This window comes from Erythranthe guttata, chromosome 7, assembly GCF_056151865.1.
Source record: "Erythranthe guttata isolate IM_541 chromosome 7, IM_541, whole genome shotgun sequence".
Classification (NCBI taxonomy): domain Eukaryota; kingdom Viridiplantae; phylum Streptophyta; class Magnoliopsida; order Lamiales; family Phrymaceae; genus Erythranthe; species Erythranthe guttata.
This window is the reverse complement of record NC_142539.1, coordinates 8889687-9009208: the sequence shown is the minus strand read 5'-3', so window position 1 is coordinate 9009208 and position 119522 is coordinate 8889687. Positions and strand designations below refer to the sequence as shown.

Here is a 119522-nt window from a genome sequence, read left to right as displayed (position 1 = left end):
TCGGCCTCAGTGCTGGACCGGGAGACAGTGTGTTGTTTTTTTGCACACCATGAGATGAGATTTTGTCCAAGGAATGTGCAATAGCCAGTAGTAGATCGCCTTGTGGAGAGACAACCTGCCCAGTCTGCATCAGAGAAAGCACAAAGATCAAGTGAAGTATGGGAAGTAAAATGTAATCCAATATCAATTGTGCCTTTAACGTAACATAAGATGCGCCGAACCATTTTTAAATGAACGACGGTGGGAGAATGCATGAATTGAGACACATAATTAACACTATATGAGAGATCTGGTCTAGTGAGAGTGAGATATTGTAAAGCACCGACTAGTCCTCTATAGTGGCTTGGATCTTCTAATACAGATTCATTTGATGATAACTTGGTTCTGCCTTCAAGGGGTGTACTCATTGGCTTGCAGTCCACCATGGTAGCACGCTCGAGAATGGTGAGGGCATAGTGTGCTTGGGAAAGGTGAAGACCATCTTTCGTTTCAGAGATTTCGATTCCGAGAAAGTGATGAATAGATCCCAAGTCCTTCATAGCAAATTCACTGCTCAAAAGTTCAACGAATGATGTAACAAGAGCTGTAGAAGAACCAGTTAAAAGCATGTCATCTACATAAAGAAGAAGGATTAGTGTCCCGAGATTAGAATGGTAGACAAACAAAGAGGGGTCAGCTAAACTACAAAAAAATCCATATTGTAATAAAAAGGTACTAAAACGATCGAACCAAGCCCGAGGTGCCTGTTTGAGACCATAGAGAGATTTTTGAAGCTTGCACACATAGTTTGGATGGTGAGGGTCTGCCAAGCCTGGGGGCTGTGCCATGTAGAGGTGTTCGGAAAGTAACCCATGTAGAAAGGCATTTTTGACATCAAGTTGGCGTATAGGCCACTTCCGAACAAGCGCAACAGTAAGAACAACTCGAATGGTGCCAGGTTTGATGACCGGAGAAAATGTTTCAGTGTAGTCCAACCCGTCAATTTGGTGATAACCCTTCGCAACGACTCGAGCTTTGAGTCTATCCAAGGAACCATCGGGCTTAAGTTTTGGTTTGAAGACCCATTTCGATCCAATAACATGCATGTCCGGAGTCCGAGGAACAAGTTTCCATGTGTCATTTTGACGAAGTGCCTCAAGTTCTTCGTCCATTGCTAGTTTCCACCCTGGGTGACTAAGAGCAGAACGTATATTACGAGGTTCTCGGGGGATATTAACGGAGAGAACGGAAGACAAAAGGGCATATTTTGGATTGGGTTTTAGGATTCCACTTTGTGATCGGGTGATAATGGTTCGTATGGGTGGGAGTGCTGGTTCAGGTGCTTGGTTCTGCTCGGGTTCGTGTTCAGGTGGTGGCGGCAATATGACCTCATCAAGTGGAGGATGAAGTGGAGTTTCTAGCACTGCTGGAGGGTTGCCGAGTGAATGTGGCAGTGGTACTGTTGGGAGAGAGCTGGAGCACGGCGGCGAGTCTGTTGGTGCAACTGTTTCGACAGTTGGCACAGTTGTTGCCACAGTTGGTACAACTGTTGCGACAGTTGGTGCAACGGATCCTACAGCAACTGTTCCAACAGTGTGGGTTCCTGCACTAGATGAAGCAGAAGAAATCTCAGAGTCAGATAGCCAGGAATCAAAAATACTAACAGTATGCGGTGGAGGTGGTGCAGATTTTGAGGTATCTTTGTAAGGAAAAAATAATTCATCGAACACAACATGACGAGAAATAAGAAATTTGCGACTAGGAGGATGAAAACATTTGTAGCCTTTGTATTTATCGCTGTAACCAACAAAAATGCAAGGGATTGTTTTCGCATCAAATTTACTTTTTCGCGTATCCCAAGTGTAAGGAAAACATTTAGAACCAAAAACACGAAGGGAGGTGTAGTCGGGGTGAGTATTATGCAATTGAAAGTATGGTGTTTCATTGTTAAGGGAAGACGTAGGTAGGCGATTAATTAGATAAGCAGCCGTAGCAAAGGCCTCGACCCATAAAAAAAGAGGGGTACCACTATGAAACAACATGGTCATCCCAAGTTCTCTTATAATTCTATGACGACGTTCAACCATACCTGTTTGTTCTGGAGTATATGGACATGATACCTGATGGATTATTCCAGTGGAGAGAAAGTGGGTAGATAACCTTGTGTTGATAAATTCGCCTCCACCGTCGGAGTGAAAAACCTTGATTTTTTTATTAAACTGACGATAGACATATTGTTCAAAAACAAGAAATGCATCAACAAAATCAGATTTAAATTGCAAGGGAATAAGCCAAGTATATTTGGAATAATCATCGACTAAGCAAGCATAATATTTAAATGGGGAAATTGGCTAGACACCCCTAATTTTGGACTTATATAGGTAGGGGTCCTATGAACAAGATGAATATAGGCATAAGTCCTTTTACCTTATTAATTAAATAAAATTAAAAGTAAATAGACATAAATACCCACATACTACACATTTTTTAAAAATAGTAAATTATAGAAAATGACAACAAATCCCACATATCACTCTATTTATCCATTTCTCTCTCCTCTATTTCTCTCTCCTCTCTCACACGTCTCTCTCTCTCATCTCTCATGTCACACGTTTCTATACCTCTCTCATCTACCTCACACATTCTTTCTCTCACTTTCTTTGATTTTACTTATATTTTTTTTTCCACTCTCCCTACTCATTTTAGACAAATTTATTTTGAATATTTAAGAATGTTGTTTAATTTCTATTTTCATTCAGTATCACTACTAATCATTTGATAAGTAGATAGCAAATAGCAAATTGCATCCTAAATAATGCTAACATAAAAATAGCAAACATAAATTTATGATTTCTTTAGTATGAAAATAATAATATGCAAAATGCAATAGCAACACATACATTTTTTTCATTTGCAATTTGAATTTGGAATTTGCAAGGTGGATGTGAAACATCAAACACTTTTATAAATAAATTAGTAGTACAAGGCACAATTCAATGTACGTAATATGTTCTAATCAAACTTGACGTGCTCATCATTCAAAAACTAATGAATAAAATTAATTCAGAGCTCAGGTCACTAATTTTACTGTCCATGAAAATTTGCACTACTAGTTGTTGCAAGTAAAACTGGCGTGCTCTAAACATGAAAAATAACCCGCAATCCACCGAATTAGGATTGTATTATGGTGAATGGGTAGCATAATCAAAACTTGCATTCACTCAAATGTCAACTTTTGTTCATCACCCGCGCTCTCGTGGATCTTCACCGTGTCTATGACACTAACAAAAAAAAAACCAAAAACTTGATCAATATTTCGTGCCACTAAACGAAATAAAAAATAAAAAAAAATTATGAGGTTCAGATACAAAACAACATTATCATAGTTGCAAATATAAACAATCAATCAAATGCAGGCACATTATCAAACAACAATAAAATGCAGCCATATTTGACACAAGAAAAATGTTGCAACATATAGCATGCAAACAACCATTAAAATTGACAAAATAAGTTATTTACAAATTAGTAGCAAGAACACCAAAATGCAAACAAACATTTTTACCATTACAAAGAGTTTCCAGATGCAAATTGGGATTGAAACCAAAACACCAATTTGCAGGCATCAAATACAAACAGGAAATATTGAAGAAAAGGTAGAAAATGGCAAACAACAAATGTCAAATAAACAGTTGCAAAACTAGAAACTTAGAATAAGAAACTGCAGACAACAAATACCTATGATAAGAAACTGCAAACAACAAACAATTTGGTTTGCAAATAGCAAAGTCAGAACACATAATGAGGTTCTTCAAATGTATTGTTTTAGAATAAACATAACCAAAGTCGTAACATACACAAACCCCTCAATTTACCTGATTTCGGGGATTGGAAATCATCACCATCCTTTGCTGTTAAGGGGGGAAAAAAAACGGGTTCTCAAATTATTATTGAAATATTTGAAATAAATAGCAAACAAAATACAAAAGCAAAAAATCAACAAAATACAAAATTTGAGATGAAAGAAAAAAAATCAAAAGCGAAAACCGAACATGCAAAAATTTTTTTACACAAAGGATCATTGATTACCAAGACTTAATCGTGTTTTGGCCATCGTATGAACTCCAAACAAGAAACCCTAAACACCAGCCGTTGATTCCGTGCAACAAACAATTTGTAAACTGCAAACAGAACGAAGTCAAATTGGGCAACAACAAATCGAACGAAGACAAACGGAATAGAGGCAAAATGATCAGACCTGGTAATTTGTAAACAGCAAACGAAACAAATGCAAATAGTGAGCAACAAATTTGTAAACAGCAAACGAAACAAATGCAAATATTGAACAGCAAATCGAACAAAGACAAAATGCAAACTTCCTAGTAAAACTGCAAACAATCAAACACCCAAAACCTATGGAAGGATTCAAAATTCGTGGTGAGATTTTCGTTTTGAAGCAACAGCGAAGAAATCGATTGCAAAATCTGGAATTTTCGAAACAACAAACCCTGTAAACAGCAAACGAAACAAATGCAAATAGGGAACAACAAATTTGTAAACAACAAACGAAACAAATGCAAAAATTGAACAGCAAATCGAAAACGAAGACAAAATGCAAACGACTTGTTAAAACTGCAAACGACCAAACACCCAAAACCTTTGGAAGGATTCAAAATTCGTGGTGAGATTTTCGATTTGAAGAAACAGGGGACAAATCAAAATGCAAACGACCTGTTAAAACTGCAAACGACCAAACACCCAAAACCTTTGGAAGGATTCAAAATTCGTGGTGAGATTTTCAATTTGAAGAAACAGGGGACAAATCAAATTCCAGATTTTTGCAATTGGAATTTCGAAACAACAAACCCTGTAAAACAGCAAACGAAACAAATGCAAATAGTGAGCAACAAATTTGTAAACAACAAACGAAACAAATGCAAAAATTGAACAACAAATCGAAAACGAAGACAAAATGCAAACGACCTGGTAAAACTGCACACGACAAAACACCCAAAACCTTTAGAAGGATTCAAACTTCGTGGTGAGATTTTCGATTTGAAGAAACAGTGGAGAAATCGAATTCCAGATTTTGCAATTGGAAATTTCGGATTTGCAGTATAATAGGGAGAGAAATGGGGGATTTGATTTTGAAGATATATTTTACCGTATATTACTAGGGATATTGATAGGGGTACTTTTGACAAATTATAAATACAAAAATTTGCTGAAAATTAGAGTTTATTAGATGGATTTTCACACATATAATCTCTTATAGGAGGACCTATAGCAAATTGCCCCTATTTAAATTTGCCAATGGATAAAGTAGGAGCAGGTCCCCATAAATCGCAATGAATTTTTTCAAAACTAGACGAACTTGAATGCTGAGAACTAGAAAAAGGAAATTTACTTAGTTTTCCTAATTGACAACTATCACAGATATGCTTAGGTTTAGTGCTGCCAATTACATCAATGAAACCTTTATTTTTCAAATATTGTAAACTCGAAAATTGAGGATGTCCTAATCGTTGATGCCAAATTTCCGTTGAACCGGATTTGAAACGATGAGAGAAATGAAGTTCTGGAGAGCTACGAATGACATAAAGATCACCCTTGCGCGTCCCTGTGATCATCGCTTGCCCTGATTGTCGGTCCTTAACACAAAAATCTTTGTTAGTAAACTCAAAATTAATCGGATATTGCGACGTTAACTGACTGACAGAAAGTAAATTTTTTTGTAAGTGAGGAACTAACAGAACATTTTTAAGTGGTAAAATTGTACGCTCTTGCTTAATGCTTGAGTCTTCAACACCAATAATTGGTAGGGAAGACCCATCACCGATGAGAACCGAGTCAGCACCAGAGTATTGTCGAATATTAGAGATCATACCTGATTTACCTGTCATGTGATTCGATGCGCCTGTATCCGAAGTCCATTCAGTGTCCGTGACGGTGTTGTCGAGGGTGAGTGCTACAAGTGCATGGGGTATATCTGCATGTTGAGTTGGTTTTTGTGGCACCCACCAACATATTTTAGCAATATGTCCGACCCCGTCACAATATTGACATTTGTCATCTCGATATCGATCTCTCTCAGCAGGCGTCATACGGCGTTGTCCAGGTGGCGGAGGCCGCTTTTGTTGAGTATTCGAGGTATGGCCGGAGTAGTTGCGATCCCGATCTCTGGGTTGTTGTGCTTGAAATCCTCTTCCATTTGAACTAAACTTTGGTTTCTGATTTTGAAATCCTGAGGACGATTGATGAGACATGCGCTGTTGTTGGCTATAGAATGCCATTTGGGAAGCGAACGGCGTAGTATTTATTTGGTTGGAAAACCAACTACGTCGCTGATCGAAACTTTGAAGTTGTGAGACTAGCTCAGAGTATGTTGGCCTCGGTGGTTTGAGCATGGTAGTTGTGAAAGTCTCGTATTGAGAACCGAGGCTGGTGAGAAGACAAAACACTTTTTCCTTGTCTGGAATGGCCTTGCCGATTGCAGCGAGGCTATCACATAGGCCTTTGAAGGTTCGAATGTGCTCTCCAATTGTTTTGTCGTCGTCCTTACGGAGGTACGTGATTTGTTGTCGCAATGTGAATTCACGTTCCTGTGAATCTTCGGCATAGGCATTCTTTAATGCTTCCCAAACCGAATTTTATGTATCAAGGCCAATAACGAGATCAAGTGCTTCTTCAGAGAGCGTACCGATGATCCATCCTCGGAGAAGACGATCGGCCTTTCGCCATGTGACGTAGGCGTCGGATAGTTTTGGTGCAGTAGTTGCTGAACTAGCAGTGGTGGGAGGTTCCGGTGTAGTGTATTGGGGTGGAGCTGGATCGTCGTTGGTAAGATGACCAAGTAGGTCTTGGCTTTCTGCAAGGGACAGGGCTTGTTCGCGCCATAGCGGATAGTTGGTGGGGCTGAGTTTAAGAGTAATGAAATTTCCAACATTGAGGGATAAAGAATTCATGATAGCAGAAGATGGACTGCTACTGTGAATTGCCGAATTCTTTTCCTTTTTTTTTTTTTTTTTTATGTGTGTGTATGTGTGTGTGCTCACTCTGGCTCTGATACCAAGATAAAAAAGAGGAGAGAAACTATTTTATTGAATTAAACGTGAGCACAAGATTGTGTTTCTTTTTTGTATTATTGAGAATGAGACGATACATCTCTATTTAAAGGAGAAGAGTTTGTATCGTAAATTACATAAGATTACTCCAAATCCTAGATAAACTCTATCTTATTGAACTACCATGTTGGGGTTGAACTCGTTGCTACAGGACTCCAAATCACTTGGGATTTCTCGGTCAAGATTTACATGATTTGTAGGACTCTTCATCCTTATCTCTCCAGATATTGTGAGACACCTTATCACTCCAAGAGTCCTCCAAATCACGAACTGTTGGCACAGTTGTTGCCACAGTTGGGGTTCTGCCAATATTTCGGACTTTGATATTTTGAAATTTTTTTCTGTTAATTTGTGTTGGTTTTTTTATAGATGAACAAGTTTGGTCATGTCATACATTGCGAAAATCTGGGTTCGAAATCGAATAAACCGGGCAATATCGATCCATCTCACACTTACAAATAACAGGTGAGTAATTATTTAGACATTGATGTTATTTTGTTGGAAACAATAATTTAGGTTAATTATTAATAATTTAGGTTAATTATTTTAAATGGTATTGAAAAAATGGGCATAGGAATTACAAAATCTATTTATATCTATCTACATAATATATAAAAGTTGAATTCCACACCTAATTGATTGACATTTGTCAATTTCAATTGATGACATGTATCCAATTTCATTATATGTGGCAAATTGATTGGTGAAAATAAATCATCAAAAAACATGTCACCATTTTCCAAAATTAAAAAGATATTTAATTATTCTATTATATATTTATATCATACCATTTATAAAATGCTCTAAATATATCAACTTACTTGGAAACTCTAAATAGTTTTATTTTTTAATTTAATTTTCATAGTAATTAATTTAATTTAAATTTATTTAAATTCAATTTTAAATCTTCACTTATTATAATCGTACGATTGATGGTGTTACGAAAATTTTGTATTTTCATTCATAAACTTGGATTTATATAAAAAAAATATTGCAGAATAAATCATTTGATATTATACATTTTACATGAACATGACTAGAGAATATGTTTATCTTTTTTACTAATTTAATATTATATTCATAATTACCAAAATTTCCCTGATGTTTGTTTTCGTCTTACATCGACCCCCTTACGGTATGAATTTTCACGGAATTTTTTTTATTATGTGGAATAATCCCCGACAAGTGCAGATTCTACCCTGCACACGACATTTGTTATGGTACTTTTTTAAAACAAAATTACCCTGAGGGTGACTTTACACGAAATATTTATTCTTTTAAATAACATCTTCACAACTTTTTAGTATTACTATTACCTCCCCTAAGGGTAATTTTTGTATTTAAAACGTGAGATAAAAGAAATGTCATGTCTGCAAGGGTAGAGTCCACAATTTTTGGGATATTACATGGAATAAAAAAGATTCCGTAAAAAATCACACCATAAGGGGGTCGTGTAAGACATAAACAAACATTTGGGGGATTTTGGTAATTACCGATAAGTGGGGGTGATTTCTGTAATTTAGTCTAAGTTCATGAAGATTTTCGTAATTTATCCTATTAGCAGCGAGTATCGTTATTTTTACGTCTTAAAGTTTGCTTATACCTTTATATTATTTTAAATAATTTTAATGTCAGTTTGATAATATAATTAAATATTAATTTCTAATATATTTAATATGTGTTTCCTAATGTTTCAGGTACCACACATAAGGAATTTGATATAAAAGTTGCGAGATTGAATATAATTTTTTTTGATACAAAATTAATAGATAATTGCAAAAACATTGATGTAAAGTCATAATTAGGACCAAGTTCATGAGGATTTTCGTAATTTATCCTATTAGCAGCGATTATCGTTATTTTCACGTCTTAACGTTTGCTTATACCTTTATATATTATTTTTAAAAAAAAATTAATGTCAGTTTGATAATATAATTAAATATTAATTTCTAATATATTTAATATGTGTTTCTTAATGTTTCAGGTACCACACATAAGGAATTTGATATAAAAGTTCCGAGATTGAATAGAATTTTTTATGATACAAAATAATAGATAATTGCAAAAACATGGATGCAAAGTCATAATTAGGATTGTGATTAGTATTAGTATTAGAATTAGGATTATAATTAATATCCTTTGAATTAGTATTAGTATTAATACTAGGATTAGGATTCGGATTAATATAGTATTATAATTAATATTAGGATTATGATTATGATTAATGTTAGTATTAAAATTATGATTATTGATTCGTACTACATTTATTAGTATTATGATTATGATGAGCATTAGGATTAGGATTATGGTTAGAGTTATAATTAGAATTAACATTAGCATATCATTAGTATTATTAGTAATAAAATTATTAGGATTATAATTAATGTTAGAAATAGGTTTAGGATTATAATTATGATTAGTGTTATGAATAGAATTAGGAATAGGATAAGGATTTAGATAATATTAGTATTACACTTATAATCAGCATAAGCATATCCAGATTAACATTAACATTAACATTAGTATTAGCATTAGAATATGTACATTGGCACTAACATTAACAATATTAACATATTAGTATTAGTAATAGAATTAATATTAGTAATAGTATTAGTATTAATATTAGGATTAGTAATAGTATTAGTAATAGTACTATTAGTATTAATATTAGTGTTAATATTCGTTTTATTATTAGTATTAATATTAGTATTAATATTAATATTAATATTAGTCTAAATATCAGTATCAATATCAATATCAGTATCGATATCATTATCGGTATCGGTATTAGTATCGGCATCAGTATCGGTATCGGCATCGGTATAGTTATCGGTATCGGTATCAGTATCAGTATCAATATCAGTATCAGTATCAGTATCAGTATCAATTTCAGTTTCAGTTTCAGTATTCGTATACGTATCAGTATCAACATTTGTACCAATATCAGTATCAGTATGAGTATCGGTATCTGTATCAATTAAATATCAGTATCAATATCGATATTAGTATCACTATCAGTATCAATATCAGTATCAATATCAATATTAGTATCAGTATTAGTATGAGTATCGGTATGATTGTGAGTATCAATATGAGTAGGGCTGGCAATCGGGCCGTGTGAGCCGAGCCTGGGTCGGCTCAAGCTCATATACCATCGGGCCTCATTATTATAGGCTCAAGCTCAAATACCATCGGGCCTCATGCCTATAGGCTCAAACTCGGCTCACGCATTTTTTCGGGCTTCGGGTTTATATTGGGCTTATATCGAGCAATAAACAAATTACATATTTTACAACTTTGCAGTCGACATATTAAAGAAAAACAAAAAAAAAAACTTCGCAGTCTAAGCGAAAAATCTAGACTATTCATTGAAAATCAAAATAAGCTTAAAAAAATAAATAAATAAATAAAAAATCATAGTCTGTTCATTAAAACAAATAAATCTTAATATTGCAAATATTTAATCCTTAATTAATTATACTAAAAAATGCATCCGAGGCCAAAATGAAAAAAAAAATCATAAAATAAAATAACTAGAAGCAATTCTAAATGTCCTTAACTCTTTTCGAAAATCTTGAGACCTAAAATAAAAAAAAATAAAGGACAACAAACATATATATATATATATATATATATATATATATATATATATATATATATATATATATATATATATATATATATATATATATATATATATATATATATATATAGTCGGGCTTTATTCGGGTCGAGCCATGGTAAGCTTAGACTCGGCTCATAGTTTAATCGGGTTTAATAAAACGGCTCAAACTCGGTCCGGCTCACAATTAATGGGGCTCGGCTCAAATAAAATCGGGCCGAGCTATCGGGCTTCGGGTAGGCCCGGCTCAATTGGCGGTCCTAAATATGAGTATGAGTATCAATATTAGTGTATTACTATGAGTATCAATATGTGTATCGGTATTAGTATGAGTATCAATATCAATATTGGTATTAATATTAATACTAATATTGCTATGAGTATCAATATTAATGTCAATATCAGTATCAGTATCAATATTAGTATTAATATAATATTACTATGAGTATTAGTATGAGTATAAGTATTAGTATCGGTATCAGAATTATTATTGTTATTAGTATCAGTATTAGTCTTAGTATTAGTATTACTATTAGTATTAATATTAGTATCAATATCACTATTAGTATCACTATAAGTATCAGTATTATTATTAGGATTAGTATCAATAGTAGTCTTATTCTTAGTATTAGTATTAGTATTAGTGTTAGTATTAGTATTAGTATTAGTATCAATATAACTATCATTATCAATGTAAGTATCAATATTACTATCATTATTAGTATTATTCGTAGTATTTGTATTAGTATAAATATGAATATTAATATTTGCATTAGTATTATTATTAGTATTAGTATTAGTATTGGTATGAGTATGAGTATGAGTATTAGTATGAGAATTAGTATTAGTACTAGTATCAGTATTATTATTAGTATCAGTATCAGTATTAGTATGAATATTAGTATTAGTATCAGTATTAATATTAGTATTAGTGTCAATATTAGTATTAGTACCAATATTAGTATTAATATCAGTATTAGTAATATTAGTATTTGTATTAGTATTAGTATTAGTATTAGTATTAGTATTAGTATTAGTATTAGTATTAGTATCAATATAACTATAATTGTCAATGTAATTATCAATATTATTATTAATATTAGTATTAATATTAGTTTTATTATTAGTATTAGTATTAGTATTAGTATTAGTACGGGTATAAGTATTAGTATGAGTATTAGTAATGGTACGAGTATGAGTATTAGTATTAGTATCAGCTATTATTACTATGAGTATTAATATTAATATTTTTATTAGTATCAGAATTAGTATGGGTATTAGTATTAGTATTAGTATTAGTATTAGTATTAGTATTAGTATTAGTACCAGTATTAGTACCAATATTAATATTACTATCACTATTAGTATTAACATTAGTATTAGTATTCGTATGAGTATTAGTCGAATTAGTATCAGTATTGGTATTAGCATTGGTATCGGTATTGTTATCAACATTGGTATCAGAATGTGGCGTATACATCATATCTCTTTTGCAATATTTATAAGTTTTATTGTTGTTTGAGTAGTGTGCATCACCAATTGAACGCCATTAGTGATAAATTTGCAGGTTATTTGAATATCTATTGTGTTACTTCTCTGCTACCATGTTTGTTGTTACCTTAGTTATTTTGTAGAAGATTCACATGGTGTAGTAGATTGCAATCCAAGAAATAGAGTTATACCATATGTTTTCAAAGATTTCACTTAATCTTGATATCGTGTTTTGCACGCTTTCATGTTTTCTTATTTGTAATATATAACTTAATTTCATACGTGACAACTCTAAATTAAGAGATAAAGTTTATGTTTTTTATTTCCTTCCATTTTGTTTTACTTGAATTGGTATTGTTATAAAGAAATAGTCATTTGCACAAGTTTATTTTTCTCATTTTTAAAATCACCTCCGTGCAACGCACGGATGAAATACTAGTTTATACAAATTGGTAAATGAAATTTAAAAATTAATTATACATGTATAATATAGCAAATGGAAGAGGTACCATCCTACCATAAACCATCAGAAAGTCACCATAAATTAATTTATAAATCTACTATATATATATGTTATAGCGAATGGAAGAATTACCATGTATTATTATTAATATATGAATTTGGAAATTTGATTTATATCCATATGATAGCAAATGAACAAATTATCTTAAATCAAAGGGTTAATAGCATTTTGCCACCTGTACTTTGCCCGTTTTTGCGCTTTGCCACCTTAACTAAAAAAGTTGCACTGGCACACCTAAACTCGTTTTTTTGACGCACATAACCACCTAGGGGGAATATTCCGGCGAATCTTGAAAGATTCTGGCACACGCGCGATGCACATGACTAAATACATGGGTCTTTTCGTCTTGTAATCTGAAGATGTCATGTGGGGTAAAACTGAAAATTTTAAGGACTCAATTGAATTTCTTTTGAAACTTGCCCAAATTCTAAATTAATCGAAATAGAGTTGTGTGTCTGCTTCTTCCATGGGAGTGGGTCTTCTTCTTCTATAGGAGTTTCTCCCCATTAATATTTTTCAAAGAAACCCTTTCCAATGCTTCGAATGCTCCACTATGCAGGCAATTCTCTCTCTCTCTTTCTAATTCTATGCTTTTGTGGTTTACTGTAAATGTTGAAATTAATTGTATTGTAGATTTGTGTCTTTGTGAGAAAATTCAACAATGAAAACAAAGGTGGGATGCAGTGCATATGAAGCAGTAGAAGAAGAGTAGCAACAGGTGGAGTCGCGTGGTGTGCAACCACGAGGAATTTGTGAGGAAGATTTTTGTCCAATCATCCATAGCCAAAGATGTACGTACACAAATTCGTCCAGACTTTTGAACATGTCTCACTAATTCTCTAATCAAAATCACTTCCATCTCCCCGATGAACACAATCGTACCTCCACCAGTTCTCCAATCCAAGACCTAACAAACGAAAACTAAGAGAAACGATTGGACTTAATATGTTGATGACGATTAGGAGGAACATCGAGGAAAGTTCCAAATTAGGACCAAGATCGCCTCACAAGGTTTTTGATTAAATTGATGGGAGAAGATAACCCCTTATTTTTTTTAAAGCTTGGATTTTTTTCAAAAGTTGTTAGTTCAAAGAACAAATTAATGGGGGAAAAAGTTCCAGCGAAGAAGAAGAATGAGAGTTTAATATCTTTCAATTTCACCCCTTGGAACTTTCAATCTTTCAATTTCATCCTTTGGAACATTCAATTTTAACCCCACATGATATCTTCAGATTAAAAGACTAAATAATCCTCACTTTAAGCATGTGCATCGCACGTGCGCCGGAAAAATGAGAAGATTCGCCAGAATATTCCCCTTAGGTGGTTATGTGCGTCAAAAAAACGAGTTTGGGTGTGCCCGTGCAACTTTTTTTAGTTAAGGTGGTAAAGCGCAAAAACAGGCAAAGTACAGGTGGCAAAATGCTATTAACCCTAAATCAAATATGAACTTCGAAATGTATATATAAACTTATATGTTCGTAAGTCGTACCTTATTGGTGTCGAGTTCAAACTTCGCCCCCTCAAGAATTTCTTTTTGCACTCAAAATACAAAAATGAGACTGTTAATAATTATAAGGGTAAATTACACCCACACTTCTGAGGTATGCTAAAATTACTTTAAGGTCTGTGGTATTGATAATTACACACACACCCCTAAAACATAGTTAGAAACTCTAATGAGATAACGCATTGGATTTGTTATTCTGATAAAGTTATAATGGACTTTTAGTTCCAGAAAGTGGTGAAGACAACAAAGGCTGTAAATACTCAGGCTTCACATGTAATGAAATATCAAAACTCCAATAGGAGTTATCATGAATGAGTTTGTACCCACCGCCTTTGATGTTCCCGATCTATTCTATGTTACACCTAGTAAAATATATGAGATAGATCATTATTATTCATACACAAACACCCACATTGGTGTGTGTAAATCAACGGAAAAATATTACCCGGTGTAATTTTCACTGGGTGCAGCATAAAATAACCGATGTTCTCCCTGTTGTGAAGATAAAATAAGTAAAGCTACTAAATATATTTGAGTTGATTGCACAGAACCCCATGTGTAATTTCGAGTGACCAAAAAAGCCCTCGTATTATAAAGTAGCAAGAATCCCCATATATTATTTTTTACCAAGCACACTGCCACTTAGTTTGTTTTTTGCGGTTGACTTAGATAAAATAACAAAATTATCCTTACCGTAAAATAAAACAAATTAAAAAAAAAAAGTGAAAATAAAATCCCAAAAAAGAAACAAAAGAAGAAGAAAAAGGAGAGAGAGATAGAGGGGTTCTGTTGCTTCATCTTTCCATTTTTAGTTTGGTTTTCATGGCAACTCTATTTTTGATCGTTTGTTTTGAAGTTGTTCATATACGAATCAGTGTTTACAGAGTTCAGGACCAATGAAAGAAGTAACTTATGGTTGTTATGTCTCCTGAAGAAAAGAATAAAAAAAATTGGGTTAATTTGGAGAAGATGGCTTTTTTCTCAAAGTGCTAAGGACTGAATTGAAAATTTGGAAAAACTTCATTTTGTGTCTTAATTTTTTTTTTGGTGAATCTATAATTTCTGAAATTTGTAACGTAAAGGATATTTTGATGTTTCCATGGTCAAAAATAAACACCCAGACGCAAAATCTTCGCGTGTAGTGCACGATAAGCTGTCAAGGTTCTTACTGCCTTTGACTAATTTTCATAGGGGTTTTTTTGCTAATTTTTTTGAACACGTTTTTTCTTCCTTTCAAGATTACAAAGGGTGGTTTTTGCGAAAAGCCCAAATATATTTAATCAAACATTTCCAACATTTTCAGCAAGCAAAAAAAAAAAAAAAAAAAAAATATATATATATATCTTCATCGAAACTCAAAGAAATTACATTACAAGTTTTAATGTTTTATAATCAAACTTGAAACTTTTACAATACTAGGAAGGTGGACGTGCGTTGCACGTCTTGTGTCAATTTAAGTGGGTTCTTTTTATTTCTTCCTTTTTTGTGGCATATTATTCGATCAAAGTAATAAGACAAATTAAAATATCGAAGTTATTTGGAGTATATTGATATTATTCATTAATCAAACTTTGTCTAATATTATAATATATTTAGATTCATAATTTCTACTTATATTTGTATTCAAGATTCCATTTAATATTTTTTTATTTTCTTTCATCTTGATATTTTTTTTACATCGATCATCATTGGAAAATGTTATCGACCCATTTCTTCTTATATATATTATTTTTTCTTGCAACTTCTTCTTGGAACACTATCATATTTTCTTGGATAGATAGATTATTATTGTCATTATTTTTATGTTTGAAAATAAAATTCATCGACTGTTACAAGCTAAGTTATTTATAGTTTAACTTTGTTTAATATTATAATATAACATGTTTAGATTCATATAATTTCTGTTTATATTTGTATTCATGATTCCATTAATTATTTTTTATTTTGTTTATCTTAATTTTTCTTTTCAAATCTTGAAGCGAACTCCAAAAATTACATCACAATGATTTTGCAACAATACCTGAAAACCCCTTTAAAATTGTGGAGTGGTGAAATGATGAAGAAAATCCCAATCTAGTAGTGAAACTTGAAACTGTAAGTTATGAATATATCTCCTTATTTTAATATTAATCTTACAATATAATTTGGGGACTGAGCTGATTTTTTTTAAAACATATGAAACAATGTTGGTTGTTTAACTGCTCCATCAAGATGATGTGGAGTTGGAATAGAAACATAGTCAAATACACTGATTTTCCTGATTTATAGGTCCAGAAGATTTCTCATTCACATAATAAGTAAGAAAAATTCTCAAAAGTTTGCAAGAACACGTATTTCATTGATCCATTTCCCAGAACCTTTTTTTTCCATTTCATTTTTTTTCTTGCTAAATTTCGAGTGAGTGAAATAACGTGATTAATTTTATACAAACTTTCTACAATTTTATATTTTTAATATAATGTAACACAAGAAAACATTTACTACCACCACATGTGATCATATTCATAACACAAAAATACAAAATTAAAATCTCAAGAAAATGAGTAAGTTTACAATATTTGTTGTGATGTATATGTTAACTGTAAACCCTAAACATGCCAGCCAAATAATTGAAAATTTGTTAAGATTTTAAAACTTTATTTCATTTTTTCTCTTTCCAAAATGACTTAATTATTCCACTTGGCACTCAAAATACAGCATTCGGCACTTTGCACAAAAAAATAAAAAAAAAATAATAATAATAGCACTGTGCACTCTCAAAAGGTAATTAATCATTCACATCGCACCCCAATTATTTTAGCGAAATTCTCTAAGTAAATTATTTGTTTGGTAAATCTTTAGTAAAAAAATATATATATAATTTGCAGAAATTTTCAAGCAACTTAGTGAGAAAATGATTGAATGGTGGGGAGAACTAAACAATTTAACTTGACACTATCCACCACAAAAATATATTCTATTACAAAGATCAATATATCATCGCTGACTACACCGACACAAAAATATTTATTTTTTGTGTACAAGTATTAATTTTTTACTTTTCCACCCTTCAACTATTTTTTCACAAAATTACATAAAAAATATCGTTTCATACAAAAAAATCATCAATTTTTTTTACCAATTCCAAAACTGTGGTACATATCCAATAAATTTGTAATTTGAATTATATTTATCACATAAAAGAAAATTTTATTTATAATACTACTAAAATATGAATTATCTTTATTAACCTTAAAACTTATGTTGGCGTGAACGTGATTTTTTTTTGTGTGGCATTGCAAAGTGTCAAAATGCTACATCTCGAGGGTGCAAACTGAAACTAAACCTTCCGAAATATCAGTTCCATTTGTGAAGTTACAATGTTTGTTCCTTATTTGTATTTGGCTTCTCAAGTAATGGGTGAACGTGTTGTGTGGGGACGGTGGGTTAAGGAAAATTGAAAATTACAATCTCCATGGTGTGGATGATGCCACGTTAGTTGGATTTCCCTAATTTAATTTCACGGCATAAAATAATAATGGTAAAAATGTAAATGCACATTATTTCAACGGTGTTAAATTCCTATTTGACTGTTAAAGTTATGGACTATTTTGTTACGTTTTATAGTTTAGGGGAGTATTCGAGACATACCCCATAGTCCAGAGGTGAAAACTCTACTTTCCCCTATATTATATTCAAATGATTACACACTAACATTCATGTGTGATATATTTCCCCATACAATTAAAATATAATATTAATGATTTATTGCCAATTAAGTAAGTTTCTCTCCTCTTGCAACGTGTAGATAGAAGTAAATGCAAGAACACTTTCACAACACACTCTCAAGAAAAAAAACATAAATAGTAGATTGAAAAATATATAGCTAAAAGTTAAAATAAACAAAGAAATCTATCATCGTCTCAATTAATGCTATTCGCGATTGTCATGCTCATCGTGGACTCATGGCAACAAGCGTATCGTTCCATTTACAAGTGTAGAGAAGCGGGCCGCAAGAAAATTAGTTGATCTTAAATGAAGAAAGTTTGAAAAGATTTTTTCTAAATGTAGGAATTGAGAATTTGAATTCCCCTGTAAATAATCATTAACATTTTCTTTTTGTTCACTTTCATGTAAACATGTAGTATTCCGTTTTTAAAACATAAGGCGGTGGTCCAGCGGTGTCGTCACCATGACGTGTAATGTCTTTAAGGAAGAAAATATTTGTTCATAAGTTAATGCCATTCGTTCGCGTGACCAAATATTTGGTTTACACATACTAATTACAAATATTTGATTGAATGTATTATCATGTAACTGACCACATGATAATCAATTTGGTAATTAATGATTCATGAATCATAAATGTAGAGAAGAGGAATAGGACAATGACAATATGCTGGTAATAAGAGTAACCGTATCCAACCAGGTAAATGGATGGTCGTTCTTTCTTTTTTTTTTTTTTTTTTTTTTTTGAACAATGGATGGCCTTACTTATCAATACTATTATTTATTTGTAAATGAAACTTCACATATCAATAATTACTATTACTGGTATAGCCATTAATTTAATAATGAAATGGTAAATAGATACTAATTATTAAATTCATAGATAATATATCAATTATTTATTATTAACCAATATTACTTAATTAACCTTCTAGTATTGCCTATCTGAAAGGGTATTTTTGTCCGTACAAAAAACGGAAGAAACTTCACATTTTATTCATACTTTTATAGATAGTATATAACTTACACATTAAAAAAAGAAATACAAGAAAAGGGAATCCCAACTCTGTTCTTCAACTAACTAGATAGTTCTTTTTTAATCTTATGCAATTCCTTAACAACATCTTTCATGGACATCCTATCGCTCGGCAATTCTTTCGAACACGACAATCCGATTCTCATAATAGAAGACATACATTTCTCCATCTTACTATTATTCTCATGCGGGCCTTTTTGCATGTAAGGATCCACAATTTCCATTATACCGTCAGGAAACGCCGCATTAACGAAATTGTGGAGATTGACATGATCATTAAACGAATCATCGGTTGGTCTTTTATTCGTGAACATCTCCAAGACAAGAATACCGTAGCTATACACATCCCCTTTAGTTGAGATCGAGTTACTCATGCCATATTCTGCACGTATTTAATTATTAGATATAGAGCTTGTAAAATATAGAGTTTATTGAAGACGAGAGACAAGTAATAATGAAGTCGTACCTGGTGGAACGTAACCGAAGGTACCCTTGATTCCGATTGTGCTACTGCTTTCTTGAGTTGGAAGTATGCTTGAAATGATTTTCGCTAGACCGAAGTCACCGACACAAGCCACCATATCTTGATCCAAAAGAACATTACTCGGCTTCAGATCGCCGTGAACAATTGTCGACTCGGTACCACAATGCAGATATTCAAGCGCTTGAGCAACATCGAAGGCAATGTTGAGCCTCTCAATCAAATCGAGATTTCTAAGTTGTGGATCGGATTCTTGTTCACCGTTGTAGTACAACCAGTTATCTAAACTCCCGTTTGATTTAAACTCGTAGACAATTGCTTTGAAGTCGTTTCCTTGGAAGTCTATGCTCTCACAAACACTCAATATTTTCACGAGATTTCTGTGTCTTATGTCTCTTAGCGCATAGCATTCTGCCATGAAGCTCTTAGAGGCCCCTCTCACCACAAGATTCAGCACTTTCACGGCGATCGTTTTCATCCCGTCGTCAAGAATGCCTTTGTAAACAGATCCGAAACTTCCGACACCGATTAGGCTAGTTTCCGCAAATCCTCCCGTTGCTTTGAGTAGATCGGAATATGAAAGCCTCAAGAAAGGACTTCCATTCAACGACGGTGGAGAAGATGCCTTTTTTTTCATTGCTCTTCTCTTGTAAAGAAAAACGACGAGGCAGAGTAGTGCTGCAACTCCGGCTATTGGGATCACAATTTTTACGAGAGTCGGTATGATTTTCTTCATCGTGGAAACCGATGATGAAGTGCAAGGACGAAGTTCCAACTCAAGAATTCCTCCACACAATTCATTGTTCCCTTGTAGGAAAATTTCACTCTTATTTTTAAACACTCCAGTTGTTGGCACTCCTCCTTGCAACCTATTGAAAGATAGATTCAACTGTTGGAGACGTAGCGTACTGAGAAAACTTGGGACTGTCCCGGACAAATTATTTCGTGAAAGATCCAAATTTGTTAAGCCCATCAAAGAACTTAGGCCTTGAGGTATGTGTCCTTCAAGTAAATTGCCCTCGAGGTGAAGTTGTTCCAAGCTAACGCACTTTCCTAGAGAGTCGGGAATAAGTCCAGACAATCTATTGTTTGAGAAATCTAATTTCGCTAGATTTTTCAATGATCCAACTTCCACTGGAATCGAACCCGTCAATGCATTGTAAGATAGATACAAAGAAATAGAAATGGTGGAAATAAGAATCTCTGGAGGTATCGGGCCATTGAAGTTGTTTTCGGAAATATCTAGTTGTAGCATGTTAGTGCAGTTACCAATACTCTTAGGGATCACCCCCGAAAAATTGTTTCCGCGCAAGTTTAATCTATTAATCAAACTCAAGTTTCCAAATAAGGATGGTAACTCACCCGTAAATCTATTTTCCGCCAAGTTTAGAGTATTCAGATTAAAAAGTTTCCCAATGCCCGGAGGAATCGAACCCTCAAGGTAACTATTTGAAAGATACAAGGAAGTGAGACCGACAAGGTTTTCGATACCCGATGGAATATTTCCACGCACTTGAGTACCCCCAATTCCCAAGTACTGAAGATAAACCGAGAGATTTCCGATGCTTTCGGGAATCGTACCATTAATTAATGGGCTGGAAAGATCAAGAACTCGTAGTTGCGTGCAGTTAGTGAGTGATGAAATGAAACTGATATCATCTTCAATTAAGGTGTCCGCGGCGTATAAGGTAATAAGCCGCGGAAGGCCTTCAAACATTGGCATGGGACCACTGAAATGGTTGAACGATAACACCATGGTTTCAAGTAAAGACGCATTCGAGAGAGAAATCGGAAGACTCCCACTAAATTGATTCATCCCCAAACTCAGAAACCTCAGATTAGGGAGAGTGAGGCCTATATTAGAGGGTATTGAACCATGAAGACTATTAAAATCAACTATAAAATACTCGATAGTAGATATATTGAAGAGACTCGGAGGAATGGTGCCCGTGAGATTGTTGTCACCTAAAGTAAGAAATCGTAGTCTCCGAAGTTGGGCTATGGATTCCGGAATTTCTCCATTCAAGCCACAAGACCTTAAATTAAGTTGTCTTAGAGATGTTAGGTTTCCAATAAATTGAGGGATTAGTCCTGAAATTTTGTTCTTGGCCAACCCTAGATCGCTTAGTTTCTCCAAAAAACGAAGCTCCGGAGGTATGGGCCCGGAGAGATTGTTGTCGATCAAGTTCATATAAATGAGATTTCTACATTGGGAAATATTTTTGGGTATTGTTCCTAGGAAAGAATTGTTGCTAAACTCTAGATACTCGAGTCGTCTTAAAAGACCGATTTCCTGAGGAATTCGGCCCTTGAAGCTATTGTTTTGGATATCGATTCGTCTAATGAGAGATTACCTACATGAGATGAGAGTGAACCAATCAAGCGTTGAGAATCCAACTTTATGCCAACAACTCGGTTCGGGTGCTTACGACCGCATGTGATTCCGTTCCATGTGCAGAAGTTTGTCGTTTGATTCCACGAGTTTAGAGCTCCGTTTGGATCGACATCAACGGCTTCTTTGAAGGCCAATAATGAAAGTAAATCTGTTTGGTTGCTTCTGGAACATGTTGCTGGACTGTATAGGGCAAGAGAAAAGAAGATCAAGAAAGAAAAAATATTGATGGATTTTGCCATTGTTTCTTGAATGGTGGTGATGCTTGTTTCTTGATTTTGGTTGTGTGTGTGTATATATATATTCATAGCAGTGCATGCACAATACATATGAAAATTCCAAGTCAACACCAAAGTCTACGCATTAACAAGTACTGTTTTGGAATTTTGTCAGTTTTTCAATGCTTGATTTATTTGGACACATATAATTCAACGAAGACGTTGACTTCAAGACTGAAGTCTCTTTATCACTTTTTTTTTATTTTTTTTATTATTATATATATTATTTTCCCTAAACATCTTGCATCTTGTTCTTGAGGAACTACCCTTAGATTTTTTTAGCGCACACTTTACCCCCCAATTTTTTAAAAGTGAATGCGCCCCTTCAAAATGTTATTCTTGTTGTACATTGCCTCATATAAAACTCTGATGGATGATTCATTGGAGTTGAGTATTTTTGTTGCACGTTGCCCCTTTAAATGTTATTTTTGTTGCATACTGCCCCTTAAAAAAACTATTTTTTTTGTGCATTGCCACTTTAAATTTTATTTTTGTTGCACATTGCCCCTTAAAAACACTATTTTTTTGCACATTACCCCTTTAAAATGTTAATTTTGTTGCACAATGCCCTCAAAAATTGGCTTATGGGGCAAAGTGCAACCAAAATAATATTTCGAAGGGGGAGTATCCCTTTTTTGAATTTTTAGGGGGAAAGTGCGAAGGCAGAAAATTTATAGGGGGTGAAGCGCATTTTTTCCCTTTCTTTAAATTTAAATTAACCTTTTTTTTCGGATAAATATGTAATACCAAATGGAAAATATTTTGAACTAAACTCAATTGACTTTTAAAGACTTTTGCCTACAATCAAATTCCATTCTGAATTAGTGAGACCCTCCTAGACTATTGTGAGAAGACAAAAGTACCCTCAACTAGTATAACCCTAATTATTTGCCCACTTACCACTTTCATCTTCTCTCTTTTCCACCCCTATACCTAAATCCCTCAAAATACTCCTAAAATTTCAAGTTTTATCCACTGCCGTTGCCGCGCCGCCACCGCCGCCGCTTCCTCCTTCGTCTCCACATAAAGAATTTATTTCTCTCGTGTTCGTTCTCTCTCGGTTTCTCTCTCTTTACACCACCATCGTCTCCACATAGATTTGCATACCACCACCACCGTCGTCGATCGCTTGTGCCGCCGCCGCATCCTTCGTTTCCACGTAAGGGTTCTTCTCTCTTTTTTGTTATCTTTCTTGATTTCTCATTTTTTTTTTCTGATCTGCCCACCACCACCACCGTCGCCGCCTCTCTCACTCTATCTTTCGTTCATCACCGCCGCCATCGCCGTTGTCGTCCACTCCCCCTCCTCTTTCGTTAATTTTCTACTACTTTATTTATGTATTTTTAATTTCTCTCTCTCTCTTTTTCTTCAGATCTGAAAATACAGTTTCAAATCTGTACAGTAGCAGCAACATGACTATAGTCATATTCGAATATGATTATAGTCATATTTATGTATTTAGTTAGACGAATTGAAGTGTTGTCGTTGACTCCTCCTCCCTCTCTTTCGTTAATTTTCTACCTTTATTTATGTATTTTTTTCTCTCTCTCTCTCTCTCTCTCTCTCTCTCTCTCTCTCTCTCTCTCTCTCTCTCTCTCTCTCTCTCTCTCTCTCTCTCTCTCTCTCTCACATCTGAAAATACAGTTTCAGATCTGTACGAAAGCAGCAACATGACTATAGTCATATTCGAATATGCCTGTAGTCATATTCGAATAGGACTATTGTTGAATATGATTGTAGTCATATTCGAATATGTTCTATCTTGTTTCAAGTTGACTAGTAATAACAAGATTCAAATTGTCATTTTTTGTGATTTTTTATGTGGATGTTGATTGGATTGTTTCCCCAAACAATAGGGAATCTTAGTTGTTTTATATACTTTGGTAAACATGACTGTACCGCATTATATAATCAAAATTTTGAAGTTAAAAATATAAAAAAAATGCAATATAAAGAAAGAATATGACTACAGTTGATCTAATCACATATAGTCATATTCAACTATAGTCATATTCGGCGTTGTAAACTGTCCAAAAAAAATTCAATTTTTTGTTTAAAAAAATAATTTTATTAAAAAAATATTAAAACATAAAAAATAATAAAAAATAAAAAATAAAAAAAATCATGCTTTCCTTTGATTTGGTAGCAATTTTTTAGGAATTTGGAAACATATTTTTAGGAATTAGATTATTGTTATGGAAAGATAGAAAAAATGAATAAATGGGAGAAATTATGTAAATTGACATAAGGGTAGAATTGGGATTACAATTTCTAGGGATTATCTCAAAAAAATATTTAATGGGCAAACATATTACCATTTCTTAACTATATGAGGGGTTTATTATTACTAATGACCCTTTCTTTTTTTTTTTAGTCTGACAAGATCAAGATCTTATAAAATTAAGGGTTAATGGCATTTTGCCCCCGAACTTTGACGTATTTTGCACATTGTCCCACAGACTAAAAAGGTTGCATGATGCCCCCAAGGTCTATTATTTAGACCCCTGATCATGAAATCGGTCATTTCCGGCCAAAACTTCACCTGAAATGCGAGTGTGCCAATCACACGGGACTTTTCAAGGGTAAAATCGGCAAACCACATTGTTTATTTTTTCCAACCAATCATATTTCCCCACGTCATCATTTTCTTCATACCCCCGTTTTCTGCATTACCACATCAATTTCACACCTTACCAGTCAACTCCATACCTCAGAAAGTTCAAGAAATGGTGGGAAACAAAGCTGTTCCAGCTTCTCCTCCATTACCCAACCACCACAATAAATCTAAATTACTTTTCTTTTTTTGCCTTCTGAAAACATAATACTTCAATAGAAATATGTCAAAAGAAAGTCCATCTATATGAATATGAGTAAATTGCAAAAAGTACCCTATGTAATCTCTAAACAGCAAAAAACCCCTATGATAAATAAAGTAGCAAACACCTCCTATGAAATTATTTATATAGCACACTTGGCCCATTATCCATTTGAGTGTTGACTTGATATAAAAAGATACAAATACCCCTGAGATTTTGCAATTACTAAATTCTTATATTTTCTAACTATTTTATTTATTTTATTTTTGTTATATCTTAACTATCCAAGTACTGTTGGATCTTTTATTATCAGATAATTTATGTAAATATTTTAAATTATCTCTACATCAAAAGAAAACTTAAATACCATTATTATATATTTCTCTATTATATATTTAAAAAAACTTATACTTAATTTTGATTACCAAATTTTAATAGTTTTTCAGCTTAATTGTTTACTAATTTTTTAGAAATATTTTAATTTCTAAACAATCAAATTAAAAATAAGATATATATATATATATACCTATAATATATATTCACATATAATTACATTTTGAGGGACAATTTCGTCATTTCACGTCCAAAACAGCAGCCAGCCGCACATTCAACGAGTGAGTCACACGAAATTCAACCGGGGTTTCTGCCTTTGACATAAATTTCACATGGAGTTTTTTGCTAGTTTATTTATCATAGAGAAATTTTTGCTATTTAGATACTGCACAGGAGTGTTTTTTGCAGTTTACTCGTATTGATATTATTACCAATGTTGTTAGAACCGGACCGAACCTGCCAGTCGGAACGGTTCGACTGTGATCCGGGAATAAAGTGGTCCGGTCTGACATCTAAAACCGGAAAAAATAAAAACCGGGGTCAAATAACCAAAATCCGATTCGACCTGGTAAAACCTGAGAACCGACGAGTTGGTTAGGGAACCCGCTTTTCAGCCAAAACGTCTCGAATCACCGCTGAGTTGGTTATTTGTGGCTAGATTTGAGCGAACCTTCAAAGATTTAGTAGTGAGTGGCCGGATCTAGTCATCAGCGGTTGAAGGATTGTCGGATATGATCATGGGTGATCGAACAGGGGTGGCCGATTGCCGGATTTGAAGAATAAAAAATAGAAAAATATAGAATATAAGCAATAAAATATGTAAAAACTGAGGTGAAGTAGATAAAAGTGAAAATAATAAGTGGGAGATTAAAAATATAAAGAAAATAATATTTTTAAAACATGAAAAGTAATAAAATAATGGCATATTAAAACAAATCTTTAAACTCGGTTGAACCGGTTCGACCCTATAAACGCAAGACCCAAATGATCGTCCGGTTCTATAGCCAATCCAGTTCTGAAAACATTGATTATTACACAACATATTCACTCCGGTAGTCCCGGTCCGATCCGCACCCCATAAAGGCCACCCGCATCCATTAATGGCAAATGGGAACAGCTCATTTCTCGTGCATTTTCTCTGCTCATAATCACAGCTAGAATTTTCTAATTTCTCTACATTATTTCGGGAGAATTACACTTTTGGTCCCTCATGTTTGGCCCGATTTCACTTTTGGTCCCTCTTGTTTCAAAGTGAACAAAGTTCACCTCCAAGTTTCAATTTTGAACACTTTTGGTCCCCGCCGTTACATGTCCGTTAGAAAGTAATGGAAAACACTATTTTGGGGCGAAAATTGAAATTTTAACTTTTTTGGGGCTGAAAAATAATTAAAATTTAAAATAGATTACTTATAATTAAATTTTTAATAATATTAAGTATAATGAAATATATTGTTCATTTCTTTTTTTATTATTAAAATAATCATAAGTAGTATAATGAAAACTAAAATTATGTATAACGCACAATAATTTATTTAGTTAATTTTTTTATTATTAAAAAAATAATTATAAGTGGTATAATTATAATAATATTAAGTATAATTATACATGACTTGTTTAGTTAATTTCCTTTCTATTATTAAAAAAATAATTATAAGTAGTACAATTATAATAATATTAAGTATAATTACAAATAATTTGTTTAATTAATTTGTTTTTTGTTATTAATTTTTTTTTATCATAGGTAGTATAATTAACAATAATATTAAGTATAATTAAAATAATTTGTTTAGATAATTTTTTTTGTTATTAAAAAATTAATTATAAGTAGTATAATTTTTTTGGGTGTAGCTCAACTGGTTCCGGAGGTGGTAAGTTGGTGCAAGGTCCTAGGATAGAATCCTGGCAGCCGCAGTGTGAGAATTTCAACTCCAATAAGGGTTGGTTCCTTGTGGGCACCAGGTCCGGGTTCGCTACCTTAACGGGCCGTTGAGTTACCATGATTTACATTCCTCAATCAATTCTTGTCGGGCCAAGGGATGGGGGCCCTGGGGGCGAGGGATTTCGCCTTTTTGGTGCAAGTATATTAAAAAAAGTAATTTGTTTCGTTGATTTTTTTTTATTATTATTAAAAATTATAAGTAGTCTATTCTAAATGTATAATTATTATCAGCACCAAAAGATTTGAAAATTTCACTTTTCACCCCAAAATATTGTTTTCCGTTACTTGCTAACGGATATGTAACGGCGGTGACCAAAAGTGTTTAAAATTGAAACTTGGAGGTGAACTTTGTTCACTTTGGAACAAGGGGGACCAAAAGTGAAATTGGGCCAAACATGAGGGACCAAAAGTATAATTATCTCACATTATTTCCAAAATATATCATTTCCATTTTTTTATTTTTTTTTGTTGAAGTCAAGTTGTCGGAGCTCTGATCAGCTGACTGCATCATTAGTTTTGACGTCAGCTAATTGGAGCTCCAACAATTCGCCATTGGAAAAAAAGAGTTAAAAGGAAGAAAAAAATGGTCAGATATCAGCTAATACTTATTCAGCTAATCAGAGCTCCGAAATAAAAAATTTAATTTAAACAAAAAAATAATTTTGCAAATTATCATGTTAATTTTGAAATTTTTACGTATGACTATATGAGTATTATTATAAGTGTATATTATTATAAGCCAAAAAAAATCGGAGACGCTGCCGTTGAAACCCCGTAGACACTACACCAAAAAGGCCCTTTTCTAACGGTTATCATCCGTTAGAAAAAATATTTTAGTATATTATTTTCATCAAGTCTTAGTAACAACAAAAAATCCCATAAACTTCGAACGTTTTTGCACTTTACTCCTAGAACGGAAAAACGTTGTACAAACATACGTGAACTTGCTAAATTGTTACACCAGTGAATAAAATGTTCATTTATAGCAAAATTTATGCCTGAACTGCACACGTGCAACTCACATGTGGAATAATAAGGGGTAATTTCATCAATTCACAATAATTTTAGGGAAAAAAAAAAGAAATAAAAGTGGCCACCCATCATCCTCTTCCTATCTCCCTCTTGCTGCCGAACAGGGGTGGGGAGATTTTTGACACCACCACCACCACCTCTGCTCCGCCGCCGCACCACCATCTGAAAAAAAACCTCGTAAGACATAAATAACTTTGACCTGCTTCGTAGATTAAATTTCACGCTCAATTTCACGAGATTCTTCAGATTACAATGGGGAAAACATTCATTTATATTACTAATCCCGACCACCGCGGACCCATCGCAGCTCCACCAAATTCACACCGCCCTCCGTTTAGCCAATCACCGTCTCTCTCTATTCCTCATCGGTGGACAACCTCCGCTGCCGCCGGATCCCACCGCCTTCCCAATCGCACGGCCTGAAAACTCGGTCTCGTCAGCCGTGGGCGGCGGCGGCGAGTTTTGTGAGAACGGGTGATCAGGGCGAGCCCATGCAGATGGGCGACGGAGAAGAGGATGAAAATAGCAAATATTTGGTATAATTACTTCATCAATTATGTCTCAGTACATCTTTTGCTGGCGAGTGGATGAAATTTTGTGAAATTTCCACAATTCGTGGTGTAACTTTTTTGGGTGGTCTAGGGTCCGAGAGGGGTTGTACTACTCGGTCCCAAATGATTGAAAATGAACCAATAAAAATGTGACACATATAATTTGTACGAACCCCGTGAAAAAAGTACGATACCTACCTTATAAGTGAATTACATAAAAACCCCTATAACTAAAACTTAAATAACAATTAATAATGATAAATAATTAGGGCAAATGGCAAAAAAAAGAAATGACAAGCGACTTAAATGCACATTGGTCCACAAAAATAACAATCTTTCAAATAAACCCATCCTCGTGTCTTCACTCTAAAATACCATCCATAATATATTTTTTATCAATTCCATACATTATACTCTAACTTCCTTAATATTACGCATTGACCCCACATTTAAACAAATATATCACATCAACAACCCCCATTTTAATAATTTTTTGAAAAAATATTTTTTTAGAAATTAATTTTTTTTCTGAATTTTTTTTTCCGGCCAGATTCCGGCGTTGACCGGGCGAGCGGTTCTCCGGTGTTGACTTTTTTTTTTTTGAATTTTTTTTTTTCTTAAATTTTTTTTCCGGCTCCGGCGTTGACTTTTTTTTTTTCTTAGAGAAAAATATTTAATTATATTAATGTCTTGGCTGCTAAATTACTGTCTCATACAGTAATATTATTGTTTCGGACAATAATATTACTGTTTCGGACGGTAATATTATGAATATTATTTTCCAGAACAATAATATTACTAATATTACTGTCCCAAACAATGATATTATTGCATGAGACAGCAATATTACGGTCGAAGACTGTAATATTACAGTCGAAGACAACAATAATGTAGGCAGTTAAATTAATATAGTGATAAAATTAATTAATATAGTAATATTATTGTCTCAGACAGTTAAATTACTGTTGGAGACAGTAATTTAATTAAAATATTCTTTTTAAGAAAAAACAAAATTTCAAAAAAAAAAGAGTCAATTAACAGTTAAATTACTGTATCCGACAGTTAAATTACTGCTGGAGACAGTAATTTAGCAGCCAAAGCAGTAATATTAATTAAAATATTTTTTTTAAGAAAAAAAAAGTCCATTAATTAATAGTTAAATTATTGTCGCCGACAGTTAAATAACTGTTGGAGACACTAATTTAGCAGCGAATATAGTAATATTAATTAATGTAATTTTTTTAAGAACAAAAATGTTAATTAACAGTTAAATTACTCTCTCCGAGAGTTAAATAACTGCTGGAGACAGTAATTTAGCAGCCAATACAGTAATATTAATTAAATTATTTTTTTATGAAAAAACAAAATAAAAAGAAAAAAAGTCAAAGCCGGGGACCCTGCGGCTGACCTACCGGAAAAAAAATTTCAGACAAATAAAAAGTTTTCAAAAAAAAGAAAGAGAGTCAACGCCGGAGACCGTGGGTCTCCGACAGTCTCCGGTGGTGGCAGGTCAAAATTGGGGTAAAAAATGAAATTATGGTCAAAATTGGTTAATTGGTGAAATTGGGCTAAATTGAGATTTAAATTATGAAATTGGAGTTGAATTGGTTTTTTTTTTTGTCAAATATAGACTTTTTAGTTATCGGTGCGACCACTAAATCAATTTTCTTCCTCCCCGGTGGTGGTACTCTTCTCTCTATCTTTCTTTTTCTATATTTTCTGTGAACACCACCCGAATTTTCTCCCTCCCCCGGTGGTATATCTTCTCTATCTTCTTCTTCTTCTTCTTCTTCTTCTTCTTCTTCTTCTTCTTCTTCTTCTTCTTCTTCTTCTTCTTCTTCTTCTTCTTCTTCTTCTTCTTCTTCTTCTTCTTCTTCTTCTTCTTCTTCTTCTTCTTCTTCTTCTTCTTCTTCTTCTTCTTCTTCTTCTTCTTCTTCTTCTTCTTCTTCTTCTTCTTCTTCTTCTTCTTCTTCTTCTTCTTCTTCTTCTTCTTCTTCTTCTTCTTCTTCTTCTTCTTCTTCTTCTTCTTCTTCTTCTTCTTCTTCTTCTTCTTCTTCTTCTTCTTCTTCTTCTTCTTCTTCTTCTTCTTCTTCTTCTTCTTCTTCTTCTTCTTCTTCTTCTTCTTCTTCTTCTTCTTCTTCTTCTTCTTTCTTCTTCTTCTTCTTCTTCTTCTTCTTCTTCTTCTTCTTCTTCTTCTTCTTCTTCTTCTTCTTCTTCTTCTTCTTCTTCTTCTTCTTCTTCTTCTTCTTCTTCTTCTTTCTTCTTCTTCTTCTTCTTCTTTCTTCTTCTTCTTCTTCTTCTTCTTCTTCTTCTTCTTCTTCTTCTTCTTCTTCTTCTTCTTCTCCTCCTCCTCCATGGCCTAAAACCTAGCCGTCGCCTCTCTTCTTCTCCATGGCCGGCAACCACCAAACCAATTCTCCCGGTGGTGGTACTCTTCTTCTTTTCACTTATATTTCTTCGACATCTTCTTCTTCTTATTCGATTTAATCTCTTTTCTCTCTCTTTAATCTCTATCCTTCTCTAATCATTCTTCTTCCCTCTCTCATATCATCTCCCTCTCTCGATTAAAAAATAAAATAAAATAAATTCTCCATGTTATTATTATTATTTTCTTCTTTCTATTAATTTGACGTATATTTTCACCAAGGATTTCATTACTGTTGGATTTCCCGGGTTTTTTTGTCCAGTCTTCACATTTGGAGTTTGTTCGTTCTGACTGCGGGAGCGTGTTAGCAAGGGATTGTCCAGTCTTCACGTTCGTCACGTTTCGACTGCGGGAGCGTGTTAGAGTATATTATATTATTACATATTATAGTATATTAGGATTCTATTATGATTCGGTTACCTAGATTTGTTAGGATTTAGTTACCTAGTCAAACTCTATTACCTTTCAATATTTCTCTATATATATTCGATGTAATCAACCCATAACACAATGGGGGTTTCTATTATATTCAGTGTTCTAAATAGCGGTCGTGGCGGTCGATATATCGGCCGCCATATCGGTATCGGTTATAAACCTTTACGATTTTGTTGAGGCGGTTTGGAATATCAGTTTTTTACGGCGAGGCGGTTTGCGGCGGTTTTTTGGCGGGTCAAACCGATATATCGGTCAACAAATCGGTTTTTTTTTTTTTTTTTTTTTTAAATTAAAAATAAAATATGTTTTGAATTTTTTTTTTCTTCCAATTCTTTCAACTTCCAAAACCAAACCAAGTACTACCCCACAATTTATGCTTTGTTGTGTTTATATTAATTGTTGATGCGAAAGACTTGCGTAGTATTTGTATTTCGTAAGAATCTTTTATTATATTATGATCTTATTATTTTTTAAATTTTGTTATTTATTGAGTAATTAGAATTATATAATAACTTATGAATGATAGGATAGAATTATGTTTAAATATTCTTTTATATATATTTTGAGTATTTACAAATAATATTTAGAAATATATTACACTAAATTTAAAAACCGATATATTTCCGATTTATCTCCAATAAATCACCGCCGCGGCGATTTATTGTGTGGCGGTCCCTAACCGCCACGTACCCGATTACCGCCTTTTAGAACCTTGATTATATTACATATTATTATTTCTCTCTTTCTCCTTTTCTATTCTTCCTATATGGTATCTTCTCTATTTTTTTTCCGTTCTTCTTCCTCTTTTCTTCTCCATGGTCTAAAACCTAGCCGCCGCCTCTTCTCTTCTCCATGGCCGGCGAACACCACCCAATTTTCTTCCCCCCTCTCTCATCTCTTCTCTCTATCTCGATAAAAAAAAAAAACAAAGGTTGCTTATTTTTCTATCACCCGTTATTACTTTTATTATTATTGTTTTTTTTTTTAAATTGGGCAGATATTTCCACAGAGGAATTCTCTAGCGTTGTGTTTCGCTGTTTCTGTCCAGTCTTCACTTTTGAAGTTTATTCGTTCCGACTGCGGGAGCGTGTTAGCAAGTGATTGTCCAGTCTTCACGTTCGTCACGTTTCGACTGCGGGGGCGTATTAGAGTATTATTATGTTATTTGATATTATAGAATCCTTGTAATATTAGGATTCTATTATGATTCGATTACCTAGATTAGTTAGGATTTAGTTACCTAATTAAACTCTATTACCTTGCAATATTTCTCTATATATATTCCATGTAATCAACCCATAACACAATGGGGGTTTCTATTATATTACGTATTATTTCTCTCCTTCTCCAATTCTATTCTTCCTATACTTAACAACATCTTTCATGGACATCCTATCGCTTGGCAATTCTTTCGAACACGACAACCCGATTCTCATAATAGAAGACATCCATTTCTCGATCTTACTATTATTCTCGTGTGGGCCTTTTTTAATGTAAGGATCCATTATTTCGATTGTACGATCAGGAAACGCCGCATTAACGAAATTGTGGAGATTGGCATGTTCGTTAAACGAATCATCGGTTGGTCTTTTATTCATGAACATCTCCAAGACAAGAATACCGTAGCTATACACATCCCCTTTAGTTGAGATCGAGTTACTCATGCCATACTCTGCGCGTAGATTCAAGGTATTTAATTATTCGATATAGAGCTTGTAAAAAAATAGAGTTTATTGAAGATGAGATTAATAATGAAGTCATATTTACCTGGTGGAACGTAACCGAAGGTACCCTTGATTCCGATTGTGTTACTGCTTTCTTGCGCGTTGGAAGTATGCTTGAAATGATTTTCGCTAGACCGAAATCACCGACACAAGCCACCATATCTTGATCCAAAAGAACGTTACTCGGCTTCAGATCGCCGTGAACAATTGTCGACTCGGTACCTCAATGGAGATATTCAAGTGCTTGAGCAACATCGAAGGAGATATTGAGCCTCTCAATCATGTTGAGGTTTCTATGTTGTGCGTCCGATTCTTGTTCTTGTTCATCGTTGTAGTAAAACCATTTATCCAAACTCCCGTTAGTCTTGAACTCGTAGACAATCGCTTTGAAGTCGTTTCCTTGGAAGTCTATGCTTTCACAAACACTCAATATTTTCACGAGATTTATGTGTCGTATGTCTCTTAGCGGATTGCATTCCGCCATGAAGCTCTTAGATGCCCCCTCGCACGACAAGATTTAGCACTTTCACGGCGATAGTTTTCATCCCTTCGTCAAGAACGCCTTTGTAAACTGATCCAAAACATCCAACACCTACTAGGCTAGTTTCGGCGAATCTGCCCGTTGCTTTAAGTAGATCGGAATAGGAAAGCCTCAAGAAAGGAATTCCATTTAAGATGGCGGAGCAGATGTATTCTTTTTCGGTGTTCTTCTCTTGTAAAGAAAAATGACGAGGCATAGTAGTGCTGAAACTCCAGCTATTGGGATCACGATTTTTACTAGAGTGGATAAAATTTTCTTCAACGTGGAAACCGATGATGAAGTGCAAGGACGAAGGTCCAACTCAAGAATTCCTCCACACAATTCATTGTTCCCTTGCAGGGAAATTGCGGTCTTATTTTTAAACACTCCGGTCGTCGGCACTTGTCCTTGGAACGATAAATTGTTGGAGTTGTAGCAAATTAAGGAATCTCGGGATCGTGCGAGACAAATTATTTCGTGAAAGATCCAAATTTGTTAATCCCATCAATGAACTTATGCCTTGAGGTATGTGTCCTTCAAGTAAATTGCCCTCGAGGTGAAGTTGTTCCAAGCTAACGCACTTTCCTAAATTGTCGGGAATAAGTCCCGACAATCTATTGTTGGAGAAATTCAAGTTTGCCACGGATGTTAAAGATCCAACTTCAACCGGAATCGGACCCGTGAGTGCATTGTAAGATAGATTCAATGAAATGGAAATGGTGGAAATAAGAATCTCTGGAGGTATGGCGCCGTTGAAGTTGTTTTCGGAAAGATCTAACTCTAGCATGTTTGTGCAGTTACCAAGACTCTCAGGAATAGCACTAGAAAAATTGTTTCTGGTTAAGTATAGTTTAGTAATCAAACTCAAGTTTCCAAATAAAGATGGTAACTCACCCGTAAATCTATTTTCCGCCAAGTTTAGAATATTCAGATTAATAAGCTTCCCAATGCCCGAAGGAATCGAACCCTCGAGGGAATTGCTTGCAAGATACAAAGAAGTGAGACCAACAAGGTTTCCGATACCCGACGGAATTTTTCCACGTACTTGAGTACCACCAATTCCTAAATAAGAAAGGCTAACAGAGATATTTCCGACGCTTTCGGGGATTGTACCACTAATTAATGGATTGTTCGTCAGATCAAGAACTAGTAGTTGGGTGCAGTTAGTGAGTGATGAAATGAAACCAATATCTCTTTGTTTTACATTTTCTTTTCTCTTGGTTAAGAATCCTTGGTGGAATTGTAGACTTACGGACTTGCTGTGGTAAACGAGTTAGGCCGGCTCGTGAACTCGACGAGCTGGTCGACAAAAGCTCGAACTCAAGTTTGGATTATTGAGCTCGAGCTCGAACCCAATTATAACTGTTCGACAGCTCGTGAGCTGACTCGAGAGCTTCTTATTTTTTTATACTATAAAATAAAATTATTATTATTATTATTATTATTATTATTATTATTATTATTATTATTATTATTATTATTATTATTATTATTATTATTATTATTATTATTATTATTATTATTATTATTATTATTATTATTATTATTATTATTATTATTATTATTATTATTATTATTATTATTATAATAATATTTTAATTACCCCATCTTTCAAAGGTATTTTGCAATCTTTTACTTTTCAAATTACATGAACCATTATAATGTGCAACTAAACTCTTACTATTTCACCATGTGTAGTAGACTGCTTTATATTTTCATGCCTTCCTCAAAAAAAAAAAAAAAAAAAAAAAAAAAAAAAAAAAGAAGAAGAAGATTCAAGTCCTCGCTGCAAAAATAAATAAAAAATGTTGATTAATTTTGGCCATTAGAACACAATGGTTTCAATAGTTTGTACGGAAATTAACTGTTCCGTGTACTAATTTATTGACTTTAAAGTATGCTCCCTCCATTTCTTTTATAACCGTTGTTTTTAGCTTTGCACAATAATTAATGAATTCATTAAAGGGGTAATGGCAAATAGGCCCGTGACAAGGGCACTTAATTAAAAGAGGGACATCCAACTTTTTTGTCTTTCAAATAAATCAACCCCATTCAAACTTATTTGCAAATAAGGAAAATCCTTTTATATATACCAAAATTACCCCAATTCATTGAAACCCAATTTAACTCCAATTTCATGATTTACACCCCAATTTAGCCCAATTTCATCAATTAACCAATTTTAACCCTAATTTCAATTTTGACCCCAATTTTAACCCTAATTCTTATCAATTCCACCCATTATGCTCTAACTTCCTTAATATTACACATTGACCCCGGATTTAAAAAAATATATCACATTAACCCCCAACACTTTTTTTTTTCAGAAAATATTTTTTTTTTCTGAAATGTTTTTTTTCCGGCCAGATTCCGGCGTTGACTTTTTTTTTTTTGTTTTTTCTTAATTTTTTTTTAATTAATATTACTGTCTTGGCTGCTAAATTACTGTCTCCGGCAGTTATTTAACTGCCGGAGACAGTAATTTAGCTGTTAAATGACTCTTTTTTTTTCTTCAAAAATATTTAACTGTTAATTGACTTTTTTATTCTTAAAAAAATATTTTTAATTAATATTACTGTATTTGTTTGCTAAATTACTGTCTCCAGCAGTTATTTAACTGTCGGAGACAGTAATTTAACTGTCGGAGACAGTAATTTAACTGTTAATTGGCTTTTTTCATTTTTTTTCTTAAAAAAAAATATTTTAATTAATAGTACTGCCTCAGATGCTAAATTACTGTCTTCAACAGTAATTTAACTGTCTTAGACAATAATATTAATAATATTACTATTCCAGAAAAATAATATTCATAATATTACTGTTCGGAAAAAATAATATTCATAATATTACTGTTCGGAAAAAATAATATTCATAATATTACTGTGCCAAACAGTAATATTACTGTCTGAGACAGTAATTTAGTAGCTAAAACAGTAATATTAATTAAAATATTTTTTTCTTCTAAGAAAAAAAAATTCAAAAAAAAAAAAAAAAAAAAAGTTAACGCCGGAGACCGGCGGTCAACGGTGGTTGACCGACCGGAAAAAAATTCAGGAAAACAAGAAGTTTTCGAAAAAAAAAAAAAAAGTCAACGCCGGAATCTGGCCGGAATTTGGACATTTCAGAAAAAAAAATTATTTCTAAAAAAAAAAGTTTTGGGGGTTAATGTAATATATTTGTTTAAATCCGGGGTGAATGTGTAATATTAAGGAAGTTAGATCATAATGGGTGGAATTGATAAGAATTATATTAATGAGGGTATTTTAGACTAAAGACATGGGGATGGGCTTAATTGAGAGACTGTTTTTTTTGTGGACCAAAATGCATTTAAGTCCCATGTGATGGGCCTTTTTGCCATTTGCCCTTCATTAAATGTGACTTGATTTTATGAAAATGTACGTTGTTGGACTAAAATGAGTCCACTAGTTAATAAGAGAGAGTTAGAGAAAGTTTGTAAGGGTAAAATTCAAAATGGAAAAATTGCAGTTTTCACCCACCAAGTTTGCATCAATTGCACATTTGCCATCTCATGTTCACAAAAAAACACATTTGGTCCCTCATGTTTCAATAGTTGAACACTTTTGGTCATGTCTGTCAATTTATCGTTGGTTGCTCAGGTAAGGCAGTGATGGACACACGCTTGATCCCGTTAGTGCTGACGGAAATTGACAGAAAGGACTAAAACTATTTAATTTTTAAACATGAGAGACTAAATGTATTTTTTTTAAACACGAGGGACTAAATGTATGTTTTTTAAACATGAGGGACCAAATGTGAAATCGGTGGAAACTTGAGGGATGTAAACTACATTTTTTCCCAATTAAAATTATATGATTAATGCAGTATTGGAGTAATACACATGTTCTTTTACGGGAAATTTACAGTTTTCATCCCTCAAGTTTGCAATAATTTCACATTTGGTCCCCATTTTCACAGAAAACACATTTGGTCCCTTATGTTTCAATAATTTGACATTTTTGGTCATTTCCGACAATTTACCCGTAGTCCGCCAGTTATGGTAGTGACGGACACATGTTTGATTCCGTTAGTTTTAACAGAAAATTGACGAAAATGACTAACAATCTTGAATTTTTGAAACATAAGGGACCAAATGTTTTTTTTAAACATGGAAGACCAACTATGGAATTGGTCCAAACTTGAGAGGTGAAAACTGTATTTTTCAGTTATGTTCTTTTCCAGTTAAAAGGAAAAGCCACCAATGAAAGTAAATATGTTTTGTTATTGCTTGAGAAGACCAACGAAGAAAAGACGATGGTTGACTTGCTTGATATTTTGGCACATTGTCTACGCGTTAATAAATAACAAGTGTTTTGGAATTTTGCCTTATTTTTTTCAACGCTTAGTTGATTGTGTGTGAGTCATATCTTAATGAGTAAAGACCTTTTATTTGACTTAGGCTTCAATGTTTCCCACTTCATTTTCCCATAAAATATTCTGGTCTTGTGACTCTTAGAAAAAAGAAATAAAAACAATTTAACTTAATTACTTTTCTCTATTTTTTGGGTAAATTATAATCACTCTTGAGGTGTTGCCAAATTACGAAAATTGAGAAGATTCTATATAATTTAGAAAATTTCACTAAAATTGAGAAGATTCCATATAATCTAGAAGATTCCATATAATCTAGAAGATTCCATGTAAGAAGATTTATAGTGGATCGGTGGTTGTAATTACTCAAACAAAAAGAGTTTTTTCGTAATTTAACCATACCTCAGGGCCGATTGTAATCACCCTTATTTATTTCCTTCTTAGTCCCCTTGTCAAAATTTTATAAAACTAATAAAGAGATAATATTTAAGAAAAGAAATCATTAGTAATCAAATAATTAATGTGGAATCAAATAAGTTAACACTTCAAAACAAAAATATTAAACTACAATTATTTACTTAAGTAAAATATGTATAGATGAATGAAACGAAAATAAACTTTTAAAGATTATTAAAACTATGAAACATTTTATTAGAAAAATAATTCTATGACATATTTGTTTTTTTTTTATTTCTTAAGCAATGAGGTTTATGTTAATTAATCTTAGATTTTTTTTTGTTATTCAAATCAGAACAATAAAGATCCATAAGCCTACAAAAAATTCTAGTGTAAATTCCACTTTCCCTCCTGTACTTTGGCTTGGGATCACTTTACCCCATTCTACTCTCGATTGCATCGATTTGCCTTTGTACTTTAAAATTCTCTCAATGTGGCCAACGCTGTTAGTTTTCAGACATTTGACCTTAACACCATCTGATCTAAGCTCCGAAATTACAAAAACACCACCTCTCCAAGTTTAAATAATTATTTAAACAAATAAAAAACAAAAAACAATAAATAAAATAATAAAAAAATCAAGACAACGAGAAAACATAGTCTACGACGCCGCCACAATTTATTATTTATTTTTTATTTTTTTAATAATTATTTAAACTGGGAGCGGTGGCTTTTTTGTAATTTTCAGACTTAGATCAAAAAGTTTTAAGGTGAAATGTCTGAAAACTAACGGCGAGGGTCATAATGAGACAATTTTTCAAGTACAGGGGGCAAATCGATGCAATTGAGAGTAGAAAATGGTAAATTGATATCCAGCCAAAGTACAATCGGGAAATGTGGAATTTACCCCAAATCCTATACAAAAGATTTGGGAAAATCATGTTTTTGGCCCTAAAATAAAATCCACTTTTCCGATATTATCCTTAAACTTTTCTACATACTACAGTTACAACAGCCAAGTTTCACATGACAATAACCATCTTGATAGAGATAAATAGTAATTAATGAAATTTAAGCTATTTCTTTGGCCTAATTATCAAATTAGAAGATTTAGCTTGTATTAAACCTTTCCCTTTCACTCGTAGTGTGGGGAAGAAGTGGGCTCTAGAAGTACTACTAATTGAGTTCAGTGGTATAGGTTCAAATCTTATCGGACGCAATTTATTTCCATCTATTGTTTATTTCGATAACAAGAAATATTTTTTTCATAATTTTGAATCCAAGAATGAAAAGAGATTTTTTGAGGACCTTTATACTTATATGCCGGGGGTGGGGGGGCAGACCCACATTATAACTTAGGGGGGCCCGCCCCGGCAGGAAAAAAAAAACTATCAACTTTTTAGTATTTTTTTTTTATATATTGTGTTACTTATTATCTATTAGTTTATGTACTTTAGCCCCTCAAAGTTGAAATTTATACATTTTTAGCGTATAAAAATATTTTCTTCATTCTCTTAATTTACACATATATTCTAGACCCTCCGACCATGTTTATATAGAATCATTATTTAATCAAGGTTGAAATACACTTTGAACCCTTGTACTATGGAATTGATCGTATTCACCCGCAATGATATCGAAAAGATCAAAGGCATTCATGGAAGATGAGTTCGCATTCACCCCCCTACGGAACACCTAAATAGGAAAGTTGTTTTCTAATTATTCATTGGATAGTATTTAATGTATTCATGACAAATTCGAGTGTATTATAAACCGTTATGTTCTTTCATCCTAGCTACAAAAAAAAATTATGTATCAAGTATGTTAGATATTGTCAGATTTTCATTACATGAGCACCTTTAACACATATTATCAATTTGTTTCAATAGATATTGATGATGCTAAAAATAGATCACCTTATATAGTTGAGATTGAAGGAGCTGGGAAAGCAAAGTGGGTTACTGCTCACGTGCTAGATAGCCCTGAGATACCTGCGAATAAAAAACACATGAACTAGGCCGGGGGTTGATCCGGCGGAAACCCCTCCGACGCTCAAGTCAGACGTGCGGATAATGGAAATAGTTGGGAGAATATGACCCCTAGTATTATTTGGATAATAGGGCGTACCTTTAGCAAATGAATTATATCGTTATTTATACCATAGATGAGATCGTTGAGCCCAAACCTTATTTGAAGGTGATTGGGCCTCGGTGATATTAGTCTTCAATATTGGGCTCGTGGCCCAGTAGGTAAATAAATTGTAAGTCCATTGGGTTGGCCCAATTAGGCATATCATTAAGCCCCCACTCTCGAGTCGATGTGGGGGCCATGTCGAAATGGGTGACAGATCGTGTCGAGAGTAAAAATTGTAGTAGTCGCTCGTTGGCGTAAGGCCTGATATCAGTTGGCTCCTCATGGGAGTTGTCTCGCTGCGGGTTGGTAGTACCGAGCGAGTTGTCTTCTCGTGGGAGTTGTCTCGCTGCTAGTTGTATGACCGAGCGAGTTGTCTCCTCGTGGGAGTAGTTCCGAGCGAGTTGGTTCCTCGCGGGAGTTGTCTCGCAAGCCCCCCACTCTCGAGACGATGTGGGAGCCAAGTCGAAAAGGGTACCCCGCGCGACGCGCGGGTGGGGTGGGTGGGGGGTGGGGGGCTGGGGTGGGGTGGGGTAGGGCTGATTCGCGCGTGAGGCGCGTTATTGGTCCTTTTTCGCCCGTTTTCGCGGAGCGTCAACTTGTTTCTTCTCCGGATCATAATTTGGCATCGAATAATGGAATTACCAATATTATAGATGTGTTGGTGCTAGTAGGAGACGTTTTAGATCTCAATTTGTAGATTTTAGGAGTGATAGTGAAGAATCAGAGGGATCCGAGAGTGATGTAAATCCGGATGGAGATGTGGGATGTGAACCCGCTTGAGGTTGAAAAGTAAGGGTGGAGTTCAACCATTGAGATGAGATGCCCAACCTTAGCGTGGGATAACCCCCAACTTAGGATGAGACGATCACGTACCCTTGGGATGAGATGCCTAACCTTGGGTGGGATAACCCCCAACTTAGGTTGAAGCGATCACGTACCCTTGGGATGAGATGCCTAACCTTGGGTTGGGATAACCCTCAACTTAGAATGAGGCGATCACGTACCCTTGGGGTGAGATGCCTAACCTTGGGGTGGGATAACCCCCAACTTATGATGTGGCGATCACGTACCCTTGGTGAACGAAATATTTTGGGGGCATTGTAAACCCCCAGGGAGTCGATAACCCTTGGCGAGCGAAAAGTTTATGGGGAACGGTAAACCCCTAGGGAGTCGATAACCCTTGGCGAACGAAATATTTTGGGGGCAAATGTAAGCCCCCAGGGAGTCGATAACCCTTGGCGAACGAAATATTTTCGGGGCAGAGGTAAGCCCCCAGGGAGTCTATAACCCATGCTAGCATTGAAGGGCCTCGTCGGTTGTCTGAACCGATCGAGGGGCGGGAAGAAGTGAATCCTGTTGAGGATCTGGTGGGACATCCGAGGAAGGTCTCGTGGTGGATCCCGAGCACGAGGAGGAGGATGTGGCAAGCCAGAGCCTTCACGAGGTGGGAGGTTGTTAGCAGTGTCACACTCCCCCTGGGCAAATGTCTCAAGGCCATCGTGCGCGCTACGTGATTATGTCTGCCTTCCCACAGACGGCGCCAAAATGATGATGCTAAAAATAGATCACCTTATATAGTTGAGATTGAAGGAGCTGGGAAAGCAAAGTGGGTCACTGCTCACGTGCTAGATAGCCCTGAGATACCTGCGAATAAAAAACACATGAACTAGGCCGCGGGTTGATCCGGCGGAAACCCCTCCGACGCTCAAGTCAGACGTGCGGATAATGGAAATAGTTGGGAGAATATGACCCCTAGTATTATTTGGATAATAGGGCGTACCTTTAGCAAATGAATTATATCGTTATTTATACCATAGATGAGATCGTTGAGCCCAAACCTTATTTGAAGGTGATTGGGCCTCGGTGATATTAGTCTTCAATATTGGGCTCGTGGCCCAGTAGGTAAATAAATTGTAAGTCCATTGGGTTGGCCCAATTAGGCATATCAGATATGTCTAGGTAAAACTAGGAGAGAGAAAATAATAAAAAAAAAACAATGTATCACTTGAATTTATTATATTTCGACATTTGGAGCGGTCTTTAAGTCCTCTCTGTAGCAATTGTAGAGTATGAATGTCGCAACCTCTTGCAGAGATCTGAACTTCTTGGAGAATTTTTCATGGACGTAGAACTGAAATATAAAATATTTTTTTTGAGTTTATTCAAAATGATATAATTAAGTAAGAAAATATTACGATATGAAATAACTAAAGCAATGTCCAATAAAATATAACCAAGTAATGAAAAATAACTAAGTACAATACCTTATCTCTTCTCTCTGAATTATTATGTTTTCTTTGTTCCACGGTCCATCTCCCTAATCGCTCCCGCAAAGATAGTTGACTTCGCGGTCGAACGTGAAGAGGATTCACAATGTGCACATTGGCGGAAATAGTAATGTTCTTTGTATCGGAAAGAACCTTCACTTGCACCTCCTTTTCATGCACAACCAACTGATATGCAGAACCGTTGGCACTCTCAGTCTGTAATATATTTTTTAGAAAAATATATTGTAAGGGTATAACTTTAATTATCATGTACTATACATATATGGAAACCACTTATTTATAACCATTAGTTTTCGGAAAGAAAATACCTTACTTGCACGTAAACAAATGATGGAAAATGTATATGGAAGTTGGATTGTGACTTTGGAAAAATATCTAAGAATTAGTTATCTATTTTAGAAAATTGAAAGTAGACTCAATATTTTTCTTTAACCAAGGGATATGTATAAAATTAAAGAACAAAATAGATCATTGCATTGTACTTCTATTTTGAAGGCTACACATATATACACACATCAACATGTATATATGTGTGTGTATGTTTCCGTGCGTGTATGTGTATGTGTATGTGTCTATATATAATATAACATATGTATTTATTAATCACGACAAGATTATTAAAATAAACAGCTTGTATTATTAGTCTTTCAATGGACGTACCTCGTGATGCATCTCCAATATATAGGTGTTGAGAACGCCATGGCATTGGAGGATCTTAAATGAAGCCCTCCAAGTCTTTTCAACATTAGATGTTGATAGAGTACGTTCGTTCCTTTCTATTGAATGCATTGGGTTGGGTAACTCAGCTCGCTCCTAACGTAATATTATTTAATGTTGAATAGAGAATTATTTCAAAACTATTACATAAAAGATTAGCTAGGAAAATAAATACTTATATACAATAATATTTTAAAAAAACCGTAATGTTGTTTTACGAACTATTAACACATACATAGCTTGAGAGTTGAATGAAGTTTTCCAAATAAATAAAAAACCATTGTAGTTTAAACCAAAGAAAAGAAAGGTAATTAATTACACATGTAGTAGAAAAAATATATGAATTTGACAAAATAGAAACATTAAATATAAAAATCTCCTATTCATATTTATTATTACTGGTAGTCACCGTTATTATTGTTATTATGCATTCAAATACATTGTGAAATTGAACATAGAGATGAAAAAATAAATGTGATTTTCATTGTTGCCTAAAAGAGATGGTGCCTCCTTATTTTCTAAATTATTCACACTTATTGATTTTATTTTATATGCTGCATTTAATTTTTCTTTAAGAAAAAAGAAAATTTAATTATAGTCTTGCATATATATTGTAAAGTCAAGTGGCGCTTAAATCAACGAAACGGAAGAATTTCCAAATTCTAACTTTAGCACAAATATATCATTTTATATCTATAATAACAAATATATAATAAGTTGTAGATTGTATTTTCATGTCTATTTTCACGTAAAGTATTTCATGCATTTCGCGCCATAAAATTTAGAATGATTTTGTAAATCGACGATCAACTCATCATGAAGGTTATTGAATGCTAATCACAATTATTTCCCATCAAAGCATTCTCATAAATATAGAATAATTTTCACACAAAATTACATTGATAGAAAAATAATAACTTTTGAAAAAAAAATGGAAAATAGATGCATCAGTTTTTTATATCATGACACTGTCCATTTTCGCACGACATCGACTATTTGACTCAACAAGTTACTACGACATTTCGCGCCATAAAATTTTTGAATAAAAATGCAATCTTTCAACATTTGAAGTATATATAGGCTAATCACACTTCTTTATTTTTCAAAGAATCATCCTCCTCAACTTGAACAATCGAAACAGTCAGATCCCCGAAAATTATATTTAACAATTAAATAAACAATTTTAGAAAACTCTAAAAGTAAAATAGAAAAACATAAGTTAGAGAAGAAAATGCAATGGAACTCAATAAGATCGGTTACCTCTGGCTCCACCACTGTCATTGGAAACAAATACGAAACGGGCTCAGGAGAGATCACCGCATCAAAATCATTTGAAGGCACACTGGATGAGATCTGCAACAAAGATTCAATCATATATATCTTTAATTTCAAGTCATTCAAAAAAAAATGATGGGAAAATAGAGGTCACAAAAAAGAAAGAAGGATTGATAGTTCATACATCTTCCATTTCAAAATTCTTGTGCTGATTCAGAACTGAAGTTGAACAATTTTTTTTTTTTTTTTGTTTATGAAAATTTGGAAAAGAAAGTTATTGTAAGTATATTATGTATACATACATATATGTGTGTGTGTGTGTGTGTAAGGGTTGTTTATGTGTCATATATTTGTATTTGTACAAGTGGAAGAGAAAGGCGATGCACTTGAGCAATTACGTATTTTTTTCATTATTTTCTTCTTACTATTTATTTTAATTTTATTTCTCTTAAATATATAATCTTTTCTTACTATTTATTTTAATTTTATTTCTCTTAAATATATAATCTGATGATGAATAAGAAATCATATATTATTGAAATATTGGAGATATTTTGTAATTGTAATCTTATTTAGTTAATATTAAAGAGAATTAAAGCAACTCTTATTAATAGAATTCACTTTGCCAATTATCGAGGTTACAATCTAGTGTTATTCTTATTATGTTAATTTTGACTTTTATCTGGAATAGTATGCTATTAATGATAATTTACCAGTTATAAATATGACAAAATGTAATAAATTCACATTAATATATGATTATTGTGGTAATAAAGTGGAGAAAAATAGAAAATATTACTCCCTCCGTCCCAATTTAAGTGACGTTTTGGGTTGTTGCACACGTATTAAGAAAATCAATAAATGTGCATAGATTATAGTGAAAAGCATAGGAAAATACTAATATATCCCTGACATTAATTATTTTACACTAACTAATTAAGACTGGTAAAGGGTAAAATTGAAAATAGTGCAATTAATGATACATTGAAAATCTAAAATGACAAATAATTTGGGACAAAAAAACTCTATAAAAAGACATATAATATGGGACAGAGGGAGTAATTAATAAGGTTCAAACACTGGTACCCAATAGTTATAGTGTTTCACTTTGACCGTTGTATTTTAATTTAGTATGTATCTAATTGACATTTTGATATGGAGAAAAACCAGTCTCTTAAAACTAAATCAACGATCAAGGATTTCTCAAATTAATATGCCTTTGAAGCTTTTACTAACTCAATTCGTTGATGTCCAACTTAACATTTTAGTTACGAAAATAACTAATGAATCTGATTATATTGAATGACCATCTTAACCAAAAGCTTAAGCTGTTAGTGAAATGTATCGTTTAATATTATTATAGCATGTTAATTGATGTTGTCTTGTATATTGGCCTTATAATTGAACCATTAACCTAATACTATCCTCTCCACCAAATATCGATCAGGCGAATGGCTTCGCGATACTTCATAATTAACTTCCCAAACACGTGGATGATAAATATGGGGGTAGAGCTACTTAATTTCGTACTAAGCTTATATGACGAATTACTAATGATGTTTTCTATGAATTTCCTACTCCGTATAAATAGCTAAACAAAGCGATAAAAAATATAAGTACTTACTTCGTATAAGGTTAATCCAAGAAACAAGTTCTGAGTGATTAAGTAGAGTGTCTACTCAAATATGGTTACTGTTAGTATATATATATAACAATCTGCGTAAACGAAAAATACTTACTTGTTTGTCGAAAAGAGGAATTGTGAAAACCACAAAGAACGATCGAGGCTTGCCAAAGCAATTCCCTTAAGACAATATTTCTGGGCTGTCAACGGTGCACAGTCTCTTCCCGGTAGTCTCCCAAGGTACAACGATCGGTTGTCGAATATTTGCACGAATATTCGACCCACGGCGAACTTGAACAACGAACGGAACTTTGACGAAGAAAAAGAAAAATATGAAGAACTATCTCTCAAATGCCGATTAAATTCCGTACAGAATTGGCCAGATTCTGCCTTTATTTATAGGTTGTCTACTATGAATTTCCTATAACCCGCATCTTCAGACTTGTATTTCTTGGATAAACTATCCCACAAAAGTTTAGCAGTCTTTATAGGACTATAAACTTTGTACAATGGTTCGTCCAAGCAATTCAAGATGTAGTTACGGCATAGGAAATCAGAGTGACTCCACGCATCAATGGCTAGGAAGACTTCCTTGTTATTTTCGGGAGTTTCTCCTTCCTTCACCTTAGGTGCCTCCTCGTTGAGAAATTTCGCCAAATTCATGGTAGTAAAGTAGAAGAACATTTTGTTATTCCAAGTAGCAAAGTCCGTGCCCGTGAACTTATTTGGTTTTTCGGCCGCGCCGACAACCTTAGAAGCGGCATCATTAATTGAAGCCATCTACACAATTGTCAGATTTATATAAAAAAAAAAATTAAACTTTCAAACCAAAATAATTTGTCACATAATATTGAAGACATTATTCAGAAAAATTGATGTGAACAGTAACATTACACATGTTTCCAAACAAAACATTTATTTAATGATTTTTGTTTTTCATGCAGAAGATCTGATGGAAATATGTAAGCATCAATATTCTAACGCAATTTTTTTTTTTTTAATTGCATATAATATATAAAACCATTAAACTAACTTCAATAGAAATTATGATTTCAAGTTATTACAGCTGCGTATTGCAACACAGAAACCCAAACTCTTCATGGCATAACCAAATAATTTTTCTACGCAGGTTATTAAAATAAATATAAATCTATTGTCTTAAGATTGTTAGTATATATATATATAACAATCTGCGTAAACGAAAAATACTTACTTGTTTGTCGAAAAGAGGAATTGTGAAAACCACAAAGAACGATCGAGGCTTGCCAAAGCAATTCCCTCAAGACAATATTTCTGGGCTGTCAACGGTGCACAGTCTCTTCCCGGTAGTCTCCCAAGGTACAACGATCGGTTGTCGAATATTTGCACGAATATTCGACCCACGGCGAACTTGAACAACGAACGGAACTTTGACGAAGAAAAAGAAAAATATGAAGAACTATCTCTCAAATGCCGATTAAATTCCGTACAGAATTGGCCAGATTCTGCCTTTATTTATAGGTTGTAGAGATCCATTCACAGAGGAATGCAATGGTTGGAGAAGAAGCAGAGAGATGTGTCTGTTCTTTTTACCGAGTTCAAAAAACGTAGGAAAATTAATTGGTCATGGGCCAATTATTAAATATTTGGTTTGGGCCAAATATTTTATTATTTAAATTTTGGGTCAACTAATTTAACTAATTACTAAATGTCCCCAAAAGTAATATTTGTGGACACTTAAGCCCAAACTAGTCCTATCACTCGATCACATCGAGCACACATTTTTTGAACTTTAACCATTTAATCAAGACAATTTTCATTCACTTTACTTCATGATTATGATCAAGTAAATAAATGAAATTAATCTTTTCATAATTTAATTAATATTACTCAATATTAATTATTGGAAATCATGAAAATTCCAACAATCCCCCACATGAATAAAATTGTTCTTCCAATCTTATCGCATAAGATCTATTTGTCAAAATTCCTTAGTGAATAGTACAGCATCGGGATAGGTGAAATATTTCATCTTGAACCTTCCCTAGTTAAAGCTTATCGGATTTACTTAGCCAATCGGTGAATTATTTCATCTTGAACCGTCGGCTGTTTGTGTAAACCAAGACAATAAACTTAACACCATACTAAACGAACTTGTTCAAATTCTCGGTTGTGTTCGTTTTGGCCCCGAACATCCTCGGGTTCTGCGAGTGCTTTAGAGAATTCCAGCCTTTAAGAATTCTCAACGACCCGACCCAGCTCACACTAACATAGGTGACCGCATCTATAAAGGGTATCCTACTATACCCCACTTGTAATTTACAAGATATAGACGTCATTAAAAGCAATAGCTTAACCTTTTTGAACGTCGTAGGTTGCACTTATTGCATCATAGGAATAAGATGGAGTTAAAACTCCTAAGTGCTCCATTCATTTAAGTTACACAGAACTGGTTGTCCTATTGAACTTGGTCCGTGGGATCTCCAGTCGCCAAGTTAGGTTTCCGTATAAGGTAACTTAGTTATTTAGGCTTTAAACTTATTCCCCTCGACGCACATTTAACTCTCTCGCTAGATAAATCTTATTAAATGGATCCGCTCGGTTATCTATGGATTTCACAAAAATCAACTATTTCATTCGAGAGTAAGTGTCTCACATTATAAGTTTACGACAAATATGTCGAGACTTATTAAAGTATAAGAGCAATTATTAATTGATTATATTCAATTATATTGCCTCACCATATCCCTCAATGGATATACAAACATATGTAACTTGTAGTCAAATACCCCCATATTTTGAGATATATATAGTTCAATTATATATATTTCCATAACTCATAAGGAATGTTCATCTTGTGTGAAACTCTATTTAATATGTCATTAGATACACAAGGAGTTTCCCCCACAAGTTGTTCGGTAAACTCAAGTTTAATCGTGTCTTTATATCATGATTTTCCTTTTGACTACCCCATTTGATGTGAATAGGGTGCAATGCAAATAAATTACTCATATTATCCGCTCTATCGGATTTAAGAAGTTATCTTCTTATTTTGTATTTCACAAATACGCATTTGCTACCTTTTTATCAAACTCAAAATTTTAAGAATTTTAATTTTATTGAGAAAATACTCACAATATGATTTGACAGAATCATATTGCACCGTTTAAATCAATAACTAACTTATAAAAGTTTTGAAAACAAAGAAATCAAGCACCACTCATGAGTGCTTATTTGAAGTATAAATAAATATTGATTATGCCCAAATTCAACCAAGTCATTGGATTGAAAACAATATTGTTTCAAAAGAAAGAATAAAATATTTATATGATTTTTTGTAAAACATAGGGCAATTTTTAAAAAAAATATACTAGTCAAAAACTTGTATAATAAAACCTTGTTTTACACACGACATTTTCCAACGCAATAAGTTCTTACAACTCTTATCACAAAATGCAAATAAACCATATAAACTAAAAATTACTAATATAAATGTAGTAGCTTAGTTCTTGCCGATAACGGCTACGTTCGCCTTAAAGAGACCGTCACATAGGTACCCTTTTCCGACGTAGAACCCTCCTTTGGTTAGCACAAATTTTTCCGACTCAAAAGCCAACTTGAAACCTTTCTTGGTTAGGATAGAACCACTGATTAAGTTCTTCCTAATATCCGGAACGTGTAGCACATCGTTCAAGGTAACTTCCTTTCCGGAAGTGAATTTTAGGATCACTTGTCCTTGTCCTTCAACCACCGAATAAGCATCATTTCCCATGAAGAGCTTTTGTTCTTGTTCCAACTTTTTATAGGAGGAGAACATGCTCTTGTCATAACAAATGTGACGAGTTGCCCCGGTGTCTACCCACCATCCTCGAGTATCGCTCAATAGGTAGGCCTCTGTTACGACTGCCGAAAGGTGCATATTGTCGTCCACGGTGACATTTGCTTCATTTTTATTGTTTTCTTTGCGGTGGCGGCAATCCTTCGCAAGGTGTCCATTCTTTCCACAAACAAAGCACGCTCCCGTGAACCTCTTCTTCTTGTTATTTGGTCCTTTATTAAATGTAAGACCCTTTCGCTTGTTGCTCTGCTTCGAGCTCTCCACCACATGTGCCTTACCCACGAATTGACCACCCTTGTCGGTAATTTACTATCCTCCTCGGTCTTGAGCCTTGCTATGAGTTCCTCCATCGTCCATTTGGCAACCGATTTCTTGTGCCTTAGGTAGTGTTTGAACTCCGTCCAACTCGGTGGAAGCTTTCCAATTATGGAAGCCACTTGATAGGATTCACTCACCTCATGACCCTCGGCGTCGATCATGAGTTGGAGTTCATTCACTTGCTCACTCACAGTTTTGCTATCGACCATTCGATAAAATTGGAATTTGTCTACTATGAATTTCCTATAACCCGCATCTTCAGACTTGTATTTCTTGGATAAACTATCCCACAAAAGTTTAGCAGTCTTTATAGGACTATAAACTTTGTACAATGGTTCGTCCAAGCAATTCAAGATGTAGTTACGGCATAGGAAATCAGAGTGACTCCACGCATCAATGGCTAGGAAGACTTCCTTGTTATTTTCGGGAGTTTCTCCTTCCTTCACCTTAGGTGCCTCCTCGTTGAGAAATTTCGCCAAATTCATGGTAGTAAAGTAGAAGAACATTTTGTTATTCCAAGTAGCAAAGTCCGTGCCCGTGAACTTATTTGGTTTTTCGGCCGCGCCGACAACCTTAGAAGCGGCATCATTAATTGAAGCCATCTACACAATTGTCAGATTTATATAAAAAAAAAAATTAAACTTTCAAACCAAAATAATTTGTCACATAATATTGAAGACATTATTCAGAAAAATTGATGTGAACAGTAACATTACACATGTTTCCAAACAAAACATTTATTTAATGATTTTTGTTTTTCATGCAGAAGATCTGATGGAAATATGTAAGCATCAATATTCTAACGCAATTTTTTTTTTTTTAATTGCATATAATATATAAAACCATTAAACTAACTTCAATAGAAATTATGATTTCAAGTTATTACAGCTGCGTATTGCAACACAGAAACCCAAACTCTTCATGGCATAACCAAATAATTTTTCTACGCAGGTTATTAAAATAAATATAAATCTATTGTCTTAAGATTGTTAGTATATATATATATATAACAATCTGCGTAAACGAAAAATACTTACTTGTTTGTCGAAAAGAGGAATTGTGAAAACCACAAAGAACGATCGAGGCTTGCCAAAGCAATTCCCTCAAGACAATATTTCTGGGCTGTCAACGGTGCACAGTCTCTTCCCGGTAGTCTCCCAAGGTACAACGATCGGTTGTCGAATATTTGCACGAATATTCGACCCACGGCGAACTTGAACAACGAACGGAACTTTGACGAAGAAAAAGAAAAATATGAAGAACTATCTCTCAAATGCCGATTAAATTCCGTACAGAATTGGCCAGATTCTGCCTTTATTTATAGGTTGTAGAGATCCATTCACAGAGGAATGCAATGGTTGGAGAAGAAGCAGAGAGATGTGTCTGTTCTTTTTACCGAGTTCAAAAAACGTAGGAAAATTAATTGGTCATGGGCCAATTATTAAATATTTGGTTTGGGCCAAATATTTTATTATTTAAATTTTGGGTCAACTAATTTAACTAATTACTAAATGTCCCCAAAAGTAATATTTGTGGACACTTAAGCCCAAACTAGTCCTATCACTCGATCACATCGAGCACACATTTTTTGAACTTTAACCATTTAATCAAGACAATTTTCATTCACTTTACTTCATGATTATGATCAAGTAAATAAATGAAATTAATCTTTTCATAATTTAATTAATATTACTCAATATTAATTATTGGAAATCATGAAAATTCCAACAATCCCCCACATGAATAAAATTGTTCTTCCAATCTTATCGCATAAGATCTATTTGTCAAAATTCCTTAGTGAATAGTACAGCATCGGGATAGGTGAAATATTTCATCTTGAACCTTCCCTAGTTAAAGCTTATCGGATTTACTTAGCCAATCGGTGAATTATTTCATCTTGAACCGTCGGCTGTTTGTGTAAACCAAGACAATAAACTTAACACCATACTAAACGAACTTGTTCAAATTCTCGGTTGTGTTCGTTTTGGCCCCGAACATCCTCGGGTTCTGCGAGTGCTTTAGAGAATTCCAGCCTTTAAGAATTCTCAACGACCCGACCCAGCTCACACTAACATAGGTGACCGCATCTATAAAGGGTATCCTACTATACCCCACTTGTAATTTACAAGATATAGACGTCATTAAAAGCAATAGCTTAACCTTTTTGAACGTCGTAGGTTGCACTTATTGCATCATAGGAATAAGATGGAGTTAAAACTCCTAAGTGCTCCATTCATTTAAGTTACACAGAACTGGTTGTCCTATTGAACTTGGTCCGTGGGATCTCCAGTCGCCAAGTTAGGTTTCCGTATAAGGTAACTTAGTTATTTAGGCTTTAAACTTATTCCCCTCGACGCACATTTAACTCTCTCGCTAGATAAATCTTATTAAATGGATCCGCTCGGTTATCTATGGATTTCACAAAAATCAACTATTTCATTCGAGAGTAAGTGTCTCACATTATAAGTTTACGACAAATATGTCGAGACTTATTAAAGTATAAGAGCAATTATTAATTGATTATATTCAATTATATTGCCTCACCATATCCCTCAATGGATATACAAACATATGTAACTTGTAGTCAAATACCCCCATATTTTGAGATATATATAGTTCAATTATATATATTTCCATAACTCATAAGGAATGTTCATCTTGTGTGAAACTCTATTTAATATGTCATTAGATACACAAGGAGTTTCCCCCACAAGTTGTTCGGTAAACTCAAGTTTAATCGTGTCTTTATATCATGATTTTCCTTTTGACTACCCCATTTGATGTGAATAGGGTGCAATGCAAATAAATTACTCATATTATCCGCTCTATCGGATTTAAGAAGTTATCTTCTTATTTTGTATTTCACAAATACGCATTTGCTACCTTTTTATCAAACTCAAAATTTTAAGAATTTTAATTTTATTGAGAAAATACTCACAATATGATTTGACAGAATCATATTGCACCGTTTAAATCAATAACTAACTTATAAAAGTTTTGAAAACAAAGAAATCAAGCACCACTCATGAGTGCTTATTTGAAGTATAAATAAATATTGATTATGCCCAAATTCAACCAAGTCATTGGATTGAAAACAATATTGTTTCAAAAGAAAGAATAAAATATTTATATGATTTTTTGTAAAACATAGGGCAATTTTTAAAAAAAATATACTAGTCAAAAACTTGTATAATAAAACCTTGTTTTACACACGACATTTTCCAACGCAATAAGTTCTTACAACTCTTATCACAAAATGCAAATAAACCATATAAACTAAAAATTACTAATATAAATGTAGTAGCTTAGTTCTTGCCGATAACGGCTACGTTCGCCTTAAAGAGACCGTCACATAGGTACCCTTTTCCGACGTAGAACCCTCCTTTGGTTAGCACAAATTTTTCCGACTCAAAAGCCAACTTGAAACCTTTCTTGGTTAGGATAGAACCACTGATTAAGTTCTTCCTAATATCCGGAACGTGTAGCACATCGTTCAAGGTAACTTCCTTTCCGGAAGTGAATTTTAGGATCACTTGTCCTTGTCCTTCAACCACCGAATAAGCATCATTTCCCATGAAGAGCTTTTGTTCTTGTTCCAACTTTTTATAGGAGGAGAACATGCTCTTGTCATAACAAATGTGACGAGTTGCCCCGGTGTCTACCCACCATCCTCGAGTATCGCTCAATAGGTAGGCCTCTGTTACGACTGCCGAAAGGTGCATATTGTCGTCCACGGTGACATTTGCTTCATTTTTATTGTTTTCTTTGCGGTGGCGGCAATCCTTCGCAAGGTGTCCATTCTTTCCACAAACAAAGCACGCTCCCGTGAACCTCTTCTTCTTGTTATTTGGTCCTTTATTAAATGTAAGACCCTTTCGCTTGTTGCTCTGCTTCGAGCTCTCCACCACATGTGCCTTACCCACGAATTGACCACCCTTGTCGGTAATTTACTATCCTCCTCGGTCTTGAGCCTTGCTATGAGTTCCTCCATCGTCCATTTGGCAACCGATTTCTTGTGCCTTAGGTAGTGTTTGAACTCCGTCCAACTCGGTGGAAGCTTTCCAATTATGGAAGCCACTTGATAGGATTCACTCACCTCATGACCCTCGGCGTCGATCATGAGTTGGAGTTCATTCACTTGCTCACTCACAGTTTTGCTATCGACCATTCGATAAAATTGGAATTTGTCTACTATGAATTTCCTATAACCCGCATCTTCAGACTTGTATTTCTTGGATAAACTATCCCACAAAAGTTTAGCAGTCTTTATAGGACTATAAACTTTGTACAATGGTTCGTCCAAGCAATTCAAGATGTAGTTACGGCATAGGAAATCAGAGTGACTCCACGCATCAATGGCTAGGAAGACTTCCTTGTTATTTTCGGGAGTTTCTCCTTCCTTCACCTTAGGTGCCTCCTCGTTGAGAAATTTCGCCAAATTCATGGTAGTAAAGTAGAAGAACATTTTGTTATTCCAAGTAGCAAAGTCCGTGCCCGTGAACTTATTTGGTTTTTCGGCCGCGCCGACAACCTTAGAAGCGGCATCATTAATTGAAGCCATCTACACAATTGTCAGATTTATATAAAAAAAAAAATTAAACTTTCAAACCAAAATAATTTGTCACATAATATTGAAGACATTATTCAGAAAAATTGATGTGAACAGTAACATTACACATGTTTCCAAACAAAACATTTATTTAATGATTTTTGTTTTTCATGCAGAAGATCTGATGGAAATATGTAAGCATCAATATTCTAACGCAATTTTTTTTTTTTTAATTGCATATAATATATAAAACCATTAAACTAACTTCAATAGAAATTATGATTTCAAGTTATTACAGCTGCGTATTGCAACACAGAAACCCAAACTCTTCATGGCATAACCAAATAATTTTTCTACGCAGGTTATTAAAATAAATATAAATCTATTGTCTTAAGATTGTTAGTATATATATATATAACAATCTGCGTAAACGAAAAATACTTACTTGTTTGTCGAAAAGAGGAATTGTGAAAACCACAAAGAACGATCGAGGCTTGCCAAAGCAATTCCCTCAAGACAATATTTCTGGGCTGTCAACGGTGCACAGTCTCTTCCCGGTAGTCTCCCAAGGTACAACGATCGGTTGTCGAATATTTGCACGAATATTCGACCCACGGCGAACTTGAACAACGAACGGAACTTTGACGAAGAAAAAGAAAAATATGAAGAACTATCTCTCAAATGCCGATTAAATTCCGTACAGAATTGGCCAGATTCTGCCTTTATTTATAGGTTGTAGAGATCCATTCACAGAGGAATGCAATGGTTGGAGAAGAAGCAGAGAGATGTGTCTGTTCTTTTTACCGAGTTCAAAAAACGTAGGAAAATTAATTGGTCATGGGCCAATTATTAAATATTTGGTTTGGGCCAAATATTTTATTATTTAAATTTTGGGTCAACTAATTTAACTAATTACTAAATGTCCCCAAAAGTAATATTTGTGGACACTTAAGCCCAAACTAGTCCTATCACTCGATCACATCGAGCACACATTTTTTGAACTTTAACCATTTAATCAAGACAATTTTCATTCACTTTACTTCATGATTATGATCAAGTAAATAAATGAAATTAATCTTTTCATAATTTAATTAATATTACTCAATATTAATTATTGGAAATCATGAAAATTCCAACAGTTACTCCTTCACTTACTAGAAATAGAGATGTGCTTAGCACACTTGTATAATTAATTTTTTTGTTTAGAGTTATTTTTTAATTAGAAGTGATGAATTAAATATTGAACGAAGTATTGTACTCATTTTTGTGAGTGAATCAGAGGGGAGATCCGAAATGGAAACGGCAATCGATTTCTCCGACCGGAATCTGGAAGATGGAGTTGATTTATCGATAATGCGGTCCATGGAGTTCCAATTAATACGGGGAACTTGTTGGTGGACTGGAGGCAGAGCAGCACCGCCGCGTCCCTGTCAGTGTTGAAGAAGGTAGATGAAGGCGGCGACAACGGCGATCATGAGGAGAATCATGAGGATCTTGTAGAGATTTTCCGAAGCCCACGCGGATAAATCGAGATTCGCGGAGTGGTGTTGTTGCCGACAGGAAGTGGGGAAAGTGGAGATGGTTTTCTCTATCTTTTTCAGTTATTTGCCCAAAATATGAAGAAAACGAAGGAAAATTAGGCCGCTTAAATGTTTTGAATTGAAAAGATGTACAATGTGCGTGCCTCAGATTTCGTCTAATTTAGATGAAAAATTAGTATGTATACCAGAAAAAAAATAAAAATAAAAATGAGTTCACAATGTGCAAAGGTTTTTTTTTTTTTTTTTTTTTAAGGTAGCAAAGTCTTAAAGAGGTCACAAGTTCAGGCAATGAAGTTCTATTTACCCAAGAGATTATAATGAATAGGGTTGAGACATTTCACCCCTGAACTTAAGCGTGTTTTGCACATTATTACCCAAACTAAAAAATGTTGCACATTTGCCCCGCAAACTCCATTATTTGGATCATCGATCATTAATTTTGTCGTTTTGGCAAACACTACTCGCATGTTATTTTGCAAATGTAAAAAAGACAAGTTCGTCAACTATTTTTTAGCAGCTAGTTTGTTTTAACCTTTTTTCCCGCCATTTTCCCGCCATCTTCCCATACTTGCTTCTTTAACTTCCTTATTTCTTTATATTCTCTCTCTAGTTTTCGACTTTCGTTGTGTCTTGGTCTCATATATCGCGTGGGACTATACCATTTTTATCAAAACTCATTGACGATTGATTCTTAGATAATTTTTACACCAAAAGCAAAGAGCAAAACTGTCTCTCACAAAAAAAACCAAAAGGGTAAATTACACCTACACCCCTAAGGTAAGCTAAATTAACTTTAAGGTCCCTGTGGTAATGGTAATTACAGCCACACCCCTGAAACAATTATGGGAGCCAAGATTTCATGTCAAGGGGACCGATATGAACTATATTTGTTTTCCGCGGGGCCGTTACTGCTACCATAGACGATAATTTATAAATAATATATAAAATAATAAGGATTTAAGAAATGTTGGGGAGCCATGTCACCCCCTAGCTCTATGTTGTCTCCACCACTTTCTGAAACAAACAGTCCGTTAGAACCCTAGGAGCAAGTCCAACGCAGGCACCAAATGAAGCATTAAATGGCATAACTGCCAATTTGATGCTTTGAGTATGAATTTATCTTCTCCAACGCAGTAATTATACCTAGACATTTTTTTGATTATTCAGGTGTTGGGGTGTAAAAATACACCCCCTCCACTTCAAATAACAAAATTTAAACACCACGCAACCACCACCAACGGTCATATTTTCAGAAGGAAAAAGAGGTCCAACGGTCATATTTTCAGGAAGAAAGAAAGAGGTAAAATCTATATAATCTGAACCTACCTTTGAATCATCTTCATCCCAACAAATCACTATTCTGCATTTCTTCTTTCCCCATTTTTGTTCTTCAAAATCAAGGTATTTGAAAAAAAAAAGTGTGGATATATTGAGAAAAAAAGAGAAATTGGAGGGGTAAAGAGGATAGTTTTGCCATGAGTGATATAAATTAGGTAGATTAGAGAGAGGGAGATGATTGAGAGAGACTGAATTCTTTTTTTTTTTTTTTTGCCTTCTTCTGGAACCAGAGAGAAGAAGTGAGAGGGGAGAGAGGCGTATGTTTTAGGGTTAAGAGGGGCATATTTGTTTATATAAATTGGGTTGGGTTGGGTTGGGAAGTGAGATTTTAATAATTAATTTGGGCTTTGGGTTGTTTAGTTAAAATAATTTGAGAATTAGGTTTGGGTAAGGGTTGGACTTGTAATTGCTTTGGTTTAATTGTATTTATTTATGTTTTATGATTTCTAACTTTTTTTTCTTGTTTTTTTTTTTTTTTTTTTGTTATTGCAGATGAACTCTGATTACTATGGGAATTTCACCAATCTCCTCAATGAAGACTCATCCTTGTACGGTGAAAGCTATGATGTGAATCCAACTACACAACATGAAAATATTGTTAGTGCTAGTGCTTCGAGTAGACAAAAAAGATCATCCAATTTTACTTGTGAGGAAGATATTTCTCTTGTGTCGGCATGGCTACATACAAGCAAATATGCCGTTCATGGAAACGAACAAACATCTACACAATATTGGAAGAGGATTTATGACGAATTCATAATCAATTGCGGTCAAGGAGAACGTAGTGAGCAAAGGATAAAAAATCGTTGGCGAGAAATTAACACCCATTGTGCAAAGTTCATTAGTTATGTTAATCAAATTAACAATAGGAATCCGTCTGGTCAAACAGATCATGGGAGGGTACATGTATTTCCTTCTCTTGTCATATATTTAATATATATCAATATTATTGTTAACATTTGAATATTTTGTGTCATAGGTGGAAGAAGCAAGAGCACTATATTTTGCCAACAATGATAAAAAGTCATTCAAATTTGAACATTGTTTTGATATTCTAAAGCACGAGAAGAAATGGCTTAATACTTCTAAAAAAAATTAGCAAAGAAATACTTCTTCTATCAACCTTGAAGGTACTAAAATATCATCAGAAGATAACAACAGTGAGCTTTCGGCCAATAAAGATCGGCCTTTGGGTAAGAAATTGTCCAAGGAATCACAACTCAAGAGAAAACAAGGCATAACGGAAGGTGGAAGCTCATCTAGAATGTTTACCGATGAGCGTTGGGAAGCAAAGATGGTAATAGAACACGAAAGATATGATTAACGCGAAAGGCTCATAACAATACAAGAAAATGCAATACGTGTCGACGTAGAGCGCAAACAAATAGATGAAGAGCGTAAACAAATTGACGAAGGGCGTAAACGTATAGAACAAGAGCGTGTAGAGATGGAAATTATGACGAAAGATACTAGTGGGATGGAAGAAATTCATGCAGCTTATTGGAACAAGAAAAAAATTGAAATATTGAGAAATAATGGTTTAATATAATTGTTTATTTATGTATTTTGCATTGTAGGTAGGAAAATTGGTTTTAAGTATTTTTCAATTGAGTAGGATAATTGATTTTAAGCATTTTCCATTGTAATTTAATTGGTATTGTATTTTTTTTTGTTTTATCTATAATAAAAAAAATTATTGTTGGGTGATTGAAAAATCTAATGACAAGTACAAATCAAATTTGAAGATATAAAATAAGTTACAATACAATACAACAAAAATACAGTACAGAAAACGAACATTATTTGCAATTGATAATTTAGACCAATCTTGACCGTGTAAATCCCATAAATGTTCAACAAGATCATGCTGAAGTTGGGAATGAGTAGTACGATCTCGAATTTGGTGATGAATTTGAATAAAGTCTCTAAACTCATTTGTTTGTTCGCGTGAAGGTATAACATTTGGAGTTGGAAAATCAAAATCAATGGAACCTGGCCCATGTTCATCCTTAATAACCATGTTATGCATTATAATGCATGCTTACATTATATTAGCTAGTGTCTCCTCATCCCAGAATCTTGCTAGTCCACGCACTATATTATAACGAGCTTGTAGTACCCCAAAGGCCCGTTCTACATCTTTTCTCGCGGCTTCTTGGGCTTGTGCAAAATGATTCGCCTTTAAACTTATTGGAGCTGATATTGTCTTAACAAAAGTAGCCCATGAAGGGTAAATGCCATCTGCTAGATAATAGCTCATATGATAATTATTTCCATTGACAATAAAATTGACCGGAGGTGCACGACCGTTGGTCAATGCTGAGAAGATATGAGATCTTTCTAAAACATTAATATCATTGAGCGAGCCTGTCATTCCAAAGAAGGCATGCCATATCCAAAGATCTTGTGAAGCAACCGCCTCCAATATAATGGTCGGTTTACGAAAATGACCAGAGTACATAGCTTGCCATGCGGATGGACAAATTTTCCATCCCTAGTGCATGCAATCGATACTTCCAAGCATTCCTGGAAATCCACGTTGCTCGTTGACTTGGAGCAATTGAGACAAATCATCTTCATTTGGTGCTCTTAAATATTTTTCAGCATAAATGGCAACAATTGCTTTCACAAAATGACGTAAGCTATCACTAGAAGTGCTTTTACCTATGCGTATGTGGTCATCTAGAAAATCAGCTGGAACTCCATAAGCAAGAATTCTGTATGCAGCAATTACCTTTTGAAGAGATGATAAACCGGGGATTCCTACTGCATCTTTTGTTTGGACAAAATTGGGATCGTATACTTCAACATCAGAAAGAATTCTACAAAATAGAGGTCTGTGCATACGAAAATCTTCTCCTAAAATAAACACCATGATTTACAGGATTATCATAAAAGTAATCACGATAAATTCTATTATGACCTTTACCTCTATCGCGATTAATGACGCATCTACCAAGAACTGAACCACGACGATGTGTGCGTTGTATTTCTCTCTCGGCTTCCTCCTCCTCAGTTGCTTCTACGAGCATCTCGAGATCATCAGAATCAGAGTCGGACAAGAAAGTTATTAAAACACCTTGATTACGATGCATATTGAAATAAAGATGAAGAAAATAGAAATTGTTGATACTAAATTCTGTGAACAAATGAGATATTTAAAAGGTTTGATATAGATAGGAAATCATATCGGATATCTTAACATCGAATAAACATCTAACACGTTGCAATAAAAAATCTTATCGGATATGGTAACATCGAATTATATAAAAAAAATTATCGAAAATCTTGACATCGAATTATAAGCTGACACGTGGCTATAAAATTTGGTTACCATTTTATTTTAAATAAATTTTTAATGTATATTAAATTAAATGTTTTAATATAATTTAAAAGTAGATATACATTAAATGGATGAATTTAAGATTATTTTTTAAATTTCATTATTCATTTGATGTTTGATGGTTGGAGTTGAATTTTTTTAATAAGGTATCAAAGTACTGTAGCAGGTACCAAATAGCCATTTGATGTTTCAATTTTGATTACTAGCCTTGGACTTGCTCTAACGGAATAACTTATGCAGTCCACTATTCCGTTAGGGATTCTAACAATGTTTTAGGGGGGTCATTGTAATTATCGATACCACAACGATCTTCAAATTATTTTGGCATACCTCAGGGGTGTAGGTGTAATTTACCCAAACAAAAACTAGAAAACAAACAACGGAAGAAGATGGAGATGGTGAAGACCTAACACCTCCAAAGCACACCACCGACTTCCGCTGCACCGACCGCCTTTGCTATATCGCTGCCGCCGTCTTCCTCAGCTCAGACTGGTAGCTTTCCTGTTAAAATTGTCAACTGGCAAGTCGCTTAAAGTCTTCTTGCATAGTACAATTAATAAGATATGACTATAGTTTAACAAATTATGAATATTTCTCGGGGTATTGAATTCAAGTATTCAACATACAGTTAAACACCTCTATAAGTTAATATAGTCAGGAACTAGCAAAATTCTATTAATTTAGTGAAATATTAAATTATCGAGTTAATAATTTAGTATAATATCTACCAACTCATGACCGGAAGAAATTATTATTTGAGCGAGGTTATTAATTTATCGAGGTTCTACTATTCCATGTTCACTTTATCTAAAAACTCTTCGATATTATGTTTATTAGCAAACAATTCCGATGATTCAATTTCTTTTATCATACTATACCCTCTTTCCTAAATACCACAACATTTACGCCTTTGCTAAAATACGCATCATTGAAGGAATTTTACTAATGCATTTTAGTATAGGGTTAATAGCATTTCGCCACCTGAACTTTGCCCGTTTTCGCACTTTACCACCTTAACTAAAAAAAGTTGCACGGGCACACCCAAACTCATTTTTTTGACGCACATAACCACCTAGGAGGAATATTCCGGCAAATCTTCTGATTTTCCAATGCACGTGCGATACACATGCTTAATGGAGGGGTTTTTTTTTGTTATTTCACCTTAAAAAATTTGTGGGCCCTCTTTTTGCTCTTTCTTCTCCTTCTCTTTCTTATTTTCTCTCTCTTTCACGCACACCCACACACATACAAACATGCCCCATCATCATCTTCTGCTTCTCTTCTTTCTTTGTGTTTTTGTCAAGAATCAATGCTGTGATGGGAACTGTGAAAGTATAAAATTATGTGGTTGATCCACATGTGGTAATTCAGATATATGCTTGTCTAATTTTTTTAAAATCATTGGCCAACGAAAAAATCCAGAAAAAAATTATATAAAATATAAATATATACATATATATACATACAAAAAAAATTGAAGTGAATTACCTATGAGCTCAGTTTATGGGTGGTGATATAACAGGATAGTCGGCAAGGCATTGGAATGCCGTTACGACGAACGAGACCAATTACAAGTAGTCTTCATTGCTCATATATACTTACACATATATATACACACAGAAAATCTGAATTGAAATCAAAAAAATTAAAATTAAATCAAAGGAATGGATTTCTGTAGAAGCAAACTCTTCACGCTGGGGTGCGTGTTTGTGTGTGCTGTTTGAAGAAGGCGAGATGAGTAGAGATCTGAGCTGTGGGGATAGAGAGGCGCTGATGAAGAAGCTAGGGTTTTTTTATTTAAAAAACAAATTCAAAATTAATTGAGTAGAGAAGGAATTCATAGAGAGATGCAGATTGATTCTTTTTTTTTTTTTTTGATTGTAGATGTAAATAGTATAAATAAAAAAAAAAATCGTAGACAATTACAACGGGCATACCCGAGGGAATTGAGTCACTAGTGAATAGCTACAAGCCATTGAAAGGCATAAAATAACATAAAAACTCAAATTCGTAAACGAAACAATTTCGGTTGAGGTTAAGCACCCCGGCCCTAGTTGGCGTCGATTTGGCCGATCATGAATCGGCCTCCACTGCTGGTCGTCAGTTTCGGGTACTGCATAAACATAGCTGAGTAAACGTGTGTTTGGATCCTCCGAGTAATAGCGGTTGCCGTCGTTTCCGTCATGTCGAACTTCTTCAATCTGTGTTTGATTGTGTGTGTGTGTGTGTTTTTATTGGACGGCGGCGCTGAGAGCTGATGATGGGTATGTCTGTATATGTGAGGGTGTCCGAGAAAGAAAGAGAGAGAGAAAGGGAGAGAGAGAGAGAAAGAGAGAAAGGGAGAGAGAGAAAAAACAGGCCCCACAAAAATTTTGAGGTGAAATGACCAAAAAACCCTTCCATTACGCATGTGCATCGCGCGTGCGCCGGAAAATGAGAAGATTCGCCGGAATATTCCACATAGGTGGTTATGTGCGTAAAAAAAGTGAGTTTGGGTGTGCCCTTGCAACTTTTTTTAGTTAAGGTGGTAAAGTGCAAAAACGGGCAAAGTCTAGGTGGCGAAATGCTATTAACCCTTTAGTATATAATACATGATTTTTTTAGCAATTCGAAATAATACGGTTTGTATTTTCCTAGTTCATTTAATGTAAAAACAGAAAAAAATTAGTTAATGGTTAGTCAGCTAGTTCCGACGACCTGGAGAAAAAACAAAGTTTGATGTCAAGTTTCATCCCTCAAGTTTGCACTGATTTCACATTTAGTCCCTCGTGTTTACAAAAATCACATTTGGTCCCTCCTTTTTCAAAAAAATCAACACTTTAGTCATTTCTATCAATTTTCTATTTGTACTAACGGAATCAAACGTGTGCCACTCATTGCCTTAACTGACGAACTAACAGTAAATTAACATAATTGACCAAAAATGTTAAATTATTGAAATATAATGGACCAAATGTGTTTTTTTTTTTGGTAGACATGGGGGACCAAATGTGAAATCAATACAAATTGAAGGGGTGAAAACTGTAACTTTCCTTTTTCAAATTCATCTAGACCAACCATAGTTATCAAATCAATTATTAAATAGAAGTTTAGTGGTTTTATTTGTAATTGCCACATGTGAACTTGTGATTGGAGCTGATGACGTTTTTTATAACTCAATTTCCAGCAAGTATATTTACATCTCAAGAGGTGAATTATCAAAATAGAACCTTCATTTGATAACTCCATTGCAGTTAAAAAATTCTAGCTTTAAATATATAAATAATGGTTATATGTTTGAATACCCGATTTGATAATCCCCTTCGACGAATTATCCACACCTTTTGGTGCTTGCGAATCTCTGTTGAAGGAGAGAGAAAGTGAGAAAGAAAAATACCAATAGCGATAAGTAAGACAACAAAATATCTATTTCTTGCTTCATTCAAGTTAAGAACATTAACAATATCAAACTTCAAGTTTAAAACATAATTTAAAACAGGAAAATTACAGTTTGCATCCCTCAAGTTTTGCACCGATTTCGAATTAGGCACCTCCAGTTTCAATAATTTAAAAGTTTTGGTCATTTTCGTCAATTTACCATTAGTCCGTCAATAAACAAGGTGATGGGTACAAACTTGATTCCGTTAGTTTTACGGAAATTTAACATAATTGACTAAAAATGTTGAAATTTTTAAACATGGAGGACCAAATATGTATTTTATGAACATAAGGGACCAAATGTGTAATCGGTGCAAACTTGAGGGATGAAAACTGTATTTTTTCCCAAAATTAAAACATACATAACAATAGGAAACACTATCTGAATCTTATGCAATTCATTATAAGAAATTTATTGCTCTTTAGCTAAATAAATATTTTCTGAATCTTGTGCAATTCACTGACAACATTTGTCATGGACATTAGCTCCGTCGGCATTTCCTTTGAACACGGCAACCCGATGCTCAGAATAGAACATATGCAATCCTCGAAGTTATTGTTATCGATTTGGTGAGGGCCTATACGAATGTGAGGATCCACAATTTCCATTACACGATCTGGCAATGCAGCTTCAACGAAATTGTGAAGATTGACATGATCCATAAATGATTCATCTGTTGGTCTTTTCTTCGTTAATATCTCCAAGACAAGTATACCGTAGCTATATACATCCCCTTTTGTCGAGACCGACTCACTCGTGCCATATTTTGTACATAGATTCGAGATATGTAATAATTATATGGAACTTGTGGAAATAATGTTTAGGACAAAATGCACTTCACCCCCTATAAATTTTCCATTTCCGCACTTTCCCCCATAATAATTAAAAATGGATATTTCAAAATGTTATTTTTGTTGAACTTTGCCCCAAAAGCCAATTTTTGCTGGGCATTGTGCAACAAAAATAATATTTTAACAAGGTACAGCAAAATTAACATTTAAAGGGGCAACGCGCAACAAAAATACTCAAATACAGGGAATAATCCATCGAAATTTTGCAATCGGCGGAATTTGAAACAAGAATAAAATTTTGAATGGATACATACATTCACATTTCCAAATTTGTAGGGGGTAAAATGCAGAAATTAGAAATTTGTAGGGGGTGACGTGCAATTTGCCCTAATGTTTATTGAAGATTAAAGATTATTAATGAAGTCATATTACCTGGTGGAACATAACCGAAGGTACCCTTGATCCCAATTGAGCTGCTGCTTTGATTTTGTGGAAGTATGGTTGAAACAATCTTGGCTAGACCGAAATCACCAACGCAAGCCGTCATATCCTCATCCAGAAGAATGTTACTCGGCTTCAAATCACCATGAACAATTGTTGAATCAGTACCACAATGGAGATATTCAAGCGCGTGAGCAACATCAATTGCAATGTTGAGCCTCTCGGTCGCGTCGAGATTTCTAAGTTGTGCATCGGATTCTTGTTCTTGTTCCCCATTCTAGTACAACCATTTATCTAAACTTCCATTTGCCTTAAACTCGTACACAAGCGCTTTGAAATCATTTCCTTAGAAGTCTATGCTTTCACAAACACTCAGCGCGATTTCTGTGTCGTACGCCTCTCAGCGCGTTGCATTCCGCCGTGAAGCTCTTAGAGGCCCCTTTTATGTCAAGATTGAGCATTTTCACAGCTACAACTATGAGGCCATCGTCAAGAATACCCTTGAAAACCGATCCGAATCTCCCATGACCTACCTGTTGGGGATCGTGCATGTATACGCAGCGGAATTTAAAAATTTTATATCGAACTAGTTTCGATTACATGCATAAACTAATCACATAGTCAACGTACCTTAACGCTTCCGCCATACATATGGTAATTATCGATTTAATTGAAAATACATAAAACCGAAAATTACGAAACATGCTTATTCATCATTTAATAAAATCTAAACACGTAATCATATATTACTCATGCTCGTAAATTAATAATCATACAAACATGTTCGAATCGAATTACGAAGGTTCCGATTTAATTACCTCTTGTAGCGTGCGATTTCGACGAATCGAAATCCTAGAACGAGTCACGTACAAGCTGCAAATTACCAATCCTCGGGGCTGCACCTCACGGCTGGACCAAGCTGATCCAGCAAGCGACGAACGGCGGTGAACGGCAGCAGCAGCGGCGGCGCGTGGCAGCGGCAGCGGCGGCGCGTGAGCGGCGTGTCGGCGCGTGCGGCGGTGAACGGATTCGTCGGGGCAGCAGCTCCTCTCCAATTAGGTTTCACCTCGTATTTTCGACCCACTCGAACTACAGCACTAGATGTAAACGAGTTAGATAACAACAAGAATAAAACGAAGGAAACGAGAGAAGAAAACCGGCCGTTTTCCGGCGGTGGTCGGCGGTGGCGCGGCGGAGATGCAACGGCCGAAGAGGGGAGCGGCTAGGGCTTGAGCGGCTAGGGTTTTGGTGCTGAAAATCTGATCTCAAACTCTTGTTTGAGGTCTATTTATACCTAGGGTTTTCAACCCTAGCGGGCTTAAGTCATTGGGCTTGACCCACTGATGCATTAAACCCATTCCCTCGTCGGCCTCGTTTCTAATAAACGATCGTTCACAAAATTATAACAAAATTATATTTGTGACGAGCTCAAAGTCCTCGTCGATACGAGTGCCTCTTCGAAATTTCCAATTTCCAAAATTGGAAACTTCCACTTCAGTGGACTTGCTAAATCGGGAAACTTCCCAATTTAGAAAGTTCACTTAATTCCGCATTTCTCTCTTTCTCCACGTTTATTCCAATTCGCAATTCACAATTACGAATCTTGGATTCAATCATATCGACATCCAATCGTTCAAAGATTAACACATTAATCTATGCTTGTTGTTATCAAGGATCTATATTACACGAGAAGTGTGACCCTCAATGGTTCAGGTGTATGCTAGCCGTGGGCTCACAACTCTTTGTGATTCGAACAACACATTGTTCTTATATGAACTCCTCCCAAGAGTCCCGATTAGAGTAAAACTCATTTTATCTAATCCCCGATCAAATCGGTGCCCAACGAATCAAGATTGGCGTCTAGCAACTACGCATCATGATTCCCTAGATACAAATGAAGTGCCTGCAAGAACCTTATGATATAGTTAGCGTACAGTACGATCCTTTCGTAGCACATGTCCCGATTGAACGAGAGGCATTGGTTCACCGAGACCTCTTATAAAGTTCAATAACCATGCGAACGTTCTAGGTATTATAAATCCGTTCGTGTGCGACTTAGGGAAACACATTTCCCTAATCACCCCACTATCAACTCTGGCCAGAGATTCCATGGATTATAAACCGTCAGAACACACAGGACATCCATGACTACTCAAGCGCTCGAATCCCCTACTACAATGCACAGACTTCACACTAGATTTCGGATTGCACGAACGTTGGCCCTTGGAGCGGTCCGCGGTGGGACTCAGGGACAGGTCACGATACAATCGGTCCTCTAGTGAAGTCACGGTGATGTCTGGGTCTTAAGGACTAATGGTGTACAACTATATCTTAGAAACCTATTACTCGATGAATGAGAACCACTTATAGATTTCTAGGGCGAGGGAGTTCAGTGAACTCATCCAGTATGAGCACCCACTCAAGTATGCCGATGTCACAACACCGAGGACTGATGAGACGTAGTACACATACACTAAGTGCTAGTCTCAAAAGGGAAAGGCCGGTATCCTCATTATTGGCGTAACCCATCGACTAGGAACAAGGTTTAACAGTTACATTACATTGCTGAGTTATCTCACGATTCTACTAGATCAACTCACAGTAATAGAGTAACTCGTTAGGACTATATCTATGCTGCTTGCATGGGATAACAGATATAGAATGCCAAATAAGATATTTTATTATTACGAACGAAAAACGATTGTTTTATTACAAAGAAAAGAGAAAGACCACAGCCACAAGTTGGCTTGCCGGTCACCTACTCTAACAATCTCCCACTTGACCTAAAGCCAACTACTCATAAATCTAAGTCCTATCGACTCTCGATGTTTCTCGTGGACTGATCCTGACAATGGCTTGGTGAAGGGATCTGCAATATTGTCCTCCGAGGTGACTCTGTCCAGCTTGACTTCACCTCTCTCTATGATCTCTCGGATCACATGGTATTTTCTCAACACGTGCTTCGACTTCTGATGAGCTCTTGGTTCCTTAGCTTGCGCTACGGCTCCGTTGTTATCGCAGTACAGCCGTACTGGATCGCTAGCGTTCGGAAATACACCCAACTCTTGGATGAATTTCCTAATCCATGACCCTTCCTTTGAAGCATCTGATGCTGCAATATATTCAGCCTCGGTGGTGGAATCAGCCATCGTGCCTTGTTTGGAACTCTTCCAACACACGGCACCCCCGTTGACTTTGAATATATACCCCGAGTTTGACTTCGAGTCATCCACGTCCGATTGAAAACTAGAATCCGTGAAGCCTTCTAATTTCAACTCGGTATCCCCATAGACCAAAAACAAATCTCGAGTTCTTCGCAAGTACTTGAGAATGTCCTTCACAGCCTTCCAATGGGCTGGGCCGGGGTCGGACTGATATCTTCTTGTGACGCTCACAGCATACGCAATATCAGGTCGTGTACATAGCATGCCATACATTATGCTTCCTATAGCGGATGCATAAGGTGTCCTTTTCATCTCCTCGATTTCCATTTGCGTTTGAGGACGCATGGATTTCGAGAGACGAACCCCATGGGACATTGGCAAGAATCCCTTCTTGGATTCTTCCATGCTAAACCGTTTAAGAACGGTGTCTATGTACATGGATTGGGACAAGCCAAGCAATCTCCTCGATCTATCTCTATAGATCCGTATTCCCAATACGTAGGATGCTTCTCCCAAATCCTTCATCGAGAAACGTGTGGATAACCATACTTTAGTTGACTGCAACATCCCTACATCATTCCCAATGAGTAGTATGTCATCAACATAAAGTATAAGGAAAGTCACTGCACTCCCACTAACCTTCTTGTAGACACAAGGTTCCTCCGGGTTTTTCACAAATTCAAACTCTTTGATAGTTGTGTCGAACCTTTTGTTCCAACTACGGGATGCTTGTTTCAATTCATAAATGGATCGCTGGAGTTTGCAAACCTTTTGCTCATCTCCAGAAGATATGAAGCCTTCCGGCTGCGCCATGTAAATTTCTTCCTCAATGTCCCCATTAAGGAAAGCGGTCTTCACATCCATTTGCCATATCTCGTAGTCATACCACGCAGAGATGGCCAGCAAAATCCTAATGGACTTAAGCATAGCAACTGGAGAGAAGGTTTCCTCATAGTCAACTCCTTGCTTTTGAGTATAACCCTTCGCTACCAATCTAGCCTTGTAGGTCGATACCTTTCCATCTACTCCAATTTTCTTCTTATAGATCCACTTGCAGCCTATGGGAACGATTCCCTCGGGTGGATCTACCAAGGTCCATACCTTGTTGGAGTACATAGAGTCCATTTCGGATTTCATGGCATTAAGCCAATGTCCCTTGTCTGTATCCGATACAGCTTCGTTGAAAGTTCTAGGATCACATCCTTGGTCAACTTCATCAACGAGGAATAACCTATCGGGCGCTCTCCGAACTCTTTCGGATCTACGCAGCGACGGTTCAGGAGGTATATTAGTGGTTTGTTGAATTGGTTCATTATCTGATTGTTGTGCTTGAACTTCAGATTGTGGTTCTCGAACTTCTTCGAGATCAACTACACTGCCCTTTCTATCCGATAGAAATTCCTTCTCAAGGAACACGGCATTTCTCGAGACAAACACCTTTGCCTCGGAAACATAGTAGAATTCGTATCCCATGGAATCCTCGGGATACCCCACAAAATAGCATAGGTCGGATTTTCCATCCAACTTATCTCCCACTAGCCGCTTCACGTAAGCGGGACAACCCCATATCCTAATATGTTTAAACGTGGGTTTCTTGGAGTGCCAAAGTTCATAAGGTGTGGAGTTAACTGTTTTGGTATTAACCCTATTCAGCAAATACACGGCAGTTAGGAGTGCATGACCCCACAGGTATGCCGGTAGCTCGGTGAACCCCATCATAGATCGAACCATGTCTAACAGTGTTCGATTCCGACGTTCGGAAACTCCATTAAGTTGAGGAGTTCCAGGAGGAGTCCATTGAGACAGAATCCCATTCTCTTTAAGATAGTCTATAAACTCAGTACTTAAGTATTCGCCACCACGATCGGATCGTAGTTTCTTAATACGTCTACCGAGTTGGTTTTCTACTTGGTGTCTAAAATCTTTGAACCTTTCAAAAGTTTCAGACTTATACTTCATTAAGTACACAAAACCATACCTAGAATAATCATCGGTAAAGGTAACGAAGTAGTTAAAACCACCCCTAGCACTAACGCTTAGTGGACCACACACGTCTGAATGGATCAAATCCAAAAGACCCTCGGCCCGTTCCATCTTCCCTTTGAAGGGAGTCTTGGTCATTTTTCCTTTAAGGCAGGATACACAAGTTTGAAGTGATTTAACGTCCTCCAAGGAGAACATTCCTTCACTAACAAACTTGTTCATCCTTCTCAAGGAAATGTGACTTAGTCGAGCGTGCCAAAGTTGTGCGGGGTTAAGACTTATATCTTTTCGTTTTGCTGATATAACGTTAATAGGTATTTCACTTGGATTCAGTTCATATAAGTTGTTTATAAGTTGTCCCTTACAAATCATATTTTGTTCCTTTTGTATAATGCAAATCGAATTTCCAAAAACAAAAGTAAAACCTTCATTATCCAAAACAGGAATAGAAATAAGGTTTCGAATAAGTGACGGAACAAATAAACAATTGTTCAAAACAATGGAAAAACTAGAATCCAAAACAGAAAGATAAATTGTCCCAATGGCTTCAGCAGCAACCCTTGCTCCGTTGCCCATTCTTAGGTAGGTCTCACCCACATTAAGCTTCCTACTTCTTGTCATGAGCTGCAAATCATTACAAAGATGTGAGCCACAACCAGTATCCAATACCCAAGCAGAAGATTTAACGGACAAGTTAACTTCAACTAAATACGTACCCTTTTCAGAACGTTTCTGATCGAGGTAAGCCTTGCAGTTGCGTCGCCAATGGCCCTTCTTTCCACAATGATGGCAAGCGTCATCAACTTGCTTGGTGACCTTGTCATTCTTCACTCCGCTCGACTCGCCCTTCTCAAGTTTCTTGCTCGGGCCGAAACTCCTTTCTTTCCTTTTCTTCTGGAAAGAACCTTTCTTCACAGAAGGAGCAACTAGGAGAACAGATTTCTCCTTCTTGATTGTGGACTCATAGCTGACCAACATGTTCAACAACTCATCCAATGGTGGATCGAGCTTGTTCATGTTGAAGTTCACTATGAACGATTCATAAGAACTAGGAAGGGACAGTAGGATCAAATCCACCGAGAGCTCGGCCGGGAGGGTGACATCAAGGTTCACCAGCTTCTCAAGGAGAGTGATCATCTTGAGACCGTGCTCGTGGACCGAAGCCCCTTCACGCAGCCTCATGGTGATCAACTCCTTGGTAGCTGAGTACCTCGATGCCCTAGTATTCTCACTGTACATGCTTTCAAGATGATGCTTGATATCATAAGCATGCACGTGAGACTCATACTTCCTCGCGAGCTCTGGCACCATGGATGCTAGCATGTAGCACCTCGCATGGAGGTCGTCCTTCTTCCATGCCTCGAAAGTGGCAGTCTCGTCAGCAGTAGCAGTCGCAGGAAGAGCAGCGGGGGGACGTTCATTGAGCACATAGAGACGCTCCTCGACTTGGAGCACAAGTTTCAGATTGCGAAGCCAATCCAAATAGTTTGGACCGGTGAGTTTGTTTTGGTCGAGGATTGAGGAAAGGGGATGTTTGGACATTGTTGCTGAGAAAATTTTAAGAAGACAATAATTAGAGTTTAGTTCGTAATAATCGTTACAATTAAAATTTTGGACTTTTATGTTTTAATTGTTCTCCCACTAATTTTATCGAATTCCACCACCCTCTAGCAGACAATCGAGAAAACTTATTTTTCTTTAATGGGCTTTAGGTCCAATAGCGCTAATGTAACCCGTAGTTAATCTATCCCGATTACATAAGCCTAAAGGTAGAGTACTATCAATCACATCACTATGTGACCCTAAAGATCGATTTACCTCACACTTGATAATGACCTAAGTTAATCTAGCGAATATCAAAATCTTCGTGTGTCAAGTCTAGCCTACCAATATGAGATGCCATAGATCCAACTATATAAAACTAATGCAATCCCTAGTTAATCTAGCCGACCACATTAATCCAACATAATTTTATCTATGACCGTATCTCCATCTAATGTCAATTAAATTACAGCTTATCCCACAATAGCACTCCCCGCTAACACGGCTTACTGCACTATTATGAGAGGCTACACATAATTTAATTGTTGGTAGAAGGAAAGAAAAATTCAACAATTTGGTTTTTCTTTATAGCTTGATAATTATTCTTAATTAAGAATGAGGGATTTTATTTATTAAATCTTATTAGCTCATCGGAAGTTTTAGGTTATGATCGTTTGTGATTCCTACAACTATGTTCTCTAGGTATGTGGAAACGCATATTGATCCTAAGAGAGACATACGATCATCATCGTACTTAATCACAATTATTCATCTCATGAATTAATTAATTAATACGATAAATTGCAAATATAATTAACGGACCTCCTTCATTCATAAATCATTCAAATAAGAATGAAGTCCATTAATTATTTGCTATCTAATTTGTGTTCCATTAATTAAACTAATTTAACGATTAAATTAAATAATTAATCCAACACTATTCTTTGAATTCAAATTAAATTAATGGATCAATTATCTAATTTGGGTTTAATTGATAAATAATTTCAAAAATTAAAATCAATTAATTTTTAATATTAATTTCAGAAAATCAAATTAATTTTTTTTTTTTTTTTTTTTTTTGTTGTTGTGCTGACCGGACCGGTCGGACCGGTTCGGTCAGCTGAAAAACAGCAGCAAAATCGAATTTTTTCAAAATTAAAAATTTTAATATTTTCTGAAATATTCAAAATATTTAATTAATATTAAAACACCCAATTAGATAACACCAATAATTCAACAATTCAACAAATCGAAGCATGCTTTCGAAAACGATAAACACGTTGACAAATAAACGATTAACCCGTGGCTCTTATACCACTGTTGGGGATCGTGCATGTATACGCAGCGGAATTTAAAAATTTTATATCGAACTAGTTTCGATTACATGCATAAACTAATCACATAGTCAACGTACCTTAACGCTTCCGCCATACATATGGTAATTATCGATTTAATTGAAAATACATAAAACCGAAAATTACGAAACATGCTTATTCATCATTTAATAAAATCTAAACACGTAATCATATATTACTCATGCTCGTAAATTAATAATCATACAAACATGTTCGAATCGAATTACGAAGGTTCCGATTTAATTACCTCTTGTAGCGTGCGATTTCGACGAATCGAAATCCTAGAACGAGTCACGTACAAGCTGCAAATTACCAATCCTCGGGGCTGCACCTCACGGCTGGACCAAGCTGATCCAGCAAGCGACGAACGGCGGTGAACGGCAGCAGCAGCGGCGGCGCGTGGCAGCGGCAGCGGCGGCGCGTGAGCGGCGTGTCGGCGCGTGCGGCGGTGAACGGATTCGTCGGGGCAGCAGCTCCTCTCCAATTAGGTTTCACCTCGTATTTTCGACCCACTCGAACTACAGCACTAGATGTAAACGAGTTAGATAACAACAAGAATAAAACGAAGGAAACGAGAGAAGAAAACCGGCCGTTTTCCGGCGGTGGTCGGCGGTGGCGCGGCGGAGATGCAACGGCCGAAGAGGGGAGCGGCTAGGGCTTGAGCGGCTAGGGTTTTGGTGCTGAAAATCTGATCTCAAACTCTTGTTTGAGGTCTATTTATACCTAGGGTTTTCAACCCTAGCGGGCTTAAGTCATTGGGCTTGACCCACTGATGCATTAAACCCATTCCCTCGTCGGCCTCGTTTCTAATAAACGATCGTTCACAAAATTATAACAAAATTATATTTGTGACGAGCTCAAAGTCCTCGTCGATACGAGTGCCTCTTCGAAATTTCCAATTTCCAAAATTGGAAACTTCCACTTCAGTGGACTTGCTAAATCGGGAAACTTCCCAATTTAGAAAGTTCACTTAATTCCGCATTTCTCTCTTTCTCCACGTTTATTCCAATTCGCAATTCACAATTACGAATCTTGGATTCAATCATATCGACATCCAATCGTTCAAAGATTAACACATTAATCTATGCTTGTTGTTATCAAGGATCTATATTACATGAGAAGTGTGACCCTCAATGGTTCAGGTGTATGCTAGCCGTGGGCTCACAACTCTTTGTGATTCGAACAACACATTGTTCTTATATGAACTCCTCCCAAGAGTCCCGATTAGAGTAAAACTCATTTTATCTAATCCCCGATCAAATCGGTGCCCAACGAATCAAGATTGGCGTCTAGCAACTACGCATCATGATTCCCTAGATACAAATGAAGTGCCTGCAAGAACCTTATGATATAGTTAGCGTACAGTACGATCCTTTCGTAGCACATGTCCCGATTGAACGAGAGGCATTGGTTCACCGAGACCTCTTATAAAGTTCAATAACCGTGCGAACGTTCTAGGTATTATAAATCCGTTCGTGTGCGACTTAGGGAAACACATTTCCCTAATCACCCCACTATCAACTCTGGCCAGAGATTCCATGGATTATAAACCGTCAGAACACACAGGACATCCATGACTACTCAAGCGCTCGAATCCCCTACTACAATGCACAGACTTCACACTAGATTTCGGATTGCACGAACGTTGGCCCTTGGAGCGGTCCGCGGTGGGACTCAGGGACAGGTCACGATACAATCGGTCCTCTAGTGAAGTCACGGTGATGTCTGGGTCTTAAGGACTAATGGTGTACAACTATATCTTAGAAACCTATTACTCGATGAATGAGAACCACTTATAGATTTCTAGGGCGAGGGAGTTCAGTGAACTCATTCAGTATGAGCACCCACTCAAGTATGCCGATGTCACAACACCGAGGACTGATGAGACGCAGTACACATACACTAAGTGCTAGTCTCAAAAGGGAAAGGCCGGTATCCTCATTATTGGCGTAACCCATCGACTAGGAACAAGGTTTAACACTTACATTACATTGCTGAGTTATCTCACGATTCTACTAGATCAACTCACAGTAATAGAGTAACTCGTTAGGACTATATCTATGCTGCTTGCATGGGATAACAGATATAGAATGCCAAATAAGATATTTTATTATTACGAACGAAAAACGATTGTTTTATTACAAAGAAAAGAGAAAGACCACAGCCACAAGTTGGCTTGTCGGTCACCTACTCTAACACTACCAAATATATATATATATATATATATATATATATATATATATATATATATATATATATATATATATATATATATATATATATATATATATATATATATATATATATATATATATATATATGTATATATATATATATATGTATATATATATATATATGTATATATATATATATATATGTATATATATATATATGTATATATATATATATATATATATATATATATATATATATATATATATATATGTATATATATATATATATGTATATATATATATATGTATATATATATATATATTTGCGGTAGTTCATGCACAGGGTATATCATATATGAATGGGGTTTACTATTCATAGTGCGGTTTTTTCCAGCTACAGTGCGAAATAATTCATTTGTCAAAAAACACTTTAACCTTTTACAAAATCCTCTCAACCTCCAAATATTTCGAGGTTTGTAGATTGTGATTTGTTTTCGTAGAAATCAGTTAAAACCCAACGATTATCAAGATGGCCAACATCGGTCCCGTAAATGAGGTAAACAATTACGTTTTAGTGTGATTTTTTTCGATTTTCAGTCGTTTCGTGTAGAATATCACGAAACTATTCAAGTCGTTTCGTGGTGTTTTGCCCGGAATTAACACCTTATTCATGTTTTCCAGTCATTTCGTGTACAATACTACGAAATTATACCACTTATTTCGTGTAAAGTCACACGAAACAGCAGTAAACTGTTTTGTTACTCATTTCGTGCAGTACTACACGAAATGTGTATGCATGCATTTCGTGTACTTTTACACGAAATACCTAGTATATTTTTTTTTTTGTGTGTGCAAGTATCTAACTTTTTTTTTGTATTTACGCAGCCATATGACGACAATTTGTATTTTGATCCCTCGGTTTTGGATCAAAATGAATATGAAGATTTCTCTCACTTCTTCCAAGTTGATATTGTGTTCGGTAGTAGGGAAGAATTAATCAACTGGGCCAAAGCAACTGCAGTTAGTCATTGTCACCGTTTGATTTGTCAGTCTAGAAGGGAGAATGCACAGTACCTGACGTGTGACAAATACGGACATGGCCGACAAACGAATATCGATGTGGAAGATCCTAGAAACACAGGAACAAAAAAATGTGGTTGTCCGTTCAAATTGATTGGCAAAAAGTCAAGGTTTGATGAATTATGGCGGTTGACAGTCAGCGATGGCAGGCATAGTCATCGTCCGGCTTTGTTTCCTCACGGACAAGGTACAACTAGTCGTATAACTCCACAACAGAAAGCAAGAATTAAAGAATTGCGAAATTCTCACGTGAAGCCAATGCTAATCATGGATAGATTGAGGAAAGATGACCGACGATACAAACCTCTATGAAGCATGTTTACAATGAGTTGGCCAAGATTAAATCTGAGGAAATGGAGGGCATGACTGTTATTCATTTTATGATGCATAACTTTCAACAAGGCGAGTATCGATATTGGCATCGCGTCGATAGTGAAACAAGCAAAACGATTACAGATATTATGTTTGCATGTCCCGAATCTATTAAGTTACTACGGCTGTTCCCGTATGTTATATTGATGGACTGCACATACAAAACCAATAAGTAAGTAAAATTACGATTTTTTAAATTATGATTATTGTGTTTTAATGTCTTGTATTGTTTAAATATGTAAAAACAACATTGTTGTAGGTATGCTATGCCTCTTTTGGAAATAATTGGGATAACTCCAGTTGGGAGGAATTTTACAATTGTTGTTGCATTTATGTCGCATGAAGATGCAGACACCTACGAGTGGACTTTGAATTGTTTGAAAGAGTTGCTAGATGGTGTCGAACCTGATGCAATCTTGACAGACAGGGAGTTGGGTCTTTTGAAAGCACTGCCAAATGTCTTCCCATTTTCGTATTATATGTTGTGTATATTCCATATAAAGAGAAATGTTGAGGCAAATGCGACAAAATTTATGGGAGGCAACAAAGACCAAGGTCTAATATTCCGACGTGTGCTGTGGGCTAAGCTGGTGAAATCAGAAACCGAAGAAGAGTATCATTACAATTACAATGAAATTGTGGACGGTATGCAGGGTATCCTAGGCTGATACAGTATTTGAATGATACGTGGTTGATATACAAGGAGAAGTTTGTTCGAGCCTATACTCGCAATGTGTATCATTTTGGCAACACGAGCACCAACATGTATTACATGTTTTAGTTATTTAAATGATAAAATATATTATATAAAAATAATATTTATTTTGTAATTTGATTGTCGTTGTATGCTTTGATTGTTGTTGTAATTGGATAGGGTGGAGAGTGCTCATTCTTCAGCGAAGGGTTGGTTAAATGCTTCGACCGGAGGTCTGGATAACGTGCAAGGCAAACTTCGGGACCAAGTTTATATCCAAATTAGTCAGCTGAAGTGCGATTTTTCATTATCATCCAAGATAAGGAAGCATACTGCAGCATGGCCGTGTTTTCAGGGTTTGATTTTTTATGTTACGCATCTGGCATTAGAGAAATTGGATCAAGAGATGGAGTCCCCGGCGATGCAAGATCCGAGTATTTGCACACACTATCTTCGGAATACTCATGGGCTCCCATGCGCGTGCAAAATTGTGCAGAAAATGGAAGATAATGACACGTTCGTCATTTCAGACTTGCATCCATTCTGGAGTACCATGGCAGTTGAGCCTTCGGAGCTACCTGAGTATCAAGTAAACCGCGAGGAGATTGTGGATAGACAGATTGATGACCTGAATTGCAATTTGAAGAAGATGAATTACACGAGTAACATAAATGCCGTGGCCTCATTGCGTGGCATCGTTTATCCGTCTACGTCACATCTGTCCGAGCCATCATTTGTTAAGACCAAAAGACAACCAAAGAATAACTCGACAAAGAGAGACCCTTCCGGATGGCAGTATCATATTGATGAGGAGACAATTAAGTCGTCTTGTGGTTCCAAGGGTCGCCAAACCTCATCTGGTGCAAAGATTCCTAAAGCAAAGGTTGAGTGAAGCACTGATGGAACGCCTCAATCGAAGATGAAAGGTCGTGGTTCTCGTATTCCCACACAAGAATCTGTTGCCCCTATAATACCTGCACATGAAGGAATCGACTTTTATTCTTTCGTACCCAGATTTATGGTCCGTCTTATTCAAGATTATGTTAACGTGATGGCGGATGGCAACTGTGGGTACCGGTGCGTTGCTCAAGCCGTGTACGGGGATAAAGAAAGATGGACGCAAGTGAGAGGGGAGTTGCTTATTGAGTTATACGAGCATGCTAATGTGTACACGGCGATGTTTGGCAGTACCGGATACGTTAAGGTCATACGCAAGTGTGACTGGACCTCAGGGCCTTGTCCACAAGCTTATTGGATGGACATGAATGAAATGGGATTGGCCATTGCTACCAGATACAGTGCATTAGTGGTACTTTTGACTCAAGTAGGGAGTATGACTTACCTTCCTATGTTTGGCAGTGGTCACTTATCATGTATGGTTGTTGTGACATTGCACAACAATCATTTCATGTTTGTTAATTTGGTCGCGAATAGTCCTCTACCACCAATCCATCCGGCATGGGTACACCATAGAGCTAAAAGCTTGAGGTACTTACTCAAAATGTACAAACCCCGACTACTCTTGTACGAACAATTAAAGTATGGTCGGTAGTTCAATTTGTAGTTGTATTTGAATTCTAGTTCAATTTGTATTTGAATTTTAGATCAATTTGTAGTTGTATCTGAAATCTAGTTGAATTTGTATTTGTATTTGAAATTTAGATCAATTTGTAGTTGTATTTGAATTCTAGTTCAATTTGTAGTTGTATTTGAATTCTATTTCAATTTGTATTTGTATTTGAATTTTTAGGTCAATTTTGTATTTGAAATTTAGATCAATTTGTAGTTGTATTTGAATTCTAGTTCAATTTGTATTGTATTTGAATTTTTAGGTCAATTTCAGTGTCTGAAATAAATTGGTTAATTAAAAAACAAATCAATTAGTGATTTCGTACTGAATTGCACGAAACATTACATTATATTTCGTAGAAAAATCTACGAAATATGATCTTCCATTTCGTGGCAAACTCCACGAAATATGAAGTCAAATTTCGTGTATTATTACACGAAATACACGATTTTTTTCAATCTAACAGTTCGTCCTTGGTGTCTATAACAATAAATACTTATATTTCGTGTAACAATACACGAAATTATTGATTGGATTTCGTGTAATAATACACGAAATAGCGGGCGAATTTGTTTTTTTTTTTTAGGAAAGTTACAAATGAAATAAATCGCACTGTAAGGCGGTAAAAATTGCACTATGAATAGCATTTCAGTATATGAATATTCTAAGTCCACCAAGTCAACATATTGATATATCAAGGGTATGTTTTGAATTTTGCCAAACTTTTTCTAGTGAACCGCGTTTCATAATGGAATGCCGCCAAAGAAATGATTGACCTAAGTCGGAGGAAGCAATAAAATCTAAATTGGCTTCCTTAGAAAAACGGAAAGTATTTCGGCAAATTGTTCAAACTCCGGATATAATGTAAAGCCCGTTGGGTATAAATGGATATTTGTCCGTAAGAGAAACGAAAACAATGAAATTGTAAGATATAAAGCCCGCCTTGTTGTTCAAGGCTTCTCCCATCGACCTGGGATTGATTATGATGAGACGTATTCACCAGTTATCGATACGATCACTTTCCGTTTTCTTATCAATATGGTCGTCCAAGAGGGACTGGACCTGCTTCTAATGGACGTTGTAACGGCCTATCTATATGGTTCACTAGATTCTGATATTTATATGAAAATTCCTGATGGATTTAAAATGCCGAACTCTAGCGCTCCTCATGAGCTGCACTCAATCAAATTACATATAAATATATGAAATTCAAACATTAGCCGAAACAACACATATCTGGGCCCAACCAGTGTGTTTATGTACCTTTTGCTCCAAAGGACACTACTTTTCAAACCTTATAAATAGACCACGTTATTACCATAATTCCTTACTTCAAGATTCTCTCGAAAAGTTCTACACAAAGTACAGTTCGGCTTGGATTGAGTTATGCACTATTTTTGCCTCTTGACCGGTTTTATTCCACTGGATTTTCCGGCTTGAGATTCTTAACAAGGCATACGTATATTGTACTCATCCACTTTACAGCCGATACGGTAACACTTCGTCCAAGAAGGGACATTACGAATGAATTATAAATTATCCATTAAGGCCTCAGCATATATCTTTTAATAGCTAAGTATTATATGTCCTTGTGTAATAGATATCCACTTGTGTAATAGATATCCACTCAAAGCCGTCATGCTTATTCCATTCTTGTATAAATAGTGATGCTTGGGCATCGGATAAACAATAACAAAATTAATTCGACAATTACATTCTCTATCAGAAGCTTTCATTTTAGCAAAATAAATTTCTTTTATCCTCGGTTATTGTTCCCATTCACAATACATATTCTCTTCAGTGGTCTTGTATTAATATATAATATATGATATTCTATAACACAAATAAATTTAAAAATATACTACACATGTATGATATAGCATAATATAGCAAATTGAACAGCTAGCAGCCTACCATAAACTAATGTTTGAATTGCAAAGTCTATGTTGTATATCTATATTATAGCAATTAGCAAATAGGACAGTCACCACAAAGTCAATTAACGAATTAAAAAAGTTACTTTATCTATGTTATAACTACCGTGGAAATTTGAACGAAATTTCCGAATTTTGCTGATTACCATCTGAAAAGAATTCGAATTTTGACCATTTATTTCATTCCGGTTTTGGAAATCCCAATATCTGATTTTTTTCCAAATTTTTATTTGATGTGAATCGGAATCGTATATAAAATTACCATATATTCTGATTTCCAATCCAAATTTAGTTCCGAATATTTCGATTAGTTTCCAAAATATATAAATAATTTATTATTATTTAGATGTAATAATATAAGTTAATGATATACTTGTACAAAAAGGCGAAATCCCTCGCTCCAGTGCCCCATCCCTTGCACGACAAGTATTTGATGGAGAAATGTAAATCATGTTGACTCAATGGCCCGTCAGACTTGATAATATATTTTGTAGTATGTTAATATGTTAATATGATTATGATGAATTTTAATGAAAAATATAAACACTCAAGGACAATGTACACTAAAAACCTAGAAACAATTAGTTGGTATCTTGCATTTGTTTTCTATCATAAACTCTTTGTTGCATTTTATTGTACTTTTGGTTGTACTTTTGGTTGTGTTTCTACATGTGATTTTATTGCACTTTGTTGAAATATCTTTTGGTTTTCTTGCATTTTGATGGAAAATTCCGAAAAAAAATATAAAAAAATTCTGAAATTTTGACGCGTTCGAATTTAGAACAAAAAGTATATATTAATGCATTTTTTTAATTTTCCAAAATTCCGCCAATTTCAATTTCCGAAATTGGAATGAACTATTGAACTCCAATTTTCTTGGAATGGTTATTGAAACCCATTTTTAACTTTCGGAAGAAAAAGAAAAAGAAAAATTTCCAAAAAAAGCCATTTACAATCGGTTTCGTTGATTGCCACCCCTAACTATAGCACAAGGAACAATTGCCATGTATTATTACTATTAATATGTGAATTTCAATGATTCTTGTTAAGGCAAATGGTAAACAAGCCCATAGGGCTAGACTTAACTGCATATAAGTCCAAACAAAAAAAGTTTCACAAATAAAGTCATCTAATGTCTTTTGTCAAATGTAACCTTCATAATATAATTTTCATCAATATCATCTATTACACTCTAACTTCATAATATTCCACACTGACCCCGAATATGAATAAATATATCATATTAACCCCCATTTTCACATTTTTTTGGAAAAATATTTTTTTAGAGTAATGTTTTTTTTTTCGGAATTGTTTTTCCGGCCAGATTCCGGCGTTAAACTTGTTTTTTTAACTTTTTTTTTTCAGAAATATTTTTACCGGCTAGTATCCGGCGTTGAATTTTTTTTAAAACCTTTTTGGGTAAGCTTTTTTTGCGAAAGTTTCCAAAAAATTTTGCAAACACACAAGTGTGGTTGCTTCAATTTTTTTTTTTTTTGTTTTGTAATATATAACCATCGAAAATGCTTTAGTTATAAATACGAGGGACTAAAAGTTTATTTTCCCCATCCTTTTCGACTAGTTTTCCTTTAGTTACTAGCATCCCATTAACGGAGGGCATGAAATGTATGGGTCGGGTCGGTTGATTATCGGCCCGACCCGATCCGACCAACAGACTTTTGCAAATATGTAAAACTATTATCGGCCTGACTATTGTGAGTCGGTAATGGTTGGCAATCGACTATGTCGGTTACCGAAACAGGTCGGTTGAATATTATCGGCCAATATCAGCCACAATAGACAAAACAAATAAAAATATTTTCTGCTATTCCTTGATCAAATTTAGCAACTGACATTCCAATATTTCATGCCCAAAATCATGTTTCAACAAAATCACATATTCCAAATTAAAATTCTAGAAACAATACAAAATACTAAAACGAATCACTTTCAGCCATCCACACTTCCACAACACAAAATGCTGAAATTTTCAATTTTAATTAAAAGCTCATACCTTAAAGTTTAGAAAGAACTAGAGAGGGCTAGAGGTAAATATTTGGAGGAAGCAGCGGCCTGTCGGCGGCGATGGGCTGATAGAGAGAGACGAGAGTCGGAGAGAAAGAGAAAATGAAGATTAGAGTTATTTTAGTTATTTACTTTTGTTTATTTCACCAAAATGTCAAAAAATAAATATTGAAACCGAGTAGTCAGTCAAAACACAACAAGAGATGCAAAAAAAAGGGGGGGAGTCGATTGGTTGGGTAATATCGACTTTTCAACAATTTCGAAACTATACCAAACCCAATTATACATGGGTTAGTTAAATTATCTGTCCGACCAAAACGAGTACTCGGACAGTGGGTCAGTTGTCGGGTAAAATCGACCCATGAACAACCTGAGAATATATCATCACGTTGTAAATCGAGGGACCAAAAGCAAATTTTGGAACATAGGGGAACAAAAACGTTAGTAGTAAAAACTAAAAATGAGGGGCAAAAATGTATTTTTCTCTTTTGCTATCACATAAGAAATTTACTGTTCACTCATAATAATACAATTTTTTATTTATTTGTTTTATTATTTATAAGGGTTTTTTGCAAAAACTATCCTTGTGTAAACTCTAATTGTCGTAAAAGTCCCTGTGTTAAAATAAATAGCAAATACCCCCCCCCCCCCCCCCCCCATAAAAGGTAGTCAAAGCCAAAAACTCCCCTGAAAGCTTTTCGTGTGCTGCACGCGTGGGTTGAGCGATTTTGGGTGTGTTTTTGGACCTGAAAAGACACAAATACCCTCTATTCATTTTTTCGAAAATTACATATTCATCCTGAAATTTGTATGAACCAAAATGAAATTTTCATAATTTTCGATTCAGTGCCTGACAATTTCAAAAACACCATCTCTCCAAATCATCCCATCCCCAATTGTTTCGAACCCACCACCATGTTCACGTACTAATTGGAGGAGGAGAAGCCGGAGCCCAATTTCTGGAGGGAGTTGATGAGACCTTTTGCCGTACAAGGAGAAGCTCGACTACTCCATCCAGCTCTTCTCCATTCTTCAAGCCACCCACAAACCCCACGATTCCAGAAACAAAATACAGCACCTTCCCCGGATATAATTTAATTCGATTAGAACAACATAATTTTATTGTTTTGGGAGTTCACAATCCATTTCCATGTTTTAGGTTGACATTCGATTTGAATACAAAAATAAAACAAAATAAATGAACTATCTTAATTTATTTGATTGGTTGTTGTTTACGAACGGAGGGACGGTGAGGTGATGGGATTTTGATGGTGGTTTGATGATGTCGGAAAGCCGGTGGCGAAAGGCGGTCGGCGGCGATGTTGGACGATGCTTTCATAACTTTATTTTGAGTCTAGTCACCAACTGATAGCTTAAAAATTCACTTTGTGGACTTTCTTGAGAGGATAGAAAGAGATGTTTCATGATTTTGGAAGCTTGAAAACTCACAGATAATGAAGCAGCCAAATCACAGGAGATGTTTTGTTGAAGGTTTGTTGCTTTGCTTCATCAGTCATCACATTCGGCGGCGATGTTGAAGATTTTTTTTTTTTTTGTTTTTCCTTTTTCTCTTTTCCCCTTTCCCTTTGGTAAGGGTACTTTTGTCATTTTCTTTAAGTCAACAGTAAAATCTGAATTAAGGGGTTGTGTACTATATTTAACACAACATAGGGGGTTTCTTGGTAATTTTTTTATCATAGGGACTTTTCCACCAATTAGAAATAACACAGGGGTCTGTGCTATTAGCTCTTATTTATAATAACTCATAATACACTTTCACACAACGGAAAGCAACTTTGTTTATTTTGCAGCCGAATTTCTGTTCAACAAAATTTCTGAGGATGCGGCGTTTTGGAATTGGTATGGTTTGTAGAGCAATTACTACTGAATCTTTTCATTACTACGGTACTTTTACTTCTTCTTTCTCTTTCTTCTGTTCAAATTTTCACAAAAATAGGCCCTTTTCAACTGTGCGGAGAACAGATTTCAGTCGTATAAATGAATTAGATTATACTGTTTCCTTGATTCGTAAAATGGTGAGGCTGCGGCCACAGCCTTCTGCCGTTGAATTCAACAAGCTATTGCAAGTTATTTCCAGGATGAAACAATACCATGTTGCCCTTCAACTGTTCGACGAAATGCGTCAATGGGCTGCCCCTGTAAATCAGTACACGTTGAGCATCTTAATTAATTGCTGCTGCCTTCTGAAACGGGTAGACTTCGGTTTCGCTATCTTCGGCAGCTTCTTTAAACAGGGCTACGAGCCAAATGTTACGACATTCACCACCCTCTTAAAAGGGCACTTTTTAGATGGTAAAGTGGCCGATGCAGAAAAACTGTTCAAGAAGCTTTTGACTTTGAAACTTTGTGAGCCAAATGAAGTTACGATTCTGACTGTGATAAACGGGCTCTGCAAAAATGGACATATTCTTGCTGCTCGTGATTTGCTATGGTTATTGGATAAGACTATCTATAAACCCGATGTTAAGGCTTATAGTGCGGTAATTGATGGCTTATGCAAGGGCGGAATGGTGGATAATGCACTCGAGCTCCAATCTAGAATGATGGATAGGGGCATTGCACCCACCGTTGTCACATATAGCTCGATGATTCAGGGCTTGTGCGATTTCGGTAGATGGAAAGAGGTTAAAGACTTATTGAATGAAATGGTCAATCACAAGATCTCGTTAGATGTTGTTACTTTTAGTATATTGGTGGACGCATTTTGCAAAGAAGGAAATGTTAAAGAGGCAGAGGATGTTTTGAAAATTATGAAGCGACAAAATATTAGTCCTAATATTGTCACGTACAATGCACTGATAGATGGGTATTGTTTGCAAGGGAAAATGGATAGAGCGAAAGAAGTTTTTGATTCCATAACGGGCAGCGGCCTTAAGCCATCTATTATCAGCTATAACTCTTTAATCAACGGATATTGCAAGAATGGAAAAGTTGATGAAGCGTTGCGTCATTTTCACGAAGTTACTTCTAAAGGTTTAGAGCCCCACACGGTTACCTATAACACTATGATACATGGATTATTAAGTGAAGGCAGAATTGCTGATGGATGGAAACTTTATAAAGATATGGAAACTCGGCAAGTATACCCTAATTTATGCACTTGCAATATTTTGTTGGAAGGCTTGTGCAAGACTCATCAGATTGCCGAAGCATTTTCGTTTCTACGGGCGATGGAAGATAAAGGAGTAAGCCCTAATATAATCACATACGGTGTCCTGATTAATGGTTTGTGCAAAGATGGGAAACTTGAAGATGCGAAAAAGCTTTTAAACGAACTTCCTTCCAAATGGTTGAAACCTAATATTAAAATATATGTTGTCATTATTCGTGCACTTTGTGAAGAAGGGTTTGTAGACGAGGCAAAAGATTTGCTTATAAAAATGGAGAGAAGTGGTTGCGCACCGGATAGCATGACATACAACATCATTATTTGTTGCTTGTTGAAGAAGAAAGAACTTTACAAGGCAGTGCCATTCTTAGAGGAAATGCACAAAAGGGGATTCTCGGCCGACGCATCTACTTCGTACATGTTAATTAGTCGCCTGCAAGAATCTGAGGAAGATGATATTCTGATGGAAATTATTAAGAAAGTTGTACCAAAAATATAAATTATATATTCGAGCTTCTAAAATTAAGTAAGGTTTTGCTATGTCTTAAATGACTTGTTATCTTTTCCTCTTTTTTTCGTTGTCCTTATATTTCTTGTTCATATCTTCTCTCTTTCTTGGAGAAAGTAGAAAAAAATCTATCATGCTCGCAATGTACCAGCATAATTTGCTTCAATTCCAACGTTTTATCATATAAATGAAGGTTCCCGTGTATCCGACTATCATGATACTGAATTGAATGTTGAGTATCATGTTTACGGAGCTACGGTGTACGCTTGGAACATCTGCATTTCACTGTCGTATTAACATGGCAAAACAATCTTTGACCATTTCATTTATAAAAATTGTACACTAGTCATTCAATAAAAAAAAAAAGGGTAATAGCACTTAACCTCCTGTGCTTACAAGATTTTGCAGATGACCCATTGTGCTTGTAATATCAGCACATAACCCCTTGTGATTGAGGGGGTAGCGCCAACTAGTTTTCGGTCAAACTTAACCTTGCGGTCAAACTTTAAGGGTGTCGTCATCTGCAAAAAATAAAGGGAAAATGTAAGTGACGCAAAATGGAAGCACAATAAAGAAAAGAACACAAAGACTATGGAATCCACCATGAAATTGAGAGAGATCTCATAAATTTTATTGATAATAAACGATGCTAAAAAATAAGCTCTATGACAACTATTTATACTAATCAAACTAGGAAAACGGAAATATTACCAAAAAAGGCAAAAACGATATAACTTCTAAATCAAATAGAATACTGCAAATTGGGAATAACCCAATTCGCGGGTTTCAACTCCGAATTTTATTGAATTAATTATGAATTATTTATAAATTTCCTAAAACAGCAAAAACGTCGTTTTTTAGGGCCTAAACGACCTCGAAACACCAAAATCCATTGTCGTTCCGCGTCGTCGTTCCGGTTCAGAGTAGCTTGGTCTGACACAGTTCCGCCTCCATCGCCTCTTCATCAATAAGCACGAGGGGATTATCTGCAAAAATGTATTATTTGACGTTTGACACGCGCAGTTAATTTTGACGAAAAAACTAAAGAACGCTACCTCTATCTACCACAGTGGGTTATGTTCTGATATTACGAGCACAAGAAGGTCATGTGCAAAATCTTGTAACCACATAGGGTTTAAGTACTATTTACCTAAACAAAATAGGGGTGTGGTTTTAATGACCTCTCCACATAGAAACTTTTTTTTCCTTTTTTTCTTTTTTGTCATTGAGATATATGGGAATGGAGGTAAATCATGCATTAATTAATCACACAGTCTTGGATTTGAATAACGTTGTTCAATGAAAAACAAATACCTTGAAAAACATTCTAAACTATAGGGTAAAAATAGGACGGGTCAGATCAAAATTAGCATTACAGAAATTAGAAAACCAATTCTAGTTTTGTTCTAAAAATATTTGAAAAATACGAAATTAAAATATCATAAATAAAATGAAAAGTTGCTCTCTATTTTTTTTTTTTTTTTTTTTTTTTTTTAAATCTGTATTCAGAAAAACTTTTCAAACTTTTTTTATAAAGAAATTATATTTAATTGAAAGCAGACTAAAAATCCCTCAGTTACATTGTTTAGCATAACTCTTACAACGAAAAGTAGGAGAATAAATTGTTGATACCAAGGCCAGCTCCAATGGAGTAAGCAAACTCCATCTTGCTTCAAAATATAGAAAATGTGGAATAAAATTCAACACCAATAAGAAATTTAAATTTTAAATGTGGACTCTAAATTTTCAGATTTTTGCAAAATCTCCTAACTTGTTTGGAGCTTCATATGTATTTCACGGGACATTGTTTAGAGACTCAAAATTATAGAGCCCTCCATTGTGGGATTTTATTTTTTAGAGACTCTAAGATTCCACCGGGTCTCTATATGGATTTTCAAAATCAGAATTTAGAGACCTGATTTGCTTACTGCATTGGAGATGCCCTATATACTCTACTATAATCAACTCTATACTACTAAAGAAGGGATAATTACAGTTTTTATCCTTATACTTGCCACTAAAACAATTTTAGTCCTCAAACTTTCCTCGCCACAAAATCTATCCTCAAACTCATTACTTTTTGACACTTTTGGTTCGACAGTTAAGTTGGACGAAATTGTCACTTGAGGCGCACGTGACGTCTATCTAGCAGTTAAAAGTCGAGCTAGAACAGACCCTCAGTCTATTTGGCAGATTAAATATGAGGTGGAGTGACACGTCATTCTATCTCCCTATATCTATTGTGAATTCCTAATTTCCATAATTCCAAAGTTTCTATCTTTGAACTTCGATTTTGGTAAGTTTCTTCAAAGTTTTTGCATGGGTTTATGGCTTTAAGGGGTTACGAAAATTGTGGCTTACGACTTCAGAGGGAAATCTCAGGGGAATAATTTTGGTGTAGATTTGCTAGGCTTACAAAATGGGAAAATTACGGTTTTCATCCCTCAAGTTTGCACCGATTTCACATTTGGTCCCCATGTTTACAAAAAACACCTTTAGTCTAATACTTTTGGTCATTATTGTCAATTTACCGTTAGTCCGTAAGTAAAGGTAGTGATGAGCACACACTTGACTCCGTTAGTTTTAACGGGAAATTGTCAGAAAGTATTATAAGTGTTGAATTTTTGAAACATGAGGGACCAAATGTGTTTTTTGTGGATATGGAGGACCAAATGTGAAAGAGGTGCAAACTTGAGGGACAAAAACTTTATTTATCCCGTTACAAAATTTAGAGAGTGAAAGAAAAATTCGGAATTTGGATTAGAGAAATTAGGTAAGAGTAGGGCTGAGGATGGATTGGTTTTTACCCATTACCGACCATATTTTCAAACGGATAATAGTATTTTAACCGACCCATTGGATTGGGTCGAAATTTTTGACCAACCCATCTTATAAATGCACATGGCGAGTAGCACAAGCAAAATGTGCATACTTTTAGGCCGAAATTTATATTCCTCCATAAAAAAACATGTTGGGCCAGATGATGGGGGCAAGGGATTTCGTCTTTTGATGCAACATTAAAGAACCATTATACACTAAAAAAAGGACCACACCTTTTATCAAGAATGTATAATAATAGCTTCTTACGGGGAAAATTACATTTTTCGTCCTCATACTTCACCCACTTTTTCAAAACTGTCCCTAAACATTTTGGAGTTACAATAGTAGTCCTTAATCATGCCATTTGTTGACAGATTGGTCTGCCGTTAATTTTTGCAGATAAGTTGGATGGAAAATGGCATGTGCCTCTCACATGCCTTCAATTTACAACACTACATGAAAATGGACTTTCAACAAAACGCATTGCGTCTTGTTAAAACAAATGTTTTATAATTATTATTTTTAATTAAAATTTAATATAAAATCAAAATCACGTAAATTCCAAAAAAATCAACTCGTTTCGGAGATATTGTTTAAAAAATAAAAATATAGTTTAAAATTTTAAAATATTGTTCTAAAATCGGCATTTTTGGATTTCAATTAAAATATATCGTTTCAAACCAAAATGAAACACCCGATAGGAATTGGGGAATTAGAAATCTCCATTCCAATTTTCACCTCTAGTCAATTCCAAAAATCCCAATTGTGAGACAATATGTCGAGTTTTAAATTATTCAATATGGGTGAAAATTTGAAAGGAGTTTTCTTATGCTGCCTAGTTTGACCGAATTTTTATATTATTTTAAAATAATATTTTCATTCAAATTCCAAAAAATTCGATTTTAAAACACAATATTATTTTTTAGACAATATTATGATTTTTTAAAAAATATTTCTGAATTTATTTAAAAAAAATATCGAGTTTTAAATTATTAAATAAGGTTGAAAATTGGAACGGAGTTTTCTTACTCCGCCTATTACGATCATATTTTTTTTTATTTAAAACAATAATTTTCATTTGGATTCAAGAAATTCCGATTTTAAAACATTATATTATTATTTTAGACAATACTACTAAAAATATTTTGAAACAATTTATCGAGTTTTACATTATTAAATTAGGGTGAAGATTGAAATGGAGGTTTCTTATCCCACCTATTCGGATCGAATTTTTATTTTATTTTGAAATAATGTTTTCATTTGAATTCCGAAAATCTTGATTTTGAAAGCAATATTTCATTTTTTTAAAACAATGTTTCAATTGTTTAGAGAATATTTCTCAAAATATTTTAAAACAATATATATCGATTTTGTTTTTTTGGAATTTACATAATTTCGAATTTCAATCAAGTTTTAATTATGAAAAATCTGTTTTAGCAAGATGCAATGCGTGTTGTTAAAAGTCCATTTTCATGTAGTGTTGTAAATTGAAAGCATGTGAGAGGCACATCACTTTCCATCCAACTTAACTGCAAAAATTAACGGCGGACCAATTCTGTCAAAAAATGGCATGATTAAGGACTACTAATGTAACTCCAAAATGGTTAGGGACAGTTTTAAAAAAGTGGGTATATAAAGTATGAGGACAAAAAATGTAATTTTCCCACTTCTTACGAGTTCCTTTCTTAATCCAAGGAGAGGACAATAGTGGAAATCCTGACCCCAATCCGTCAAACTTGAAGAAAAATGGGTCGGCCCCACAATCCCATCCGGGATCGACACCCCAACATTCGGCGACGCCACATGGTCATAAAATTTATTAGTGGGAATTGTTGCTTTTCAATTTAATACATAATAAGAAAATATAGTAAATAATACCATAACTAGCAATAAGGTAGAATTCTTCACGGGTTAATTTTAATTTTGATAATTGTTAAAAATTATAATTAGAAATTAGTAGAGAAAAAATATTATAAATAAATAGTTACAAAAATACCATTAGGGTTTTTTAGGGTTGCCCAACGTTTCTTTCTTTTACATATAAGATATAAGATAACCATCGAATGGATCAAACATGTTTTTTAGAACAAGAATGACCAAAAATGCTTTAGTCCTAAATATGAGGGACTAAAAGTTTATTCTCCCCATCCTTTTCGGCCATATTTCTTTTAGGGGAAAATTACAGTTTTCAACCATCATGTTTGCACCAATTTCACATTTGGTCCCACGTGTTCATAAAAAACACATTTAATCCATCATGTTTCAACAATTTTAGACTTTTAGTCCTTTCCGTGAATTTACCGTTAGTTCGCCAGTTAAGACAGTGACGAGCACATGATTGAGTTTGTTAGTACTAACGGAAAATTGACAAAGAACACTAAAAGTGTTGAATATTTTAAACATGAGGAACCAAATGTATTTTTTTGAGACAAGGGGGACAAAATATGAAATCAGTGCAAACTTTAGGGATTAAAAACATCCCACTAACGGAGGGCGTGGAATGTATCATAACGCTGTAAATCGAGAGACCAAGAACAAATTTTGGAAAATTGGGGAACAAAATGTAAGTAGTAAAAACTAAAAACGAGGGGCAAAAAATGTATTTTTCTGTTTTACTATTACATAAGATTAGGGGTGCAAGTTGGAACGGAATCTCCAATTTCCGCCGATTCCGATCCGAAAAGTTCCGATTTTGGAAAAACTTTTTGATTCCGACTTCCGAAATTCCGATTTCCGATTTTTTTGGATTGGAATTTGAATTATATAAAATAAATTTGGAATTTCCGATTTCCGATCCGATTTAATTCCAAAATTGATTCCGAAAAGTGCCGATTTTTTTCTGAAAAATACACCTATAAGTTTTGTTTTAGGATTTTGACATAATGAATTTTTGTTAGAAGTTTTAATTACGCTGTGTTTATTTTAATTTATTTTTTTGAACTGAAATTTAGGAGTTATTAGTTTTACATTTATCAACGTGGATGTTCTTATGTTTGAAAAATTATGAACGTTTTAGAAAATTTCGGCAAAGTTCTGAAATTTTAAAGCTTATTTGATTTACTTTTTTTGTTTCCGAAATTCCGAAATTTCCGGGCCTTTTGGAATTGGAATGAATTTTGGATTCCGAAAATTTTGGAATTGGAACTGGATTTGATTTTGTGCTTCCGAATTCTTTTAGAAATTTTTCGAAAAGGCTAATTCAGATCCGATCCGATCCACCGCTTTCACCCCTACATAAGATATTTAATTATTATTTTACAACAGGGTAAATCTATGTTCACTCATAACACAATTTTCCTATTATTATTTTACAACAGGGGTAAATCTATGTTGTTGTAGAAATGAAATTAACCCTGCCCTATTTCTCTAATAAAAAAGTCAAACTATTGTATAAAAAAGTTACAGTGTGGTTTAGCACTTGAACTGAAAGCTAGCTTCTTCTCTACCACTTAATTTTGTTGCTTAATTTCTCTTTTACAAAATTTCTGAGGATGAGGGTTTCTGAAATAGCTCTGGTTTGTAGAGCAATTACTGCTAACTGTTCTCATGAATACAGTACTTTTACTTCTTTCTCTTTCTTCCGTTCCAATTTTCACAGAAATAGGCCATTTTCAACTGTGCCCAGAACAGATTTGAGTCGTATAAATGAATTAGATGATACTGTTTTCTTGATTCGTAAAATGACGAGAATGCAGCCACAGCCTTCCGTTTTCCCTCGCAAACAATACCCATCTATAAATGCATTGTATGCGACGACAGTGGGTGAAACGCCCTTATCAATCATTCTAGATTGGAGCTCGAGTGCATTATCCACCATTCGGCCCTTTCATAAACAATCAATTACCGCACTATAGGCCTTAACATTGGGTTTATATAGGGGTGCAAGTTGGAACGATTTTCCAATTTCCGCCGGTTTTGATCCGAAAAGTTCCGATTTTGGAACAAGTTTTTCCATTCCGACTTCCGAAATTCCGATTTCCGAAATTTTCCGACTTTTTTGGATTGGAATTGGAATTATATAAAATAAATTTGGAATTTCCGATTTCCGATCCGATTTAATTCCAAAAAATTCCGATTTTTTTTCCGAAAAATACACCTATAAATAGTATATATTATATAATACTTATTTTTCGAAAAATACACCTATAAGTTTTGTTTTAGGATTTTGACATAATGAATTGTTGTTAGAAGTTTCATTGGATATTATGATGTGTTTATTTTTATTTTATTTTTTGAACTGAAATTTAGTAGTTATTGGTTTTACTTTTATCTATCGACGTGGATGCTCTTATTTTCGAAAAATTATGAACATTATAGAAAATTTTGGCTAAGTTTTGAAATTTTAAAGCTTATGTGATTTCCGATTTGTTTCCGAAATTCAGAAATTTCCGGTCTTTTTGGAATTGGAATGAATTTTTAGATTCCGAAAATTTTGGAATTGGAATTGGAATTGATTTTGTACTTCCGAAATTTTTTGGAAATTTTCCGAAAAGGCTAATTCCGATCCGATCCATCCGACTTTCACCCATATGTTTATAGATAGTCTTTTCCAATAACCGAAGCAAATCATTGGCAGCAAGAACAAGTCCAGCTTTGCAGAGCCCGTCTATCGCAGTAAGAACCGTAACATCGTCCGGCTCACAAAGATTCAAAGTCAAAACCTTCTTGAACAATTTCTCTGCCTCGGCCACATTACCACCATCTAGAAAGAGTCCTTTCCAGAGAGTGGCGAATGTCGTAACATCTGCCTTGTGTCCGTGTTTAAAGAAGATAGCAAAACCGATGTCTACACGTCTCAAAAGGCAACAACAATTAATCAAGATATTCATCGTGTACTCATCTAAAGGGGCACCCCCATTGACGCATTTCGTCAAACACATAAAGGGCAACTGGGTATTGTTTCTTCTTGGCAATAACTTGCAATAGTTTGTTAAATTGAGAGGCATAAGGGTGGGTGTGGACGCATTCTCATCATTTTAGGAATCAAGAAAACAGTATCATCTAATTCATTAATAAAACTCAAATCTTTTCTGGGCACAGTTGAAAATCAGAACAGAAGAGAGAGAAAGAAGAAGTAAAAGTAGCGTATTTTTTAAAATACATCAAATTCATAACTACAAGATCTTTTAGATGAAAGTTACATAGCGTTTAAACAAATGAATCAAATACAAAATAATCCCTCTGTTTCACAATAACTGTCTCTTTTTAAAAATATTTTTGTTCCATATTATCTGTCACTTTAGATTTCCAATACTGCATTAAATGCGTTTTTACTGTTTTAACCTTATTAATGCATCTCTAAATATTAATTCTCTCTTATAAATCATTAAATGATAAATGTTGGTTTAGTTATTTTTATGTGATTTTCCTAAAATCAAGCTACATTTATTAATTTCTTAATCTTTGTGAAAAATGAAAAGAGACACTTATTTAGGAACGGAGGGAGTAAAAAATAGATTTATATATTATTTGCAACAAAAAATATAATCAGAATTGAGGGTCCGTTTGGCTATGCTTATTTTAAACAGCTGATAAACTCTTACATTTAATAAGATATTTTAAGAGTTGATAAACTGTTACATCTTAGTTTTAAAATTAATTTTTAAAAGGGTTTCAATAATGAGTTTATCTGTTGTTTTTTCTCATTATAAGATTTTAAATAAAAACGTGGGTTGGAGGTACGTTTTAAAAAATAGGGAAAATTACAAGAAGCCTTTGATAAAAGGTCTAATGACGAAAATCCCCTCATGTTTGCGTAATTACGAAAACCCGCTGAAGTATGTTGTCGTCTTACACAGTCCCCTACGGTGTTAATTTTGATGGAATCTTTTTTATTCCATGGAATATTCTTCTGACAATGTCATTTTTGCCATTGTTGGGTAACTGTAAGCATACTAATTACTTATGGGATAAATTGTAATCATGTAATATATTGAAAAAATCATAATTAGTTTTAATTTTAAAGCTATGATGTATTTCTTCAAAATATAATTATTAAAAATAGAAAATATATTAAAAAAAAAAGAAAAAAAAAAGAATTAAACATATCTTGTAACATTAAAACTATTTATTTGTTTTGTATTTTTTTGTTTATATTTATATAATTTTTTATTCAATAAAATTGATTTGATTTAATTTGGAAAAATATTCTCATATTTCTAATTTTAGGTTACAAATATTTTCATTATTTTTCAATAATTTTTTATTGATATTTCACTTTTAAACAAATGAAATGCAAACAGTAAATATTAAATATAAATAAACCATAAAAAAATTGCAACCCAATGGGTTGAGAGAAGTTATCGCTTTTACTTCTTTATTAGGGTAATTGTCAATAAGTTATTTTATTCGTCAAAAGTAATACTGTAGGGGACTTGTGTAAGACGGCAACATACCTCGAGGGTGATTTTCGTAATAAGCAAATTATGTGTGTGTGTGTGTGCGGGGGGGGGGGGGGGGGGGGGGGGGGGGGGGGGGGGGGGGGGCAAAAATAAGAAAACGATGCCCATTGGAGGGGGAGATAGGGCTGTGAATTTAAATGGTCGAACACTGGTCAGAAGGGGATTTTCGTAATTACGCAAATATGGGGGGATTTTTGTAAGTTTGTCCTAAAAATATCTTATTTCCCTCCAACAACTTGTTTTGTAGAATTTTAAGATATTTTTATTTCCCTCCAACAATTTGTTTTGTAGAATTTTAAGATATTTAAAAAAAAAATTAACAAACACTTTGAAAGAACTTATAAGTTCTTAAACATCTTATAAGTCAAACACCCTCTAATTAGCTTGTTTCTTCTTCTCTTTCTCTATCTCTCTTTGTGCTTTTCTCAAGGATCAATCTTCGTCCGACGCCGTCGCCGCGACCTCGTCGAAACTGATGGGGATGAACCGCAATTCATCGGAGTGGGCATTCCAGCGGTTCCTGCAGAAGGCCGCCTCCCCCGATCACAACAGCACCACCGTACAACGCAACGACGTCGTTGAGATCGAAGCCAACTCCAATCGTAACGATGAAATCCGCGGCGACACATTGCGGCGGCGGCGGCGGTAGGCCCACCCCCGAATATTCCTGTAGATTCTGAGGAGTATCAGGCCTTCCTTAAAAGCCGCCTCAAGTTGGCCTGCACCGCCGTCGTTTTTCCCGGGTACAAGCTTTTTTTCTTATCCAATTTTAATTTTTAAAGGAATAGTGAAAATAGTGGAATTCCATCTTTGATGATGCTGGCCGATAATTTGTACCATATGCTTTAAGTTGTGTACCTTATGGTTCTTTCCACATGCTTAATTTTCATCTTCTATATAATTTATGATATTTACTACAATATGAGTTTTCTATATCTATATATTTATTCTTTTACTTACAAATACTGAAAAATGGACATCAATTTGTGCTTGTTAAGGTAGATGAGGCTTTTACATAATTGAAGAAATGGTAAAAAATGGAATCAAGCCTACATTTATACTTTCACAGTTCCCATCACAGCATTGCTCAAACGCGGAGTTTCTTTTGGGAAAAGATTGATTCTTGAGAAAAGCACAAATAAAAAAAAGAGAAGAAGAAGATGATGATGGGGAAAAATGTCTGTATGTGTGTGGGTCTGCGAGAAAGAGAGAGAGAAAAGAGAGAGAGAAGGAGAAGAAAGATTAAAAAGAGGGCCCGCAAAATTTTTGAAATGAAATGACAAAAAAACTCTTCCATTAAGCATGTGCATCGCTCGTGCGTCCAAAAATGAGAAGATTCACCAGAATATTCAACTTATGTGGTTATGTGCGTCAAAAAAATGAATTTGGGTGTGCTACAACTTTTTTTAGTAAATGTGGCAAAGTGCAAACATCCAGGTGGCGAAATGCTATTAACCCTTATATTATTATTATTATTATTATTATTATTATTATTATTATTATTATTATTATTATTATTATTATTATTATTATTATTATTATTATTATTATTATTATTATTATTATTATTATTATTATTATTATTATTATTATTATTATTATTATTATTATTATTATTATTATTATTATTATTATTATTATTATTATTATTATTATTATTATTATTATTATTATTATTATTATTATTATTATTATTATTATTATTATTATTATTATTATTATTATTATTATTATTATTATTATTATTATTATTATTATTATTATTATTATTATTATTATTATTATTATTATTATTATTATTATTATTATTATTATTATTATTATTATTATTATTATTATTATTATTATTATTATTATTATTATTATTATTATTATTATTATTATTATTATTATTATTATTATTATTATTATTATTATTATTATTATTATTATTATTATTATTATTATTATTATTATTATTATTATTATTATTATTATTATTATTATTATTATTATTATTATTATTATTATTATTATTATTATTATTATTATTATTATTATTATTATTATTATTATTATTATTATTATTATTATTATTATTATTATTATTATTATTATTATTATTATTATTATTATTATTATTATTATTATTATTATTATTATTATTATTATTATTATTATTATTATTATTATTATTATTATTATTATTATTATTATTATTATTATTATTATTATTATTATTATTATTATTATTATTATTATTATTATTATTATTATTATTATTATTATTATTATTATTATTATTATTATTATTATTATTATTATTATTATTATTATTATTATTATTATTATTATTATTATTATTATTATTATTATTATTATTATTATTATTATTATTATTATTATTATTATTATTATTATTATTATTATTATTATTATTATTATTATTATTATTATTATTATTATTATTATTATTATTATTATTATTATTATTATTATTATTATTATTATTATTATTATTATTATTATTATTATTATTATTATTACTAGTATTTTGCCCCGTGCGTTGCACGGACGACGGATATATAAAAGGGAATACTAAATTATATGTGAATACTAATATTAGTTGTATTAAACAATCCCCTTCGACCAAGGCTATATAAAAATCTTATATTAGTTGTATTAAACAATATAATAAAAAATATTAATGAAATTTAAATTACAATGAGAGCCTCAAGATTCCTACAAATATGATAATACAACCCCTTCGACCAAGGCTGTTTAAATTCTATAGTAAGGATTTCAATATATATAAACAAATTTTGGGATTGTTTGAATTGGGGCTTCTATGGAGATGATAAGAAAATTGTCGAAATATGAATTAATTTATAAGTTAGTAAAACCTTTAATAAAGTTGAAATTGATAAACTTGTATAACATGTAAAAAAGAAAAAAAGAAAAAAAAATGAAAACATTAGAGTACCAACATGTTTTCAAGACCCAAGAATGTGATGTTTGAAAATACACTAAGGGTTATATGTACCCCTAGCCACCAAATAAACTAGGGATAAACCCAAGCCCAAATCATCATCCTTTGACATACCCCCTTGGGGAAGCGAAAGTACTATACTACCCTTATGTGCAATTTTCGGCCAAACTGCATTCAGCATTTATGGTCCTGCATTTATCATTTTCGCTGATTTATTTATTATTATTTTCCTTTTTTTTTTTTATAAATCTGTTTGTTTTATATATATATATATATATATATATATATTTTAATTTTTTTTAAATTTACAAATTTAAATATTTTTATTATAAATCACATCAGAACTAATAAAATACAAATCGAAAATACATAAATATACGCATGTGTAACTACATGTTACTATAGTAATGTATAGTAATGTATACAGTCTGTTGAACAGATCTGATGTAACTAAAAAAAACAAAAATTTGACACCTTCAAGGAAAGGATTAATGGCCTTCATTAAGCTGCAATTGCAAAATCAAAACAAAAAGAAATTACTTTAGTGCAAATCAACTATTTGAAGAAAAACATCAAAACACTCAAAAATCACCAAAACATTAAGAGATCGAGAGATAGAGAGTAACCACCAATGGTTCTGCGCGGCCACAAATGCAAAAAATATAGAAATAAATCTGAAAACATAAAAATAAACGAAATTACCATCAACATATAGATACCGACGAGAGGAATCTAACGGTAGGTGACCCGTCAAATTTCGACGGGTGGAACACAAAATAAAACTCCGGCAAGACCACCGTTCTCGAATGAAAAAAAATTACAGAAACAGATCAGCGTTCGAAACTGAATGAAATCACCACCAAAATAAAGAGCTCGACGAGAGGAATCCAACGGTAGTTAAACCATCGAATTCCGACCACCGAAGAGAGAGTTATGGCTCCGGGAAGCAATTTCGCCGGTGGGAGGTTTGTGGAAGCGGGATTTTGAATTTGGGAGAGAAGAAGAGAGAGACCGTGAGTGGCTAGGGTTTAAAACTGATTTTAGAAGGGTATTATAGGAACTTCAGGGTAGCCCAGGGGGTATGTCAAAATATTTTTGAAATGAGGGGGGTTTCCCCTAAAGTGTAATCCACTTGTTAGTTAGTTATATATAATTTGGAAATGAGGGGTCTACAAAATAATTACAGTACAGTAACGACATAGATTTTTCTTTTTTACTTTTTTGATTTAATGACATAGATTAATGAATTGAAAAAAAAATAACATGATCATTGATCTATTACACATACCCTAATTAAGGATTACAAAACTTAGTTGGGGCAATTTGCTATAGGTCCTCCTATAAGAGATTATATGTGTTAAAATCCATCTAATAAACTCTAATTTCCAGCAAATTTTTGTATTTATAATTTGTCAAAAGTACCCCTATCAATATCTCTAGTAATATACGGTAAAATATATCTTCAAAATCAAATCCCCCATTTCTCTCCCTATTATACTGCAAATCCGAAATTCCAATTGCAAAAATCTTGAATTCGATTTCTCCCATTATTCTTCAAATCGAAAATCTCACCACGAATTTTGAATCCTTCAAGAGGTTTTGGGTGTTTGGTCGTTTGCAGTTTTGGGTGTTTTGGTTGTTTGCAGTTTTCGATTTGCTGTAGTTTGCAGTTTTCGATTTTTGGGTTCTTCATCGTTTGCAGTTTTCGATTTGGTCGTTTGCAGTTTTCGATTTGCTGTTCAATTTTTGAGTTCTTGGTCGTTTTACCAGGTCGTTTTGGGTACCAGGTCGTTTTGGGTACCAGGTCGTTTTGGGTGTTTGTCGTTTGCAGTTTTACTTCGTTTTGTTTGCAGTTTACAAATTGTTGTTTGCCCACTTTGACTTCGTTTTGTTTGCAGTTTACAAATTGTTTGTTGCTCGGAATCAACGGCTGGTGTTAGGGTTTGTTGTTTGGAGTTCATACGATGGCCAAAACACGATTAAGTCTTGGTAATCAATGATCCTTTTGTATTTAGTTTGTTTCCTATTTATTTCAAATATTTCAATAATAATTTGAGAAACCGTTTTTTCCCCCTTAACAGCAAAGGATGATGATGATTTCCAATCCCCGAAATCAGGTAAATTGAGGGGTTTGTGTATGTTACGACTATGGTTATGTTTATTCTAAAACAATACGTTTGAAGTGTTAGAGTAGGTGACCAACAAGCCAACCTGTGGCTGTGGTCTTTCGTATTTATTATTGTAATAAACGAACCTTTATTCGTATTAATGATAAAACACATTGGCATTCTATATCTTTGTCCCTTTGTCACAAGCATAGATATAGTCCTTACAGTTATTACAAGTACTAGTAATTGATCGTTAGGATCGTGAGATATTTACTTAAGTATTATAACTGTTAAACGTGTTCCTAGTCGGAGGGTTACGCCACTAATGAGGATATCGGCCTTTCCCATTAAGACTAGCACTTAGTGTATGTGTACTGCATCTCATCAGTAAACGGTATTGTGATATCGGCATGCATAAGTGGGTGCTCGTAAGTTGACGAGTTCACTGAACTCCCTCACCCTAGAAATCTCTAAGTGGTTCCCAATAATCGAGTAGAGATATCTATGGTATAGTTGTACACCATTAGTCCTTATGACCTAGACATCACCGTGACTTCACTAGAGGACCAGCTGTATCGTGACCTGTCTCTGAGTTCCACCGAGGACCATCCCAAGGGCCAGTGTTCGTGCAGTCCGAAATCTAGTGGGAGGTCTGTGCATTGTAGTCGGGGATTCGATCGCTAGAATAGTCTTGGATGTCCTGTGTGTTCTGAAAGTTTGTAATCATTCTAAGTCTCTGGCCAGAGCTGACTAAGTGATGATTAGAGAATTCGATTCTGTAAGTCATGCACGTAAGGATTACAACACTTAGAACGATCGCACCGTCATCGAACATATAAAGAGGTCTCGATGAACCAATGCCTCTAGTTCGATCGGGACATATGAATCGAAGGGACCGTACTGTACGTTAACTATATCTGAAGGTTCTTGCAGGCACTTCATTTGTATCTAGGGAATCATGACGCGTAGTTGCTAGACGCCAATCTTGATTCGTTGGGTGATTAAGGTGAAACGAGCTTCATCTTAATCGTAACTCGAAGGGGACGAGTTTTGACCACAAAGGGTTGTGGGCCCACGGCTAGCTTACACCTGAACCATCGAGGGTCACACTGCTCGTGCACATGAGATCTTTGAATAAACGGTCAGAGATAAAATAGTTTATCTTTGCATAATTGGAAGTCAATACGATTGAGTCCAACATTCGTAATTTGGAATTATGAATGAGAATAAGAAAAGGAAAAGAATAGGCGAACGTGTTAGTGAACTTTCTAAATCGGGAAGTTTCCAAATTTAGAAAGTCCACTGAACTAGGGTTTCCACTTTTGGAAAGTTGGAAAATAAGAGATGGCACTCGTAATAACGAGGAAGTTATAATGATTCCGAAAATGCAATCGTTGTAATTTTTCGGTCATTGAATTGAGAGATACGAGCAAGTAAAGGAACTAACGAGCTTAAGCTATTGGGCCCAGTCCAACTTAAGCCCGCTAGGGTTTTATGCAAGGGACTATAAATACATGACTTATAGCCCTTACACATACAAGTGAAACCCTAACCCTAAAGCGGCCGACCCTCTCTCTCTCGCCCTCTCTCCCGCGCGGCCACCACCGCACCACCGTCGCCGCTCCGTCGCCGGAACCGGCCGTTCGTCGGCCGTTCCTTGTTCGGTATTCTTTCTCCTTTCTTTTTCTTCCGTTTTATTCTAACTACTTCGTGTCTAGTGCCAAGATTTAGTAGATCGAAGTATACGAGGTGAAATCCGAGAGGAGGAAGACTGTAGATCGAAAATCGAGGAGCAACGCACGAGCCGAAGCCGCACGCTGCCCCACGCGCCGTCCCGAAGCCGCGCGTACACTACACGCGCCGCCGTGACCCCACGCGCCGCTGCTGCCGTTGCACCGCTGCTGCCCCGATTCTACGGATTGGTTTCCGTAGTAATCACGAAGTGCTAATCGCTCCTACCTCACGCGTCAAGAGGTAAATATACGAAACCCTAGTTTCGTTTAGGGTTTAATTTAAACTATGATTTCATGCTTGTGTTTGTATGATTTTATGTGATTATGTGTAATCGGTTTTAAATCATTGCAAGCATATTATTTGGTTTAAATTAAGAGCATGTTAATTGATTTAAGTACGGTTAAGTTTATTAGCATGTATGTTGTTTTATTTTCGCTGGAAGCGCAAAGGTACGCAATTAATTGAATTTATTTTATCGGGCATGTTCTTATGTGTTTTTAAAGTCGTTTAAATCGCATAAATTTTTGTTTTCCGCTGCGTATGCGTGCCCGAAACCCAACAGTGGTATCAGAGCTCGTTGCGCAATTAATTGCGTTCGTATTTATATGCATGTTCGATTTATTAAAGTAGTGATTGTCGTATTATGTAATTGGGAGTTTTCGTAAGTTTAAAATATTTTTGAAATATTGTTTAGAATTTTTCCAGCTTTAAAATTGTTTAAAATTGGAAAATCGGATCTGAAATTGTTTTAAAATGTCGGTTTTTAAATGTTCGGATCGAACCGGTCGAACCGGCCGGTTCGATGGTTGTGTGCGATTTAGTTGACCGAATCCAAGTGGATTCGGGTCGGTCAGACCGGTTCTCGGTCCGACTGACCCGGCCCACTGATTTGGGTCAGCTGGACCGGGCAGAACCGGACCGCTTCGGTCCGAACCGGTCAGACCGGTTGGGCCGAACCGGTCCACTAAAAATAAAAAAAAAAAAAAATAAAAAAAAAAAATCAGATTTCTAAAATTAAACTTAAAACAAATTGATTTTAATTTTTGGAAAATTATTTTCAATTAATCCCAATTAGATAATTGGATCGACAATCATCTATTGTAGTAAATAGGTGTTAGATTAATTAAATTGATTTAAATTGTTAAATTGATTTCAATTAATAGAACACACATATAATATTGATTATAAATTCAACTTAATTAGTAGTACCTCAACATTATTTGAATGATTTATGCTAGTTGAGGTTCTATAATTATTTTGAAAAACCCGATAATTAATTAATGTAATTAATTATATAGTTAGGTCGTATGTTCCTCTTAGGACAATATGCGTTTCCATATACCTTTAGAGAACATAGATGTAGGAATCACATAGACCAATCCAAAACCTTCTGATGAGATAAAACTTTTAAATAAAATCCCTCATTCTTAATTCAATTAAGAATCATTTCAAGCTATAAAGAAATACCCAATCTGTTGAGTTATTTCTTTCCTTCTGCCAACGGTTGGATTATGTGTAGCCCTTTACTATAGTGCAGTAAGCCGTGTTAGCGGGGAGTGCTATGGTAGAGTAAGCTGTAATTCAATTGACATAATGATGAAGGTAGCCATAGAAAAGGGTTATGTTGGATTAACGTGGTCGGCTAGATTAACTAGGGACTGCATTAGTTCGGCATAATCAAGTTCTATGAGCATCTTTGATTGGTAGGTTAGACTTGACACACGACGATTTTGATATTCGCGAGATTAACTTAGGTCATTATCAAGTGTGAGGAAAATTAATTTAGGGTCATATTGTGGATATGATTGATTGTGATCTACCTTTGGGCAAATATAATCGGGCTAGATTAACTACGGGTTATATTTGTCTATTGGACCTAAAGCCCATTAAGAAAAATCGGTTTTCTCGTTTGTCTACTAGAGGGAAGTGGAACTCGATAAAATTAGTGGGAGAACAATTAAATAACACAAGTCCAAACATTTAATTGTAACAATCATTTAACGCGAATCTCTAATAATCCTCTTCTCTATATGTCTCAGATAATCATGTCTAAGAATCCCATAATGTCTATCCTCGACAATAAACTCAATGGCCCTAATTACCTAGATTGGTTGCGTAGTCTTAAGCTTGTGCTAACTGTTGAGGGGCGTCTCTACGTTTTGAACGAGAGGCTTCCCGCCACTTTACCTGCCACAGCGACTGATGCTGAAAAGGAAACTTATGAAGTTTGGAAGAAAGATGACACTCATGCTAGGTGCTATATGATAGCCGCCATGGAGCCCGCGCTTGCGAGGAAATATGAGTCTCACTTGCATGCTTTTGATATAAAGGCTCATCTCGATAGCATGTATAGTGAGAATATTAGGGCATCGAGGTACGCTGCTACAAAGGAGTTGATCACAGCGAGACTGCGCGAAGGGACTTCGGTCCACGAGCACTGTCTCAAAATGATCACTCTCCTTGAAAAGCTAGTGAATCTTGATGTCACCCTCCCGGCCGAGCTCTCGTTGGATTTGATCCTGTTGTCTCTTCCTAGTTCCTATGAATCGTTCATAGTGAACTTCAACATGAACAAACTAGATCCTCCCTTGGATGAGTTAATGAACATGTTGGTCAGCTTCGAGTCCACCATTAAGAAAGAGAAGTCTGTTCTCGTTGCTGCTACTTCTGGAAAGAAGAGTTCTTTCCAAAAGAAGAGAAAGGAAAGAGTTCTTTTCCCTAACAGCAAGTTCGAAGTGGGTGAAGGTAGTGGGGGCCCCAAAGCAAAGGTTAGCAAACAAGTTGATGATGCTTGCCATCACTGTGGAAAGAAAGGACATTGGCGCCGCAACTGCAAGGCTTACCTGAAGCAGAAAGGTTCTGAAAAGGGTACGTATTTCATTGACGTAAATTTGTCTGTCAACTCTTCTTCTTGGGTATTGGATACGGGCTGTGTCTCACATTTGTGCAATGATTTGCAGCTAATGACAAGAAGTCGAAGACTTAGAGCGGGTGAGACCTACCTAAGGATGGGGAATGGAGCAAGAGTTGCTGCTGAAGCCGTTGGCACAATTTACTTAAATGTTTTGGATTCTAGTTTTCCTATTGTTTTGAACGATTGTTTATTTGTTCCGTCGCTCATTAGAAACCTTATTTCTATTCCTGTATTAGACATTGAAGGTTTTACTTTTGTTTTTGGAAATTCGATTTGCATTATACAAAAGAATGAGAACTTAATTTGCAAAGGACGACTATTAAACAACTTGTATGAACTAAATCCAAATGAAATACCTATTAATGTTATATCAGCAAAACGTAAGGAGATAGATCAAAACCCCGCACAACTTTGGCACGCTAGATTAGGTCATGTCTCTTTAAGAAGGATGAACGATTTTGTTAGTGAAGGATTGTTCTCTTTGGAGGACGTGAAATCACTACAAACTTGTGAATCTTGCCTTAGAGGGAAAATGACCAAGTCACCCTACAAAGGGGTAATGGAACGAGCCGAGGGTCTTTTGGATTTAATCCATACAGACGTATGTGGTCCACTAAGTGTTAGTGCGAAGGGTGGATATAACTACTTCGCTACCTTTACCGACGATTATTCTAGGTATGGGTATGTGTACTTGATGAAGTACAAGTCTGAAACATTTTAAAGGTTCAAAGATTTTAGACATGAAGTAGAAAAGCAACTCGGACGAAGTATTAAGAAACTGCGATCCGATCGTGGTGGAGAATACTTGAGCATCGAGTTCATTGACTATCTGAAAGAAAATGGGATACAATCCCAATGGACTCCACCGGGAACTCCTCAACTTAATGGAGTATCCGAACGTCGGAATCGAACTTTATTAGATATGGTTCGATCAATGATGGGGTTCACAAACTTACCGGCATACTTGTGGGGTCATGCACTCCGTACTGCTGCGTATTTGCTGAATAGAGTTAACACCAAAGCAGTTAAATCCACACCGTATGAACTTTGGCATTCCCGGAAACCCAATTACAAACATATTAAGATATGGGGTTGTCCCGCTTATGTGAAGCGGTTAGTGGGAGATAAGTTGGATAGTAAATCCGACTTGTGCTATTTTGTGGGGTATCCCGAAGACTCGATGGGATACGAGTTCTATTATGTCAAAGAAGCAAAGACGTTTGTTTCGAGAAATGCCACCTTTTTGGAAAGGGAGTTTCTATCCGATAGAAAGGGCAGCATGATAGAACTTGAAGTTGTTCAAGAACCACAAAGTGAAGTTCAAACGCAAGAACAAGTAATCGAACCAATACAACAAACCACTAATATACCTCCTGAACCTACGGTACGTAGATCCGAAAGAGTTCGGAGAATGCCGGATAGGTTATTCCTCCTCGAAAATGATGAAGATCATGTTGACCTTGGACGAGATCCAAGAACATATAATGAGGCCGTATCGGATGCGGACATGGGACATTGGCTAACTGCCATGAAATCCGAAATGGACTCCATGTACTCCAACAAGGTGTGGACCTTGGTAGATCCACCTAAGGGAATTGTTCCTATAGGCTGCAAGTGGATCTATAAGAAGAAAATTGGAGTTGATGGAAAGGTATCGACCTATAAAGCTAGATTGGTAGCAAAAGGATACACTCAAAGGCAAGGCGTTGACTATGAGGAAACCTTTTCACCAGTCGCGATGCTGAAGTCCATTAGGATTTTGCTGGCCATAGCTGCGTGGTACGACTACGAGATATGGCAAATGGATGTGAAGACCGCTTTCCTTAATGGAGATATTGAGGAAGAAATTTACATGGCGCAGCCGGAAGGCTTCATATCTTCTGGAAGTGAGCAAAAGGTTTGCAAGCTCCAGCGATCCATTTATGGATTGAAACAAGCATCCCGTAGTTGGAACATTAGGTTCGACTCAACTATCAAAGAGTTTGATTTTGAGAAGAATCCGGAGGAACCTTGTGTATACAAGAAGGTTAGTGGGAGGGCAGTAATATTTCTAGTGCTTTACGTTGATGACATTCTACTCATTGGAAATGACGTAGGAATGTTACAGCAAACGAAAGCATGGTTGTCCACACGTTTCTCAATGAAGGATTTGGGAGAAGCATCTTATGTATTAGGGATACGCATCTATAGAGATAGAGCAAGAAAGATGCTTGGTTTATCCCAAAGCCTGTACATAGACACCGTTATGAAACGGTTTAGCATGGAAGAATCCAAGAAAGGATTCTTGCCAATGTCCCATGGGGTTCGTCTCTCGAAATCTATGTGTCCCCAAACACCTAGTGAAATCGAGGAGATGAAAAGGACGCCCTATGCTTCTGCCATAGGAAGCATAATGTATGGCATGCTGTGTACGAGACCCGATATTGCGTATGCTGTGAGTGTCACAAGCAGATATCAGTCTAACCCCGGCCCGGCTCACTGGAAAGCCGTGAAAGATATCCTCAAGTACTTGCGAAGAACTAAGGATATATTTTTGGTCTATGGGGGTGCCGAGTTGAAATTAGAGGGTTTCACTGACTCTAGTTTTCAATCGGATGTGGACGACTCGAAGTCGAATTCTGGATTTATATTCACGCTTAATGGTGGTGCCGTGTGTTGGAAGAGTTCCAAGCAAAGCACGACGGCCGATTCCACTACCGAAGCGGAATACATTGCAGCGTCTGAAGCTGCAAAAGAAGGGACTTGGATAAGGAAATTCATCCAAGAGTTGGGTGTCATTCCTGATGCTAGTGATCCAGTACCATTGTACTGTGATAACACCGGAGCCGTGGCGCAAGCTAAGGAGCCACGATCTCATCAGAAGTCGAAGCATATTCTGAGGAAGTATCACGTGATCCGAGAGATCATTGATAGAGGTGAAGTTAAGGTAGAACGAGTCACCTCGGAAGAGAACGTAGCAGACCCCTTCACGAAGCCTTTACCAAGATCGGTCCATGAGAAACATCGAGAGTCGATGGGATTGCGGTTTATGGGTAGTTGGCTTTAGGTCAAGTGGGAGATTGTTAGAGTAGGTGACCAACAAGCCAACCTGTGGCTGTGGTCTTTCGTATTTATTATTGTAATAAACGAACCTATATTCGTATTAATGATAAAACACATTGGCATTCTATATCTTTGTCCCTTTGTCACAAGCATAGATATAGTCCTTACAGTTATTACAAGTACTAGTAATTGATCGTTAGGATCGTGAGATATTTACTTAAGTATTATAACTGTTAAACGTGTTCCTAGTCGGAGGGTTACGCCACTAATGAGGATATCGGCCTTTCCCATTAAGACTAGCACTTAGTGTATGTGTACTGCATCTCATCAGTAAACGGTATTGTGATATCGGCATGCATAAGTGGGTGCTCGTAAGTTGACGAGTTCACTGAACTCCCTCACCCTAGAAATCTCTAAGTGGTTCCCAATAATCGAGTAGAGATATCTATGGTATAGTTGTACACCATTAGTCCTTATGACCTAGACATCACCGTGACTTCACTAGAGGACCAGCTGTATCGTGACCTGTCTCTGAGTTCCACCGAGGACCATCCCAAGGGCCAGTGTTCGTGCAGTCCGAAATCTAGTGGGAGGTCTGTGCATTGTAGTCGGGGATTCGATCGCTAGAATAGTCTTGGATGTCCTGTGTGTTCTGAAAGTTTGTAATCATTCTAAGTCTCTGGCCAGAGCTGACTAAGTGATGATTAGAGAATTCGATTCTGTAAGTCATGCACGTAAGGATTACAACACTTAGAACGATCGCACCGTCATCGAACATATAAAGAGGTCTCGATGAACCAATGCCTCTAGTTCGATCGGGACATATGAATCGAAGGGACCGTACTGTACGTTAACTATATCTGAAGGTTCTTGCAGGCACTTCATTTGTATCTAGGGAATCATGACGCGTAGTTGCTAGACGCCAATCTTGATTCGTTGGGTGATTAAGGTGAAACGAGCTTCATCTTAATCGTAACTCGAAGGGGACGAGTTTTGACCACAAAGGGTTGTGGGCCCACGGCTAGCTTACACCTGAACCATCGAGGGTCACACTGCTCGTGCACATGAGATCTTTGAATAAACGGTCAGAGATAAAATAGTTTATCTTTGCATAATTGGAAGTCAATACGATTGAGTCCAACATTCGTAATTTGGAATTATGAATGAGAATAAGAAAAGGAAAAGAATAGGCGAACGTGTTAGTGAACTTTCTAAATCGGGAAGTTTCCAAATTTAGAAAGTCCACTGAACTAGGGTTTCCACTTTTGGAAAGTTGGAAAATAAGAGATGGCACTCGTAATAACGAGGAAGTTATAATGATTCCGAAAATGCAATCGTTGTAATTTTTCGGTCATTGAATTGAGAGATACGAGCAAGTAAAGGAACTAACGAGCTTAAGCTGTTGGGCCCAGTCCAACTTAAGCCCGCTAGGGTTTTATGCAAGGGACTATAAATACATGACTTATAGCCCTTACACATACAAGTGAAACCCTAACCCTAAAGCGGCCGACCCTCTCTCTCTCGCCCTCTCTCCCGCGCGGCCACCACCGCACCACCGTCGCCGCTCCGTCGCCGGAACCGGCCGTTCGTCGGCCGTTCCTTGTTCGGTATTCTTTCTCCTTTCTTTTTCTTCCGTTTTATTCTAACTACTTCGTGTCTAGTGCCACGATTTAGTAGATCGAAGTATACGAGGTGAAATCCGAGAGGAGGAAGACTGTAGATCGAAAATCGAGGAGCAACGCACGAGCCGAAGCCGCACGCTGCCCCACGCGCCGTCCCGAAGCCGCGCGTACACTACACGCGCCGCTGCTGCCGTTGCACCGCTGCTGCCCCGATTCTACGGATTGGTTTCCGTAGTAATCACGAAGTGCTAATCGCTCCTACCTCACGCGTCAAGAGGTAAATATACGAAACCCTAGTTTCGTTTAGGGTTTAATTTAAACTATGATTTCATGCTTGTGTTTGTATGATTTTATGTGATTATGTGTAATCGGTTTTAAATCATTGCAAGCATATTATTTGGTTTAAATTACGAGCATGTTAATTGATTTAAGTACGGTTAAGTTTATTAGCATGTATGTTGTTTTATTTTCGCTGGAAGCGCAAAGGTACGCAATTAATTGAATTTATTTTATCGGGCATGTTCTTATGTGTTTTTAAAGTCGTTTAAATCGCATAAATTTTTGTTTTCCGCTGCGTATGCGTGCCCGAAACCCAACATGAAGAACCTAATTATGTGTTCTGACTTTGCTATTTACATTTATCTGTTATGAGTTTGCAAGTTGAATTTCAATATGTTCGTTTTGGATTTCCAAATTTTACCGGTTTTGTTCAAATAATAAAATTTTTGATTTTATATTTTTTGGTACTTTGAAGAACCCATTTATTCGTTTTTCATTTGCAAAAAACTCATTTACTGAAAATTTTGATTCGGACGTAGTTGGGTTAATATTGCATAAGGCAGTCTATTTTGATGTTCATAAGACAGGCTTTTGTTTGTATAAAATAAAAAAAAAAACAAAAAAAAAAAATGTAAATTGAAATTACAATAACCAACTATGGGCTGCATTTTAAAGTTGCACATAGCATTGAGAGTTTCGTTAGTGGTAGTTTCAATCAACGTTTGTTTATTATGAGTTTGCACTTAGTAGTTTTGTTGTTTGATTTCGTACTTAGTATTGTTGTTGTTTTTTGTTATGAGTTTGCATCTTGGAATTCAAAGCGTACATTTGTTGTTCAATATCGTATAATCATTTTTTATACATTAACCAGTCGCGGGAAAGAAACGGAACACGACTTTAAATGCCGGTTCAACATCGTCAAAAAAGGTGAAGACAAAATCAACAACACCTAGCTTGAGGGCACCAGTTGAGCAGGAAATAGAACCAGCAGTTCCAAATCCGTGAAGCGACTACAAGTTAAACATCTAAATGCAACCCTGGATCAATTGATGAAGAAAACCCAAGAACATGACATTGAAGATGTGACGAGGATCGTTTTGCTGTTTCTAATGGTCAATTTCTTCTTCACCACCAGAGGGGATGTGGTTCCATGGTCATGGATTAAGTATGTTGAAGATTTGGATAACACCATTAGCTACAATTGGGCGTAAGAGATAACTTCATACTTTCTGAATTCAATGCAAACTCATGACCCAGAGTCGGTTACTGGATGCAGCCTGTTGATACTGGTGATTAAATGCAAACTCATGAATCATAACTTCACATTGTCGTTTGAACCTCGTTTTGTTGTCCATGTATTGCAGTTTGCAGTTTCGGTAAATGTTTGTTGATAAAATGATTTGATGTTTTACATTCACTTTGTAAATTCCAAAGTGCAAATTGCAAATGAAAATGCTAGTTTTGCTATTGCATTATGCAATATTGTTTTTCTCAAACTGATGCAAATAAGAAATTTATGTTTGTTGTTTTAATGTCTACATTGTTTAGGTTGGGGTTGTTATTTACTAAAATAATATAACAATAACACATAATCAACAAACAAAAAATAAAAAATATAACCCCAAAAATAAAAATAAAAGAATAAACATAAATAAATTTGTATAAAATGAACATTAAGAGAAAGAAAGAGGAGAAGATGCGTGGGGATTTGAAAGAGAGAGGGGGAGGAGAGAGAGAGGGGGATGTGAGGGAGAGGGGGAAAGAAAGAGGAGAGAGAGGAGAGAAAAAGGAAGATGAGGACAGAGAGGAAAGATCGTGAGAGGGAGGAGAGAGAATAGAGAGATATGTGGGATTTGTTCATTTTTCTTTACATAAATAATTATTTCCATACAAATATTAACTAAGGGTATTTATGTCTATATCCTAATAATTTATATTAATTTTATTGGTCTAAGGACCTACACCTATAATCATCTAATGAAATGGACTTCCACCTATATAAGTTCCAAATAAGGGGTGTCTAGCCAATTTCCCCAACTTAGTTATGCCAAATTAGCAACTTTAAATTTTAATTTTATTTACAATTTGTCACCCAAATATGTCTTCATCTGCTTTGCAGTAAATCTCACTACATTGCTCCTTCAAGGAGCACATTTCTTCTGATTTTTCAACTATGCCACCAACTTCATGGGATTCGTCTGTTAAGCAACACACATCAAGCACACAATTCAACTTTTAAATGCAATAATTAGCATACACGTACCCAACAAAATTTTAACGAAAATAATCCTACCTAATATTAAGTTAAGTTTCATTTCAACTAATAACTTCATAACTAACATCACATAGACACATACAATAGTTGTACAATAAACCAAAAAATAGCCTCAAATTGAAGTCTGTATTATTCTTCAAAGCTTAGTCTGTGCTTATAATCTCGTAAATTACATGCTCTAAATTTTTTGTGTTCGAAAGTTTCAGTCTGAAAATCCTTTTATTTTGACCGCTACTCATCTTTTCCACAAATAATAAATAAATAAAATAACAAAAGTATCGAAAAATGTGGCAGAAGATTGAAAGTTGAAACAATAAAATTATTGAGAAACAAATTTACTCTAGGAAAGGGAAAAAAAAAAAAGAAAGAAAAGCCAAAACATGCAAATCAGACTTAACAGAATTCGTAATGGAGGGTTATGCAACTGTGTGTGAACAAAAATTATTCCGTTTATAAGAGTAGAAATGACCCAAATCTATAGCAAAGGGTCATAATGAAGAAGGTTGTCTGCGTAATATCATCTTGAGTAGTAAAAAATGCCTCATGAGCTCAGACATAGAAAGAAAAAAAATGGCATATAAAATGCAGAGTTACAGAATTAATGATTGCACAAAATAGGAATATTTTTTTAATCAAAAAAGAAAGAAACATTTAAAAATGACATGATAAATTACTACCATTTTTCGATCCCTCTTGCTGAAATGTGCATTTACAGCTTCGTTGAGATTGCCATGGTGCTACTGCACCTGAACCAAAAATATAGAACTATCAAGTCAAAAAACAAAATAACGATAAATATTAAGCTCAAAAGGCAAACTACTATGAATAATAACAACAATAATATGGAAGAACACCGTTATAGGCAATCAAACTTTGAAATTTGTTTACTTGATGCAATAATAAATCAGAACTCTCTGTACCAACAAAAAGGCTTTAATGAGTCGTCTACAAATTTCACTTTGTTAAGTCGGGAAAAAATCCAAAAAATGTCATAGTACAAAAGTGTGTATACATATTGTAATTGCAAACAACCATCGAGAAATTCATAACCAACTCATCGAACTTAATTTTATTCTCACAATAAGCAAAATATTAGTTCTATCTAGGACTAAACCCCAGAACTGCATACACTTGTTGATAAACTATTAAAATCCAATGTCAATCATGTCATCCAAGCAAAACACATAAAATTCGTACAACTAAAAAATTAAGAAACCATGAAAACGAATATAATAACGGTAACTATATGAAAAAAAGTTTAATAAATTCCTCCCACGCAAAAATCCTCCAGTCTGCACAATTTCAGTTAATCAAGCAATAAAGCAATTATAGATTGAAACTCATAGAAAGACAATGTCAAATTCTAAAAATTGATGTTCCAGGACGCAACAACAGAGCAACGAATATATAATATGATGCAATCATTTCTTGTGTTTTTTTCTAAGAATACGTGTTAATAGATAATAGTGAACTTCCAAAGAAGCCACACAATTAGTTTGAGGGTAAAAAAATCATCATCAGCTAGAAGTAGGGGTTTGACAAAAACCCTTCAGGGTCTGCATTCTCAGTCTTATGTACAAAATTACATACGTCGAGAATTAAACACGCCGAACAACAGATTATGCCGAGCAGTCATTGAAGACAAAATAATACTATTTTCACCTTGTAAAAATTACATGTTGAAAACAATTTGGTCGTTCAAAACATATTGAGAGAAAAAAAAAATTGAAACTAATCAAGATGATCAAATCTGAAAAAACAGAACGAAAAGCTATATTACAGAAAACCGGCTATCCACATAAAAATTGCAAAATTGAGAGAATATCGTTAAAGGTTATTTATGATACTCTCACCTATACGCTAGAAAATTTAAAGTGTCGATAAACTGAACTTCTGAAAACAAAAGGAGGGAAACAAATTCATAATATGCAAGAACATTTATTAAAAAAAAAAAAATTACCAGCAAAAATATTTATAAAAAAGACAATATACACATACCTCATTTTCCAACATACTTTATTTTTTAGCTCCCTGACATCAAGTTATGGAGACAGCGACCTTTTTTAACCGAATCATCTTTGAATTTATAAAAAAAAAAGAAAAAAGAAAAAAGAAAAAAGAAAGGAACATCTCATTAAAATAGCAATAGATCAATACAAAATTCCACCAAACACACACACACACGAAGCATCATAAATGGATTCAAAGGAAAGGAATAAAAGAGAAGAAAGTGGGTGACAATGGAGACGATGAAGAACTGAGAAAAGTGGGGATTGATGGGTGTGTAAAGTGGAAAAGAAAACGAAAATGAAAACATAATAAAATTTAAATAACAGAGGGAGAAGTGGGTGAAGGAGAATAATTTCAAATAATTAATTTACAAAGAAAAGAAAAAACTTACCTTGTGGCTTGTAACGTGGCTGAAGAAACGGAACAAAGTAGAATATTAAAACAAAATCTCATTATTATCATTACTATTATTAATAAGGGTAAATTACAAAAACCCCCCTGAGGTATGGTCAAATTACAAAAAACCCCCTCTTGTTTGGATAATTACTTCTACCCCCCTCAACTATGACTTTTTCTTACCTTTATGGTGCCAAATTCAACATAGTCATCTAGATTCCGTGAAATGTGCTCTAGTTTGTACTCTTTGTGTAAAAAATACAGTTTCCGATGCACCACAAACTGATATATACAAGCTAAAAATCACATATTATGGTCATCTTGCTTCATAATGTAGAGTTTGAATGGGATAAAACGGATACAAAAGTGATAATATTCCATATAATCTCGAAGATTCCACTAAATTTGATGAGTTGAGGGGTGGTTGTAATTATCCAAACAAGAGGGGTGTTTTTGTAATTTGGTCATACCTCAGGGGGGTGTTTGTAATTTACCCTTATTATTATTATTATTATTATTATTATTATTATTATTATTATTATTATTATTATTATTATTATTATTATTATTATTATTATTATTATTATTATTATTATTATTATTATTATTATTATTATTATTATTATTATTATTATTATTATTATTATTATTATTATTATTATTATTATTATTATTATTATTATTATTATTATTATTATTATTATTATTATAGCACTTTACAAATAAGCCCATCAATGCGTAGTTATTCTAAAGGGGTCCAAAATTATTTTTAAAAAACATCCACACATGGTCCAGAGATTTGTGAAAGACTAAAATAGCCCCTCACATTTTAATAAACTCCAATTTCATCATTTAATTTAATCTAACCTCAATTTGACCCTAAAATTCACAAATTATTCAATTTTGATCGAAAACACAATTTTATGGACAATTCCGTCCGTCGTCGCCGTTGACCGCCGGTTTCCGGCGTTGACTTTTTTTTTTCTTCCTGATTTTTCCGCCGATCTCCGCCGTTAACTTTTTCAATTCTTTTTAACATCTTTTTGCCCCCGTTTAAACAACAATATTGATGTGGTTGACAATAATATTAACTATATTACTGTTAAACACAGTAAAATTAACTATACTGCAATTTAACACAGTAATATTGCTATATTAATCTCTACCACAGTAATATTAACACAACAAAAGTCTTTATTGTTGTATAATAGAGTAGTATTAATATGTTGACCGTTCAACAAAGCTAAACATTTATTTCAAAAAAAAAAAAAAAGAAAACAAAGCTAAACATAATAAAAAAGCCAAAAGAATTAATATTACTATGGTTGACAATAATATTACTGTAACAACATTAATATTACCGTCAACCACAGTAATATTATTGTGTTCAGGGCCGGTCCAACAAATTTAGGGACCCTAAGCAAGTTTTGAAAAAAAATGTACCTTTTTTTTCGACAATATTATTGAACTTTTCCCCCTCAACCGTGAAGATTAAAAAATGAACCCTTCCATCACTAGTTTCATTCTACAAGTGTTTATTAAACTATCAAAACAAAAGTAATATATTAAATAACAAACTAAATTGAGCAAAACAGCAAAAAATAGTAGACTATGAGTAATTTCGATAAATCAAAAGAACCTTCACTTAAGTATTGTTTAATTGTATAATAGGTTTTTTCAATTGTTTAAGTTGTTTGCTAATATATTGTTTAATTGTTTAAGTTGTTCGCTAATGTTGTTTAATTGTATGATAGGTTTTTAATTGTTTAAGTTATTTGCTGGCATCGTTTCAATCACATGTGAATACAATTTTTATTATTTTTAATTGTTGTTTGGATTTTGGAACTTTGGGCCTCCAAAAATTAAATACGGAAATAATCTTTTATGTTTTATATTTAAATTCTGGAGCACTACTGAATTCTGACTACTGCACAACATAACTACATCTAATATTTTATTGGGATCTTAAGATATAGGTCCCTAGTGATAAAACTAATTAGAACTAAATGACAAGCTCAACTAAACATTTGCTTCACATCCTTTATAAAATTTATTCCGAAAATGCCCTTTCACTCATCTTTATTTTTTCAATTTTCATTCTAACATTTTCTACATTATTATAAACAGTTTTTTTTCCTTATTTTTTATATTTTATTGGAAATTACGGGAAACAAAATTGTTAAATAATTCAGCAAATTTTAAAAATACTATGGTGCACTATGGTATACTATGGTGTACTATAAATTTTACACTATTATTAAAAAACAAATCCTACATGATATTGAAAATTACGAAAAAAAATTATTTTTCGTTTTTGTTAATTCAAGCTACATATATTTTAATTTTTTTTTTTTAATTTATTTGTTGTCAATACTGTAGTATACCATGTAGACTATGGTATACTACAGTGTACTATAGTCTACTACGGTGTACTACCAAACCCTAGCAGCCAACAACACCCAATCTCGCCAACCCTAGTCGTAAACACAGCAGCCGTCAAACCCTAAAAGCCAACACCGCCGACCACCACAGCCCCCCAACACCGCCGACCACCGCAGCCCCCAACACCGCCGACCACCGCAGCCCCCAACACCGCCGACCACCGCAGCCCCCAACACCGCCGACCACCGCAGCCTCCAACACCGCCGACCATCACAGCCCCCCAACACCGCCGACCACCGCAGCCCCCAACACCGCCGACCACCACAGCCCCCCAACACCGCCGACCACCGCAACCCCCAACACCGCCGACCACCGCAACCCCCAACACCGCCGACCACCGCAGCCCTCCAACACCGCCTCAACCACCATTAACCCCCAACACCGCCTCGACCACCACAACCCCTCGCCGTCGTCCCGACCACCACAACCCGTCGCCGGAAGATAAAGAGGCGAGAGGGAGAGGGAGAAGAAGAGGCGAGAGGGAGAGGGAGAGTGAGCGGCGAGAGGCGAGATAGAAAACAAAAAAAAATCTGAGAGGAAGAGACGAGAGGGAGAGGGAGCGGCGAGATGCGAGAGAGAAAACAAAAAAGAAATATGATTAGTTGAATAAACGTGGGATATTATATTTAGGGTATAAGGGCAAACTAGGGATAAAATAAAAATTAGGGATGTGGGTCATATATTATTTCAAAATAGGGATTTAATTAAAATATTGAATTTAAGGTTGTCATTTAGTTCAAATTAGATTT

At 34.9% G+C, this 119522-nt stretch overlaps 6 protein-coding genes, 1 long non-coding RNA gene, 1 other non-coding gene and 2 pseudogenes across 9 annotated transcripts; 4 read left to right on the top strand and 6 right to left on the bottom strand.

Moving 5' to 3' along the window:
- Nucleotides 1-4404: 4404 nt before the first annotated feature.
- Nucleotides 4405-6629, bottom strand: LOC148769160 (uncharacterized; the record flags this gene model as incomplete). Its single annotated transcript, XM_088820269.1, has 2 exons — nucleotides 4405-4487; nucleotides 5528-6629. Coding segments are annotated over 2 exons (1185 nt in total), but the record flags the coding sequence as incomplete, so codon positions are not given.
- A 12281-nt stretch (nucleotides 6630-18910) lies between these two features.
- On the bottom strand, nucleotides 18911-22163 carry LOC105950344 (uncharacterized). The gene is made up of 2 exons (XM_012973697.2): nucleotides 19457-22163; nucleotides 18911-19372 (listed from the first exon to the last, which is right to left on the bottom strand). Exons 1-2 carry the CDS (start codon nucleotides 21660-21662, stop codon nucleotides 19032-19034), a joined length of 2547 nt encoding a protein of 848 aa, XP_012829151.1. The 5' UTR covers nucleotides 21663-22163; the 3' UTR covers nucleotides 18911-19031.
- Nucleotides 22164-32614: 10451 nt separating this feature from the next.
- Nucleotides 32615-42272, bottom strand: LOC105950346 (putative LRR receptor-like serine/threonine-protein kinase At3g47570; annotated as a pseudogene). Its single transcript, XR_016031974.1, has 3 exons — nucleotides 42063-42272; nucleotides 33440-35132; nucleotides 32615-33344 (listed from the first exon to the last, which is right to left on the bottom strand). The product of XR_016031974.1 is annotated as a putative LRR receptor-like serine/threonine-protein kinase At3g47570 (transcript).
- Nucleotides 42273-59979: 17707 nt separating this feature from the next.
- Nucleotides 59980-61502, bottom strand: LOC105978139 (uncharacterized). The gene is made up of 2 exons (XR_016032211.1): nucleotides 61171-61502; nucleotides 59980-61100 (listed from the first exon to the last, which is right to left on the bottom strand). It is a non-coding gene; the product is annotated as an uncharacterized LOC105978139 (long non-coding RNA).
- A 1574-nt stretch (nucleotides 61503-63076) lies between these two features.
- On the bottom strand, nucleotides 63077-63174 carry LOC148769159 (small nucleolar RNA Z43). The gene has a single exon (XR_016032360.1). It is a non-coding gene; the product is annotated as a small nucleolar RNA Z43 (small nucleolar RNA).
- A 2870-nt stretch (nucleotides 63175-66044) lies between these two features.
- LOC105950348 (putative LRR receptor-like serine/threonine-protein kinase At3g47570 pseudogene) lies at nucleotides 66045-66842 on the bottom strand (annotated as a pseudogene).
- A 10139-nt stretch (nucleotides 66843-76981) lies between these two features.
- Nucleotides 76982-77844, top strand: LOC105950349 (uncharacterized). The gene is made up of 2 exons (XM_012973699.2): nucleotides 76982-77008; nucleotides 77338-77844. The coding sequence occupies exons 1-2, from the start codon at nucleotides 76982-76984 to the stop codon at nucleotides 77842-77844; spliced, it is 534 nt and encodes a 177-aa protein (XP_012829153.1).
- Nucleotides 77845-77885: 41 nt separating this feature from the next.
- LOC105950350 (PKS-NRPS hybrid synthetase cheA-like) lies at nucleotides 77886-79490 on the top strand. The gene is made up of 4 exons (XM_088820268.1): nucleotides 77886-78076; nucleotides 78164-78459; nucleotides 78558-78669; nucleotides 78779-79490. Exons 1-4 carry the CDS (start codon nucleotides 77886-77888, stop codon nucleotides 79488-79490), a joined length of 1311 nt encoding a protein of 436 aa, XP_088676394.1.
- A 27-nt stretch (nucleotides 79491-79517) lies between these two features.
- LOC148769158 (uncharacterized) lies at nucleotides 79518-80150 on the top strand. Its single transcript, XM_088820267.1, has one exon. The coding sequence runs from the start codon at nucleotides 79518-79520 to the stop codon at nucleotides 80148-80150; it is 633 nt and encodes a 210-aa protein (XP_088676393.1).
- A 5731-nt stretch (nucleotides 80151-85881) lies between these two features.
- Nucleotides 85882-87966, top strand: LOC105953987 (uncharacterized). The gene has a single exon (XM_012977660.2). The coding sequence runs from the start codon at nucleotides 85966-85968 to the stop codon at nucleotides 87751-87753; it is 1788 nt and encodes a 595-aa protein (XP_012833114.2). The 5' UTR covers nucleotides 85882-85965; the 3' UTR covers nucleotides 87754-87966.
- The last annotated feature ends 31556 nt before the right edge of the window (nucleotides 87967-119522 follow it).

Excerpts from the sequence above, each read along its gene's own strand:
- LOC105950344 (XM_012973697.2), bottom strand. The coding sequence starts at position 21,662 with ATGAACTTGATCGACAACAATCTCTCCGGGCCCATACCTCCGGAGCTT. Across the intron at positions 19,373-19,456 it reads CTTCGGTTACGTTCCACCAG|AATATGGCATGAGTAACTCG; the intron begins GTACGACTTCAT and ends AAATACGTGCAG.
- LOC105950349 (XM_012973699.2), top strand. The coding sequence starts at position 76,982 with ATGGCCAACATCGGTCCCGTAAATGAG. Across the intron at positions 77,009-77,337 it reads ACATCGGTCCCGTAAATGAG|CCATATGACGACAATTTGTA; the intron begins GTAAACAATTAC and ends GTATTTACGCAG.
- LOC105950350 (XM_088820268.1), top strand. The coding sequence starts at position 77,886 with ATGGAGGGCATGACTGTTATTCATTTTATGATGCATAACTTTCAACAA. Across the intron at positions 78,077-78,163 it reads TGCACATACAAAACCAATAA|GTATGCTATGCCTCTTTTGG; the intron begins GTAAGTAAAATT and ends ACATTGTTGTAG. Across the intron at positions 78,460-78,557 it reads GGGAGGCAACAAAGACCAAG|GGTATCCTAGGCTGATACAG; the intron begins GTCTAATATTCC and ends GACGGTATGCAG.
- LOC148769158 (XM_088820267.1), top strand. The coding sequence starts at position 79,518 with ATGAAAGGTCGTGGTTCTCGTATTCCCACACAAGAATCTGTTGCCCCT.
- LOC105953987 (XM_012977660.2), top strand. The coding sequence starts at position 85,966 with ATGCGGCGTTTTGGAATTGGTATGGTTTGTAGAGCAATTACTACTGAA.